The 144,179-nt window shown below is 41.6% G+C and overlaps 1 protein-coding gene across 1 annotated transcript; it reads left to right on the top strand.

The window, feature by feature from the left end:
• Positions 1-72,433: 72,433 nt before the first annotated feature.
• On the top strand, positions 72,434-136,758 carry GRM3 (glutamate metabotropic receptor 3). The gene is made up of 6 exons (XM_084206027.1): positions 72,434-72,532; positions 91,621-92,224; positions 105,111-105,966; positions 126,131-127,197; positions 130,668-130,842; positions 136,621-136,758. Exons 2-6 carry the CDS (start codon positions 91,727-91,729, stop codon positions 136,692-136,694), a joined length of 2,670 nt encoding a protein of 889 aa, XP_084062153.1. The 5' UTR covers positions 72,434-72,532; positions 91,621-91,726; the 3' UTR covers positions 136,695-136,758.
• The last annotated feature ends 7,421 nt before the right edge of the window (positions 136,759-144,179 follow it).

The following is a 144,179-nucleotide window of genomic DNA, read 5'->3' as shown; positions in this document are numbered from 1 at the left end:
GTAAGCCTTATTAACCAAGAGGTAATCAAAAGCTTGGAGATATGGCTTAGACAACGAGATATAGATCATCTGATCCACAAAAACTATCTTTGACAACTCTCAAATAATTTCACTGTCTGTAGTCCTCAGTGGGAGACAGTTTTAAGGAGAAACTTTCTGAGGGGGCTCTTAGTCATAAAAGAGCTATGGCTGGTAAAGCTAAATAAGCCAAAGTAATTTCCTGAAATTACAATGAGCATCTGCACTCAAGCTTAATTACAGAAAATGAGACTTTTGACAAAGTTTTAAGCCACCTTGTCTCGTTTCTTTTGTGCTTCTTGGAAAAGAAAAAAACATTGTGGCATTTTGTTCATCACTGAAGTGCATCACTGAGGTCAAGGAAAAGAGTTCCTTTCTGGTGAGAGACAGCTGGTGTGCAGGCTGGAGCTGGGAGGGTAATGGATCAAGAGCAGGGAAAACTGGCAGTCAGCATGGAGTGCAGGACTGCGATGCTGGGAACCACCTCTTCCCAGCACCAGACCACTCTGTAGCTGTCAGCTGGGGAAGGATGATGGGCTGGTGCTGCATCTTTTGGGTCCTGCCTGCTCCTTTGTCCAATAAATGTCTCTCAAATGCATGTGTCTGAGAAAATGAGAGCAAAATTTCATTCATTCATTCAAATTCATAGACACTGATGTCTCAGGGAGAGCACTCTGTGTGAGAAGGGGTGCAGCCACCACAACAAAGTTTCCAGAGGTGGGAAGGAGAAGGTTTAGAGAACAACATTATCTCAGGTCTGTGAGACATCACAGCTGCTTGCTTTCTGTGATGCCAGTGCTGCAAAGAGGGAGAGGGAAGAAGATGCAGAAGAGTTGTTTGCTTGCCCTCCTCACACTTGGAGAGGGATTTGGGATTGCTGAAGATACAATTTCTCCTTCATCTTTTGTTGTTTCCAAATAATGGCTGTTGCTGTTCTGTTCCTCATTTTAGCGTTGTGTTTGAAATATACCGTTCACAGGATACTTCTTGTCAGTGTGTGTATAGAAAGAAAAGATAATTTTGGAGGAAATCAATCTCCTTTTTCTAGAATTTGTTTTTTTCCAAAAACTAGTCTGAGCAACAAAGCACTTGTTCTGGCAGGGTACTGCCAGTCCTTTAATTTTCTCTGCATTTCTGTGCTGAGAGAGAAAAGATTACTGCTTGTCCTTAACCTGATGCTGGGATTGGGGATTATGCAGATATTTTGACTCTTGTTCCTTAACAGTCTAATTCCAAACAATGTAGAATGAGATATATCCCTTCATGACTTTCTACAACTATTACAATGTTGACTGTCTTCAGGTGATGTACATATACCTATGCATATGTAAATTTACACATGTGTAAAACCTGCAGAATCAGACCCAAAAGCAGGCAGGTTTGATGGCACTGCTCATTCTTGGGCTGCACCACAGAGCTGAAGTTGTTGCTGTGTTTTCACTCTCTGGGATTTGACATGAGAGAGCCACTGTTTGTAGGGGTGAGAAACAAAATGTCCTCCTCGTCCAGCTTTGTTTTTCTTGGGTTTCTTATTCCTCACCCTCACTACCCTCACCCTGTCCTGGCACAGGACAGCTGCAGCCATCCAGGCTCTCTTTCCAGCTGGTGTCTTGTGTGCAGTGATTACACAGCCTGTAACTAAGCTTCAGGAGGGAAATCCAAGTGGATGTCAAGAAGGCAAGAAAGAGGAAGATGGATTTGCGTGGTCTAACTTTATCCTTTTCTGTCTCAAATACTGGGTTGATCTCTGCCTTATAATAGAAGGATGAGAAGGAAAACTTCTCAAAATCAAACAGCTTTTGCTGTTTCTTCCAGCCTGATAGCTTTACAGGTGCCACAGGTAGAAATGAAACACACAACAGTGGAGTTGCAGGATTTTTATTTCAAACCTTGTGCAGACTTGTCTTACACGTCTCCTTCTTTCCAAGAAGAGATTCTAACTTATTCTGAGCTTACCTGCTCATGCACAAATAAATGTATGACATGAGAAAGACTGAGGGTGGATTTGAATGACTAATGCTTTGGGAAGTGTGAACACTGCTCTGCTTCTCACAGACACTAGAAAGCTGGCACCCTGCAGTCTTCCTAACATGACTCACGGTGGAGTGTGAGAAGAAAGGTTTTATGCAGGTTCACCCATTTGAATCAAGGTGTTCAAGCAATAAATTAGCTGCTGCACACACCAGTTCCTGATGGAACTAAGGAGCTGACATCCCTCTGCTAGCAGGTACCCTGACACGCTCTGAGCTGCTGAAGCACAGAGGGTAAGTGCCTGCTCTCAGTGGAGTCAGAGGCAAACCTCACACTGGGACTGATCCTGCACCTCTTGAAATACGTGAGAATAAAAAGGTGACAGCAAAATTGTAGAGGGTGAAACTCTGCTGCCAACTCAAGACTGTATCAAAAAGCCACTTGGCCCTTTTGAGTGTGTTCAAAGACTTGTCAAGTCCCACAAAAAGGTTTTTTGTTTCCACACCCAGTCTAGCATTTATTTTGCCAAGCAATACATCAAGGCATGGACCTTTAACAGGCAATGTCTGTGGTCTGTGGCTAATCTTCTGTTGCTGATAAGTGAGGTGAGCAACAAATTCAGCAGAGATGCCCAAGGTGGGCAGTGAAATAACATTAATAACCTGCAAATAACCTGCAAAGGCAGGTTATTGGTGAGATGAGGCAACATCATTACTGCATTGTGAATTAACCTTACAGGCATGAATAGGAAATCTGTAATCATTAAGGAATTAGACTGGACTCAATATGCATCAGTAGATAGGAATTTGTAAAAAATTCATTACAGACAAACTTTAAATAATTTATAAAATATTCTGATTAAAATCTAGAAATCTGGAGGTGAAATTAAAAAACAGTTTACCAGGTCCACTAGAAGTCTCTCTCAGATTTGAGCTATTTACCTATCTCATGCTGGGTGGTTTGGTGTAATTCAGAAAGGATGAGCTTTCTCCTCTCTATTCAGCCTCCAACTGCACTCTCCTGAGGCCTCCCCAGAGCACTCACACCTGTCTGTGTCTCTGCAGAAGGTCTCAGCAGCAGCTATTCGTGTGAGAGCTCCTACTACGCTCCAAATGGATGGGGCAGTGAAGCAGTGATAAACAAGATTAGCTCCACCATATGGCACCAGACACATTACTCCAATAAACCAAATTAATAAGCTGACTGTGAGACTCTTGCAGGCATAACTCCATCTCTGGAATGCTTCTGTGTTTGTGGACAGCTCAGCACTACGGCAGCTGGTTGAGTTGGCTGACTCCATCATGCTCTCTATGCTGTCAGTGCAGACTGTCCTTGCAAAGCGTTCAGATACCTGTCTCCAACCTAAGAGTTTTGCTGGCAAGAAGGATGGGCAAGAAAACTGAATAATTAATAAGGAAAGCGTCCACAAATGTGCTGGCTGGATATCAGGAATGGGTCTACCCCCAAAATTCAAAATACTTTCCTCAAGTGAAAACAAAAAAAGGTTTTGTCAGAAATATTCTGGCAGTGCCTTTTGGGAAGTGACTCCTTAATTATGCTTGGTACATTTCTCCTCTGCAAAAAATCTTTTTAGAGCAAACTAACTCCTGTGAGGTATCATAAAGCCATTCTCTTGAGGATTGTGCATTATGGGAGCTGGGGTCAGCAATGCAGTCAGCTGAAAGTAAAGAAGACATAGAGAAGAAAGGTACCTGCATTCAGACACCATCAATCACAACTACCATAAAGAATTTTCAAAATATTTGAGGTTGATGGGGAATTTGTTTTGGAGGTGGTATCAGAGTTACTTATCTGGAGTAGACATGTATTTTAAAAAACTTCTCTTAAAAAGTCAGTTTTGTGAGGAGAAAAAGTTGTCCTGGGGATTTTCTGGGCTGAAAGACAATGAATCATCACCAAAGGTAGTCTTAAGCTGTCCAAGTGTTTGACATGAAAAAAACACTCTGACACCTGCTCAGAAAAACATGAATCTAATACACAAGATGCTATATTAGTCTGCTAAAAAGCTGCTTAATTCTACTGGAGCACAGGTGGTAATCTAGTCCAAGGACAGATTCACAAGCATTTGATTAAAATGTTGGCAGAGATAGGTAAGAGACTCAAAGGAGATCCACCACCACAGTAAAACTCAGCTTCTTAGGCACTGGGAGAGGGGGAAGCCAGAGCCACTCAACACAGGTACTGCTCCAGTATTCAACAGTTCATAATTTTGAAAAGCAAGTACATGGCCTCCTATTCACCCAGAAAACCTGCAGAGGAACTAGGATGGATCTAGAAGCTGTGTGAGTTGCACAGGGAGAATGTTAAGGCAGACACCAAACAAATCAGCCTTCAGAGGCCCTGCTCTGTTGAGGATGGCCCATTCTTCCTTTTTCAGGTGTGCAGCTGGTCCCAGTGTCCTGGGTATTGTGCATGCTGGGTGAAGGGTTCATAACTACTAAACATTTTTCAATAGTGCTGTTAACATGAGCAGCTGGATCACGCAGGTTTTTATACCAGAAGCATTAGACATATTGCAGAGCAGGAAAAGGAATAAATTATAACTTTTCTGAAGTTTCTGAGACGTGAAATCATGCATTATGAATTCTCCATAGATATGTCGCTACTAGCTTTCTGTTTTATTTCTAGCTGCAACACTTAGTTTCTGTGAGAAATGAATGAATATGTTAGCCAAGAATTTCCAAAGCAATGAGTCAGTTAAGACTGGCAAAGGAGAGAGGATGGGGAGCAATAGTTCCTTCCCCATTAGTATCACCTGGCTCAGAGTGCCTACCCCAAGCTGCACAATTGGTTAGAAATGCCAGCACACACATTGCTCTCCACCTTCCTTTCCTCCTGATCCATGGTCCAGACACATCCATCTGACAGGTTTCCATTTTTAAGTTCCCTAGTCAATTAATTGGCACATTCCTTTAGACCTCTCAGCTCTGGCACGCAAAGATGACTGTTATTTTTAGAAATCTGAACTGCTGTTTTTCATGAGTAGAAAATTCACATTTTAAGAAAAACTGTCACAGTTGCTTTGTCTTTAAAGGAAATGCACCACCGAGGAGCTAAAGGCTAAGTTTTTTGCAGTTTTGTGTTTGCAGTGCGTGGGTTAGCTGCAGAGTGGTCGGAGGCTGTGACATTTGATAGGAAATTGGGAGGCATATTCAAAACAAGATGAGAGATCAGGACACTCCCTTATCAGCCTGGCAGAGAGGCCTTTCCTGGTGATATGCTCAGAGTTATCAGGCATGTCCATATTTCTTTATCTCCTTCCTCTCCGATTTTGAGTTCCATCTCAGGGAAAATAATTAATATTTACCAACAACATCTTTTAGCGATTTACTTCTTAGGATTAAGGAGATTTGCTAACCCAAAACCTCTGATGTACTCAGACACCAACTGTGCATAAAAAGAGTTATTCATTCCCCAAGCATGTCAGTCTGGCACCTTTCACCAGTGCTTCACACACAGAGAAGAGAAAAGTGGATTTAGACAAGACAAAAGGCCAAATAGAAATTGCCCTCTCTTTTTCAAAATATTATCTTTTTAAGCATTACACCTGTTATTATCCCTAGCTTAATGAACAGGGAAAGGCAACAGATGGGGCTTTTGAAAGCTGAAAAAAGGAGTGAAAAATGTGGGTTGCTTCTCTGAGTTTGTATCTCACCCTAACTCCAGTGGAAAAACTGAACTCCTAACTGAACCATCCCAAACAGAGCTGAACTGGAGTAAAACTGGATGCAGCCTGATCTCTACAGCTTCCCACTGTATCTGCAGCTCTGCTACCAAACTGGATACTTAGTACAGCTCTCTAAAGGAAGTCTACAGATATTCCTCAAGTTGTAAGATAGATAGAAAGGATTTATGGAGGGTTCTTCCTACAGCTTCTGGTGGGAATCATTTACTCAAGGCAACTTTTCCTCTAAATATGTTTAAATTATGCTTCATTTAAGTTAGTTCTGCAACATCAACAGAGCAATGTAGGATGGAGTTGGGGTTTATAACTCACATTTTAACAGCATGGCATGGCAAGAGCTAGAAAGTGTTTCATCTCACACCTAGTCCTGTGGAAAGTTCCCTGCTGATGGAGTGAGGTGTTGCAGGGAGGTTTGGTCCTGCCTGAGAGCACCTGATCTGGAAATCAGCAGGCAGCTACAAAAGATGGAATCTGCATGAGTATTTCTACATCAATTTTCTCTCAGGCAAGAAATTGCAAATTTAGAAGCACCCAGGTTTATACCTATGTGCCATAAAGCTGTGCAGCATGAAGATACCTGAGCAAGTGCTGAACAAACAAGCTGTATTGTGGAGCTCCACTGTGACTAATTAACATCTAGAAGTTGCTATATTAGTCCGGGCAAACTGCCATGCAAACCTTCTATACTGCTTTTTGCATCCAAGCAAATTACATTAGAGCTACCTAAGGCAGCTGGAATGCAATGCACTTTCAGAGATGGAGGAGCCTTACTCCCACAAATTATTAGAGATGCAAGGCTCCCAAAAGCCTAAGTCACTCCTGAATTCTATTTTAAAGCAGGAATAAGCCTAAGGGAGCAAGGCTCTTCAGGAAATTGGTCTCTACATAATCTTTATTTACTAAATTCTCACTGTATTATCCGTTAGAATTTTTTTAACATCTTTTCTGATTTAGATAAATATTGTTTGTGCTTAAGTAGTGTGAAAAAAAGAACCGATAAAAATCCAGAGACAGGTGATTCCTTCATTTTAAAGGTTACTTGTATCATTAGTAACTGATTAATATTTTTTCATCAGATATTCCTTCCAGGAATGAACATGGTTTTTAACACACTCCTGAGCCAAGGTCCTACTATGCTACCCTAGCTTTCTGACATTGTTTTTAAGTTATTCCTCCTAATTTGTATCTGAACAAGCAGCAAAGAAATTACCCCCTGTAATGGACTGATGAAGGTGATATTTATTGGTTTTAAAACTTCAGCAATTGCAGGTTTCATGAGCACTCCTGAAGAAATGTTTATGCTTAAAATAGCTGAGACAATGCAAGTTGTTCAATGGATCCTTGTGTGGGAGTGTGTTAACAAGAATTGTTCATTGAAGCTTACAAATATGATGAGCTGTTTTAATAAAACAGGAGCAACAAGAACTAATGGAGGAGAAGGGATCTGCCTGTCTCCTCTCTGCCAAGATACTGCCAAGCTAAATTAACAACTCCTATTTCAAATCCCAGTGTTTCAATGAAAGGATTAATCCATACCCATGCCCAGCTGTGTGAGACTGTCTTGATCTATAGGACTGATCCGAGCCTGGAAGCAATTCCCAGCATCCATCCAGGACATGAGGACTCTGCTGGAACAGCAAGCAAAGGTGCTGCAGGTAACCAGCTGCTGGTTTCTGAGAAATGAAGCTGTAGCTGCTGGGAGCTGATCCAAACCCTTCACTTAATTTGATAAAAGCTTTCCAGCATTATTGCTATCACTTACAGTTTCTGTTACTATAATGTTGCTTTCAAGTGCCTGCCTTAAATATCCCAGTATTTTTCAAAGAATAGTGATGGATATATTTATTCATTTATTTGATAAATAAATATCTTGTTTGCTGGAGCTGGCATATGTTGCTCTGTATGTAATAAATTACAAAAAGACACAATAGATATCAGTGGCACCTAGGTAAGGCACATTTTAAACATCTTTTTCATACTCAGAAGAGGAGAGAAAAAAAGGTTTTTAGTCTTTCCTACTATAAATCTGTCTTAGAATGACTTGAATCCTACTCCCAGCATAGACAGTCTACCTATCTTGGGTAGCATGGCTATTTTTCTGCTTCAGACTTTCCAGCACAGCAAGTCATTGAAACCACTACAGTGCCTTTAAAACCAGTGTTAGGGCTGTTTCCTAAGTCAGGAAACAGAGTCATGGACCCTGATTTCAGCATGATAAGGGCTGTGAATAGATGCTTACAAGCATAGAGTATAAAATGAAGGGCAGGAATCAGTAGATGGACAGGAGAATGCAGAGTAGTAAGGGATCCTGTTAATTAATGATGAAATTTTATCACAGCACATAAAATCGTAACTACAGCCAGCTATGTGTGCATCACAACAGAATGTGGTTTTAAGAAGCATCAGCAAATGGCATTGCAGATATTCAAATACTGCACTCCAAGCATGAAGGGGATCAATCTACCCACCCAGCTCACTCAGGTCTCTGAGAGCACCTAAGGGCAAGGAGGAACCCCACTCACTTTTTCAGGAATGTGCCATGGAAGGAGATCTCATCCAGTGTGCAGCTGCACTGTGCAAGGGGAAGGAGGCCAGGCTGCCCAGCACAGCTGGGAATGGGTGCAAAGCTGCAAACCTGCTGTGGCCATCCTCTGAGCCCACACAGGAGCTCAAGGTAAGACCCAGCCTCCAAAAGCCCAGGGACATTTTGCTTGCCCTCAACATTTTTGTGCCTTTTAAAGCATATCTGCAACAATAGCATCACATCAGTTTGGGAAAAAGCAGACAAGCTTCACCATGTTTCTGTGCCCCACAGCAGATCTCATTTTTCAATTAGATCACTCTAATAAAATTCTCTAAACATTATTTCTTTGGCATGCCTAGTCTAGATTAGTTACAGCACCACTGGTATTACTTAACATTAGGTATTACTAAACTGCTGTTCATAAAAGATGTTTATGAGCCCTGAAACAAATAATCTGAGTGTTTTTAAGGAAATATTTTACTTTTCAATATACTCCAAAGAGCAGATTGATACAGAAGTTGCAAGGGTTGATTTATATTATTTCACTCCTGATAAATAAAGAATTATTTATGCTCTAAATTACCTCATTTGTCATTTAATATGGGTATTTTCCAAGCATTTTATTTTATTGGCTCATGGAAGCAGTAAAAGAAACACCAATGCCTGCTTTTTTCCTATACTTGCTTGACTTAAAGAATAGTAGGGGACCTCTAATATTTTCAAGATTCAATATTTTCACTACTGCTATTTGTTACTATTACTAATTAATTTCTCCTGAGGTTTATCATTTGGGAGTGTTATGAGGGTTTTGGGGTTTTGTTTGCTTTAAGAAACTTGCATGCAAAGTATCACTTTTTTTTACCTGTAAGCTGCACTTGCAACTAAATCTTCAAGATGACACCAATTTATTTCTCTTAGGTAAAAAGAAACATTAAGATGATGCCTGACAGCAGCAGGACACAGCTGAAGTAGAGTATCCTGATAAATACCTGGCTGAGTAGCAGCAAATCTTGTGTTGTTCTTCCCCTTGGTGAGCAATTTAGAGAAACTGATGCCTACCCTAAAAGACATCCAAGATTTCAGATGGTGTAAAGGGACATTGTCACAAAATTCAGTGGGGTGGTTAAGACTGTCCCAGAAGCTGGAATTTTAATATTGGATATTTTTTTCCATCCCTAGGTTTCATGCCCTAAAGGGTCATTTCCTGGTAACCCCTCAGTAAATGTCAAACCCTGGAGTATTTGCTGAGGATGTGCCTCAGCTGCAGCGTTTGTTCCTGGGGCACAGGCTGGTGTGCCCCAAGGAGGGTGCTCTGTAACAGGGAGTACAGCCCTCACCTGCAGCCAGATGAATCAACACAGCCCCTTTCCTGGTGCTGGGGTTTGAACAGGAGTTTACAGATCCATGGGCATCATCATCATCATCATCATCATCATCATCATCATCATCATCATCATCATGGCTGAAATGGTTGTGAGTGACAGCATTCCTTTCCTACCAGAAGGCAAACTGAGTGTCGAGGGAAAGCAGGCTCTTTATTCTGTAACCCACAGTAATCTATAAGATTTAATGTTTAAAACAACAGGTTTCCAGCTCTTATATAATTGGAAAAATGAATGTAATTTCTGTGAATAAGAGTTTTGCTTGTAAACGTTTAATTTTTTAAGCACCTGGTTATCACCACAATATCACTGGACTTCCATTGCTGGTGATTTGTGTTTCTATACCATACACCAAACCTAAATGCAGCTTTTAGGGCTGAATGTGAAATTACAGCCATTTTGAATATATTTTGAATTACCCTGGATAATTGTTAGGTCAGTATGAAGGGTTCTAATGCTCAAAAACCTAAATCAAGCCAAATTTTCTTCTAGTGTGACTTCTCTGAGTTCTGCTGCAAAGAACTTCCCAAAGTGTCACATTGTTGGTAATATGAGAAAATAAATTGTTTCTGAATCAAAAATGCTTTCAGCAGTCATTGGATTAGGCACTAATTGATGCTCCAACAGATAATAAAACATGACTGTAAATGATTGCTTCAGCTTTATCTTTCAAAAAATCAAAGTCAAAATACAGTTCCTTCTAAACAAATAAAGAAAGAATTTATAGCAAAATATACTCCCTAATGAATAAAATGTACAGTCAGCCACAACCCCAAACATGTGCCAGACTCCATTGATTTTTTTCAAGGAAATCCATGGGTTGCTTATAAACATGCTGAACCAAAATATTTAGGTTATCACTTGAAAGGGTCTCTCCGCTGAGATTAGGCCAGGAAAGTTTAAAGCCTAGAGGTTGTTCTACAAATATCTCTGGATGCGTCTATAAATATTCCAGCATTTCCTGTAATTAGTGATGCTTGATACTCCCTCTTTCAGGATCTTCTATTAGTGTCTCATAACTTTGCTAAACATCTTGATTAAGGGTTTTTCCCTGCTAGGGATATCCAGGCAGAGTCAGAAGTAATTTTTTTAAATCAAAACAGCTAAGCCTGTACTGAGAGTACTGTTGTTCAATATGAGGGGAAAAAACCATGAAGAACATATTTTTTAGAAAGATTAGATAGTTCTAGAATATTTTGTGGAGGGTTTTGAAATTTGGTTTCTTCTACGCAGTGTATATAAAAAAATCTACAAGGAGATGAGCAAATTACAAGTCTCAGGGGAAAAAAACAACAGTTCATGGATTATTAAGAGAGATTATTCTGAGCCTAGCAACTGAAATTAGCAGTAGCACTCTCTCCTGAGCATACTTCAGTCCCAGCAAGGATAATTTGTGCTTGAGTGTCCCACCCATCATTCCCCACACAGCAAACAAGTGTGACCCAAACGCTCCCTAGCTCTTTGGCCAGTCAGTTTTGTCTTTGCTCTTCCTTGAGACTTCCCTCTTCTTTACATTCTCACATATCTGAGCCCAACTGAAGGCTGTTATTGGACCATAGGCCCATCCAGTACTGACCTACCCCCACATCTCCTTCCTTGTCTTTTGGGCTAATCTTTTTTTCCTGAACCCCTGCTATGATTGTTTTTTCCCCTACTGCCCTAAGATCTTTCTTCTTGTTGTACTTCTATGTTAGATCTTATTCCATTTTATCTGCAGCCCTAAACCATCCTATCTGTACATATTCCATATTCCAGATTCTCATGCTACGCCCATGTACACCAACAAATGTACTTGCAACAATTTTCCAAACTGTCCCACTCCTGGAACCTCCATCCCTACATGGTACTCTGTTCATTCTACACAACCTGCCAGTCCCAGCATCCACTTGGAGACAATATGTTCCAGTCTCTCCTCCACATGCCCAGACACACCAGAGTTTTTTACCTAATATGTGCATCTGGATTTTGTTTTGTTTTGTTTGTAATTTTCCTCCTTTATTCTGCCTGAGTCCAGAAAGGATTATTGATGATGTGGAGGAATTCAGCTTTCTGACTAATATTTAACAAGACTGGAGGCAACTGCTCTTATCAGCAGAGATGATGGGTAAATTTAACACCAGCTGGTGTTACCAGGTCCACCACACTCACAGAATTGTGTGTGTGTACGTGCAAACACCCATGCACGTACACATGCAAACAAACACCCTGCTGTGTGCCTGCAAATGTTTCCTTCACACTACTTGCAGCAGAAGAAGCTCTATCTGTCTAGAAGGATGCAGCTGCCACTTGCCCTGGATTTGTTGATACACCAGAACTCTTTGGCATTGCTCCACTGACGCAGTGAATCACAAATGCTGGCTGTACCACTTTACAGCTGCTTTCCATCATCTGAGATGCACCACACAGAAAGCTCATACCAGTAGATCTAGATCTGGTCTTATCTTTATTTTCAGACACTTGCAATCCTGATCACTCTGTCCTTTCCTTGATTATCCTTATGTAAATGGTCTTTAAATTTTAGATGATGAAACAGATTTGCACTGCGATTTTTCGCTTTAAAAAGTGAAACTCGTCCAAGAAAAGTTTCCTTGGAACACGCCCAGGTGAAGTTATCCTACCCTAAAAAATATTATGAAACATTTTCAGATCAGTATTTTGTTATTAAGAAAAGGCCTTTTCATCTGAAAACTTGTAGGAGGAATTAACAGCAACTTCAGAAGAGCTGGATACGAAAACTAAGATGCAGCACAGTGTTAACTAGGTTTGGGGACTGAATGATGGCCCTCAGGTCAATTTACACCCACCTCATAAAAAATGTGGGATTTATAACAGATATCAGATATCTAACTGGAATCTGTACAGATATTTACTTTGATACTGAGAGATTCATGTTGATCCTGATGTCCACCAGGACTTCCAGGTCCTTTTCTGCCAAGCCTCTTTCCACCAAAGAGGCCACCATCATACACTGGTGCATGGGGGTGCTCCTCCCCAGGGGCAGGACTTCACAATTCCCTTTGTTGAACCCCATGACATCCCTGTTGACCCATTTCTCCAACCTGCTGAGGCCATTCTGGATGGCAGCACGACCCTCCAGCATAACAGCCACTCCTCCCAGTCTGGTGTCACCAGCAAACCAGCTGAGGCTGCCCTCTGCCCCATCATCCAGAGGTTTAACAGGCCTGGACCCAGTGCTGGTCACAGAGGAGCTCTGCTAGCCACTGTTTACAGCTAGACTTGTGGATCACCTCCCCCTAGACCCACAAGTTCAGCCAGTTTTCAATCCACTGCCTGCCTCCCCCAGTCTGTATATCAGAATCTTCTCTGTCAGGGTCTAACAGGTGACATCACCAAAGGTGTCACTGAAGCCCAGGCAGACAATACCCTCTGCTTCCCTCTCATCCAAGAGGTTGGTCCCTTCACCACAGCATGACTTTCACTTGGTAATGCCTTGCTGACTACTCCTAATGATTTTTTTCATCTTCACTGTACCTGGAAATTATTTCCAGGATTAGCTGTGATCCTAAAACCTAAATTCAGAAAAGATCCCAGGAAGATAAAAGCTGTGCAAATTAACTTTCAGCAAAAACATAAGTGCACAGTTCTGTCCACATTCCCATTAATTCATAACAATTCAGAGAGTTACATGCTGCGTCATTTGAGCAGTCATCCGATTCAAATATCTGCAGGAAAAGGGAATTCCAAAACATCCTGCAGGTAAAAATGGGGGAATTTTTAGAGCTCATTAGCACTAAGCATAAATTGCAAAGGCAACTGAAGGGGGATAGGTCAACTTAGTTTACAATCTTTTCACCCCACATTGTATACATTCCAATTCTTCTCTTTTCCATTGGAATAAGTGCTGTGAGAGCATAATGAAGGACATCATTATGGCAGCATTGTAAAGGTGGCTACAACTTAATAAGCTGCAGTCCAGTTTTGCCATAAAATGTTGGGCCTGGTGTTTAAATAGGTTTTTAGCACTTATTGACCTGCAGAAATTTTGCCCAAACATCCTGTTCTAAGGAGGAAACCTCTAGAGCTGAATCAGACAGTCCTCCTAGGCCTTGTGACTACTAAAGAGCCAGCTTTGTTAAAACATCCAACAGGGTTCTGCTGTTTAGTTTTGGCTTGAAGCCATGAGACAGGGTCTGAGAGTCTGGAGCAGTCAGCAAAAAAGGCACTTTCAGGTTTCAGTGGGTTTGCAGCAACTGAGGCTTTCTGCAGTTCAGTCTAAAAGCCTAGCTCCATTCAAGTATCTTCAGGGCTTCCAGGGTCCTTGAAAGCCTTTTCAAGAGCTGTGAGCTTCAGTAGTCTTTGCGGACACCGCGAGAAATTTGATGTGTTTGATCATTTTACAGCTCTTGCTGCAGCTGTGGAACTGACAAAAAAAATCCAGCAGACAGCTTGCGGGCTTAGTCCCAACCTGCACCAAGCTAAGTTCTCAACAAGAAAGAAAAAAAGAAGTGAAAGAAAGAAAAAAGTCACTTCTGAAGGAGAATTTCCCTGGCTGCAGCACTCCCTGGGTTCTGGAACCTGATGGAGGTGGTCTGTAACCCAGCACACGGGAAACCATCAATGGAGACAGAGGCACCTCAAAACTCCATCCCTTTGTGAATAGACATTGATCCCCATGCCCAAGGCAAGCTTTGGGATAGGGGTTCTGTTGACATCTGCTTTAGCTACCTGAGTTAAAGGCTTCTCCCAGCTTTTCATTTCCATCTCAGTCATCTCTTAGCGCTCCCATGCGCAGCGAACAACCCTCAGAAGGAGGAGTTCAGAGATCCCTTTCCAGATGGCACTGAAAATTCCTCACACATGACAGCTCTAAATTCCTCTCTCTCAGCAAATGAGGGCATTTGAGCCTGAACAGACTTTGTACCTCATCTGAATACAATCAAATTATTGGGAAACCAGAAACACTTTTCTTGCTCCTTATCCCTGTATGTGGGTATGTGAGAGCTGCTGCTACACTGGGCTGTTTGTTCTGTGTACTGCATCTGTGCTCTGCTTGTTACCCCAGGTGATGTGCAGCCACAAGATTCAGGGTTCTTCCCAGCACTGTCAGTGTTTCACTGGTTTTTCATGTACTGAATACCACAAATACATGGACTCGACAGGCTCATGCAGCAGGAAGTTGAGTTATCAATATCTTCAATCACCCACTAGTTTAAGAACATGGGCTCTTAAGATTAATGGCTTTGTCATATGTATCAGAGCATTGGATAGTTTTACATCCAGGCACATGTGACATTTTGGAAATTAAATTGTGGATGGTCTAAATCTTACTGGAAATCTTTGGGGTTTGTTTTCTCTAATGCTTCGGTCGTATTTAAATATACTCTAGACTTCTAAATCGCGTTGGCATGTCTAAAAATTTTGCTGAGAAGATCTGTGAAATATATGATGTGTATTTAAAAATGGCAATGTGAAAGTTTGCTGAAGCTATAAATCTGTCCAAGTTTCAGAAGCTAAGAACACTGTTATTGACTAGCTCGGCAGAATAAGATTTAAATGCCAACTTTCCTCCAAAAAAGCATGACACCTTCAAATCCAGCTATTTACAATTAATTCTACATAAATTCTGTTAAGAATAAAGCTGGAAAGAAGACAAATCCTATATATAGGTCACTGTTTGCTTGCAGCTGTTTTCAAAATGAGAATGCTGGTTTTCACATGTAGCATTAAACGTGAACAAATATATTGATCATAGGACTGCAGCATATCCAGAAGAATATGCTGATTTCCCCTGTGGAGAGGAGTTAGCTAGTACTGCAGAATTCCTCCTCTTAGCCTAAAGATATGACAAATCTCTTCTTGGCAGCAATACTGTTAACCATCAAATGAATCCATTGCTCAAGGAGATTACTTGGATTCAGAGAAGTCCCAGAAGGAGTCACGCAGCTTGAAGGCAGATGCCTGCAGCTTCACAGCTCAGAGAGAAAAGCTGATATTGGTCAGTCCCCACAAACAGGGTGTACAGTATTTATTTATGGAACAGCCAGATATTTCTGTATCCCCACCCTTACAACTAACAGATTCAACCTATATAGGCATGGTCTAAGAAAACACTTCATGGTACATGGAGAATTGAGCAGAGTTATCTTAGCAGAGATCTCAGAAGGTCATAAAAACAAACCAGTGTTCATAAAATAGAATTGAAATCCTCCAAACAGTAATAACATTTCTTTTTCACTATCATAATAATCATTTCCTTGGCCTCGCTGAGCGTTTTACTTCTCTTTGTTTTGTGCCCTAGGATTGTCATTTTCTAACCCCACCTTTCTTATTCTCCTCCCCTGGTCTGTAATGCTCTACATTCAATCTGGTTTAGTTCCTTTTAACTGTGTGGGAAGTCTGTAGAATTCCTTAATTTAATTGCTTTGCTGATGCAGCAGCCCAGGAATAATGGACTTTTGCCTACTTGAGCTGAGAGGTGCTGTCTAGTTCCATCAGTCAGTCAGTTCCCATTCTCCTCCTGCTTGTATCAGGCACTTGTCAGCATAATCTTATTGCTCTGACTATTTTTTTTTTTCTGCTTTACACAGATGCAAATTACTATTACTCAAGGGAAAAAAAAAAAAGAAAAAAAAACCCCACAACCCTAGCAAATTACTTATTTGTCCTACATGAAAGAGGTTTTCAGGGAAACCAAACATCACCATAAATGTTACAACATTTATGTATGGCAAAAAACCCAAACAAACAAAAACAAAAAACTTTTTAGAACACTGAAATATTTTTGTTTTGTCATTTCCACAATAACACATTATTTTCTTGGAGACAACATGTAAGGAAATAGGTGCTATTAACAAACCCAAAGCAGGTTTTCCCAGTTTTTGCATACACCTCAGATACTGGAGGTGTATGCATTGTCTGGGAGGTCCACATCCAAACTGCTTCTTACCTGGCTTGGAGCACAGATTGAACCTCTCTGAATCTCTGCTTACACCACTCAAGCCTGAAAGTCATTTGAGTCTTTGCTACTTAGATAGACATGCTCTCAGTTGCGAGCCAAGATAAGATCTCTTTGGCACAAAATGGCATCTCAGTCCCTTTATTCAATCTAAGATTTTTAAAATATTTATTTAATCTTATTTTTTTTAGAGAGTGACTTACCCAGCCAACTCTTTGCACAGTTCTAATTAGGACTAGCTACAGGGAAGCCAGAGGGCAGAAAGAAGTGTGTTAAGTAAATTCAGTGAAGATATCCCTGATTGACACTGACTTAAGTGAGAAGAAAATCAGGCACGCCGAATTTAACACTCCTGTCATTTGCAAATACATATTTAAAAAATAAACTGCAAATAGGTAGATCCCCTGTTTTTGTAACTCAGAAAATCACTGAGCTTTGCAAATTTGCACAACCTGTGATTCTCTCCCAGCCCTGCTGCAGTTAGGACCATGCTATTTGGGATTGTTTTCCCATGGCCTTCACTTTTGATTGATTCCTTCTAGGAGTGACATGCTACACATGTGCACAGAGAGCACCCTCTGACAACTGCCCTGCTTCTGGCTGAATCACCATCATGTTTCCCCTCATCCTTCCATTAATCTCTAATAAATGTTAAATCCTTATGGGTTTGAAACCCTGGATAAAACATCAAGTGTAACAATGTTTGCTCGATCTTTTATATTCAACGGTTATCCTAAAAAGCATTGGTGTTATTTTTCTCTTTCTTACATTACTTCAATTGTTTTCAAATAAATCAGTAGGTGTAAGGGTAAAAAATGTGCACATAGAGCTTTCCTAAATGAAACTTTTATGTTAGTCTTAAAGTATCTGTTTCTCTGCAGACCCCGTCATGTACAGAGATGATTTATAGGACATTCATGACTTTATAAAGATTTATATATGAACTATATGTGAACTATCTTCTTAAAAACAATGTAAAAAAAAGGATTAAAAATCAAATTCTCAAATAAAGTAGTCTTCCTTTGCAATTCACTTCCACTTGTGGCTTGGTAACCACAAGACAGATTCTTCCCTGTACCCAGTTCCTGCTCAGAGAAAAGAGACAAGTCACATCCCTCTGCCTGAATTGATTGCCCAGCATGAACTAACACCAACAGACTCTTCAACCAGCTGAAAGCAGGGCAAAGATCTGCACTGTGCCCATCTCTTACCTCCAGCTCTCCAGCAAATTGTGAGGGCAGGAAGAACCTGGTGTGTCTATGCCAGCTGAAAACCGGCCTTGATGTGGGAATTCTTTGTGGATCAGCAAGAATCCAAACCCGTCTGGGCCCTGCATTTGAGCAAGGAAATGTCTGCAGAGCTTTATGAGTCAGTGTGTTCACTGCAGCACTTGTGTTTGTTGTAACCTCTGCCCTCTGAGCAACAACCTGTTCCACAGAGGGCGTCAGTCCCTTTTAAACTACATGAAATTTAACAATGGTTAGTGCTGGATTCTGCTCCTGGGACAAAACCCTGGTTTTGTGGACAGACTGGAGAATCAGCAGGGCAAGGGAGGGGGTTGTCCCACTCTGCTCTGTGCTGTGGTGGCCTCCCCTCAAGGCCAGTGTGCAGTTTTGGGCACCACAACATAAAAAAGTACACTGAGCTATTAGTGCGTGTCCAAAGGAGGGCACTGAGATGGTGAAGGGTTGGAAAGGGAACCTTTGTGAGGAGTGGCTTAGATCAGCCAGGTTAATTTCACAGACCTTTGCTTCTTTTTCTTTCTTCTTCCTTGTAGATTCCTTGTAGATTCCTTGCACACTCCTCTGCCTAAAGTTGGCAAGCTTTGGCTAGAATAACAATAATTAATGGGTATAAAAAGAAAAAGAGACATAGTTCACTTGTAGTTCAAAAACATTACCAATAGGTAACTGAGTGCAGAGCTGTGGTTTAACCCTAGTTACAGCCAAGTACCATGCAGCCACTCACTCTGCTCTCCACTGGCTCCCCTGTGGGATGGGGAGAAAATAAAAAAAAAAAGGTAAAATTAGTGAGTTGAGATAAAAGTTATTTTAAAATTGAAATAAAGTCAAATCTAGTAGTTATAATAATGATAATGACACTTGCAATGGAGATAAGAAGTGATCCATGATACAATTACTTACCATGATCCAATCAATGCACATCCACCCAGGAGCAGCAATTGCCATTCCCTGGCCATCCCCAGTTCCTATACTGAGCAGGGTGCTTTATGGTATGGAGCATCCCTCTGGCCAGTTCCAGCCTCCTGCCCTGGCCAGGCTGTTTCTCATACATCTGGTCACTGGCAGAGCATGGAAGAATGGAAAGCCCTGGATTTAGCACAACTGAACAACAGCTAAAACATCAGTGTGTTATCAACAGCACTAAGAAAAAAACAGCTACTAAGAAAAAAAATAACTGCTCCCCAGATGAAACCAGGACAGGCAAAGGCAGTGCATCAAAACACAGAGCTGGAAAGTGAAGCAATTCCACCCTCCCAAGAACCATGTGGATGTACACACCATCCAAATGTGTGTTACAGAGGTAACAAAGTCAGATTTCAGGAAGGAGGGGGATGAATACACTTTGTTCTTATCTCTATTATGGTTTGTTCTGCATCAACAATAATCCCTTATTGCCTTTTTATTCCAGATGCAGTAAACTTTTTTTTTTTTTTAATGAGAGATTAGTACCTCAACTTTGCTTCTGCTTTTCATCAGCCAGAGCAGCTGTTCATTATTTTGTGTATTTCAAAGCAGCAGAGATTATCACTAAAACAGACATCAAAACTTGTGGTGGGGTGAGTAATCATTTCAGCTGTGGGAAAACAGATTCATTTACTCTCTTAAAATATTGTAAAATGTTCAAATGTTTCTTTGACAAATGTTTTGATTGTGTTCTCTGTCACTTCAGTTTAGTGCACAGGCAGTAGCTGCTACTGTTCTGCTGGTCTGGGAGGTGTTAGAGGTTTGCAGGAAAACCCAGGTGTTGGTTTGAAGAGAAATCAAGAACTCCTGCTGTTGAAAACACTGTACTAGGATTCCAAAATCTAGACTTTATTCCTGTCTTTATCTGTTACTTTGCATGAGTCACACAGGTCCAGCTACTTGAGATTCAATGATCTGAGGTCTTTTACAAGCTAAATGATTATATGGTTTAAATATATTGAGGAATTAAAAGAATCTGGGTGAATCTGAAGTTTGTTCCATATGTCTCCAAAACAAGATAACAGATTTATTTAAGAGTTAGCTGCAAACTTTCATTTGAAAATCAGCATCTTTTACTTGTTGAAATACCACAACCTCTCATAGAAGAAAGCTAATTAGATGAGCATGAGGAAAACTGGGTTTGAAATCTGTTCATCTGTTCATTTCCAGGGAAGTGTTTATATACTGAGACAGTTATTTGTCTTCCTGCCCACAATATTAAAGAACATAAATTAATAAAAATGCAATTTGCCATCAGATTTGGCCAGAGAGTGAAAGCAAAGCCCTACTCTATAAATGTTTTCAAAAGTTAAGTGTCTGGTGCGCTTTTCTTTCAGTATTCACTGAGGTCACAGATCCCCAAAGGAGAGGGGTCTCTTCATTTCCAATTCATGAAATCTGAAAGTGCAGTTGAAAATACTTGCTTAGAAATGGTATTGATTGGAGAGAATCTTCTTGTTTTCCAATCTTAAGATCATCCAATTAAGTGTAAGAACTGTGTTCACTGTTACAACAGAAGCCCTGTTGCCTGCTCATGCTGTGCTGCCTGCATATGTGTGTAGAAAGAGAAAAGATAATTTCTATCCTGCTCATTTTCTAAAGACTAAGATCAGCTAAAAACAGCTGTTACACTGAGAAAATAAGGGCAAAGCAGGCTGATAAAGACAGATACCTTGGGAGATGTTCAACTGTGCATATATATGGGCACCTAAAGTACATAAGCCTGAAAAAAATCGAGGATGTAAAAGCACCTCAAGCTAGTAGACTTGAAAATTTTGATGAGACATGCACTTAGGGGTCTAAACCTCTATGAAGATCTGGTCCAGAATCAGGTTTGTGATGGAACAAAGACTGTGTCACCCATATCACGTCAAGCAGCTTACCCACAAGACTATCAAGCATAATATTTTGTTAAAGGGCATTATGAAAGTGTCATGGACAAAAGGGAAAAATAAATTCTTGCTAACATGAAAATCCTCACTGATCACTTTCCTGAGTCAGAAAGTCTTGAAGAATCTATTCAGAAAACTTGGCAACATTCAGGTGAGCTTTCCTAGCTCTCAGCAGCTTGGGATCAGAAATACTCTGGTAGGTTTCCACCTCCCAGCTTCCTTGCCCCTGTCCCTAATCTGCCAGCAGAGGGACGGGGACAACACATCGAGCAACCAGCCCTTCTGCAGCAGGGTGTAATGAGCTGAAATCAACTGAGTTTAACACACATCTCTCTGTTTTTCTTCTCCTGGTTATACAGTGAGGCAGTTGAGTTTGCAGGTGTCCCCCTTGCAGGCCAGTGTGTGGCTGGAAGACAAGAAGAACTTCCCTGCTGGACTTTTGTTCCAGCATAACTGACCTGCAAAGGACAGGGAATCTCATCACATGGAGCACTACAAGTCAGATTGGGGAAGGCATCACCTGGACAAAATAGCCTTGGGGGCTGCCTAACTTTCTGTCTTTTCATTCTTTGTGGTCATAAATCAAATTCAGACTTCTGCACTTGTCTCTGAATAATATATTAGGACTGGGTTTAAAACATATGAAGCATTTCTATTCATGAGGGGGTTGAAATTTGGCCAATGTCAATTATGAAACCTCCAAGAATATTATTTCCTCTCTCAACTCATTCCTTTATCTCTGAGCAGATTTCATGGCACAGTTCTTTCCAGAGTTCTTTAATTTACATTCCATGAGAAGAATGCATCCTTCCGTTCGTGCATCCTCTGGGTTCAGTGTACCTTGAAAAGTCCAGTCTGTCCAAGCACACAATTTATTTCTCACCATGGTAAGCTATTTGTTTATTTAAATGCAATTTAAATTTCTGTCTCCTTTTGGAGTCACCAGATTAGCTTTATCTGAAAAAATTGTGAGCTTGCAATGAAGTATTAGTAGCTATCCTGTAGTTAATATAATTTTGTCAATGCAGGAGCTGACAGGAATGCTTCTCTTCCAATATCATTCTTATTTCCTCCTTTTTTTAAATTTATTTTTTAAAAATCATTAATTCAGAATCTCATATCTGAATAATCCCTGGTGCATAGGATGCTAGTTCGAAAACACCACAAATTGAACTTCTTTTGTCCATTTATTGGTTGGCTTGTAGCATAACAAGAAAACTGATAAGTTTAATTACTTTTATGAAAATGAAAGGGAACTATTATAATTTTGCTAAAGTAGTGCCACTTTAAACTAAAGCATGCCACAGGCTAAGTGACATGCTTGGTAGGAAGCAAGCATTGGAAGAAAATTCATATTTATTAGGACAACATTAGCATTTTATGGTACAGAGATTGATTACTCCACCCTCATTAGTTTGTTTCTCACCTGCCATGCAGTTTTCCTTTAGGCTTTTGCATAATTCCCTATTTTGCAATAATAATTATTTGATTCAATGATAGATTATGTAGTCTGTATGTAATCAAGAGCTGGTAGCAATTAAATTCAAATTTAAAGACTTTTAAAAGGATGTTTACATGGTAGATTGACAATTACATGGATTAAATGTCATGGGTCTCATCCCTGAGGACAGAGAGAGGGATTTTTGTTTGTGTTTTAATTCTGTAAGGAATTCACTATCATTCATATCATGCACATTTTATGGATGAGTTATTAATCAAGCTTCTCCCTTGTTAGTACCACAAATTTCTTTTGCCCTCATTAACACTGCTGTCCAGGTGCAATTTAAGAAGTAATTTTGCCTAGGGTATACTCCCACAGAAATGTAACTTACTTGTGTAATTCAATTAATTGGCTTAAGGGTTACTTTTGACATCACACCATTAGAAGTTGGAAGGAAATTCACCCCAGAGACTTCTCTGGGAACATCATCTGTCTCCAAAATCTCCACTGCTCCTCCACCACAGGTCTAATTTACACAACAGGTCAAGGGAAGGGGGAATCAAAAGCATCATATTGCATCCTAAAATAAATGTGAAGGCCATTTTGAATTTGGGCCATGAGTAGCAGTTGGGCTTTTAACTGTCTCTGAACACTTTTAATGGCACAACTATTCTTATTCACTGCAAGATTTAATTTAGTGCTTGTGGAACTTAAGGTTGAAAGGTACAGATGCAGCCCTTGTCTTCTTGTTATATTTGAAGGCAAAGATCTAGTTAAGATTTGGGCATGTCCCCATCAAGTCAACTGGCATGACTTCATTGATTTTGACCAAAGGCACAGCAGTTTATATAGCTGAAGATGAAGTCAAGAGTTAGGCCTTAGATAGAAAGAGATGGGTAAGATCTTTTCTCCTTTGCTTGCCTGAGATTTTTTTTGAACAACATCTCAAAACCAAAGCAAAAGCATCTACTCATTCCATTGCTAAGAGAAAAACAGAAGTTTAATTTTGTATTTATATAATGGTTCTAACTTGTAGAGAGGTCCACAAGGATTCCTCTTGACTAAGCTCAAGGTGAGTCATATCTGCAGGATAAGGTGAAAATCAACTGTCTGAACAAAAAATTCTGTAGAATTCTGACTGGCTTCTAGCTGGAGCTCCAGCGAGGTGTGGGCCTCTGATAATTGCTATGTATTTCAGATAGGCAGGCAGTTCAGATGCTCTGGGACATCTGAAAGGTCACTCCATGCCTGCATTTAGGTGACTGACACTCCAGGTGCCTACATTCAGAACAATTATCTAATCTCCCCTCCCAGCCAAAAGAGGTCAAACCAAAATAGCTCATGAAGTCAAGGAAATGAGTTCTCCCATCATTAAGTTCTGTAAATGGTCAGGAAAACACCACCTAGGAGCTCATCTCCTCCCTGTGAATGGGCTGCACAATCAGCTGTAGCCATCCATGCTGGAAGCACTGGAAGCTCCCACTCTTCCAGCCTGGGATGCTGCTGACTGCAAGTACAGCAAAAACAGCCTCTGGTAGTGCAGTTCATCTCAGGAGTGAAGGATCTGATGCAGGTTCACTCTGATGAGGGCTTAGAAAAATGACACTTCAGGCTTTGGAATAAAACTCAGGAAATAAGAGTTTTGGTACTGGCTTTTTCAGACACTTCCTATGTAACCTCTTGTACAGAATAGGGGATTATTCATACACAAAACTTTAAAGTCAAAAGTGTCAAGAAATAATTTTACAGATAAAGTGGTGTGCTGGCTTTTGAGCACAGTAGTTTTTCTGTTGAGGCCCATGAGGAACAGCTGCCATTAACCACAAAGGAAGCAGGGGAAAGGACAAAGTAGAAATATGTTGCAATTTGAACTAACACAGTTTCAATCCCAGACTAAGTCAAATTGGTGTGGCCTCTCCATTCCAGCAGGAGGACCAAAAAAAGGTCTTAAGATAAGGTAAAGGAGTACAGCAGCCTCCTCCTTATCTTCTTTGTTGATTTGATATCGTTATTAAGTTGCCTGATTTAATTTAAACACAATAGTTCCTGTCTGCAGGCAAAAATAGGAACCAAAAAACTTCTGAGGTCACTTTGGAGCTTTTTGTCTGCAGGATGTTTCATGGCTGTATTTCCACTTGCCTTTCATACTAGAAATATTTGGGTAATTGTGTCTCCTTGGGATGCCATCTTGTCCAACTTACCACCACACACAGCTGTGACCAAAAGAATGAGTTGAAATTTTCTTGCACGTGAAAACTAAAACCAGGCTGCTTCAGTGCAGCAGCACATAAAGAATGTTTACTTACAAAATACCTAAATGTTATATATCCTTTGAAAGTTTGTTTAGCCTCTGGGCCAGATCTAGGAAAATGTTTACCTGCTTGCATTTCCTCAGAGAGAAATAGAAATCAGGCATGCAAATACTTTGATGTATCCATTGCTGTGTGTGATCCACTCGTTTATATAAAAGAGAAATGTTTTTTGTAGTTCTTCCACCTCTTGTACTCCTTACAATGAAACTATATTTTCAGGAAATCCAAGGGGATTTGAACAACCAGCAGTCAAGGCTTAAGTTTAAAGTGCCAGACCTGGAAGGCAAGCCCCAAAATTCTAGGTTAAATTGGATTATCTTGGGACAGACAAGGAAGGAAAGATGACACCAAGGTCCAAGACATCGAATCAGGCACTGAAATCTAGTGGGATCTGAAAATCCAGCAGGTGGCTAAGATTTCTGTGCAGTTCTCAGGCGACTCTGAGGAAATTGGAACTACCACACAGAATCCTAGAATGGTTTGGGCTGGAAGGAGCCTTAAAGATCCGCTGGTTCCAACCCCTGGCTGTAGGCAAGGACAGGTTCCACAGGCTCAAGTTCCTCAGAGCCCCATCCAGCCTGGCCTTGAACACTTTCAGGCTTGGGGCTTCCACAACTTCCCTGGGAAATGCTAAACAGAGCAGAAATGAGCCCATTTCTAGAGAGGGGCAGATCTGCCCGCCTGCCTTTGCAGGAAGCACTGATGCACATGAGCAACCCTGAAACTGTGAGCAGCCCCACAGAGTGACCCACACACAGGAGAGGAGAGGGATCCACCTCTCCTACTCCTGCAGGACATTTTCACCTGAGCTGGGTGCCTGAGGCTGCCTTTGGAAGCAGGGGAGAGGAAAAGGCACCTTCAGAATCCTCTTCACTCCATCCTTAGGTAGACAAACAGAAAGGGAGATTCGGGTGAGTATCTCACAAATAAATATGCCTCCATTACAAATACCTGTCTTTAATCAGATGAGTCCTGCCTGTTCTCACAGTGTCTTCAAACGGAAGCTCAAAACCAGGGACCCAAGGGAAATCAGATTTTGCACCTCTCAGTGGTGTGGGAGCTGCCATCTCTCTGTCTGCAGGATTTGCAGGTGCAGAGTGAACATGCCACAAGCTCCCTGTAGCATCCATCGGACGCAAAAAGCCCTGGAGAAATGGATTTCTGAAAGGTCACAGGCAAAGCAGATTTGGATGAGGCTTCACAGCTAAGGCAGGAGATGTTTAGCAAGCAGATAATTATTTCATTGGTGCTTCCCCAGGAGGTGGAGGCTGGCTTATTCCACGCTGTGCAGCAGCAGGTTCCAGACACATCCAAAATGAGGAGCAGTGAGATGAGATTTTATGAATACCAGAGGAATTTGCATTAGATAACATTTGTATATCTTCAAAGCCTTAGTATCTGCTTGCAAATCTCATCCCCAAATCCCCAAAACACACAAAATTAATTTCATCTGAATAAGTCAAGGCCTTTAAAACTTAAATACTTGGAAGTCTCCTACACTAAAATAACAGGCAGTGGTGCAGTCCCCAACCCTGGAGGCATTTAAAAGACGTGCAGAGGTGCATTTGGGGACATGGCTTAGTGGAGGACTTGGCATTGCTGGGTTGATGGTTGGACTCTGTGATCTTAGAGGGCTTCTATGGAATACTAAATTTTATCACAACATCATACCATTTTACCATGTTTCCCATGGTAGCAACTTCCACATTAAAAGGAGACAGTGAGTATGAAACTGGAAGGATTTGTGTAGGGGAGCATGTGTAAATAAAAATAAATGGGGTAAAATGGGGCCGTGCTGGATCTCGCTTTTATATGTTTGAGAAAATTGTAATTCTGGGGGCAGAGAAATAAGTGAAGAATGCTTATCAAATAGAAAGTCATTTATTTTTGAGAAGAGTTCAGTTTTATTTTGCTCTGTTTGCTGTATAAGGAGCATCTCAGAGGTTTACAGTAGTAGTGTCTGAGAGAAATTTATTAGGAGACAGTGCAAGTGAAAGGCTGCAAAGTTCATTTTTCATGCAGCCACCTGCACCCTATCCCACTCATCTTCTATCACAGGTATGTATTCAACACAATTACTTGGCAGAGTTTTAGCACTGTAAGAAATAACATAAAGAGTATTTATTCACAAAAATATGTTTTTGCTGAGAGAATGTCTGTTAGCAACATTAAAATTTGAACATGTACGTGTCAGTCAGAGCAAAACAGTATACAAAAATATTTTCTGCTATTTCTCTAACGCTAATAAAACAAAAAAAAAAACTCAAAAAAACATTCTATCTGTAGTTTTTATTTCCCATTTCACTGTTATTTCTCACACTTCCTCTTGGAATATCTACTGTCACATGGAAATAGATTTTAGATTTTCCAAATCCTAACCAGACATTTTTTTCACACCTCTTTTTTTTTTTTTAATTAGGCTTATAAGTATACAATTCAACTTTACAGTACAGACTTTTAATATTTTGGCACAAAAATATTAAACACATGAGGACAGCCAGGATGTCACTCCATAAATCAAGGTGATCCTGGCGTGCCCATTCCTGCAGTCCTCTGCTGCCCCGAGGCAGAAAGCAGTAGGGATTTTCTTTATTCTTCCCAAATCCTCTCAGTTTCAGTGCCTGACAGTGCTGGCAGCACTGCAGAGGAGAGGAAGGACCCGTGGCTGTGCTGTGGGAGCTGCAGGGCTGGGAACCATGAGGAGAGGTTGGGCACTGGCACAGGGACCCCTCTGCAGACCCCTCTGAGCCCTCAGCAGGCATTTGGGGCTCAGACACTTTTGGGGCTCAGACAGACATCATCAATTACAGCATCTGCAGAGGTGCTCATCTGGCCAAATGTCTGGGGTGCAACCAAGACTCATTTCACAATTAGCAGAGGGAGACTGGCAGTTTAAGGATGTGAGTCATTTAATGCTCTACATATAAAAAGAGTTGTCAAAAATGGGTAAGAGCAATTATACATCTAAAATTAAAACAAAGAGGAAAAAAGTTGTTGCTTGTCTCCATTGAGTATAGCCAGTGATCTGCAAGTGGCCAATCCACTTTACCTATTTATGCCACAGATATTTCACACTCTTGAGGTCTTATTTTCTGTGCCACCAATCACAGCTGACGTGTCAACTGGTTTTCAGACCTTATTCATTCTGTCTCAGTTCCCTTGATCATAATCTACAGCAAGTAAAAACTTTCCTTTTCCTGTCTCATCTGCTTCATCAGTAGCAGGTGTTTATCTAGACTAGCAAATTCAGAAAGTTAAATTTGTTCTGACAGCCACCCTCTGAGCGTGGGGTTGTCTCAAGTACTTAGCAATATGTGTTTACATGCTGGGTACAGGTAGTTGGTGTTTGTAATAAATCTGCCAGGCCTTTTGCAAGCACTTGGTGCCAGTTTTCTTCTTTCTCTAGTTGAAATATGCCAGCAAGTCCCATTGAATTCAAATCAGAGGGAAGTGTCTTTCATTTGCAGATGTCCTCAAGCCTTTTTACTCTTTAGTATGCACAGGTTTCCTTTGGGTCTACCTAGACTGAAGTAAAGAAAGTTAGTTGTAAGCTGAGAAACCACCTAAGCCAGCTGCATCTTTCTACTGTAGTGTAAAAAAAGACATATATGGATCAGTCAGGTGTAATAGGTTAGACATTCACTTCATATTCTCCTGTTTTGCTCCCATAAAAGCAATTCAGGAAATATGAAACAGAGAGAGAATCAAAAAAGGGGGTTTTTACTACAAGGGTAATATCTGTGACTCTTTTAATGTTAGAAGTATGACCAGAAAGGTGAGGAAGTCAGAAATGAAATTGCCAGTCCAAGAAATGAGAGTTCTTTTGAGCAGTGTCAGCAAAGTATTTCCCATTTACTTCTCCACAAGACTTTCCACAGCAAGCCTTGACAGCCACGGAAGAATTGATGAAGTAAAACCTGTGTGGCTGGGCTGATGGAGGAGGTAACTGCAAGGGTACTTGGATATTCCACTAAACTGAACTTATGAGTCCTGGCATCTACCTCACACTTACACAAGTCACTTCAGATGCCATCCAAATGCCACAAATATCCATGTCTTCACAAACAGCTGGGAAGTTCATCCTCAGTACAGCTCATTTACATCATTCCCTCTTCTGCAGCCAATTGCCTATTGGTCTTAGAGACGGGATTTAGGCAACTGCTTTATAATCTATAAAAGCTTCAGTATCAAGCATTAAACTGGAAGGAGTTTTGAGGTGAAATGTGGAAAAAAAAGCACAACTACCAGTGGCATTTTTTTTTTTACTTTACTACCTCAGAAGAAAGCTGGCAGAGTTGGAGGAGCAATAAATAGCCCAGGTATAGAAGAAGCACTGAAGGATGTTAAGGCTATAACAGAAAACACAAATTATTTTTTTGCATCAGTGTTCACCATAGCCTTTCTTTGGAGGTGATCTGTCTCAAATCTAGCTGTCAAGAGCAAGAATATATAAAAAAAAGTGATAAAATGAACAATAAAAATCTTTGAGTCCCAATTGATAGAGGGATTCAGATATGAAACTGCTGATCTGTGATCTGTAGCCTCTTTCTTAATTCAGCCCTGTTATCAGAGGAGTAGAATAAGTCAGCTGTTCTTTAATAGTATTTTGGGGGTGATCTGGAGAAAAAGAGATGAATAAGCCTGTCTGTCATACCAGAAAATTGCTAAGAAAACTAGCAAGGAATGGCCTTTGGTAATGTGAGGAAAAAAACTGTTGGGAATTGGTTTTCCATATGGGGAAAGCTGTGCTGCACATGGCTGCAGGAGCACTTTGACCCTGTAAGATACAGGTGACTTTTAGTTGGATCTTGGCAACATTTCTGACAAATATCCTCATGAAAGAGTCTCAAGGAAACTTAGCAAAGACAAGAGCAGGTAGAAGGTCTGAAAAATGAGGAAGAAAAAGGAAGGGATTCCTGTTCTCTTTTCATTATGAAGGAAGACCTCCCTTCCCAGTGAGTTCCCCAGTTGTCTGCTCTGGAACTAATATTGATTAACATAGTCTGGAAAGATCTGGGAAATGGTTGGCAAATGAGACACGAGACTTACTTATATAGAGAGAGATATTCAGAATAGTAAAAAGCCAAACTAGCAGCTACAAGGCACAAAAGGATCTCACAGTATTGACTGACTGGACAATAAAATGGCAGATGAAAATCACTGTCTGTGAATGTGAAAACTGCAGACTAGACAAAAAAAAACCTCTAGCTCTGCATGTGATACAATGGCCTCTAAATTAACAACTACTCCTTATGACAGTTTCTCTGAAAATGCCAGCTCCGCTTTCCTTTGTCAAAATGACAAAGAAAATGTTAGAACTTTTTAGGAAGGAGGAGAAAAAAAAAATAGAAAACCAATATCATCATTATGAGACGGTAATAATAGGTATTTCTCCCACACCTGGAGGTCTCCAAATGGTGGTGTGCTGATCTCAGAAAAAGGGAATGTAAAGTTCAAAAAGAAGGGCAAAAATGTGGACAGAAGCAAATCACGAGAAAGGAAAACTGAATAGCCTGGGATTTTTCATCTTTTATTCAGTGGAACGGTATGAAAAATGTCTAAAGCCATGAATAGATGGAAGAGAATGAGGAAGGAAGAAGTATTTGTGGTTTCCCAGAACACAGTAGATCAGGGTTCTTGCTGAGGCAGGATTAAATTTTTTTAAAAAAATGGAAGTGCTTTTCACACACTATTTTGGTGAGGGAAATCCCCACAGCAGGGTTTTGTAAAGGCAAATAGAATAATGGGATCAAAAGAAGATTAAAGTCCCTAAAGCACAGGTTGCTGGAAGCCATAAGTGCTATATCAAGAGAAAAATGTTCTATTTTGTCCAGTCTCAGAGTTTTTCTAAGTACATGCTACTGACCACGATTAGACAGAAAATACTCTCCTTGATGGACATTTGCTGTGATCACAAAACACTGTTCTTAAGAAGCTTCTTCTGTTCCATGGCCAGGATTTGATAGCTGTCACCACATGAGGTGCTCCTTCTTCACCATAAGAGAGCTACCAGGCCAAAACCCATCCAGAATCTCTACTTTGGGGATCTTCTGGTTTTTTCCTTTTTTTTTTCTCTTTTTTGTCTTATCTTTCCTCTTTTTCTTTTCTCTTCTCTCTTCTCTTCTCTTCTCTTCTCTTCTCTTCTCTTCTCTTCTCTTCTCTTCTCTTCTCTTCTCTTCTCTTCTCTTCTCTTCTCTTCTCTTCTCTTCTCTTCTCTTCTCTTCTCTTCTCTTCTCTTCTCTTCTCTTCTCTTCTCTCTCTCTGTTAGAACTCCAGGATTAATACCAAGCAGTAGTTTAATTAATGAAGCTCAGCCTACAACAGCTTACACCCTTACTAAAATTTTGTTGTGGAGATGGACTTTCCCATGTTGATTCTCTGCCTCTCTAAATAATTTCATACAAAAAGATTTTGTCACTTTTGGGAATGAGTCTAAGAAAACCATAATGTTCTCCTAGTCAAACTCTAGGATAAAAACCAGCAGCTGGGAGCACAAACATAAGGTGAGCACCAGCCATTGCTCCAAGGTATCATGTAAGCTATTCTGAAAGTCTAGAGCTCCTAAGTGTGAAAAATCAGGTACCAAGAAGTCACTAAACCTTCTGGGGTTTAATGCATATGTCTTACCTGGGAAACAGAAAAACAACATACCAGCCCCACCTCAGGAGGGAGTAAAAACTAAACAAAACAAAAGAACTTGGAAAACTCTTGAATGTGTTTCTGAAAAGAAGTGGACCACTCTCCCTGTAATGCAGAGGAAGGTGAGTGCACAGTATACAAAGGGCAAGGCAGAGTCACTGAGCAGTGCAGGGAAATCAAATTATTGACAAAACCCCATTTCTTTAGGGTGGTGAATGTGCCAGGATTTTCTGAAAGAGAAAAAAAGACAGTGTTAAACCAATAGAAGAGTGTATCCACATGCACGAGGGAGCTGAATTAAGATTCCACTACCAATGTTTGTTCTCATTGCTTTGCAACTTTAAGTTATTCTCTTAACCACATTTAATGGTGTGCAATTTAAATAGAACAAGCTGAAGAAAACATACAGATCTCACAATCTGCCTGTATTTCTTGTCTTTTCTTAAATTAGAGAGGACAACAGCATTCTGGAAGGGAAAGGGAAAAAAAATAAGAAGAGGCATTCAATAAAAGGCTTTTAAACAACTCAAGTACTATTTTTGTTACCATCTGCTCAATTATATTTTATGCTACTAGCAGTTTTCCAAGGCCAGGTGTGTCTTTCCAGTGGAAAATGGTTTGTCTTTGTTAAGAGAAAGTCAAGATCCTTAGCTTGTGACTGATTTGGATTTCTTGGTTTTTTTTGTTCCAGTCTCATTTCCAGGAACTTCATTCCTTTTATTACAGCTTTCTAATTCTGGACTCACTGTTCCTTCCAGGGGTGCTAGCAAAATTAAATGGTTGGGAAAAAGAAATAAAAAACAACACAATAAAAACCAAAATGCCATTACAAAAATCGAAGCCAAGATAAACTCTAGAATATCTTTCAGCTGAAAAATACAATAAACTTCCTGTTTAAAAATGTATCCATTCATTTTTAACTAGTGGCAAAGCAGAATCTCAGCAGGACACTTCTAAAGTAGTATATCCAGATGGATTCTCAGTGTGAAAGAATTCAGAAATAAACTCACTGACATAATAAAAACAGGGTTTCCATGCTTGCAAAGCAGTAGTGTAGGGACTGTGAGTAAATTTATTTCACAGGAAGCCTGTATCTTGTGCTAATGGGAAAATGTAGATCTCTTACGTTGCTCTCTGTGTGGTAGGTCATAGATATGATGGGATTATGGAGGAAATGGATCTGTGTGCCACAGCCCCAGACAGCACTGTGCTACATTTCCTGGCTCGTGCCCTAATTCAGAGTCACAAGTAATCCCTCCTATGAGCCAGTCAATGCTCTAAGTGGTTCACAGCTTGACTGTGTCACATCACCCCCCAGGGGCAAGGCAAACCTGTCAATAATTCCTAAGCACCTTAAACAAAATATGTAAATGCAGTAATTCCTACAGAGAAGAGCTATGGGTGAAGAGAAAACTGTTTCACAGAGAAGAAATGTTAGGGGATTTTTAGGGAGGAAGAAAAGTACTTTGAAGAAGCCAGACTGCTAGCAGCTCAGACACTAATAAAGAGAATAATAATGCACAGAAACATAAAGGTGAATTAAAAGCAAAATATGTAGGAAATTCTGGCATCTGGTACCCAATCATCCACATGGTAAAAGAGATAACAGTATTTTGTAGAATGGGGTCATCTGTTCATGTTACTTTAAATATGGCAGAGAATGTGCTACTGTGCCATGCCCTGTCCCCTGCACCTCCTGGGAAAGGCTAGAGCATCCTCTTGGAAGAGAAATGAGACAAATAAGACAGATAACACCTCCTATATCAGAGATGTGGAAGGATGGAGTGAGGAGATGCAGGAGGGTGGTGGATCTTGGACCCACAGTCATGAGTTGGTGCAGATTTAAATGTCCTGCACGTGTCAGGCAGATCCTGCGTTATGTTCATCCCTGCACCAACTGCAGCAGGAGTCTGGCTAGGGAAGGGCTGGAGGATGCAAGTCGAGTGTGTACACTTGCATATCTTGCAGGAACCTGGAGGGACCCTTGCTGCTCGTGTGTTTTTATGAAGGAGCCCCATTTGGACAACATCTGGATGTCACGTGCGTCTCCAGCAGTTTGTTGGGAAACCTGATTTCCGAGAAGGAAGCAGAGGTGGAAAGAGGGCAGCTGGTTCCCACAGTGAAGCCAGACCTTTTCCCCTCTTGTAGCCGATGAAGATGAACAACAGCTGCTGTTTTTTTCCATGGAAAGAGGTTTCTTTGTGGAGAAGGGGCAAGGAGACCTTGGGGTTAACTGGAGACATGGCTAAGAGGCATGAGCAGGCAGCTAGCTATCTGAAGAGTAACAGAGAAGAAGGTGAAAAAGGCAGAGGGAGACTGAAGGAAATGGGAAAATTTGCTGGCAGAAAGGTGAGGAAAAGAGACAGTTAAAGACATTGATGGTCATGGGAGCTAGAGGCAGAAGGGAGGATGCTGCTACATGTGCACAGACTGTGGAATGCAGTCTTTCTTCCTTGTGCCAGGCCATACCACATGAAGCACAGGTTTTTTATTGTGTTGAGTCTTATAGACAGAGTTGACACTGTCCTTGGGAATGAGAAATGTCCCAGAATGCCCCAAAACAGCCTGAGTATGCAATGGCATATTCTTCCTGTTGGTAATAGGCCAGTATCCCTTCAGCCAGCTAAGAAAGACATCACAGGACATCTGACAGGAAATAACAATGTCACTGAAGGCCCAAGGGATGCCACATGAATCAGCCATAAGAGGAGCAGCACTGAATGGGCATGAGGGCTTTCTGCACCATGTGTATTGACCTAAAATCTCTTCAAAGCCACTTAACAATGAGAAAGGAAGACATTCCATTTTGATGATGAGCTTCATGATGAAGACCATCAGTGCTGTTTGTTAAGAGAAAAGGAAGAGTCTCTTTTTGTTGTATTTTCTACACCCTGCCCAGCTGAGGAAGTAGAGGGGCTTTGTTGGGTGCTGGTGTCCAGCCAGCAACCACAGCAGTGCACAATGAGTGCAATCCATGAGGTCCTGGAGCATGACAGAGCTACACCCCTTACACTCTTCATTGCTGTGGATCATCCCTAGGGATCCCAAACTCCTCTGAAAGCCAGGTGCCACTGGGAGGCACAGGGAGTGTGGGGTTTTGTAGATCCCTGCATCAACCATTATGAACATTTTGCCTTTCTGTCCCAGGAGGCAGAGACTGACATGGCTATAGGGTTGTGGAGACACATCTAGACCCCTGTCACTACTGCCATCCAAACAGGATTTTGTACCCTGAGCCTGGCAGACTCCCAGGAGAACATGGTATCATCTCCAGGTGCTTCTGATGTGTGCCCCAAACCACAGAGGTAAGCCAGGACTGGCCCTGGGGTGATGAGCACAGCTGTTAGCTCAGGCAGAGCCACAGAACAGGATCCTGCCCACTCACACCTCACTTCCACACAGGAGGGAGATGCAGAGCTGTTGGAAATCAGGTGGCAGGGAGCAATTTGCTAGAAAAAGCCTCATTGATCTATGGCCCCATTCCTGCCCATTTCTGTTTGGTTCCCAGGAAAGGAAGAAGGACGAGAAGCCTCATGAATTATTCAGGTGGGCCAGGCCCAATCCATAGGTCACTCACTGTCTCTACAGGCACATTTGCAATTTTTCTAAAGCTTGCTTTAGTCTTTAGTCAGCAAATAATTTGAGTGTGTCCCAAAACAGATGCTTACAGCAAGTTAGGGAACCCTACAAAGTGTTTTGCTGGAACAGTATCTTCCTGTCAAATGTAAAATTGGAAAGTTCCCATGTGTACAGTCTTGAAGCTCATGCTAAAATTCTGGATAGGAAAAGACATGCATCTGTTTATTTGTGGTGATAAGCCTGTTAATCACATTCACAAATTTTATAAAAACAAATGATTCAGCTCATCAAAGCTTTCCATGAACTCAATTTGGTGTTATGTGAAAGCTGAATTTGAAAGAAATAGATCTTTTAACTAGATAAAACTACTATTTCACTAATAGATAATTCACAAAGGCAAGATATTCCTATTTCAGAAAATTTATTTCTGCTTTACCATCTTTGTTTCACAGGCAGGAAGGAAATAAACACATTTCATATTAAACCCCCTTCTTTGGATGCAGGCCATAGGCATTGAGGGCTGTTGATTGTTTTCTCCAAGCTGTCCCCTGGCAGAAGTTACACAGCCTCATTTCTGTGTCTAACCCTGGGTGTATCTACAGTGAAGTGTAGCATGAGGTGCTCAGTTTAGCCTGAAATGAATGATTGGCCAGTGCCACCCAAACACAGCTTAGCCCAGAGCTTCCCTGAGATCTCTGTGCTGCCCTGCACTGTCCCACTGGGTGTACCTGCAAGCCTGAACCTCTGCCAGCCTGAAAACCACGCTCAGTGCACGACTGCATCCTCAGAGCACCCTACATGCAGGCACCACCTGCTATCCCAAAAGAGAACTGAGGCACAGTTGTGTTCCCTACAAAAATACAAATGGTTTTCTCCAGGGTCATAAGCTGAAATGAGGTCTCCAGAATCCTGCTTTAGGAAGACAGGGGCAGGTTGTCTTTTGGCTAAAATGAGACCCTGTTGTGCCAGGAAAACTGGCTGAGGAAGAACCCTGGAAGAAGATGGGAATTAAACCCTTCTGCCTTTGCCTACATCTTGTTTGCCTGTTCAGGTTTATTTTCCTCTTTCTCAGTAGCCATGAATCATGTGTAAATGCAAATAGTAGCATTGTTAGGGACTGATATCAGACACTGCACAGCAGCAAGGCAGGGAAAGGGAGTAAGCCATCGGTACCACTGATGTTTTTTGAAGCACAGAACAAATGACTGGGTCACCTCCCCCATTCTAAGTCACCTGCTGCAAATCAGACAACACATCTCAGCCAAATTCCACTTGGTGCCTGTGGTGACCAATTTCATACACAGTGGCTTTAACATCCTATCCAATGAAAAAGTTACTTTCATACTCACTTTGAGGCATGATTGCTATGTACAAAGCAATGCAGAATCAGATCATTCTTTTCCCTTGTCTTTCCTGACAATCAGCCTGCAGGACTGTGAAAAAATTGTATTCTGAACCTATTTGTCAAATTGTAGTATGATTCAAAAGACATGAGACTGATTTCCTATTCATTCCAGTTTACTCTTATGTTCCAGTAATGTCTCATGTACATTTTAATCTAATCTAAAGTAGGTAAACCTGAGAGAAACTGCTGTCTTTCATTCTGCTCCCTGCTTAACTTCAGTTCTTAATGAAACAGTTTTAACAGGCACATCTCTGCAGATGTCCTTGGCTTCCAAGAAAGAAATAAACTCATAGAATTAGCCAAATAGCTCAAATATAATGGTAGATCACAAAAGTAAACAGACATTAAATAGCTAAACATAAAATATTACAAAGCAGAAGCAGATTATTTTATTTTATTTCCTTTTACTTTTGTTTAACTCCTTACTGGAACTGTGGCTGCTGAAACAATAGTGGCCCCATGTGAGCTGCTGGATTGCAGCTCCTGACTGCAGTGTCTCTTTCCTTGCTTTAACTGAGCACTGGTGGGGACCTGCCTGGGGTTAAGTCCAAAGGTGGAGGGAAATGTTCAGGGAGAAGTGGACAATGACCTTCTCCCTGCTAAAGAATGAGAAATTCATAGTGTCCCAGCTGCAGCTGTATGGAAAGGGAGGTATTGGGATTTTACAGGCATCCTCTCCACACTACACCCAACCAGCAGGAAGCAGCTGCTCACTGTCCCCCGTAGCAGAGAATAAACAATGAAGCCACATATAACACCAGCAATGCCCCATGCATCATGGCTTAAACTCACCCTCTCTGAAGTCAATGCATCCATCCTCTCTGACTCTTACAGCTCACTCACCTCACAGGGTTTAATTCTCTCTTTAGCACCACAACCTTCTGTTAAAACTCCAGCTGATGCAAACCTACGGTTTTCAAATGTATGCAAGCCAAAAAGTAGCTTTCATTTTCCCTTTGCATCCAGCTTTGCTGCACCCTGAAGTGATCTTTTCTCAGTAACTATTTTTCTGCTCTCTGCCCAGTTAGAATACAGAGAGATAACATAAAGACTATGGATAATACATCTACATGTATCTGTGCATACAAATGCATGTGCGTGTATACATATATTTGTGTGCATATATTGGCATGTTTTCTTTGTATCTATCTATCCATCCACAAACATACATACATACATACATACATACATACATACATTCATACATACATACATACATACACACATACACACATACATACATACACACACAAATACATTCTTTTTCTAGGAGATGTAGAGCAGAAGCAAATTGATCAAGCCAGCTGGAAGCGAGAAGGCAGGAGGACGGTGCTACAACGCCCTGAACTGCCTCGGCTCTCCCGGCTGCTCTGTGCTCACCCTGCCCGCTCCCGGCTTTTTGAGGATGCGACAAGTCGCAGTGCCGGGGCGCAGCATCCTCGGAGGAGCGCGTGTGCTCCCCCCGCCCGGCCCCGTCCAATCAGGGCGCTGGGGGAGGGATGCTCGGGGCAGGGATGCAGGGTTGCCAGGCGACAGCAGCGTCCCCGTGTCCCGTCCCCCCACAGCCCTGTCCTCCCCCCGGGGCCGGGCTGCGCTCTGCCCGCGCTGCCGGCGCAGTTAAACAGCCGCGGGGAGCCCCGCAGCATGGGGGTCGCCTCCTTCCCAGGGCTTCTGCCACAGCCCCGCTCCCGGCCGTGCCAGGAGCGCTAGCCAGCTCCGGAGTGAGAATCAGGAAGGCAGTCAATGAATAAATGCTAGGGATAAGGCTCAGCCGGCCCCTCCGCGCAGCGCCGAGCGCCGGGGGAGGCGGTCTGCGAACGCCAGCCAGCTCCCACTCCCTGTCTTTGCAACTCTAGGTCGCCTCCTAATTTAAAGCTTTGCACCAATCCCCTTTGCCCGGAAAGGAGAGGAAATCTAGAAAGATGCCAGGCTGCGAAAAGGGACCCCAATTGACAGCGCCGGTCCCAGGCGCTGCCTGGCTAAGCAGAGCCAAAGTTGGTCAGAGGAACGGGAAGCGGGCGCTCCAGAGGAGCGGGGAAAGGAAGGGGATCACCGCTTGGTGATCGCGACCTCTCCGTCCCGTTGTCCCCCTCTTCTCCTTCCCTCACAGCTTACCTCTGACCACTTAGGAGGCCTTGATGAGTTTCCATCGGGATCCGATCCAAGGTGGGGGGGAGAAAGGGTGATTGTTCCCAGAGGAAGCGGCTCACACAAGTTTGGGGGTGAGACTCCCCGGTGGATGTTTAACGAGCCCATCGGGAGGCCCGCGATGCCCGGGGGCAGCTGGAGACCCTCACCAGGACCTATCCTCATTGCACGGTAAGAAGCTGGGCGCCGCTATCCCGCGTCCTGGTCCCTGCATCCCACATCCCCCCCTCTGCATCCTGCGTCTCGGATTCGCGCATCCCGGTCCTCACATCCCCGTATCCCTCATCTCAATGCTCGCATCCCACTCCCTGCATCCCACAACCTGCAGCCTGGATCCCTGCATCCCGGGTCCCCGCCGCCCACCCCCGCCCCACTCTGCCCTCCGGACCAGACGCGGCCGCTGCCCCGGGGGTTGCGGGTTGTGCAGCCAGGAAAAAGTTTAGAGCGGCGAAATGCGAAGAGGTTTCCTGACGGGATTCGGGGGCCAGGAGAAACGGGGAAGGAAGGGAGCAGGAGGAGAACAAGGGCTTTTGCACTTGCAGAGCAAGGGTAGGGCTCAGGGGCACCCCTGTGGTCGATAGCTGGGGTGGTTGGGGCAGGGTGCAGAAAGGAGCTGTGTCCAGATGTTGTCCAGAGGTTCCTGCTCCCACAGGCTTTGGGGGGGAAGGGATGAGATCTAAGCTTGCCATCCTATGCCCTTCCTTATCCTGGGCTGGAAAGTGCCAAGCTGGGAAAGCTGTGCTGAGTGCCCAGCTCATCTCCCTGGATCTGCTGCTGGGAGAGAGGGGAAGAGAGGTGGGGAACCTTAAAGAAATTGGAAGTGCTTTGCTCCTCTGGGAATATCTCCTCTGCAGGGACCTGGCTCACTCCAGGATCCTAAAATTGGATTATTTCAAAGAGGAAGGAGAGATTAGCAGGGATGATATAGCCACTGTAACTCTTCCCCAGATATACAATCTGTGTCCATGTGAGTACACAGCCAGCTGTGCAGGGGTGTGTGTGCTGCTGGAGCTGCCTGTGCCCGTGGATGTGCCTTGCCCATGTCCCTGTGTCTCTGGGTGTGCAGGTGTGTGTATCTGTGCTTATGTGTTTGCTTGGATTCATGTGGATGTTTTACACGTACAAATTCATAGGAATGTGTTTTTTATTCCCAGACAGGGTTTATCTAACCCTCTGTAGACCTAGAGGTGTGTGGGTACGTACCTTCCATCCGTGTGTGTGCCAGCCACACTGGGACACACATGTGGGTGTGAGAAAGTGCATCTCTGTGCCAGTGTATAGGTAGGATTTTTTGGGGAGAGCTGGATTTTGGGGGATTTATCCCCCCCATGTTATCACAGAGATTCAGTGGATCATTTTATGTACACATCTCTGTATTTCAGCAATCTTGATAAAACTCAAGGAATTGATAAAAAACTAGGCAGGCATCTCACCAATACTGCATTGAGCTGAACTAAAGGTTTGCTGGTAGTTTGTGAGTTCTTTGGCTTCTCAGTTTATGCCACCTGCTGAAGATGATTTCAGTTCTTTTTGTTGTTGTTTTTGGGTTTTTTTAATTACTTAAATCAGCTTTAAAAAACATTCAGTTGGAATACTGTGAAACAGAACAGCCTGGGACACAGACTGGTACCTATTTCAGCTAGCATAATTATACATCTCAGGTTGATTAAATATTCATGAAAACAATTTGAAAATCACACAACCCACCTGATCAAATACATATTTTAGAAAAATTATGTTTTTCATTTTCTTGAAATGCACCTAAATCATGATGAATTCTGCAGTTATTTATGTTGATAAATGTATTATAAGAAAATTTAAGTACTCCAGTTATATTAGGAAAAATTACACATTAAGCTAATTTTATTCATAGTTAAGGTAATAGAAAAATTATACTTCTGTTAAGTTCATCCTTTGAGTGAAATCAGTAACAATTCATGCAAACCCTTCTTAATGAACTGATTATTTGAAGAGCAATGCAAGCTAATTTTCCCCTACTAGAATATTTCATACTTTCATTTCAGTGAGCTTTTCTTGTTTGTTTGCTTGTTTGTTTGTTTGTTAGGGGTTTGTTTTAAGAATACTTCTCTCCACTACTCTCAATATCTCTAGAGCCCACCATTATATATAAAACATAAAACACACTCCAAAATAGAAAAAATATTGGTTGTTTTACTGCTCTATAAGTTGAAGACAAGTAAAATGGCATTGGTATCAAGTACAATAAAACTAGACTTTCATCCTGGAGCCAAGATGCTTTTCTAATCACTGTTGATGTTTGCCTGGGTTACTTGTGTTGATGACCTACTTATAAGATTCTACAAATAAAGGAATAAAGTTTTTTTAGGCAAATGTTGACACCTCGTCTAGAGTAAGATTCTAATTTTATCATTGAAAGACTGGATCTAAAGCAAGATGCAGGGATAAAGTATCTTTCTGGATTCACATAATGCTTTTACAGTTAAATAAATGTGACAAAGCAAAGTACTAAATCAGACTGGAAAGCCAAAATAAAAGAAATACATTACAAACAATGCTATCATTCAGTTCAGTGGTCTGTGTTACATAAGTGGAGCTGAATTTGGAAATGAAGGCAGTGTAGGGACATGTAGTGGCATTAAAGAAAGAACAATTTGGATGTTTTTTGTGAACACAACTTGCCCATGGCAGTGTCCTACAGAACATAAATTGTCCTGTGGCTCACAGAGTCCTGTATGGAATACTGTAAGACCTGAAAGACCTGGTTCTAGTGTTGCTTATGCTGTGGTCAAATTGCAATTTTACCTTTAAATCCAGTGGGCTAAATTCTCTGTTTGCCTACAGAGAATTGCCTAAAAAGAATTCAGGTGGGTACATGAGTTGTGCACCCACCAAAAGTCTGGTTTAGCAGCGCAATTTGAGAATCCACCTTCAAGATTTCACAGGGTGTGAGATCCTGTCTACGAGGCTGTTAAATATGCCAACATCCTACTGAAGGGACTTCTGATCAGTTTTTGAAAGCTGTCTCCAAAGTCCTATAAAGTTTCATCAGGATTGTTGCACCTTGTTTGCTCCAACTTGTTGTACTATAATTATTGATCAGTTAGTATGAATGTTTGTTGCTGCTAAAGTCACTCTCAGGATATCACAGAACACCACCAAGGTGTTTGATGCTCTCCAGGATCAGTCAGCATTACTGTCTAGGTGGGAATGTGTATAACTGTGGCAAGCTGTTGGGAAGATTCATTGTTGGGGCATTTTTTCTGCTTATTGATATAAAACTGAGAGCTGGTTTAAAGCTTAATCAAAAACTTAGTCCAGGTCAGAGAGTTAAAGAGAAAATTGTCCTCTTGCTCTCTCCTAGTGTGGAGAATAAGTCTGTGCTTTAATCCCTGAGTGGATTGCATTTGTAATGGAGGGGTGTCCACAGCCAACAAAATGAGGTGACCAGAGGGAGAATCAGCCACCCTGCCCCTGCAGCCAGCCCTGAATGTCTAGAGCAAAACCCTGGTGGACCTGGGGTCCAAAGGTGGCAGGAAAGGAGAGCAGTATCCTTCAGTGGTTCCATCCTCCCAAGTCTCTGCCTGTGACTGTTTCTTGTTATGAATTCTAGATGATAATCCAGCCCTAAACTGGCAGAAAAAAAACCTGGAACATATTTCATTTTATGAAAATAAAGATTGACTGAAAATCCTGAGTTTAATTTAGCAGTAAGAGTAAAATGACAAAAAAAAAATTCCTCCAAGGCACAATGCTGCCTGGGAATAGCCTCAATGCAATTGTCAGGTGTTTCTACTGGGACAAAACCACAGTTCATTGTTAGAAGTGCATCAGCTATTGCAGATTAGTGCAATTTCTTCAGGTCTCTTTCTTCAGGTAAGCCCAGAATGCTGTATGTGATCTCAATGGAATTGCTGGTTTATCTATTGTCTTAAGAGGTTTTCAGACATTAATTTCAGGGATGTGCAGATGTTAAAAAATACTGCAAGAAATATAATGTCTTCTTTCCAGCTGCCTTTTGACAGTAATGCTGTAAATTTTCATGGGAGGGTAAATCACTGTGAACCTATCAAAGCCAAAAAGAAGTTACAAGTGCTACAGGAAATTATGAAAAAAAAAAAAAAGGCTGTAGAACTACATTGCTTGTATCTGATATTGGTCCTCTTAAATATAAAATGATGCAGTTGGAACAATTACCATGCTTGTTTTCATAGCTATGCTGAGATTATGGGAGTATTTGCATAGTCAGCAATGATACAGCTTGGGTAGGAACATATGAACTCCTCATGTAAATCAACAGGCTTTCCCAAAAATGTAAGAGTCAGGCTAGCAGCTTTTCCAAACTGTCTAAGACCCAACATATCTGGAAAAGCATGCCCTTAACCCCAGTTACTGAGGCAGCCTTCCTTCAGAACACTTTAAAGTCTGGCAAGTGCCTTGAACTTGATAGTACTAATGACCCTGACCTTCAAAGTCACTTTCACAGTGCATCCAAAGGGATGCAGCATGATCACCAAGTATAAAACCCAGATCAAATATGCAGCAAGCAAGGTGGGGAGAGAGGGAATCGCTGATAAACCTTTCACAGATGAAATGGGAACTTGGGCTTTTGCTGGATGCTGTCAGACTCAGAAATTCTCCATTAGAAAAGTGAATAGAGGAGGGAAAAGTGTTGTGAAACATAAAAAAAAAGATTGAGGAAAATATCTCTGTATGAGTCAAAATGGGAAAAATAAAGAGAAGCAAATTGCTTGATAGAAAAGGAAAAAAAATATCAGTAGAGATACTCAAATGGCTATTCAAGCTGGAAGAGAAGTAAATTAAATGATAAGCCAGTTGTGGGAAGAAGAGATTTTAAGGCAGATGAAGGTGGTGAAGTCTACGGAGACATTGTCAGGTTCCAGAGGAAACTCAAGCAAGTCTGCACAAGAGAGAATTAATTCAAAAGCTAAGTGGGAGACCACAAAGTTAACAAATTCATAGGAGAGAACTGTACTAGGAGAAATCATGGGATAATTGGTTTTTCATGTGAAGAAGGATGAACATGTAAGTTTAGAGTACCCTTTAAGGAACAGGGTACCTGAAAGAAGGGTTGCTCAATAGGTGAGGTAGAGTATGCCAGTGAGAAGAAACAAAAATGCTCTTGAGAAAATGAGGAGTGCTTGAGGAGAGAACAAAGGAAAGAATAAAATAGGGAAGCAAAATGAAAGGATTGGGACTGGCATGACATCAGAGGGAAAGCACTGACAAAGGCTGGAAGAAGGGACTGACAAAAAAAAAAAAAAAAGGAAAGAAAAGAAAAGAGTATCAAAGGGTGTGGGAGGTACAGAAAAGTCATCTCTCACTGGTACAGAGGAGGAGCTGGGGCCTGGGCTTGCCAGGAGGAAAGAGCTGAAGGGAACCTGAGAACTGAGAAAAACCTTTGTCTGGAACATGACATGCTGGTGGAAGACAGAGAAAATGTGCAGAATGTGGAGACTGACAGCACCCTCAGCTGAGGCTAAAACATGCATTAGCTTCCACTCCCACAGAAAGCTCCACTACTGAGCCCACACTCAAACCAGGGACAATCTTTGTGTTACCTGAATGCTGCATCTGGAGAAGGGACACCCAAGTACAGAACTGCAGGAGCTGGGGCTCTGCAGAGCCTCAGCCCTGTGGGTTGTGGTGCTGGTTCTCCAAAGGACACACTGCTGAGCTGACAGAGACCCTGTGCTCTGGGAAGGAGGATGCTGCAGGCAGCCCACCAGGTCTGGATTCAGCAGCAGTGGGATTCTTCTCTGGGATGAGCCCTGAAGAGAAGCTGGATGAGATAAGTGGGCAACAGGGGCTGCCTGACTATATTGAGAGACTCTAAACTGCTTCCAGCAAAATTAATGTGTCAGATGGCAAATCTAACACTGAAGGGACATTAATGGCATGAAACAGGCTTTGAACACTGCAGTCAAACCAATGGTGAGGTGTAGGATGGGATGCAAGCTGAAAAGAGTTTGAAAATCTTACAAAATATCGTTTCACACCTAAATTCCTAAAATTTATCCCCAAACATATTCCTAAATTTTTTTCATCCCCAAAAGTTTCTAAATTTTACATCATCAGTGGTGTGACTCCCTGATCCACAGATGTGTAATAGCAGGGCTACAGAGATTGCCTGTTTTAGGAATGCAGGTTAAATACACTCCTCCTCCCTGGTGAGGAAAGAAGCCCTGTCTGGGGTTCTCTGAGAGCCCCCTGGACCTTTTTGACCTTGAGCTGCTAAAAGTACAGCTCCCCTGTACATCAGGATGGTTATTTTCCATAACATAGCTGTGATTAGGTCTCCTTAGATCCCAAACTGTTCCCAGCTTGTGTGTGCCAGGTCTCCATAATGGGGCACCTGCAGCTGAGCTTGAGGGAACATTTCTACATGTGTGTTTTGTAAGAGATTTTTGGCTGAGGTATTTTTGGATCCAGTACTCCCTGCCTTGCAAATTCTGTATTGCTTTATAATCATTATGTATTATATTGTTATTACTAATTTAATTCACATTGATTGCATCATCCAGTGAAGAAATTATCAGGAAAGCATGAGAAGACATGTTCTGCTAGTGTTTAAAAATATCACATTTGTAATGCTTAGCAGAAATTGGCTGCCCTACTGTTAGACTCACATAGCAAGAAATGTGATAAAAGTCAAGAAGCAAATTTTAGGGAGGTTTCCAGAACTCAGAATGATTATTTTTCCCCTTTTATTTATCTGTATTTTCATGACAAGAGAAAGCAAATAAATAGACAAAAGGATAGAAGGAAAAAAGAAAGATATTGTTCAGTCATACATGTAGGGTTCAGTATTAAAAGGTATTAAAAGAGTATGCATGGACCAGCTCACATGGCTAAGAAATGTCAAAAAATTATATTTCTCTGCAAGACTATTTAAAAAATGCTATTTTTATACAAAAAATATAATTGCTCTTGTCATAAGAAGTCAAAAAGTTTTCAAAAACTTCCTTAAAATTTTTGGTGAGATTATGTGTGTATTTGAGTGTTCAGTGTCACTAGTCGAAAATATGACTACAGAAATCTTTGCTTTTTATCATAGGTTTTTAATGGCATTTTTGCAAACCTTTAGTCAGCCAGAAAGACAACTTCACTGTACGTCAACTGAAACTGCATTTGATTCCTTGTAAAACTTCCAGATGTTTCTGTAGTACCATAAATTGTCTTGATTTTACCTTGTTACAGATATATTTTGCCAGTATTTAACTCTGCCTTGCAAAAAGCAGGGGAGAAAACCACCCACATGGGGCATCAGTGTAGTAATATTGGATTAAACTTTGGCAAAATCATGTGAAAAGGATACCTTACAACACCTAATAGATTGTACAGTGCATTATTTGCACAGAGACTATTAAGTTTCTCGTTTTCCTTATTATGAAATACTTGCCCATAAAATAATATTTTACTAGAAAAATTGGAAAGTTTATAGGAATCTTCTTAGATATTTTCCAAGAGCTGTAAGAACACACTGAAGTACACTTGTTAAATCCATCTTGCCAGTGTTTCATTGTGTTCCCTTGGGATCTCTTAATTGTGCTGCTCATTTTGTTCCTTGCAGCCACTGTGGCTTTAGAAGAGCCCTGACAATACCAGAGATCAGCAGACAATGTGTTTCATTAAACAGGTGCAAGCTCATCCTACACTGACTGATGATGAGGTTGAGTTGGGAAATTCTTTGCTCTCAGAAGTTGAGGAAAAGAAGTGTGGGAATGGTAGACCAACACTCAACTCTGTTTTTAGCCAAAGACTCCTAAACCGTACAGCTCAGGCTTCTTTATCACACCATTATTACAAAATGCCTTTGCCTTTTAAAAAAGAGCATTTGCTTCATAACCAAGGAAAGAAATAAACTGCCTACCTCAGGTGTTAAAAGCAGAACAAACCCCATTGCTGTTCCAACAAAAGCAACATGCAGCCCATGTCTTTTTCATCCATTCACTTGTCTCTGTGGCTGTCATAAGGTGCATTTACATATGGCCAATCCCACAGCTGATTCATTAGGATGATTTTATGGGTGAAAAGGGAGCATGACTTAATGGAGCTGCTCCAGGAATACAAATAAAATCAGATAGTTTTCAGAGGATAATAACCTTCCTTTCTGAAGTGGACTTTAAATCTCTAAGAAGAGAATAGCTCTGCTTAAAGCAATCTTTGCTTCTTCACTCAGAAGTGATCTCTGAATAATTGTGCAGTTTAGCTGAACTTTGCTTTCCTTGGTATCCTAGGAGAAAAGCTCTGACAGACTGGGAATTTTAACTTGTTTGTAATGTAAACTCAGTATACTGGTGGTGCTTTTTCAACACTCCAGAAACTGCTTGGGAGGAAAAAGAAATAAATAAAAAGGCTTTGATCCTCTGAGCAAACAAAGAGGGGAGAAGGAGGTTAAAAGAACCATCATTTGTTAAAGGCAGAGAAGGAAAATGTGGGAAAGGTGTTTCTATTTTAACAGTTTCAGAGACTGAAAGAAATAGCAGACACTTCAACAGCATTAGAGGGTGCTGAGGAATAAGGTTTGATGCTTCAGTTTTATTGTGCCATTGACGTTTTTGAGATTTCTAAGGATTATGAAATTCTCAATAATATCAGTCACCTAAACAAGACTTTTTTTTTTCCCCAGAAGCAGATATCCAGGACAAAGCTTAGTGATTAATGCTAATACCTTGAGTATCAAGCTCAGATAAACATATTCCTAGTGGCATTATTCAGCATGGAGAAAGGATGAATTTAGTCTGGAAGTAACACCAGGTCCTGGAAGCTGAGATTTAATTAGTATATCAGGTTTTTGGCCAAAGGGTGGGATGTCAATTGAAGCTTGCCGTAGCAAGGAGGGGTGTGCCCTGTTGGATGCTTATCTCTGAGAGATGCTTCCACTCCCTAAAATGTAGGTATTTTGGCCAGTAGGTAAGATGAAGTCAAGTCTTACATAACTTCTACTTATCTGCCTATTTCACATATTTTTAAGGAAGGTAGCAGACAAATAGTTCCAGTTAGACCTAACTACCTTAAATCAATGTCCAGGGAGCAGCTGCAGAGCAATAGCGTTTCTTAGTCCTGTGATTTCCTGGCAAGGGCACAAGGTTCCAATTAGAACTTATCCTGAGAGAGTGCAGTGTCCATTAGGGCAGAAATGGATGGAAAGAAGCCCTTTTTATGTAAGATTCTTCATTTTCAAAGATTGTACACAGTGTTCCCTTTGCCTGAACGCAGCATTTACAGTTCCACAGATAATGGCACCAGTAAGGATCTCGTCTGATCCGTCTCCCCCTCCAAAGATGGCATAAACTGTGTTAAAGTCTTTATTAACTGATACTTGTTGAATGATTTCCTTAAAATCTGCAATGAAAGACATTTCACAGCCTCTGCAAAAGCATATGTCTTAAGTGCTTCACTGCTCTTACGGACAGAAGGTTTCCAAAAGTTTAACTGAATCCCACTTTTTGCAACCAAGACTATCACTCTTGTTCTCTCTACTATGGAAATTTGAAGCATTTCAGTATTTTCTTTTCCATTCCAGCCTTTTCTATTGCAAAGGGATTAGATTTTGGCTGTTAAATGTTCATTTAGGTAATGTTCCCCTCAGTCATCTCCTCCTGACTCAGTGAAATAACTGGTTTTCTTTTGACATTTGCTTTTTTAAGTAGCTTGTTTTTCTTGCTGTTTTCCTTTTTGCCTTCTCCAGTAGCTCATCTGGACCCATACCCAAAAGATGAGTACAGACAATGAAGGCCTTGACTTCCCTTGTCTTGAATTCAGCATTTCTCAAAGAAATCTTTTGTGCCATTTCTTTCTTCTCTTCTCCAAGCCTCCCTCCAGCCAGCATTTTGCCCAAAGGAGCTGCACATAACCATAGCCATGCCCTTGTCCTGTCACATTTCAATTTGGTATATTTTTTTCTTGACCTTTTGGGATCATTCCAAGTTTGCAACCACATCCACCTCCAACCAAGTAACTGTCAGCCCTCACATCCATGTTAATATTTCAGAAGAAAAATTTTTAGGCAGTTTGAACAACCTGTTGCTTTCTCTTTGCCAGAAGGGTCTGTGTGGGCCATGGCTTCTCTTGGCTAAAGAGAGGGGATGCTTGGCTGCTCCATTGTCTACCAAGTGTCATGTGCAGGAGGAAAAGCCTACAGACAAACTCCAAGCATGAAATGCACTGCTGAATGTTGCAGAGGGATGATACAGATGTGTGGTGGGTCCTCCTTTGGGTATTCCAGCTGTAGGAAAGGCAGAACTGCTCAGCTCTCCGGCTCATAATCACAGAGCCAGGAGGTCTCAAATGAGATGCTCACCCTTGCTGCTGGCAAACCCACACAGAGCTCATCTACATTGACCCTGATGAATGTGGCATCAGGCAAGAATCCAGAACTTCATGACTCCTGGACACACTTTGTGCCTCACTTGTTTAATTTATCTTCTTTTATTAAGACTCGAACTTTTCCCTGGCCAGTCTAGAATATTTCCCAAGATGTCCAGGACATGGATAATGTCAGAGAGGTCCTAATGAAGCTGCCACAGGTACTTGCCCCAAAGGCTCCTTAGAGAACCCTTTACATCTGTTAGGCTCATGCATAAGAGAATATTAGTTACTGCTAAAAGCAAAAACAAAAACAAAGACAAAAAAAAAGAAAAAACACCTCATGAAGGAAAAAATAAAAAGCTCATGTATCTGTAGTAATTCATGGAGCACCTTAATATTCCAAAAAAAAAATGTTCCCTCTAGCCTTCAAACTAATCAACATGTTGTTTTAATATACCTCAGTAAATTAAAACACATCCAGTCCAACTCACTTTTTCCTGACCATTAACTTCCAAGCCTTGAATTCCCCCTGAACAGGTAAGCAGCTGTTTTGAAGATTTAACTGGCCTGAATCTACCATAACACAAGCCATCATTATGTGGGAGAGAAGTCCCTTTTCTCTGTCTTACTTTGTCACATTGCACAGCTAAATAATCACTCCTGGGATGCACAGGGTGAAAGGGAAGATTGGTGTCCATGTGAGACAGAAATATTTTGGGATAAGGAGACACAGATAGGCATATTCAGGCAACCCACGGATGCATCTTGATATTTTTTTCTCTCTACTTGTTGTGTAGACAACCCCAAATACTCATCTGATATGCTGGCTCTTGAACCTAGATGATAGTAAATAAATCAAGTACCAAAGCTACACTGTCTGATCATGGTCAGCAGGGCCTGGCATTGTAATGCCACTTATTGAATAGCCAAAAGTGTCTTCCCAAGGCCTTAAAAAACAGTTTCCAGCTAGAGCCATCTCTAGTTAATCAAGAGGACTTATGTCAATAATATTTTAGAGTGCTGCAATTTTTTTGCAACTCTTTTTTTAAAGTGCCAGGTAATAGGTCCTCCAGCATGTCCCAGTTTTGTCCACTCTCATTTATGAGACAGTTTCCATGCCAATGATTTTAATTAAACACTAATATAAGTAATTTTCAAAAATAAAAGCACATTTGGAATGATCCATGTTTATCTTTAGAGACTAAGAGCAGCAAAGACGAATGGATTGAGAGGGATTAAACACAAGGCTAATTGTTCATTAGGCAACCTAAGACCAATTAAGTGTGCTAATCCACTCAATATTTTTTCTAGCTATTTCCATTATTATCCATGTCAAAATTATTTTGCATGTATTAATTCACCTATGCTTATTCATTAATAACAAAACCTCACTTGAAATGCAGGTCTTGCCTCCTATAGTCCTTTCTTAAGCAAAACTTCCATGATAGCAGTAGCAGAAGGAGTTCAAGATGTGACTGGAACTCTCTGTACTGCTCTTCTCCTAAAATAAAATGTAAATTCTTTCAATAAGATTAATGTGAGTGCATTCTCCATCTGTATTGATTCCAGATACTCCCCATGTTTAATTAAGACATTTTTATGCAAAATTATGCATAGTTCTATGCAGTGTTCAATGAAAGTGGCCTAGACTGTACCTGACCAAAAGAATTGATCTAAAATTCATTGCTGATTGCTGACTATTATTATGTATTAGTTTTTACATTATTTTGATGTGTAATTGATTATCTGTTTGCCAGAGAAGTCGACAGAGAGTTATTGATAGCTAACTTGATCATCATGTCTCCCAAGTTCCAAAAAGTAATTTTTTTTTTTGGCTCAGTTACACATTAATATTGTCAGATTCTGGCTCCCAAAATAATCCTTGGAGGAAAACAGACATCATAAAATTATTCACAAAGATGTTACCACAAATACAGGAAATGAGCCACAGGCCAGGTAACAGTGCAACAGGAATAGGTTTAAGGCTATGGAAGCTCAGAAGCAGAACATGACTCAACACCATGGTATCACTTTGCTGTGGAAAAAGGAAATTTTCTACTAGGATTAATTAACAGGAATATTGTCTTTAAGATACAGAATATAAACATTAATCTCTACTCAACACTAGTAGGGCCACTTTCGGAGTATGGTGCCCAGTTTTGAGAAATGTGTTTTAAGAAATCCCTTGGAGTGCACAGAATACCAACATGGAGATTTGTGTGGAACAAATAGATTTGTCACAGGTAAGTAAAAGGCTTAAACTGTCACTAAGACTAGACCACAGGAAAAGCTTTTAATTGTAAGGAACGGGAAAGACAGAATAAACTGCTGGGAAATTGAGGAAGTTCCTGTCACCATAAAAAAGTTACCCAAGACATGAGTTAGATTAGGCATAAATAAAATTGATCTTGATTTGGTAATAGCAAAGGAAGATCCAGACTTTCAGGATCCCTTCAAACCCTCTTCTTCTCTCAGTGACCTGAACATAATTGAGGGCTCCTGACCCAGGGTCTGTGTTTTGCAAACCTCTCGTGGTGAGGTGCAGCAGAGGCAGCCAGAGCAGAGAGCATCACACTCCTCTTGTGGAAGAGAGGGGGAAAGAGTCAAATTGCAGGAGCAAACAAGGTGGTTCTGCAAGAGAGAGGCAAGCTCTGCCATGCAGGGGCAAATCATGTTTACACCCAGGGCAAGAAGGGATCACGAGTCTCTGCTTAGTTCACATGCAGACTCCTCAGGAGTGACTTCAGTAAAGACAAACACATCATGTAAAGACCATGAGCAGCCTCCCCTCTCGCTGTAGGGGCTGTGCATGAGCCCCTGTGTGTCTGCAGAACCAAGCATTAAATGAGTTCTAATATTAGGACAACAGAGAAACAAGAAAGGAAGGAGCAGCATGACTTGTGCTGCCAACTTTAAAGTCTACTCTGCGTGTTCCCAGGCTTTGATACCCTCATGTGTAGGCAGCACGCTATAAAAGGTTATAAACTTATGTATGTTTTTGGAATATTTGCATAAGGAAATGAATGCAGTAAATCTGTTGACGTCGTCAATGCAGAACTACCGTAACTCCAAAGCTTTCTGCACTGCAGTGATGATTATGAAACTAGTAGGTAGTTTATGTTATTAACTCAAGGCTTCATCTCTAATAAATACTCATAAAACACATCAGCAAAAGCATAAACTGCAGGAACATGAGGAGGAAATTTGTGACATGCCCTCTATCACAGATAAATTGTTAACACTGCTGTTCAGTAATTATTTAATCAAAAGCATACTTAGGGAAAATCTGAAATAACAGAGAGATTTCATTTTTTAGACTAAGAGTCCTGTCTTCATGTTAATTACTGAAGCAGGGTTATAGTATATTTTAATAAAAGTGTGAGATGGTATTGAAATTCAAATAACTCCTTTGAGGTTTTATGGCTCATACAAAATGCAAAGAAATTCAGAAAGAAAATTTTTTCCAATTTAATAATTCTTTCTTAAAGAGAGATAAAGAATTAGATGTTTTCTTCTAAAAAGACATTATGTTTCAATGTGAGTTTGTCAAAAAATATTCATGTCATGGATTGGAAGGATATGTCTTGTACATTACACTCTTTCCTTTCTATCCTGAAATTTTCCTTCCATTCAAAAGATACTGTATCTTTCATCATCCAAGGCCTCTCTGCATTGACCCTGGAGAATACTGAAATGTTTCTTTTATCTGTCCTAAATCAGGTGAACAATAAAAACATATTGATTTTTCATACAGTATAAATAGTTCACAAATGTAATAAAAAATTAATTCAGGATTCAGTGGGTCAAATACTAGATTGTGATAAATTAGCAACAAACAGTGGAGCTGGTCTATGTTACAGCAACTGGCAGTGCTGTTCAGTTTGTCAGCAGAGCTGCACTTCCATCATTTAATAACTTCAACAGATAATTACATCTCCAGTTTCGGGTTTTCAAAGTCAGCTTCTTCCTTCCCCTACTCTTACTCAAGCAGTAGAGAGGACTTTGCAGCAAAATCTTTGCACAATAAAACATCTAACTTGCCCCTCTCATTGAGAGTGGCTGCTGCCCTCCGAGCTTGGCCATCACCAGTAGAGCTGCTGAGGAGCTGATGGCATGAGAACATGAGCCATGAACGTGTCCCAGTCCCCCAACTAGTGTAAATCAGTGTAACTGCACTGTTACAAGCTCCAAGGACAGAGATAGCTTGTAAATACGGGAAATATAGGGGTTGTGCAACATAAATAAAGCCAGAAGAGACAATTCAATCTCCTGCCCCAAAGCAGAGTCAGTATTATTGTGTCACTTCTGGAAAGAAGGTTACTTTTTCTTGAAATCTTGTGATGGTAAAGACTCCACAATTCTCCCAGACATGTCCCTGTGCTTCAGTACCTTTATGACAAGAACATTTTCCCCTAGTGTCTAGCCGAAATATTTATTTTTACAGTTTAAGTTCGTTTCTGCTTTAGCTAATGACTGACACCAAAGTCCTTTCATCCCAATTAATTTCTCACACCCTGAGCTTGATGCAGCTTTGCTGACAATCTGGTCTAGCCACAGCTGTGATGAACCTGAGACAGCAGATTGGGTTTGGAAAACTCTGAGTCTCAGACTGGTGTATCTATGCCTTCTCTAGAGGTCTGAAGCTGGCACACTTCTCAGTCTGAGAGATCTTCCAGTCTGCTGGACTGGCCATCAAGCCATGAAACATTCATTGCCTCTGGAAAGAGCCAAAGTAATGCTCCTGAAAAAAAACAGAGTCCTAGGATTGGGTTTTTTTCTTTGCCACCTATTACAGGAACATTCTGTTAGGGTTTTTAACATAACAAATAGATAGAAAGACATGTTTTAGGCTGTGTGATTAGTACAAAGGAAAGTACTATCTCATCAGTGGGATAATGCTTTCTTTCTAAGTTGCAACACCTCTAATCTTGTGCTCTTTAGTGAGATGACAAACGTCAGCCTGCGCATTAAGTGGTTTTAAATGGCATGGAGTTTTTGTTGCATTATGGTTCCCACTAATGCTTAACATTATTATCTCTTACGCTCATTAAAGGAAATGTTTAGTTTCTATCAAAGTAAAGGACTTAGTGTTAGGTGAAGAAAATAGCATTGGTTTGAAAATGAAATAGAGTATAAGTAAAAGAAAGAGCTATTGCTGGTGAAAAGGGCTTTGATGAAAACATTATTGAGAATGGCAGAAATGTCTTTTTCTCTGATAATTTCTTCTCTATTAATGGCTTATTCTGCTATGATCAATAAAAACTCCTTCAAGGGTCACAGTGCTTCCCAAGTTGATTACTGCAACAGAAACAAATTGGTTCAAAGCCTTTCCTGAGTAAACAGTTCCTGATAACACTTCATCCTCCCTGTTCATTGCTGTTCACTAGGGCTTGGTCTGCTCCTGGAGGCAGCAGCCTTGGCTAAGCCTCATGCTGGGGGGCATTTCCACCACGAGGAGATTCACTATGGCATTTTCCTGGCCCCTGCTCCACCTCACTTGGTGCCAGGGTCAATTCACTTCCCTTCTCCTGAGATGGAGGGAAGGAGCTTGGCATTGTCTGGTGGTCAGAGATATGTGTGGACTTTTCCAAGGCTCTTGTCCTCATTGCTGACTATCAGCCATGCTTTAGGGCCTGGAGCTCTTCCTCTGTTTGTTTAATCCTCCCATTCCACTGCAGAACTCAGGAACAGAGTTTAATGACATCCTTCTGATGTCTCTAAGCCACTTTCCTCCCTGAAATTTTCCAAGAGTCTTCAGAGTATGGACAGATTCCCCAGCAAGCTCCTTTTTGCCTCCTGCATCTTTAGGGGGTGGTCCTCTCGAACTTCTATGACCTTGCTGACTTTTTCAGAGTGGCAGCAGGCAAGAATACCTGAAATTACAAAACACTGTTATTTTCTCAGCTGAAGCACGTTCTTCTGGAGTAAAATTGCAATGTCTCAGAGGACCTTTGGGCCATAGGGAGGATCTGGATTGGTGCCTGGCACGTAGGCAGTGATCTCCTCACTCTTGCCCACAAACCTCCTGCTGTCTGCAGGCTGAGAACCTTGTGCCCCAAGCCCTTGAGGTCGTGTGTTCCTCCAGCCCAGCTCAGTGTGGAGAGCAACTGCAAAGGCTTAGCTGGTTACACAACTATGTTAATTATTTTGCCTCTGGGTCTCTAGTATCATTTAGTTTTCTGAGAACTCCTCACAGTTAACCAAATACTTGCAGTTCATCTCAGACACTTCAGACTTACACCACATAAAAACCTTTCCTAAGCAGGCAAGTCATTCTTTCCACTTCAAGTCAAATGAATGGATTTCTGCTGGAGCCTTTTGCTTGTGATTAATACCAAGAGTGAAAGTAATATTTAATCTGCCTCATGTCCCCCTAAAAGACCAAAACTTTCCTGACTCCCACTCAGATGTCTGGAAGAATAAGCAGTCTCTCACCATTGCCACTTCTACGAGATAATCTTGCTTTTTCAGAAAAAGCTTGTGAACTTTAGGGGACAGGGGAGAGAGAAGTATTTGCAGTGACTTCTTGTACCTTTCACCATTTCTGTCACTACCAAGGAATTGGTGCTTCTTTTGGCCATTTCATTCCATAGCCTCATTTTTTCTATACAAATCAAGGAAAAGAAGCATTTGAAGGAGGGATTTCTCTCAGCAGATATAACCTGAAGCCACAGTGTGGAGGTCCAAGTCTTTGGAAAGTCATATTTCATTATAAAAAAGAAGAATTACCCTTTTAAGGAGGGATTCAACTGATCTGTTTTGGACATCTAAAACATCTAGGGAGAGAGAAATAATCTTCAAAAATTGTGTGCTTTTTTTTTTAAAGAAAGTGACTCTAAAAGGGTCTCTAAATAAGCAGATCACATGCACGACCATATAATCCACCTGTTTCATTAAAAGAATCTCACCTAAATGTCGAGGGTGGGACTCCAGCAGTTCAGGCTGTTTTATCCATGTTTCTCACTGGAATTTTAGTCAGAATTTTATTCATAGCCTGCTCTGTAACTGAACTCAAACAAGGTGCAATGTCAGCGAGAGAGGAAAACATGGTGCTGCTGGTTTTTTCTCTGATCCTTGCCAAGTTGTCCTCCCTCATTTATTTCCACAAGAGTCTGCTCTGTGTCTGTTCCAAAGAGAGATAGTTTCTTCCCTGCAATGCATAGAAGGAAGGCAAAATATGCCTGAGATCCCGCAATGCCATCTTTATTATTTGGAGATGAGTTTGTCTTGCAAAATGAATTTTCTCTCCCAGACTTCAGAGTTTGCCTTTCCATTGAGGTTTGACTTTTTAACCACACATGAAAGCAGCAACTTACTTTTGCTGAGGGGGATCTCTTGCACTGTTGTAGCTATGCTTCCTTAAGTGCACACAGATGACTTCTGTCAGAGACTAAATAATGACAGACATGGGCTACAGTTGTGTTTTAACCCAGTGCAAAGCTCCCTGAGTTCTCAGTGCTAAACTGTTAGGCTTGAAGTGGGAATTAATACAGGGAGGTCTTTTTGATTGCATTACACAAGAGGCCAAGCTGTGCCTTTAGTCAGTAGATATGTGAATTAGCCATCCACAATCTTCAGGGATGCCAAATTAAAACTCTGCTAAAGTGAGAAAGAAATGTATTAGAAAACCTAGCAAGCATTCAAATCCAGGCTCACTGTTCATCTTGATCTTGTTGATTTGAAAGATTTGCATTTCAGACCTTTCAGAAAACATTAAGTTATTCTTTCAATCATCTCATAGTGTCAACACACTGGTCCAATATTAAGGTACTCATATATTCAAACTCTTCTCAGTTTACATACTCTGCATATGTGATAACTTTCATCTTGGTTATAATAAAGACTGAAGCAACAATTTCCTAAGCCAAAAAATTTAACATTCTTAAACTAAAACACTGTTTCCTGTTCATAAAGTTGATTTGGGCTCAGAGCTTCTGTGGTTTGAGTGTGGAGGAGGTTGCACTGCACAAATTAAAGCAAATACATTTCCTTCCAAGTGGTGCTGTCAGAAAGTCACTTCTGCTAGACTGCAGTTTTCATGTAGAGGCGTTTGCAGTATCATAAATACCTGTTCTTCCTCCTCACGTCAAGAGCCCCTGAGACCTCGGGTTCCCTAATTTCCTTTTTGAGCACAGATTCCCTGACAAGGTTCATCAGAGTTTAGTTTAGTTTAAATTTGGTGCCTGGTGGGTTGAGTTCTTTCTTTTCTTTCTTTAGCCTTTGCTGCCTTCTGTTAAAAGCTGTCATGCATTTGAAGGTCTCCGATCAAAGGCTCGACTTTGCCTTTTCTGCATAAGACAGCAGGAATCTGAGTGAGTCCTATAGCCCCCAGGAGGGGATTCTCATGGTTTCCCTCATGTATTCCTTTCTCCTTCTCAAAGCTACCTTTTATTCCTCCTCCTCCTCTGGTGCACTTTGCAGTGTCTCTCATCTGAATTTGGCTCAATTGGAGCTAGAGGAACTCGTTCCTGGTGTTGTCAAAGCTTCCTGGAGATCCCAAGAACTGTAATCTTGCAGAGATTTCCCCACCTGCTGGATTTTCTCCTTGTTCACCAAGTCAGCTAACTTTTAGCCCCAAAAGACAGGAATATAACAGGATCAGGAAAAGGCCTTTATAACCTCCATCTTCTGTTCAGTGGATGTGATTTTGCTTAATAGTTCATTTCTTTACATATTAAAATCATCCTACTGATGAGTTCAAGATGTTTCTCTGGCTTTGTGTGACTGAACCAGGTAATAGCAACAATTGCAGGACATTCCCCTGCTGAACCTCAAAAGAGCACACCGCCTGCACTGCTCCAGCCTTACAGCCTGGGTGTATTTAACCTCAGGGTTCAGGGATTTGGGGAAATTTCTCACCTTTTTGTTCTCTCCTTGTACCAAGGGTCCATGATCACACACCTTTGCCCCAATATCTGTTAGTGTGGCAGAGGACTAATTGCAGCACAGGCAGCCACTGCACTTACACAGGGACTGCTCATAGCCCTGACCCTGCTACATTTTGTCCCCAGGACTGACCCACCATGATGTTGCTGTTGCATTAGTGGTTTTGATGATTTGGTTTTTCCTAATCTAGAATTGAATTACAATAATTGAAATTTAATATTAACATATTCCCGCTGTGCCCCAGGAATGTCATTTTTTTTTCCTGTTTTCACAGCTGAAAATGTATCTCTTGCATGAAATTGAAGGATCTCCACTGATTTTCACTGAATAACTTCTGAGTTACAGCACTATAAATATCAGGGAAGCAGACCAAGTTATTCTTTTGTACCATTTGAATTCACAAATCCACTAGTACCAACCCTCTTGTGATCATAGCTGTAGTTAAGTAGACTAAGGAGGCTGTTTTTATAGATAAACCTTTGTTTATGTCTCACCAGGCTTCATATTTATTGCTTAAATCAGTCAAAAAATACAGAACCAGGAAACAACTCTCCTCATGACTCATATATTATTAGGTCCAAACCGTTCTTAAACTGCTCCTGCCCAGAGTTAACATATTTTTTAAAATAAATCCCAACTGTCAATGGATGACTTGAGGTACAGAACTCATGTCTAAAATTATTTGGTTCCTAATGTCGCGTTGTGTTTAAAAAAATTGTGAATTAGGCTAGATGTTTCACAATTCTGAACATCTGTCTTTCACAAATAAATATGTCATAGTCAAGCAAAACAGTCCTAGGAGAATATTAAAGATGTTACTATCTGTTTTAAAGAGACTAGCCTAACTAATTGAAAGAGTTAAGGCTGTATTTTCCACCAATACAGATGAACAAGCAGCTAAAGATTACTAAGATGACAGCAAAGACTGTAATTTCATAAAGTTTTATTTGTAGCTTGCATCATACATCTCAGCTCTGTGATTTCAATGATCCTCCACATGATTTTACTCAAAAATGTAGATTTTGCCTCATTGCTCCTGTTGATTGTGGGTTTCATCTGGTCATTTGACACTCTATTTCCTGGATGATTTTTTCTGTAGTTTGGTGTGGTTCTGAGAGCTGAGAAATGCTGCAGATATTAAGCAGGGTAGGACTTTGAACTCTATTCCACCTGCTAATTCTCCATTGGATATTCAGCACAAACTTCATCTCAACGTGTAGGAAGTGAACAGAGACCACACCAAGGAGAAAGCATTTTCTCTTCTTGTGAACTATTTTTACCTCACAGACTGTTATTCCACTGAGCAAACTCAAGACAGGCAAAAGAAAATGCACTTTGCAGGCTCATCTTGGATCAGTTGGAATCCTCAATATCTTTAATGTGCTCATATTTTTACCTCTTGGCTGGCGTTGTTGTGTCTTGCAGATTGCTGTGGCAAGTCCAGCAACATTTCTTCTACAGAGCAGCCATCCTGCTGCATAATAAAGTACCCTCAAAATCTGCATTTTACTAAAATAGATGCCATGATTATTAAAGAACAGCCTGCTAGGAACTTGCAGAGTTCAATGCTACCTTTCTATTTTCTGCAACCAAAATGGCAGTCTGACTCCAGTTCAGCACTTTCCTCCCTACTCTCTGGACAATGACAGTGTCATTGTTGACATTATCAATGATTATCAACATCTACCTTCTCTGCATTTCAATCTTTCCTTGTACAAGGGTAGGTTACAAGGTATTCCATTAATCAAGGTGTTGTCATTAAAAAAAAACAAAATACCCAGAGGAATCTCTATCAATTTTCTCACACTGAGCTCAAAACCAACCCTTTTGTACCAGTGGTTTTCACTCCTTATTGCTAAAACTTTCCTATTTCTCCCTGTGGATGCAGAGTCTGCTGAAAATATATAATCATTATGATTGTGTTTCTCAAAAAAGTAGAAAGGCATAGATATCAGGAAGTTAATCATGGACCCATGAAGAATCATAGACCACAGGCTGAAAACTGAAATTTTACTGTTATTGGGGAACAGCATTAAAAAAAAAAAAACAAAAAAAAACCAACAACAAACAAAAACAAACAAACAAAAAGAAAAACAACTAAAAAAAAAAAACCACCAAACCTTTACCCTACAAGCAGATTTTGAGCTATCAGAACACACACTGAAAAACAGTATTTCAGAGGGATTTCTGGCTAATGCTTAGGAAGAACAGACAACTATATGGATTAAGTTTTTCTTCAGCTAAATGCTTTTCTGCAGTACTTTCTTCTACATAATCCTATTGAAGTGAAGTGCATTTTGCACTCTTGGCTCCCTAGGAATGTACATCCAGCCAAAGGATTTACCCAATGCCTCTTTATCATTTCAAAAACCACCGTCAGCACTATTTATGATGAAGTGTATCAGTGGAAACATCTCTCACTATGATCTCACACCCTTCCTGTCTTAGCTCAGCAGGTAGCTCCCATCCTTTTCCCATCATCCTGGCAGCTACACCTCCACAATGCCTCTGTCCTGACACAGAACACAGCCTGATTTGGGATTGCTGGGTGGCATGTCCTACACATGTGTCCAGTTGGTGCCCCCAAGACTGTGTTCAGTCCTCATTCTCTTTATTACTGGAAAAAAATGAAGCAGATTTCCCTTTCCATGTTACTGTGATGTCTTCTCACATCACTTCTTGACAGCTTTTTTTCAACCTCCTAAAGCAGAATGATGAACTGTCATGAGAGGGTAAAACCCCCCCAGTTTGTTTGCCTGATTGAAGATTTGTGGCAGGTCTCCTGAAGCCCCTCTGTGATTCCAGCTCACACAGGCAGCTTCCCCTCAGCTCATGCAGGCACACAAAATGTTCACAAAGATGATCTATGAGCATCCTGAGGAGTGTGTAGCTCAGCTTTCAACTCCTCACATCTGGCAGAGATTTTCCAGTGCCACTAGTGAAATCCATGAGCTGCCTCTGTGTTATTAAGCCAACAGAAATGCTCTTACCTCCTTTTTGGCATATCAGAAACTACAAATAGTTCTGCTAATCTTAGGCTGTCCACAGTGACCTGAGGTCATGTTTCAAAGTGGCTCTGGGAAGGAGGAAGCTCCCAAGTGTAGCTGTTGGAAGGGTTGGACATCCTGCCTACGTAAAACCAGATGAATTAATCTCCTGCAGTTCAGGGAGTGATAGTGTCCCTGCTTTTTAAGCATTTTTTCTGGGTCAGCATGAACCTGCCTCCCTTGAGGTCTCTGCCTCTCTGCACTGATGGCAGAGGGAGCTCTGTTGATACACATGGCTATCAACATTGAGAGGCCTTTGAATTATTAAGATTAAATAGGATTAAGTTCACCCATTTTGCTTTTTTTTCACCTGTGGTAACAATATACTAGAATTACTGAATTTACCTGACCTTTTTTCTTCTCACTAGAAGTTTGGAGGCATTAATTTTTTATCACTTTAAAATTTCAGATGTTTTTAGCACAAACTATAATGTATATTACCAGTGGAAATATTTTTATATAGTAGGGACTTTACCACACGCTTCAGATGTTTTTATATCCGTTATTGCTGTGCCATTTTAATGCAATTTTCTGCAGACTCCCGTGTTATTAACCTGCATTCATCATTTATATCCCTCTCCTGAGGCTTGTTGTAAGACTCTATAGAAAAAGATAAACAAATTACAGATACAGGAATTAATTGTTGCCTGACTGGAACACCCCTCCCAAGGAACTTTAGGAACACTGTTTGGAATGCAGCAGCCCACAGACCCCACTGATGGGAATGGGAGGAAGAAGGTTGAATACAACTGGGCTAAACCTTATACAGGGAAACACAGAGATTAGGGCAGATATGAGGAAATGGAAGGCAGTGAAAGTGAACAAAATTACTGCAGGCCTCCAAGGACTGAGGCTCTGCAAATCAGAGGTTAAACCCTGCTCCCAGCCAGGTCTGGTCCCCGTTGCACACACAGCCTTTTCTACAGGTCATGCCACCTCTGATGAGCTCATTATACAGCTCAGCCTCTCCTTTCTGTTCAGGTCCCTGCCCACTGAGGTTCAGCCATAGGAATCCCTGTTCCCTCATAAGGGAGAGGAGGCAGAGTGGCTCAACTCTTCCTGCAGATCCTGGGTGTCCCCTGGTCCCAGCCCCATCTCCAGCCCAGGACAGCTGCCCAAGGCTTGGCAGCACAGCCCTGGAGCAGGGCAAGGGGAGTGTGGGGAAAAGCAAGAAGGACCACAGGGCTGAGAAGGAAGATATTGTTAAAAAAACAATAGAGAGAAGAAGAAGGGACACGAGGGTGAAGTGAGTTCAGAGGAATGGGAGGGCACATCAAAGAGATTGCCTTTTAAAGAAGCATATGGTGCCTTGGACCTCAGGGGAGCTATGTTGTGCTACAGTGGGTAATGACAGAGTAACAGACTGTCCCTTTCCCTGGAACAGATCAAATACATCAGAGGAGAGGTGAGTGACTGGCCCAGTGTCCAAGAGGAGCCCTGCACTGGGAGCAGCCAGGCAAAGCCCAGCCAGGTGTGCCAGCAGTGCTGCCCTCGAGCACAGGCAAAACCTGGGCACAGAAAACTGTGATGAGGCAGAGGGTATGGAAAGGGCAAGGGAAGGGTGCAAAGTTTGGCTCCAGTAAGGTTTGCTAGCCTGACCTCAAGTGTACACAGAGCCCATGAGAGAGTGAGAGCATGACTGAGTTCTTTGCTTGGAGCAAAAATAGAGGCTGTGAAAGAAATGGTAAAGAGGCAGGCAGATACAAAAGAGAAGAAAGCTGGGGAAGAAAGGAAAGGAACATGAAAACACTATCCTGAAAACAAGGCAGACATGCCAACCATATTAATTTCCAGTACAAATGCCCTTCCTCCACTGCAGCTCAATGAGGGATCTGACCACAGTTAAGTTTACGTTGTGTGTTTTCAATAATAGTAATACTGACAACTAAAAAGCCAAAACTCATAATTAAAGGTCAAAGGCTCAGCTTAATTCTGAAAGAGGAACAGAAGGAACAGCTTTGCATGGAGGTGAATGTGTTTTTCTCTGTCTACAGAAGAGTTTTGTGGGTGGTTTTAAGAAGTTTCAGTGGTGGAGCTGATAGTTCTAAGAAACAATCTCTACTGTTATATTCTGTAGTTATTTTTTAGCCACAGCTGTCAATCACACTGCTTTTCAAAGAAGGGAAATGTCAGTATCTCTGCTCTGTAGAGACAACACAGAGATGAGAAACAGCTTGCCCAGAATCAGTCAGTACAGTATCTGCAAGGCAGCCAGTACCAATAAGAACCCCCCTAACAGGGTCCCAGCCTGGCCCACACCTCCTCTATTCCCCTCTCTGAGTGCTGGGGGAGGTTGGTGTTGATCTGCTGAAAAAGTCCTGCACCTCACTCAAAACCACAGGCTGGATTCCCATTTGCCTTGAGTGCTGTGCAGCCAAAGGAGAGAAGTCATTTCCATGTCACATCCCAGATTGTGGGGATCTCTACTGGAAATACACACTGGAATTACTGAATGCAGGGGTGGGAGTCAAGGTTTTTGGCTTCATTATAATCCTTCAGTGTATGACTGGGAGGAAGCAATTAATGTTTTGGGCAATGATCTCCAAAGTCTGAAACAGACACCTCTGTTTAATTTTTGTGCTGTCGAAAGAAAATAAATCTACACACAACAGCAGCAGCAATAACTGGAAGTCAGGGAGATGTTTTCCCCACTTGTGGAAACATGACCTGGTCAGATGCTCTTGCACCTTCTCCTGCAGCATCTGGTGCTGGCCTCTCTCTGACACAAGATGCTGGGCTAGATTGGACTTGGGTGCAGTCCAGCCTGAAAATATCTGTGTTCCTAAAGAAGTTGTGAAGTTTTCTCACATTCTGTTCCTCAATCTGTATAGAAAAGCCCAAATAAAGCATAATCTTCTCCTTTGAGAAATCTCACATTACATACTTTCTTAAATTCTGAAGCAAAACTCCTTTCAATACTCTCTTCAAAGCACTTGTACTCCTGACAGGGGTTTTGTAGTGTGCTTATCAAGGCTCTGTTTTCCCAGTGGAGAGCCACAGCTCATTACTACAGTCACAGAGTCTTTGCATAATGGGTCTTAAAGCACCTTGCCATCCTCAAAACTGCCTGTTCAGTTCATTCTTGAAATGACCACCTAAAATAACAGTATGGATAGAGATGATCTGTTTGCTTTGCAGTTTTTAGTATGAGATCATTTAGCACCTTTCGTGCTTCAAATTTGCAGTTTGTTAAACCAGAAAAAAAAAACTAGGAGATGAAAACACGGCTTTTGAATCTGAGTTCCATCATGCCATGGAAAATTATTTCTTTTTGTGCTTGAAGTGGAGGATAGAGGAAGAACAGGTATTTGTTTAAAAACATGAGAGGCCAAACTGGTGCATGAATGAAATTGTTCATTTGCATTATCTCCTAAATTCAGATCAGTGCTCTTTTAATATAATTTTTGCTATTACAAAAGGGATTGTGACTCCTATTACATGCACTTTGCTTCACTGGAGAAATACATCCATGTTCCCTGATGGATGCCATTTCAAAAAAGCTACGTGATGGATGTGGAAAATGCTCTGTCCCAGGACACTGGCAGACAGAGTCCAGTATCTGAAACACAACATGTAGAGGGGTAATAGTTAGAGATGTGGCTGGTTTTCTTTGAGGGCCAGACACAGAGGTGATGCTCAGTATGAGAAAATGGTATATAATGGATCCAAACTTGCAGACCACCGTGAGCAGCCTGGGATTTCAGACAATTCTGTGGGAGTCATGAGGGAAAATTCAAATCCACGTGACAATAGCTTTAGGCAGAAAAAAAACCCCAACCCTTTAAGAGGACCCTTAAGTTATGGATTTCCAGAAGTCGGGAAATTTATTAGGAAAGAAAATTGCTAAATGTTTGTATTTTGTGTCATTCCATGCCATTTAGGGAATTATGTAACACATAAAGGAAGGTGACAAAGGGAAACAACCAAACCTCTAAATCCAAGCAATGAGACAAGACAGAGAAAGCAATCAGCCGGATTCATCATCTTCATTTCATCCAATTTACACCCGCTGTAGAGCTGACCCCTGTAGGAAAAGAAAGACCAGCCAGTTCTTGTCCAGTCATGTTGGGTATTACAGTCCCTCCCCACAGACCACTAGTGGCCCATACATTGATTTTGCAATCAGGCCAAAAGCAACATCCTTAACACCACACTGGATTATTGCCCTGACTCTGACTCAGGGAACATTTCCTCTAGCTCTTGTGTTTTCCTTGGAGACATTTCCATCTAAACATTGACCAAGCTCAACCTGCTTTAGCTTTTGAAATATGACAAGGTAATAAATCAGAGCCACAAGCAAGCAGGCAGCTGTGCTATTGCAGTTAGAGGGAAGGCTGCCATACAGTGCCAGGACAGCTTCCCATTTCCCACTGGCAGCAGCACTGTGTCCAAACCCTACCCCAAGGCCAAGAGGACCCCTCCTGTGATCCCACACTTGGGAAGGGATACAGGGAGCCAGGCCATGGTTTCAGTGATTTTCAAAACTAACCTTGATGCCTCAGACTTGGCAAACATACCACAGGATTCTTTGGATATCATTCTTCACAGATAAACCCTTGCCTCAGGTTAGAAACCTTTCCTCTGCCCTGGGATGCTCCAGGCAAGAAGGAGGAGAGCAGTAAAATCCTGGTGTGCAACAGCCCTGCACCACTGGCAAACCCCTGGTCAGTGGGCGAGCCCCCAGATATGGATGTTAGATGTTAGGGAGGAATTCTCCCCCCGAGGGTGGTGAGGCCCTGGCACAGCTCGCCCAGAGAATCTGTGGACACCCCATCCCTGGAAGTGCTCAAGGCAAGGCTGGATGAGGCTCTGAGCAGCCTGATCTAGTGAAAGGTACCCTTGTCCATGGCAGGGCATGGGAACCAGATGATCTTTAAAGTCCATTTCGACCAAAGCCTTTCTGTGATCCTATGAAACTGTCCCCACATCCTGTTCAAAGATGCTGCAGCAGTTCCATCTCCTGCCCACCACAGCAGCCTTTCCCACACAAACCCTGTGCTCCTCCCCACACTCCTCATTCCATGACAGTGCTTTTGAGGAAAAGGAAATGGCACATTTGGTGCCCAGCGTTGGAGGAGCCATTGGGAGACTTCCAGATGAGTGTATGGAATTTTTATCCAGCACATCAGACAGTGGAGCTGTGCTGCACAGCTGCCTCACTGCCAGACTCCTCTCGGCAAGGCTGGCAGACCCCAGCTTCCTGCTGGAAAGAGGAATCCTCCTCCAGGCACTTGCAGCCAGCTTACAGCTGCTGCAGCACTTTCCAGGGAAATCTGTCCCTCTACTGCCAGCACCAATTTGTGCACATTTGCAGGTGTGACAAATTTGCTTCAGATGACCTCTGGGAAGGCAAAAGCGTTGCCTTGAAAGTGTGTCAGTGATACCACTTAGCACATTTTCTACTTCAAAGTGTTCTACCAACATTAATGAAGTGAGCTCAAAAATAAGAGCTGAAAACACCCTAATAACATGAAAATACTGCCCTGGAACAAGTATATGAGCAAGAAGGCAACAAAGCCATTATAAAATGAGGACATTATTTTTTTTTCTTTAATGAGCTTTCTTTACCCAATCTAATTTAGAAGTAGCTCATCTGTTTAGCTGAAACCCTCCAGTCATTTTCTGAGAGCACTGTGAGGTGGGACATAGCAACTAGGGATGTAAAATTTCAGTTCTGTGACCCTGGTGGCCTGGGAGAACATAGTATTCTATTTAGGAAGATCTTAAATTACTTCGCTTATCACTCCAGACTATTTTAAGATATATGTAAATGTATGGTAGAGAGTCCCTCAAAGAAACAGTCAGCCCCGTTCTGAAGCTCTGAGACTGAGGGACTCAGCTGAGATTTGACCAGGAGCCATACACAGTCACAGGTGTAGTTTTGTTCTGAAAGCATCATCAGGACACATGTAGCTGTGAATAGATCAGAGAGGTTTGAACAAAGCAAGCAAAAATTGCCAAATCCAGGCTTCTCATAAGTTAGTCTCCCATTGCTTTTAATAGGGTTAGGATTTTGCCTGCTGGACTGAATTCCCAGCTCTACACTGAATTCACTGTAGCAGAAATCCCTTAATCTCTCTGTGCATCCTTCTCTCTGTGCTCTTTCCTATCTCCTCATCTGTGGATAAGGATGATACTAAAGTCTGCCTCTATGGGTATTATGAGAACTAATTAACTGAGCTTTCAGGAAAATTTCAGCAGCAAAGGCAAATTTCTCCTCTGGAGATAAAAGGCATGCACACACAGATAGATACAAACATTTCTGTGTATTGGTAGATATACACATATAATCTGGTATATATAATATACCTATCACCTGCCAGACCTTTCTTAATGTCAAGGCTCCTCTTTTCTCTGCCTTGTCTTCCTTTTGCAGTCCCACTATTTTTAAATGCTGTACTTTATTCAAAGTCAGTGTGGAGATGTCAGGCAGGTAGCTATTTCAAAAAAAAAAAAAAAAAAAAGGAAAGCAAAAAGGAAAGAAAAAAGAAAAGCCTTTGCCTTCTCCTTATTTAATAGCATTTTTGTTCTGCAACCATTGTTCCTGCCAGTCAGAAAAACTGCTTGGTTTTTAATGAAAAATCCTAACAGCAACAAATTGCAACCCTCCCTTTCAACACCGACATGCCCTTTGAATTTAATTATGTAAGCAACTGCTCAGATGCTGAAGAAATGAGCTCATCCACATTTTTAGATGGAGTAGTAAGTACTGGGTCCATAGAAATGCAGCTGAATTCTTAATGTTCACACCCTAGACGATCTTCCTACTTCTCTCTTCTCAAGCTGTGCTTCTCTGACCTTGTCATGAAACAATATTTTGCTACTTCTTTCCTAATAAAAAAAAAAAAGAGAAGTGTTTGCTTTTCTTTTCTGTCTTGCTGAAATAATTTTGGGAAGGGAAAATGGAAGAACAGAAAAAGAGAAGGGAAAGAAAAGGCAAATATTCATATAATCCAGGAATTCCTTTTGTTTACAGCTTGGGATAAATAACCCCCATTAGTGAGAAATTAGAAAACCAGTGTTCTACCTTCATAGCTCACAGAATGCTCTAGCTGTGTGCATAGCTGAATTTCAGGGTCTTTGTGTTAAATCGTACAAATCTTCCAACATTCCTGCTGCTGCCTCTGCTCTCAGCTGCCCTCCCTCAGTGACCACTGCTGATAACCTCTGTGTGAGTTAGTAACTTCCTCACTGCTGAGGTGAATAAAAGTTTTATCATCCAGTCGAACTCTTGTACATTAAGTCTCTACTCAATGTGATCATGGTGATGACCCAAGACAAGTGATGGGACAGGAGAGAACAATGCTCTACAGTCTGGCCAAAATTGACACCTTTCCACGTGGTCACATCATGGTTTTAGCCAAATCACTGCAAGTCATGGCAGAAGCCTTCACACTGAAAATACATGGCTGTATGTTCAGTGATACTAATTATATTTAATTTTCACCCTGCCTCGCTCATTAAAAATACCCCAAACTCTCACAGGCATTGGAAAGTACCAGAGTAGTGAAGTGTCTTGCCCAAGACATGTAGAGTACTCTCTGGAGTAGAGCCTGGAGCACACATACATCCCATCTTCAAACCACTCTTGATGTTACATTGCATCCCAGTTTAGTGTCCCAACTGCTCTAGTCATGCACAGCCCTCTTAAGCCTTCTTGACTTTTCTCTCATACAATTTCACAGAAATTTCCTTTTGTAGCCTGACAAAGGAGATATTTCTAACTCTTGCTATGAGTCTTTTTTTTCCCCCAATAAAAAATTCAATACATAGACCTAAAATTTTGGGTCACTTCTTGGAACTGGCCATCTGAGCCCCATATGCCTCCTTTGCCTACCTTGAATATTCCCAGCACAACCCTGTGGTGGCCCAAAGTGCCGGATACACAAGTGCCACTGCACCAGCAGAGCTCTCTCCAGGGGCCACAGGCCAGATGACAGGGAGCCAGGGAAGGAGGTTCACAGCTGAATGTCTTTGCCCAAGGGAAAGCAGCCCAAAGAATACAAAATGTCGGCAGAGGGCATGTTGCCCTTGATTGAGCCCCTGCTGGCTGGAAACCCAGAATTAACAACAGCAACAACAACAAGAAAATTAGTAAGGCTTGCCAGCTGGGGAGAGACATCTGGCTAGTGATCAGAGGGGCATGTGAGTCAATTAATCCATCTCCGAGCTGGATTAGCACATTGAAACATGCTTCCCTTCACTGCTGTAGAGAGACCTGTTGAATGAGCTGTAAAGATGAATGGAACTAAAGAAATTTCATTTAGATGAAGAAAAATGGCTCTGAAGTAGTGAGTGGGTGGTTTTTACATGCCTTATGTGCTGCAAGAATTAAGCACAACTCGGAGAATTTAGGGCATGAAGCAGCCATTTGGATACAAAAGCTCTTGCATTTCAGATCTCATTGATTTAAAATTTGTATCTAGATATCTGCCAATTTATTTCTCGTGTTTATTGCATATCCAGGAAAAAAGATACTACAGCATAGGAAAAATATCTCTTTCAGTCCATTCTTTCACAACTGTGGTAAATCAAGCTGCCACAGAAGCTATTCCTGGGCTCTTTTGCTGTTAAATGGAATGGCAGAACTGTTGCTAAAGGGTAGCATGCTGCATTTAGATCTGGAGAGATTGAGACTCAGTCTCCATCTTCTCTGTCATTGCAGATCAATGGGACATGGTCTTCTTAAATACTTTTCAGGTTGTCAGAGATGGGACCTGAAGGGATGACTTTGGTCACTGAGTTCAGTTCTTGCTGTCATGAACCATCTGGTCATATTATCCTTTCTTTGGAATTCTTCAGCTCCCTCTTAAATTTTGCTTTTTTTGACTGTTATTCCTGCAGTCAGAAAGGTTTTCCAAAACTTCATTCCTCTGCTGTTTAGAAATTTCTTTATCATTTCCATTGTCTGTTTATTCAGGACCAGGTTACAGTCATTTGTTCTAATTCCAGAAATGTCTTTTACTCTCCTCCCTTCCGAGTACTCAGACACCTGAGGTGTCTATGGATAGCTGTCAAAATCTTCAGTTTTCCTTTCACTAAGCTAAACATGTGAAGCCACATTTGTTCTCCCCTAAAACAGCCTCATCACTATCCTGTGTTTTCTAGTAGTCTTTCTGTATACATACACCTACTTCAATTATTATTTTCACATTACTACATGGATTATATACAAGTTTCAAATTATGTCCTGTGCAATGGCAGCAACATCACCTTGCACCTGCAGAAATACCCTTTCTGTCTGTACTCTGGAAGTTGTATTCACTGACTGGGGAGCTTTCAACTTTGAGGAAGTATAAGGAATTTCAGTTAGCACCTGGAAGTTTATACTTGAGACCTCATAGGGAGAGGCACATGAGTTTTCTCAACTGGGGGATGGTGCCCAGGGACAATGGGCAGCTATTAGCAAAGCAAATTGAGTGCTAGGATGCATCAAAGAAGATTTCTCCAGCAGAAGTGGTGAGAATTTTTTGTATTACTAATGAGCTAAACAGTGCCAGTGAAAAGACATTGACAATATAATCCTGATTGCCCATACTGAGAAATTGCTTGAATGATCCCTGGAGTTCCTTTGGGATGTGGCATTGTGCTGAATAATTCATTGGCATGACTTAGCACATAGTGGGGACCATTCACCAGATACATTTACAGCACGGGCCCCTTTTTCAGAGGCTGGCAGAGGAGAGCTGGATGAGTGCCCACTACTGTGGCCCAAGGATCTCATTGCCTCAGGATGGTCCCACAGAGGTTTGATTTATGAGACCAGACATAGCCATACACTTGAGGGTGCAGCTCCTCATGTGCACAGTTCTGATGATCTGTCCTGGTGGCAGAGGAGCTCAAAGATTGCGGCTACAGCTCCTAAACAGTGACAGACACCAGAATATGATTGTATCATTTAATGACTAAAGGTCTCCAGCCACAGAGTTTTGTCCAATATAACTCTCCCACACAACTCCTGGGAAGGGGCTGGAGACCATCTTAGCCCCAGCAGTATTCACATCAGATCTGTGGGATGGGACCTTCCCGTTCTGAGCTTCAGAGATTTTCTCTCCAATGGCACAGCATAGCTGTGTCAGATGGTATCCAGATCAGAGTGGTCCATGACCCATCCTGTTTGCTAAGATCATTTCAGCCAAACTGGCTCAGATATGTTGAAGAACTACCTTGGTGATCAAAAGAATCCAGAATTAACTCTATGAGAGCAGGAAAAACCGATTTTGAATGCTTTTGAAAAATCTCCTTTATACTCAAAGAGAGCTTTATGTACAGAAACTGTCCACAGCCCTTGGGAATCTGGTTCTCAATTCCTTTAACTGGAGCATGTCAAATAATTTCAGCTGTCACATGTCATGTCTGGGAGACCGTGAGCTTTGACACAGTATGTGTCAAATATACCTTCAAACGAATGCAGCACTTCTCTGGGAGGTAATGACAATTGCTGAGCATGATTTCCTTCTGAATAAATATGAAAACTCCACAGACATCAGCCAAAAAAATTAACTCTCCTTGAAGACATTTCATAACAAATGCCTTCCTTCCTCTGTCTCTGCTACCTCTCTCCTCTCTCATGGAAAATGCCAAAGTGGATAAGTTCAGGACTTACCTCTCTGAAAAGCAAGGGGCCTAGAGGAATGAAAGCTAAAACCCACAAATATCTGTACATAACTAGAGTTGTATGAAGTTGACAGACATCTTGTCCCTATTGCTGCTGTGTCACTCAGTGTCCATTTCTGGCTATTGACTGTTTTCAGCAGACAGACCCAGAGATAAAGAGGGAAGAGCTCCCTCTTGGCACGTGTGTGAAGCCCATTGCAGGGAGCATGCCACTTCTTCAGGGCCCCTGCTTACACTTATGTATTTCTTAAAATACAGTATTTGTCAGACATTCAGTTATCTCCTCAGAGGAACCAGGAAGGAGAGGAAAACCACTTCCCCCTCTTTTCTCTTTAAGTACAATGAAAAGAATCAGACCTAGTCTCCAGTTCAGGACCTGTTCAGATCAGAGATCCAACAGAGCAAACCCCTCTTTGTTAGGGGACCACCAACAGTTCACTTAAAAGGAAATTTAATTTTAAAAGTGGTCATAAATAGATGTGTGTACTTGAAAATAAGAATTTCTACATGAAATGCAGTTAGATATAAATAGAAGACAATCTAAATTTATGGACTTTATAAATACATCCAAACTTACTCTCAAAGTCCATGAATGTGGTGAAAGGACTCCACAATTTTTTATATCACCAGTGTGGAATATGGGACTTAAAGGGATGAAGAAATGTCTCTACAATCACACTTGACAGAGAACTATGAATTCTATTGAGATTTCATGATCGGTAGATGATAAGTTAATCATGATGAGAGAAAAGAGTCAATTAGGACGGCTCTAGGAGCATGAAATAGATGTAAATATCCCATTATAGCCATTAAGCAATATTCCTTCAATATGGCACAGCAAGAGACACAGGGAAAGACCAAGGAAAGACAAGCCTGGCCAAGCTGGTGGTCACCTATGCCAAGTGCAATTGTAGAACTGTTTGCTGACAGCAAACACAAACCACCAGCAGCGGCTATCTCAGAAGGGAGCAGTCCCTGATTCAAGAAGGAAAAACAAATGGGTATTTTAAATTTACTGTCCTGATTTTACTCATCTCTAAAATAACCTGTGTATTCTAAAAAGAAAGTGCTCTTGAAGAGAGATTTTTAGCCTGTTTGATAGGATATTCAGCAGAAACTCTGGGAATAATAAAGGAGTGTTTAAAGCAGATTGCCTGCCTCATTCAGCTGTGTTATGGAGCTGATCCAAAGACACCCAGGAACTTTAAAAGGTGCTGGAGCTGGCCCATCAGTTTCTAGTACTGATAGGAACCGAGCTGTTAGTGTTTTTGCATGACATCCTGCGAGGAAAATCACTGGCATTTGGCTTACTCGGGAGACTTCACCATCTGTTATTGTAGAGACCCAATAATGATACAAAACACAAATAAGCAAAAAAAACCCCTAACACTCTGTCAAAGTTAGTGAGGTCTTAAAATATTCCTGCACAGGTAGAGAATTTGCTGGAGGAGAATCAACAGAGCACCGGGCTCAATTACATCCGAGGTTCCTGTGTAAGACCTGTCAAGCAACTCCTATCATCACGTCTGTGAGTGAGTGTGAGTAATGGGTTTTGTTTAAATTCATGTGGTGTTTGCTACCTACACCCAGACAGATAATGGACAGATAGCAGAACAATGATCATTAAGAGGCTATCACTTAATTCTTGTTTTATTCTGCAGCTTGCCTGCCTTCATCTGTCTTCCCTTCTGAAGAAGTGAGCACGTTCCTTCTGTCTCAGATGGAAATGCAATAGCCTATTATGCATTCATCACAAGTTTTCCATTTTCCATCCGAAATCATGACAGTGATACAAATATGAAAGCCCACAGAATTTGTTTCCAAAAGCATTCACCTCCACGCATATATGTTTAGCTTTCTGCAATTGAATTTCTTATCCCCCAAAACACACAGTCAACTTCCTCCTAAGTAGCAAATATAAGATTTAAGGAGTTTATTTGTCTTACTGAAAACAATAGGTATTAAGTATGGTGGTAAGGGCAGAGCATCCTGCAAAATATTGAAGAAATCTTTTGGCTCACTGCAGTTCTATTGATTTAAGAAACACAAAGGGAATATGCTGAACAAGATGAAATGGGAAATTAAGCAGCATCATGTGAATGTAGTGGTAAAGCATCCTACATAGTCTCATCACTGTCAGCTTCCTGCAGGACAAAAATGTGTGTTCAGTCCTGAAAACGATGTCCTTCCAATGCAAGTATTGGTAAGCATTCATTGCCCTAGCTCTCTGAATTCCTTTTGGTTTAAGGAAGCTGTCAAAGCCTTACAAGTTGTGAACGCTGTTGTGCAAGTAAAATTAATGACTCCTTTTCTGCTTCCCATATTTAAAGCCTTAAATGAGTCTTATTGCTGTGGAAAACATGAGGAGGAGCACAGGGGCTGTCAGGATGGAATTGTAAATCTTTTGGCATTTAAAATCTCAGACCTGATTGACCTCATGACGGTGCTTCAGACCAGTATTTATCTTGGTGTTGTAAAGCAAGCAAATTACCTTTACCCAGGCATGAATCCCACTTTGCAGTCTGCTGTAACTAACTGGGAAATGAGGCTCAAGTGAAATGTTCCAGTCAAGCAAGTAAACATTGAAAAACAAACAAAAACATTTGCATTTGAGGAAGTATTAAATGTATTTATCATCTGCCCTTTGAGTCTGTGTAAGTGCTGGAGTAAGGAGCCAGTAATATGAATAGTTGTAAGTCAGTTATTAAATAAAATGGAAATACATGAATAATTTATACAAATAATAACTGCTGCTTGCCCAGCTGGTGTATTCTGAGGTTTTAGCTGGTGCTTGGCAAGGCATGATGGACTAAGGGTTGCCTGGGGAGAGGGCTCCCTTGTAGCCCAGATCCCCAACAATCGGGGCTGGCTATTTTCAGCACAGTGAGGGGCTCCCAGGAGCACCCTGCTGGTGGCTGTAGGATGAAGCCTGGCCTCAGAAGGCAGAGTCAGCCTGCCAAGAACTCTGCCTACGGTGTCTGCCTAAGCAGCAGCTCTGGCCCAGGGGAACTCAGACTCAATAGGTGTTATTGACACCCTCGTATTTCACCTGGCTTCCCTGCTCTTCCCAACAGCCATTAGAAAGACTCTCCAGAAAGCACTTTGGAGCAGCAGCCAAACCCACATTCTCTGAAAATCCCATGGGATTTTCCTAAGGAACATCCATGCACCCAGAAAGTAGAGGGAGCCCTGGAAAAAGAGCTAGGTTATGATTTTCTCTCTATGTGCTAGCAGCAGAGATGACCCCACTGCCCTATTGAGTTGTTCTTCCACCAGTTCAGAAGGGAGCAGGTGATAAAATTCTCCAGAGAGTATCTCCAGTTTCACCAACGTGCCCCTAAATCCTGCTTTAACTATCAGCATCCTCTCCCACAACCCAAAAGTTACCTTTCCTTGCAAGATATGTCACAGCACTGAAGTTAGGTCTGAGGCATGGTGCCATGAACCCTTCTAAAGCCTGGAGATCACGGGATTCATCCAATGGGGCCAAATTTCTGCTGCCATCAGAGGCACACCTAATTTACCTCCATGCAAAGAGGAACAGAGTGTACTCACTGACCTGGCTGCTGTGCACTGCAGGAGCGTGTAGAGCGTTCCAAGCATTAATCCTTAGGACACAACTGCAAGGTCACAAAGTAATGCTATCTTCTATTTTCTATAGGTACAGAGAGGTGAGCCAAAGACAGAGATGAGACTGGAACCAGATTTCAGTGCTCTGGTTTACGTGCTGTGCTGAAGCCTTTCCAACAGTTGGAAGGGGATTTTGTGTATTATATTGTGAACCCAAAACCACCAGAAAAAAATAATCTTGTGTGCTTTAATGAGTGTAGGAAATATGTGATGTACATGAGTTTTTCTGAGATTTGAGGAAGTCACTAATTAGGTTAGATGATTGTCATACAGCCAAAAAGTGCTGAAGGACATCTTCATAGAAAATTCCAGGGTTTGCTCCTTCTCATCAACAACACAATGAGTATTCAGGGCACTTTAAATCGTTCTGACCTACTATCATAGAGCTCTTTTCTCCTGGTTCTGCTGCTGGCTATGCATTTCGCCACAGAAATTAATTATCTTTGTGAACAAATAGCTTTGTAAAGGACTAGCACTGTGGCCATAGCTGTCTGGTTTAAGTGAGGCAGCAAAGGTAAAGAGAAATGGGTATTCAATGAATGTTTTTGCGGGGAAACAAATTAGCTTTGGATGATGAAGACTTGAAAAAGTGTTTTGGTAACCTATATGGTGTTTACTTTTAGCAGCTATATCAATCTTATAACAGGAACCATTTCCTATTATGTATGGACTGGGCTGTAGTGAAGGTAATACCCCATTGCCTGCAGCTTCTTGTTCTCTTCATTGTTCTTAGACATTCATGATCTCTTAGAGTTTTATGTTGACACCGGGAAAGAAGTGATCTTTGATTCTTCTGCCACTGATTTGGGCCATACTTTGTTTTCTCCTCAGCTTTCCATTCCTAAAATACAGGGATAGCATTATACCCTGTAATAAATGGAGTTGTAATTGTGGAAAAATAATCTTGTTTATTGGTTCAGCTGCTAAAAAGGAGAGAGCTGTTCATAATTGCACCAAAAAAAAAAATCTGAGTGTAAGGGTTAGGTGTTCAAAACAGAGAAGTAAACTGGATGAAATTAGTTGTGCTGTAGGTTTAGCTCCCTGCTGCCTTGCTGATCCATCTGGGACACTCTCAGTCCCTGAGTGAAGATCATGCCATTACTTTAGACTCACAGCCTGCACTGAAGCACAGCTAATGCTCTCCTGTAATTGTTTCCTGAATGCTGAAAACAGCAACAAAGCCCACATGCATGCATGCACATATATGCTCACTGCTATGCTTAGCCTGATGGAAATTCTGTAAATTGCTAACCCTGTCTGGAACTGTATCCCTTCCAACCAAACATCAGCACATCGGCTTGGGCAGCAGAGCTAGGAGTCAAAAATGGGCTCTGTGGAACAGCAGGCTTAACAGCTGAAACCATCAAAGCTCTCAGCCTCCATGCTGGCCAGATGATGAGTTTTTAATTTCTTCTCTGTGGGTCCTGAGATGCAATAGATAAAATAGGAAAGAATTCATACGTCAGTTCTGTTGGCCTTTAAACGTAAATGGAGAAAATCTGCAACTTCTATCAGAAAAAAAACTAACCAATTGGTGTATTTCTGTGGACCTACAATAGTCATGTATCTCTCACATGCAGATATCTATCAAAATGCTCTGAATTTCTTAGTACACCTACTCAAATTCCATATACTTTGTACTAGATGCATAAAATCAGAGAGGAAAGGAGGGAGGAATTTAATTTTACACTTGAAAAATTATGGATCTTTCATTTCTATGCCTCCCCACATTACACTCATATTTAATTTAACATCTTAAGTGGTTCTAAATAAGCTTCTAAGATTCAGTTTAAGCACAAAATATCCATTCAGGATGAATGAATAATTCTGAATATCTGGAACAAGAGAACAAAAAGGGTTTTAACATTAACAATGGGACAGATCCATCAACAAGATAACTATGATTGACACAAATGGAGCCTCTTTCACTGGTACTTGATTTGGCCATTGCATTAGACAGTGTTTTATTCCTTGTGATTAGAGTCCTAGCTCAAAACAGTCTGTTCATACATGAGAACTTGTAGTTCAAGACTATAATACCCTTGACTCACTGAACCAGTGGACCAGACAAAAGTCTCATGCTGATAACTGACACAAATTCTTGAATTTATCTTAAAAAATGTACAAGTTTTCTCTGACTGTGGTGCCTCCAATATTTCCCATCATGTGGTTGTCTCAAGCCCTAGGTGAGTGGAAATGTAGGGTGTTTTCTGCTTGAGGCTCAGTGCACCAATAACTTGGGAGAAAGAAGCTGCTGGCATGAAGAGGGGCAAGGCTTGAAAAAGGAATACAAAGTGGTCACAACTGGAAAAAAAGGAGTGGGATACACCTGGGAGCTGCTGAGGGGCTCAGCTGAGCAGTAATCAATGAAAGCAACAGCTCACAGACTGAAGAAATGGAGCTTTCAGCATTTAAAATGCTATTGTAGCAAACAAACTTCCTGCATGCCAACACCCTGACAGCAGAGTGCCAAGTTAACTCACCAAGTTCATGCTGGACTAACTGGGGCATGCTGTGAAGATAATAAGAGCATTTATCTGTCATGAATGCAAGCTTATGGATTGATAGATCATTTGATCTGTATGACTGTATTATGGATTTGCCATTAGCTTTTATCTTTAGCCATGCTGACAGAATCAAAAAACATATTTATTACACTTGGTGGGTTTTAATCGACTTTGCATTTTCCTGTGAGTAGAGTTGGAACACAGATAATCTGCAAAATACACTGACAATCTTCCAGTTTATTCTGGTTTATTCATATTTTTTCCAAAAAACAGCTGAAGAGCATATCACAGATGCATTCTCCTGTAAAAGCTTTACATAAGGTTTGAAGGAGAATAAACTAGCATTAGCCATAGAAGAGAGAAAGATGCAGTGCAAAAAAAGCTTATCCTCTGGGCTTGATGAAGAAAACAGCTCAGATCCAGCAAATCAATGATCCCAGAATGAAACTGAAACACTGCCCACAGAAAAAATGGATTTGCAAAATGTGAGTTCTCCCTATTTGATATGGTATTGCTCCTTCCAACAGAGGAGAGCTTTTAGTGCTATGGTCTGATACTACCTGATAACATCCAAATAATGTGACAGAGGGACCAAACCTCTGCTACACTGAAAATCTGAGAATGAAGGGAAGTCCCTCTTATGGAGATATCCTTGTTGTTGATGTCTCATGTGACCCCAGTGATTATATGTGGATTTCATCAATACAGTCAATAGAGCACAGGGTGAGAATCAGCCTAAAATAGAAAGGACCTGGGGCTCCTGGGGCACAGCAAGCTGTCCATGAGCTACAACGTGCCCCAGGAGGCAAGAAGGACAATGATATCCTGGGATGCACCAGGAAAAGCATTGCCAGCAGGTCAAGGGAGGTGATCCTGCCCCTCTGCTCAGCCCTAGTGAGGCCACATCTGGATGCTGTGCCCAGTTTTGGACTGCTCAGTACAAATGAGAGGGTCCAGCAGAGGCTGCAAAGGTGTTTAAGGGACTGAAGCATCTCCCTCACAAGGACAGGCTGAGGCAGCTGGGCCTGTTCAGCCTTGCAGTAGGACAAGAGGCAAAGAAAGGGCAGAAACTGATGCCCAGGAAATTCCACCTGAACATGAGGAAGAATTTCTGTCCTGTGCAGTGACCGAGCACTTGAACAGATTTCCCAGAGAGGAAATCTCTCATGGAGTCTCCCTCGCTGGAGATAGTCAAGAACCATTGGGACACAATCCTGTGCTCTGGGATGCCCCTGCTTGAGCAGGGAGTTTGGAGCAGGTGACCCACTGGTCCCTTCTAGCCTGACTGATTCTGTGATTCTGTGAAATTCTGTGAATTGCATGCCAACAACTTTTGGCCATGTTGGTCTCACTGACTAAAGGAGAGTCTGAAGAGTCCACTGCAGTCAGGAAGTTCCTTTGTCTAGTTCTACAGACCCTGTTCATTGTCCATGGAGAGAAATAGATATAGCAGTGTGGAATTTATTTCGTCCTATTTCAATGGCTAAAATATATTTGATGAACCAAGTTCTATAATTAACTGATTCTGGGAATAAAGCTGTGCTATTGGCTTACATAACAACAGGGAAAGTTTAAAAGTTAAAGCCTGGGACCCTGCAAGGATTGAGGAGTTCTTGCAGCATGCCCTCATCTTTTGAATGCTGTTTTCCTAAGGAAACAGGGCTTATGCAATTACATTAACTGTCAATTCCAATAAAGTTTGAATGCTAGCCAGTGTCAACAGAATCATACAAAGTACAGACTTTGAAGACATTAATTTGTTACAGGTTTCCTTTTTGGGGAAAGGAAGGTGGCTGAATAAAGGAATGAAAAATGTGATTAAAATCCCTTGATAAAGAAAGGCTGAGGAGTGAGCTCAGCCACACAGCAAACACCAAAAAACCCCCTGCAGGAAACCACAGGCAAAGAGGCTCTCCATAGATAGGCTGTATCACTGTTGTAACCTATCTTACATCAGCTGGAAGCTGCCAGATGATGTATCTGTCTTGGAAAAAATAAAATGCCCTGGTCTTATGCTATGTCAGAAAGAATACACTCAAACTGGAACACAAGTGTCACCTGGGGATAGCCTGTGTTTGACTGACATCAGTGAAAGCTTGGCTCTGAATTCAGTATACCCTGATTTCACACCCTGCAGACTTGTTTTAGACAGGAAAGTTACAGGTAGGGCACAGCCAAAGCAGTCAGCAGCTTATCCAGTGGAATTCCTCTGGTCAGGAGGATTGGCCATATTTGACACCTTTTTATTGCAAATGTAGATGTCACTTCTACCACTTACCAGGATCTACCAAAAACATGCAGTCTGTGATAAGAGTAGGCTGTTACTCAAGTGTTGTCTTCATTTTATATTGGAGAGATGCCATAGGAGTTCCCATTTTAAATCTTGTCACCTGCTTTCACAAGCCTCCCCGTTTTCCGTGTGTATTTTTCATTCCTGGGTGGAATAGGGAAAGGAAGATGTTGGCTATGCTGATTTTGCTTTCCTGAGAAAAGGTAGCTGGGCCTGAGCCATGAAGGGAGGGTGTTTCACTGCTGACAAACTGAGTGTGATAGTCCTAAAAAGCACATAAGGTAATTCAATTTAAAACTTAGGGAACTGCATTTCTTTCTCCCTGCAAGCCGTCATGTAGCTTAAAGGTCTAGAATTTTGTCAAAGCTATCTGCCCTAGAAAATGAATTTCCAAATTTCCCCTCAAGTTCCTTCACTTTTCCATGCTTTTTATCCTTCTGTAATTCCCCTCTTCCCTTTTAGTGAGACCCTCAGAACTTGTCCCCACTCTCAGCACACCCTGAGCTGCTGCTCAGCTACTGCTGCAGCCGAGCCACATCCTGGGCTGCTGTTTGCTTCCTGATTTTTCTCCTTGCTCAAAGATCCCTCTGCAGTTCATCACATGAGATGTAGGGCCCTTTTCCTCCCAGAGGCACCACACTGGCATGTGGAGTAACACCACAGCCCTGGGAAAAACAGACAATCTCCAGAGATGGTTCTTCTCCATCGTCTTCCTCTCTATGAAACAAGCTGTGGAACTGGAAGAATATGCCCTTGAGGGGAGTGCAGCCTGATTCACAATCTGGCATGTTCAATTCCTAACCTACTTTTTTTCTCATGCACCTGGTCGTGTGGTTTCTCAGCTCTCCTTTTTCAATTGCTGCCTGACAGGAGAATTTGAGGCAATTATCACAGAATGCCTTTTATTACATACCTGCTGCTGTGAGGATGGCTCTGCCTTCCTGTGGTCAGTAGAAATGTTGGCAATCACGAAGTTTCTCCCCAATCAAAGCCAGAAAGTGCAAGCAAAGCAGTGAAATCCTCACCTCTGGTTCAGTTTTGTTAACAAATACAACTAGTGACTCTTGGCCAGTTCTTGAATTCCTTAATGGGATTATTATTATTATTATTCATTCATACTGGCCTCGGTGAAATTTGGGATGCAAGTATTAATCTTAGATTGCAATAGAATTGTAATAACAAGAGAGCTTGTTTTTACAAGGCACAGAGGCCACACAGAAAGAATATCCAGTCCTGATCCTCCCAAAATAAATCAGATCTAACTCTTCCTGGAGCGAGGCAGGAGTACATCCTTACTGAGGACTGTACCTTCCAAGAAATTATAAGCCTCTGTACAAACATCCATGCAAAGCTGCTTTAACTCTTCCTTCACCAAAACTCTTTGTCCGCCTCCAGTGAGGGATGAAAGGAGCACAGTTAACACCTGGGCTCATCCTGCTTAGCTTTAGGTTCCAAAGGAGGAACCTCACTTCAGATGGTTAAAATTAGATATGAACATTTCTCTGAATATTTTTTGTGAATTTTGTGCTTCCTCCAAAGCAAAGGATCATCACCATAGAATAACCATAGAATGATTTGGGTTGGAAAGGACCTTAAAGATCATTTAATTTCAACCTCCCCTAGCAAGCCCCAGCCAGCTGAACTTCTAGCAATGGGGAATCCTCAGCTTCTGTAGGCAATCTGTTCCAGTGTTTCTTCACTCTCACAGGAAATAATTTCTTCTCAATATCTAATGTAAATCTTCTCCCTCTCATGCCCTCCTAAAAAGACCCTCTCCTCGTACACCTTTCACCTTGGCTTAAATAAGATGTGACCTTATATAAGAACATGGGACAAAGTTTGCACAGGCTTTAGAAAAACATGGATTCACTAGGAATTGTTGAGGTTATTCATGTTTGTCTTTCCTCTGCTTTGTCGTTCTGTCGGAGGTTTGGCACCACAGAGCAACTCCTTGCAGGGAGAAGTGTCACAGACATGCACTGTGCTTCATCCAGCAGCTCAGCTGGGCCTCCATCAGAGCACCAGCACTGTTCCAGATACTCTAAATAGGGCCTGTGTCTTTCCTTCCCTTCATTAGCAAGGAATTCCCCCACCTCACCACCAGGCCATGAATTATTCCGGCAGAGGGATTGAGGACCAAGCTGGGCGGACTGCAAATTGAGTGGCCAACCAGATGGCTGAAAGTCCATTCACTGCCAGCACAGAAAAGAATAAAGACAAAGTGCTAGAGAAAGCTGTTTCCTGCACAGTGCTGGGCAGAAGGTGACAGACTACAAGTGGCAAGGTCCCCAGGGTGGCCCAAAGCCATCAGTGAATGGAGACACGGTGAGCCATCAAACCACACGTGGCCTTACACAGTGTCTCACCTCTTCTTTCATAATTTGTGCTAAATGCCTCTCTAAATTTTGAGTTAAGCTGTTGTTGCCATAGTAATGGCCATTTAGAGTGAGAGGATGCAGTGTATGCGTTGGGGGTGTGAGGTTCTGGCTCCTCTCATAAAAATATATGTCTGCATGTACATACACTGCTGGGGAGCTGCATGGAAGGAGCCAAGCAAGCAGCTTGCACCAGATCTGAGGGAGGGACAGGTGGTATGGAAAGAGGAGAAGCTTGGTGCAGGTTGGAGCTGTTTGTTCCAGGATGCCCCTGCAAAGAGCTGAGTACTAAACTGACACGAGTCTGAGTGATGACTGACTGACATTTCATTTCTTAGCAGTAGAAGTCACCCCCCTGCTCAGGACAAGGCATCTTCCTTGGTGCCTTCATGAGATAAATCTTTGCAGGAAGAGGAAAAATTTGCTTTCTCTGGTTTATTTTCATTAAAAATAACTCTTGCTGCTAGCTCTTTAACAGGAAATGCTTTTAAGCAATCTACTCCCACTATTTATACAAGTTTATTTACCAGGGCACAGGCTGAAAAAAAGTCAATAAATAATGCAGGCATTATATTACCTAATTTTAGATACACTTCTAAGATTTTTCAACACACTTCTAGGATTTTTAAACACTCCTAGCACTAGCATTTTTAGTGGTCACAGCAGAAGAGATTCAGAATTTGTGAGGTTTATTCCTCACTTTATGCCACTTCTCTGTTGGGTGAGGAAACTTCTGAAATAGTTACAGCTAGGGCAACAAGATCCCACTCATATCTCTGAGCCTCTTTCCCTGAGGACTTTGGCAGAGCTTCCTCTTCCTCCAACTAAATCTGGCTTAAAAGTGCAGTTAAGCATCACCTTGATCAGCAAGTGCAGGCAGGCTCTGAAGTGTTTTGGGAATTCTCAGCCTGAGAGGGAGCTTTAGACATCTGGAGCACTAACTGATGAAGAAGAGCAGTCCATTTGTGTCACTGGCTGGGCCTCAAGTCCCGCATTTGAAGTCCCACATTTGGCTGATTGTGAACAATCTTTTTAAAGTCCATAAATTCATAGCAGGGAATCCAAGTTTGATAACGTAGCCATAAACTTCTGTGGCATATCTTGTTCCTCCATGAGCCCAGACAGGGTCATGAATCAGAATTAACATTCCAAGTACCTGATTTAAGCTTTGAAAATAACCTAGGGCCCAACAGAGAGCCATAAATGTGAGTATTTTCAGAGTATATCTCTGGTTTTTGCCTGTTTCTCAGTAAATAGCAGCTCCTGCTCCCTGTTGGTGACATAAGGACACACCTAGTGCATGGCAGACTGAGCTGTTGTTTCCACTTCCAGTGGTATTTTCTGGTGGAGGTGAGGCAGTCTTGTACCTCTCTTTGCTGACTGGAAAAGAAAAAGGCAAAGAGGATCTGTTAGCTTGCAAACCCACAGGCTTCAGTAGTTTACTGATTTACAGCAGCTGCAAAACAAATTCTGTAAAATTTTTAGTACAATCCAGTTCCCACAAATAGCTGAGGGCAGCTTTTGTTTCCAGCAAACTTCTGAGACTTTTTGTGATTAGAACTATGAAGGCAGTAAGCACAATTCACAATCAATTATGTTTTATTAATGTTTTTTTAATACACGCCACAGCCCAGTAATCATGGAGCTGCTCAACAATGTTGATCCAAAGTCAGCTAATAGCAGGATGTAATTTGTGGCCGTCTCTGCTCACTTACAAAACACTTGCTCTGTTAATTGTGATTTCACACTCCACTGAATGCTGTTGCCTGGAGGTAACATTCGTGTGATGGAAGAGTTACCAGTCTGAGCTCTGGGGGGGTGGAGGAGGCAAGGATCCTTTCAACAGAGGCTACTGTTGTTAAATTTTTAATCCTTTTATATTTAAAAAAAAAGGAAAGAAAACAACTAAACATCAAAAAGCTACAACCCGCTGCTAAATAGGTCTGTCTCTGAAAACCTGAACGTTCTTTCTATGTTTTGATCCCTTTCTATTGCTTTGTGTTGTTACCAGGAACATGACAAAACAAGTGGCCAGTAGGTGAAACCCTGTCTGGGTAATCAGGCACCTACCTTGACCTCATATTGCAGATGCTGGGCAAACCCAAAAAAGGAGCATGTCTTTTCATTAGAAATATTTTCATGCTCTTGGGGTTGGAAAGAGACACCTGGAGTCTTTCTTAACCAGAATAGGCAGGCAGTTCTCCTGGAGGAGGTCAGAAGTGCCTAAAATGCTGCCTTATGATAGTGAGCAAGTGAAGCAGATGGAATCTCATCACTGAATGGTTGGTCAGGGGTGATGAGGTGAGAGTTCAGCCCTGCCCAGGCACGGGCAAGGCAGCAGTTCCTGCTCTAAGTGCTTGCAGTGAATGTGTCAGAGGGAGAGCTACTGCCTTGATCAAATGAGAAGAACCATCTTAACCTGGAATATCTCCAGCTGAGTTGTTAGTATGGCTGTGGTAAACATGGAGATGCATCTCAGACTAGACAGGGGTGGGAGCACCAGCCTGGGAAGGTTTTTATTTGGCTCATCACTAGACTGGGGCAGGGAGAAGGAACCACAGAGGGAGCTTTGCCCGCTGCTTGCCATCACCTTCACTATTCCAGTTTCTCCCATCCTGAGCAGGAATGTGGAGACCTCCAAGCCAGGTTTGAGTGCTGCTACTTGGGGGTCCAGGCCAGGATTTGGTCCCATCAGAGCAGGCTGGGTGGCAGCAGGAGTCACCACACATGTGCCAGAGAGGAAAAAGGGTTTACACTGCTGCCCTGAGTCTGGTGTGACTGAGGCTGCCTGTGCTGCCAGCCAAAACCTCAGCAGCAACAGCAGCAAAGAACTTTCTGCCTTCCACACATGCAGAGGCTCAGCCATATTTTCTGTATTGTCAAAACGTGGGGAAAACATCTTGGCACAATAGCAACAGTGAAATCTGGCAGCTTGCTCTGGAGGGAGTCAAGAATGCCCAGGCAAAGCTCCTCAGCTGGAACACAGGTTCAGGGGAGATCCAGCCTCAAGGAAAACCCTGCAGGCATTGCAGAGAGCTGAGAAGTGATTAGGGGCACAAAGCAGCAACGATCTCTGTGTGGGCAGAAAAAAATAGATGGTTAAGAATCAATTAAGAGGGAAAGGTTAAATACGTGTCTAAAGAGTAAATGCACAGATACTCCTTGGGGGGCTATACTTTGGATGGTGTTAACTTCACTTAGTTAAGCCTCACTTGCATTAAGCACAAGTGTTAAAGCTTCTCTTAGCTAAATATTTCATCCCCAGGACATGACACTGAAAACATCGGGGTTTACTCTGGGCAAGACTGCTCCTCACTTGTGCCATCACCTCTCTCACCCAACATTTGACATTGCTGACCTTAGCCTGGTGCTGGTGCTCCCACACCACCTAGGAGGAATAATTGCAGTGACATCCACAGGTCACAGAAGCCAGCTGCTCCTTTGTCCCCAAAGGCTTTATACTCCCATTTTTTCCTTTTCCATGCCTTTCTGGGATCACAGGTGAAGGCTGAGACTAAAGTCAACTAACACACAATCAATAAGCAGGCAGCACTTGCCTGTCCATTGCAGTCACTGCTGGTGAGCTTTCAGCTGTCACCAGAGCCTGGAAGAAACAAGCAGATGGACAAAAAGCAGTAGGATCCATCTGATTCCAAAGAAGACAGAAGGGAAGATGGTGGGACTTTCAAAGGTCTAACCCTGCATTACATCAAGATCATTACACCACAAATTGTCCAGATGGCACCGAGCCTCGGGCTCACGGCTGGACTTCTCAGCGCACTTGAATGTACTCATTGTCAGAGTCTGGAGAAACTCTAATGATTTAGGAGCCTGCATGACCTGACCCAGAGCTCTGCCTCTGGTGGTCTGCTCATTGTAACTCCCTTCCTGAGACCAAACTCACTTTGGAAGAACTCAGTGCCAAATGCTCTCATGTATTTTAACAAATAACAAAGACTCATATTTCCACACTATATTAATGTCTGGTGATTTTCAGGGGCTCCTTGTTCTTCACCAGGCTAAATTAATACCTCTAGTTCTAATCTATAGAGTTATTTAATATCCAGAAACTTAAAGAGTAACACGTCAAAGACATCTGTTTTCCCGTGTGATTAATATTTTAAATCCTTTTTTTGTGAAACAGGATATCATAGATCTCTGAGGAGAGGGCTGGGCATCTGCTCTATGTTGACATTGCAGAAAACATAAAGCATCAGATGTTGATGCTAACACAGTGCAAATAGTAACACAGTGTTCTGAATTTTTCTTCTTGTTCTAAAGCAACAGAATATAAGTTTTTATTTTAAGACTGGTGATTTACTCCTAGTCTGATGTATTATCTCTTGCTTTATATGTCTTTATACTGAAATTTCCCCTAAATTTTTAGGGTTTTTCATACTCTTTTACAATATTCTAGACATGGCATGAACCTGTATGGTTTGTAGCCTCATGCTGCTGCTGGTGCTAATTGCAATAATTAATGTTTTCCCTGTACAGGTTTTCAAGATGAAATGAAATTCACAAAAGTACCTAATTGGAAAGCCATTTTTGTCATATTTCACAAGGCAAGAAAAAAAATCAGAGATGTAACAGCCAACAATTGAAATTTAAAGCGCTTAGATTAATTTTCAGCAAATTTATATGCCAGTACCTGATTAACATTTCATGAAGGAAATTCTCCATTTCCATAGAACAAATTTGCTTGTTTTCTCCACATCACCAGTTTGCAACTTTTCCCTGGTTTGTTTGTTTCTTTGTTTGCTTTTATGTCCTGATTTAAGCTACCAGATTTCAGCCAGCCAAAATCAGGGTGTGAGCAATTTGTGTGCTTGGCACAGGTCTGTCACTGTAAGCTTTGGGTCACTTTACAAATATTTCTCTTCCAGAGGTGACGACATCTCTAATTATAATTGGCAAGGAGACCCAAGCTTGTCTGTCACTTTTTTTCTGATTAAATAAGACATTATATTTCAGTGCAGTTCTCATCAGGTATTAAGGTCAAGCTCTGCCAGGGCACATATAAATGTGATAAATGTGTTGGATGATCTGTGCTACTGGGCAAGTTATCCATGATCTCTGAGAGAAAGAAATCTTGGCATCCAGCTTCTTGTGTCACTCTTGAAACACACACTGGAATTTTGAGCTGAAATTTTAATTGTTTTAGATATTTGCTTTCCTAAGATAAAATGTGTAGGGCACAGCAAAGGCTCAGGGAAAGATACTTCTCTGATGGGTGACCTTGGAGAAAGATCTATTGATGAAACTATTAGCTTCAATATTTGTAAAATGCCACAAGAGCACAGGTGTGGTGGGAGCCTCCTCAGTGACCTTCCACTGGGCATGGTTCTCCTCCAGAGAAAGTTTACAAAGGACAGCAGGTGATACTGAGCTGGCATATGGCTCCAGGCACCACAATAACACATTATAGTTCTGAGAAATGCAGTATAAATCCTCAACTGCCAAGGGGGAGCCACCCACAATGCAGCTAAACATAATCTTCTCCAGCACCCACGTCAGCTCCTGTTGCATCCTTTGTCAGGAAGCTGCATAAACAGATGAGCCCTGCAAAACACTGTGAGGGGGAAAAAATGTGGGGAAATTTAGGATATAGCACATGGTAGGGAGGAGAGGAAACCTCTCCAGAGCTTTAGCTCTGTCATGTAGATTGCCCTATTCATTAGTTAATGGTGTTGAAAAATAGCTAGGCAATCTGAAGTGCCTCAGCTCTGTAAGGCATCCCATTCCATCCTTATAACTGGAAGACTGGAAAATGCATGGCTGCTGGGTGCTGCTTTGCCAGTACCAAGCACTGGTGCTGGCATGATGGAAAGCATGGACAAAATTGCCACTGATGTATGAGCAATAATGTTTGATTTATAAGTCATCTGGCTAAATGAAAGATTCAGCTGCAATTCTCTTTGAGGTTTGACACCTACAAGACAAATAGGCTGAAAATGCTTAATCTGAGAGGAATTCATCTCTGAACCAAGAGCACAGTGAACCTGCTCTGTGAGCTGCAGACAGAAGGCCTGCAGAGGACAAGAGCTGACATGGGAATATAGCCCTGGAAGACAGATTTACTTTTGGAGATGATATCAGTGGGACACTGAATGCAGAAACCCCAAACCCCAAACCTCTTTCTCATTTCAGTTGCTTTCACAGAAACAAGAATGTGCCCATCCTTAGTAAATAAGCATTCTTACACCAAGAAATAGTAAATTTGTGCAATCAACTTTTCACACACAGAGAAATAATCCACCAAAGCTGACGATTCAGACCTAGAGGCAAGTGGATTTCCAGTGAGAGCAGCACAGCTGCTGTTGTACACAAGTGAGTTGCTTTCAGTAAGGGATGTGCTGAGGGTCCCCCAAGGGCAGATGTAGCTTTCCCCTGTGGGCTTCTTGTGGTGGAAAGACAAGGGGCTCTGGAGTGCCAAATGAAGATGTTTCACAGGCTGAGTGCTTCTGGCTAAAGTTCAGATAGAGCAATGCTGGCAGAAACTCTCTGATGCAGATATGGAAACTTTTCTCCTTCAGCCTGTTTATTTTCCATGTTGATATTTACATTGCTTCTACACCCAGACTCTACTTCTATTTCCACCAGAGATCCAAAGGCTATAGGGCAGGAATGTAGTACTAACAGAACACCTAGAACAACATAACCCTGCCCATAGCTGACATTACAAATTTAAATATAAACAAAAAAATAAAAGAATTTCCGCTTGATCAGCAAATGCTTCTTTTAGAAATATCCTAGAAACATGCTTTTAGTAGAAGATGGCTCTGCAAAAGCCAATAGGAGTGGTCAGTATAGTGAAATCACTTCAGGAAGGATATGATCAGTGGTATCTTCACCATGTTTAAGAGGAAGAATATGGGCTGCATCAGCCTGGAATAGGTACAAAATGTTTGTATATATAGTCCTGAGTTACACAAGCTGCAGAGAAAGCATGTGGGAGGTGCACACCAGAGAGAACAGGAGATGAACTGAGCTGCAAGCCCATCTCTGGGATCTGCTTTAAAATAGCCTCCATCCCACCAAGATGTCTGTTCAGTGTCACCATAGTGACTCTGCTCACTGACCACCCAAATCTGCCTCCCAGCTTCCTCCAGGAGTCCCACCCATGAGAAACCCTGCAGGCACCCATCCCTCACAACCCAAAGGGGAAACCTCCCCTGACAAATCAGCCTTTGCATGAGCACCTTCCCTCTGAACCTCTGCTCAGCATCCTTGGTGCTGCAATGCCACTGCACAGACAGCAATGCTGCCAAGTCTGATGAAGGAGAGAAGCACATTTTATACCACAAGCTGTGTTTTTGTTTACTGTCTCCCATTTATAAAGGGAGGAATTGAGCACATAAAATAGGGTGTTTTTCCCAGGAAGAAGGGCTCTGCATCACTGGTGTCACCCTGCAGCCTCAAAGCCCCCATGACAAGCTCAGAACTTCACAGGCCCTGCAGAGGGTAAGACAATCAGTGCAGGTGGGTGGCCCCCACCCATGGACACCCCTCACCAAGCTGTGTGTCCCCAGATAGAGCAGGACTGTGGGGATCAGTCACCTGTGCTCTCCAACCTAAATGGGTTCCCACCACCTCCTCCTTTCACATCCCTGGACACCTCAGACCAGTGCTGTCAACACAAAGTGGCAAAGAAAAATCAGAGACATGGTCATTCCCAATCCTCACCTAGTCAGATTGCCCCTTGGGTTCTGCAGGGACTGATCCCATCACTGATCCCAGCTCCCCCCAGCAGTACCACTGTTAATAAACATAAGTGACATAACACAGAAATCCTTTGCATTCTTTGCTAAGGAAATCATGTGCAATGTTGAAATAATTTTCAGTATCTCTCTATCCTTTCTGGCTGATGTATCAAAGACTCACACATTCCTGAGACACAGAGGAGATGCAAGGGGAAAGGTGATTCCATTTACAGAAATCAGCACCTATGAAGGACCCAAGGGAATGAGAGAATCCTCCCTGCCGTAGCTCTAGGTATGTCCCAGGGTAGTTTTAGAAAACCTTCTAGAGGGCCCCATTTTAAACCCTTTTCTTGGGGAAATTCAGTTGTTCCCGGTTGTGTTGAAGAGCTGTTGAAAGCAGATTGGTTTAATATGACCTTATAAAAGACTCACGTAAAAGCCAGAGGGAGCAACAGGAAACAAGGGAGGTTTATTGTTAAGGTATCAGAGGAGCACTGGGAAAGATCAAAGTTTGATTCTTGGCTGTGCTGATGACCTTAGGTAAATCACTCAAGAACAAGCTTGGAAGAACTTGGTTAGGAAGTTTTTCAGACTCAGTGCCTCAGTGGGAACCAGGGGGCTCAGGGCACAGTTGACCTTTCCAAATTTTGATAGTGACTGTGAGAGCTGAGCAAATCAAAATCTGAATTTAGTATCTTCTGAGAATCTTAATTCATCTCTCTTTGTCTCTTTTTCTCCCCAAGTGTGAAACAGGGAAAACAAATATTTTGCCACTGTTATAAAGCTAAACGTATGAATGTTTGCTGAGGTACACTGGCAACAGAAGCCACAGAGGTAAATAAGATGGATACTGCATTAAGAAAATCCCAACTCCTGTTTTTATCTAAACAGTGGATTAGTGATGAAAACAATGGAACTGAATTATTAACCACACAGCCATTTATGTGACAAATGTCACCTTTTTGTCTGATAATGATTTCCAATGGGATAGTACCACCATTTTATGTCCTCTATACAATTCAATAATGTTTGGTAAATTAGAGTACTAAGTCTGATACAGAAAGTACGCTGAATACAGTCAATATCATTACTTCTGTTAAAAATTACCAGAAAATATATTTTCTGGATCTGTTTAATAATCCACAGGTGATAAACAATCTAGCTAACTTAAAGATCATCTAGGGATGAGGGAGCCTTTTTTCCATTGACATTTCTGAATGGAAAATTCTGCTGAGACAGTCTGCAGCTCAGACTGTTCAGATAGCAGAGGAAGACCTTTAACAGTGCATCTGACCCATTACTGATTTATGAGAGAACAATGCTGGAATAAATATGAACAAAAAACTATCCTTTCACTCAATTTGGTACAGCAATGTTGAAATTGGACTAGGATAAACAACTGCCTTGCAATAAGCATGCTCATTCATTATTCAGTGTTAAATCTTAATTGTTGCTGATTTCAATTTCTTTGTGCTAAGTGTTTCTAAATTATAAATAACCCTGCAACTCTAATAGTGTATACTCAGTTAAGGAAAAGGTAAGTACAGAAATAAATTATTAAAGTGTTCTGCTTAACTATTGCCACACAATTCATCTCAGGATTGGGAGATCAAGGCAGCCACTTTGATAAATTTGAAGAGATATTGATAAGGAGTCTATGGACAAGTCATGCATCTGTGTTGCATAAACAGACTTTGCATATGTATATTTATTTACAAAATTGTTACCTTGCGATCTTCACTTTGAGGTTTGATTTTTCTCCTTTTCAGGTCATTGGCAACCTGTCCTGACCTTAGTGAGAGTAAAATCATATCCTTAGTACACTCATCACTGCTGAGTTCTCCCTTTGATCTGAGTCCTGAGCAGCGATTAACATTAAAGAAAGTCCAGCCGCAAGCATTTTCATGTCCTGAGCAAGCATCAAACACGAGACTCCTTCTTGTCATGTCTCTCATTCTCCTCTTTCATGTCTCTCTTACTTATTTATGTATTTACCTTAATTTGCTCAGAAGAGTTTTGTTTGCCTCAGGGAGGGATGGTTGTGTGATTAAGGCATCTCACATCCCTGTGTCTCCTTTTGCCTTTTCTAATTCTTTCCATCTCTTCTTTAGAGGTCCAGAGGAAAGACTTGCTGGCCTGTTCTTCACTGGCTTGTGGGACAGCACTTCATATCTGGCAATGGATCAGAAGGACTGAAGAGCATTTCTGCCCCCACGAATGTTTCTTAGAGCTGCTAAAACAGGACCAGTGAAGATGTTCACCAGACTCCAAGTCCTTGCGCTAGCTTTATTTTCCAAAGGAGTTTTCCTTTCCCTAAGTGACCACAGCTTTGTCAGAAAGGAAATTAAGATAGAAGGAGACCTGGTCTTGGGAGGCTTATTCCCAATCAAGGAAAAAGGCACTGGGATAGAAGAATGTGGGAGAATCAATGAAGACCGAGGCATCCAGCGCTTGGAGGCCATGCTGTTTGCAATTGATGAAATCAACAAAGACAACTACTTGCTGCCGGGAATTAAGCTGGGAGTTCACATCTTGGACACGTGTTCCAGGGATACCTATGCCTTAGAACAGTCTTTGGAGTTTGTCAGGGCATCTTTGACTAAAGTGGATGAAACAGAGTACATGTGCCCTGACGGCTCGTATGCCATCCAGGAGAATTTGCCCCTGCTGATTGCAGGAGTCATAGGTGGTTCCTACAGCAGCGTCTCCATACAGGTGAGTCACAGCAGCCCCACCAGGTGAGAACTGTTTATCTGCAGTTCCAGTGAGAGAACCACTGGTTGTGTAAGTTTGCCAATAAAGCAAGTCTTAGCTTGATCACTTTACCCTAGTGGTCAAGCTAGCATATGATTTTTACTGAATTTACATTAGTTCACTCTTTAAAATACTTACTGTACTTCAAACCTCCAGCAGCTCTCCCCTTCTTCTAGTTATGGTGTATCCTGAAGGCACCTGAAGTTTCCAAAAATCTTAGTATTTATTTTGAGCTTTTCATTTCATGACACTTTCTACTGCTCTAAGTGCAGATATTTGTTCACATCAATCATAAATGATACCACCTGTGTGTCTGAATACATGTGTTCTTTCCATGCTGCATGTTCATAACATTTGTCATTTTAACAGCAGATATTTAAAATTTAAAAATCAATCCTTGTCTTACTTCTAGTCACTAGTGGGGTTCCCCAAGGCTCAGTATTGGGGCCAGACCTGTTTAATATCTTTATCAATGACCTGGGTGAGGAGATCAAGTGTGCCCTCAGTTAGTTTGCAGGTGACAGACACTCTGTTGGGCAGGAGTGCTGATTTGCTGGACAGTAGGAAGGCTCTGTAGACTGAATCAATGGACTGAGGTCAATGGTATGAGGTTCAAAAAGGCCAAGTACAGGTCCTGCACTTGGGTCACAACAACCCCCTGCAGGACAACAGGCTGGGGAAAGAGTGGCTGGGAAGTGTCCCAGAAGAAAAGGACCTGGGGGTGCTGGCTGACAGTGGCTGAACATGAGCCAGGTGTGTCCAGGTGGCCAAGAAACCAATGGAATCCTGGCTTGTATCAGCCATGGTGTGTCCAGCAGTGACCTCTGTACTGGGGACTGGTGAGGCCACACCTCACACCCTCTGCCAGTTCTGGGCCACTCACTACAACACTGAGGTGCTGGAGCATGTCAGAGAAAGGCAACAGAGATGGTGAAGAGTCTGCAGAGAGAGATGGTGAAGAGTCTGCAGAGAAAGATGGTGAAGAGTGTCCTCCTGAAGGAGCTGGGGGTGTTTAGCCTGGAGGAGGCTCAGAGGGGATCTTACAGCTACAAATACCTGAAAGGAAGTTGTAGCCAGATGAGGGGTACCCTCTTCTCCCCAGCAGCCAGTGACAGGTTGAGAGAAAACAGCTTCAAGCTGCACTACGTGAGGTTCAGGTTGGACATCAGGAGAATTTCTTCACAGAAAGGGTTGTTAAGCATTGGAACAGATTCCCCAGGGAGGGAGGTGATGGAGTCACCATCCCTGGATATATTAAAGAAATTACTGGATGTGGGACTCAGTGCCAAGGTCTGGCTGGCATGGTGGTGATCAGTCAAAGGCTGGACTCTGTGGTCATGGAGATATTTTTCAACCTCAATGATTCTGTGATTCTGTGCTCACATTATTTTGGGTCAAATAAAACAAGCCGGTTCACGTGACTCATAATCACAAGTGGGGGCTGTCTTAAGCCCAGACTGACGTAGACCAAGACCCTGCATCTGGTATTTCTTCATGGTCAGCTGCAGGTTTCCAAAGGCACCAAGACTTGGCAGTGCAGGATGGTTTTTCAGACTCAGTGTGGGACATTTTTCCAGACTGAGCACAAGCCTTAATGGCTGCACCAGTGTCAACAGCAATAAGAGTTCTTGTGTACTGCAGACTATCCCAGCAGTGACAGAAAGCCCACAGAACCTCATTTGCCTGTTTCATAAATAGGGCAAGAGTTCATCCACTGTTCATTTCAATCAGAATTACTCTGGGGAGCTGGTTGCTGCTCCTGAGAAGGCATTAAATCCCATCAGTTGGGAGCATGGTCGGATCCCATAGGACATGCACGAGCACAGAAGAATTTAAAGAAATTGTTTTATTTTCGTTTGTATTCCAGTGTGTAATTCATCTGTGTACTCATAGTAGGGAATATAAGGGCAAATCCTTGCCCATACTGCAGGAGAACAGTTTCTGCAGGGCAGAACCTCAGCCATCACTTGTAGTAGAAGTGGTTTTGTCCTTCTGTGGAGCAGCTAGCAGAGTAGGAATGTATCCTTCACCAGTTATGTGGGTCTGATCACTTGGAGCACAAAGAATAAGTTTCAGACTGAAAAAGAGATATCTGAAGGGGGGAAATGATAGCTACAGAACCCTGGGTAGCACAAACTGTTAAGAAAATAATTTTTCATTGTCTCTTCCAATCACATAAAGAGTACATCAAATGAAACCAGCAAATGGTAGATTGTTGTGGACACTAAAAGCTGAATGAGTTCCAGAAGTGATTAGAAACAAAAAGAAGAAATTCTGTGAGATGCCTCCTTTGGTTCAGCAGGTCCCAGAGCTACAACTGTCTGAAGACTGGCAAAATATTTTGAAGCATCAAATGACTGCCCTCTCCCACTGGTGGAGGAGTGGGAGATTTTTTGCTGTACCTTTGGCTTGTGGTCACTGTGTTTCTCAGTCCACCCTAAGTTCAAGTGTGTCCAAAGGAAATGAAGATATAAAGTAGCCTAAAAGACATATCTATAAGTAGTTACAGCAGAGGAGGTGGTGCAGGCATTTTGTTCCCTCCCAGAAACCCAGAGGGAGACAGATCACATTTCTAAAGTACTCTGTGTCCTCTTGCACATCTGTCAGCCTGTCCCTTTGAAGTCAGTTTCTGGTGATCACTGATCTAAGACTAAATCCATATCTGAGGCAGTAGATGGGATGCAGCACACATCAAATATACATTATCTATATATGTATATAAATGTGTGTATATAGATGTTTCATATTCCAAAATCTTATTTTTGGAGCAGCTGTCCAATGGAAATTGGAATCCTAATTAGAGATTTTCTCAATCAGTACATGTAAGAAATGGTAATACAGCTGTTTGAAAATCTGTAGGTCATCCAATTTTCAAAACCTAAGGAAGATGATGGAACAATACTTATAGTTGAAATCCCTCTATGATCTTCCCTAGACTTGTCAACAGTTTTTCAAACATGAGATCTTTCTTAACACAGTTCTTCAGAAAAACAAATAGTTTCACAAGTCATTCATCTTGTCATCAAGCATCTTCCATTTTTTCTTCTATAAAAAATATTCAGATTTTCTCCTTACATGGATTGTTTGGCCTTCCTTCAGTCTCTCTTTTTTAGCTTTCCTCTAGATTTCATACCACCTAAAAAAAGGTGTAATTAAGCCTAGAAAAGATATAATTAAGCCATTCGCTCCTGTTGCCCATCCTGTTAAGACAGTCAGTCCCAAGTTCTCTTTCAGAAGAAAATCCCTGTCAAGAATAATAGACATTGCAGACTCAAGCCTGAAATTGTAAGGACTTTCAAGCATTGAAGGCAAGCATTTTGGTGCCATACCACTTTCAGAGCCAGTCACCTGGACAGAGTAGCTCCAGTAAAAACTAGAATCACACCACTGCTAAAAGTCAATATATTTCACCAGGGGTGTGTGTGCAAGGCTCAGCACCCCCTTGCCCTGTGTTTTCAAGCAGCATCCGGGGTGCTGGATGCTTCCAGATGTAGCCCTGGCAAGCATTTTTCTTTTGCTGAGAGCTGTAAATACCATAAAGTCCACAGTGCAGTTTCTTAGCCTTAAAATAAAACATGCTGAGTTCTTCAGTCAAAAATTATTTCTGGCTTTTTTTTCCCCCTCCTGTGAATTTGTCTTTATGTTTCAATATTTTTTCTTTCCCTCCCTTCGCCCTCCCTCTCCTGCTTTTTTCTGAACAGCTGTCTGCCAAATCACTTCATGATACTCCTGCTGTCAGATTTGTACTTCTTTCATTACCCTTCCACTAAGGAATAAAAGATTTTGCTGGTAAATCAGCAATGAACACCTTCCCCACTGAGTCAGTATGTGCGATAGGCACTTTTTGCAGAGACTAAAAACAACAAGAGAATGCAGAATGCTTAATTATTTTCTGGTCAGACTAGGCTATTATCGTTAATGATGATCTGGATAATTAGTTTTTAGATGTTGTGTTTAAATTAGCAGTGAGCCCAATCTGCACAGCATTTGATTCTTCAAAACTCAAGCCAGGATTCTTAGTCAATGGAAAAGCTCAAGTTTAAAAAAAAAAATAAATTAAAAAGCTGTTTCCATGAAATAAAACTCTTACTTGAGTTGAATCTAGCATCAGGAAGTGAAGAATTCAAAATTTGGAGAGTTTTCTTTTGGGCTCATGGCTTTTCATCTGAGCCAGGTTAGCCACTATTTCTTAGTTTACAACAAAAATTTCAAACATATTTTTCTTGGAGAGACTGACACAGTAATAAGAAAAAGAGGCAGTATTCATTTGCACAGGAGCACCTGCATAGCCAATCCCAATTCCATGTGTAAGATACTTAGGTCAGGCCTTTTCAGGAATATGCACGTGGAACCGAGAATACTTTTATTCAAGTGCTGGGTTTGTTCTTCCCTGTTTCTGAAAACTGGATTCTTCTTCTGAAAATGAAGACTAGGATCCATTCCCTGCAGTCAGCTCTTAGAAAAATTAAGGCATTCCTTTAGGTGGGCTGGATTTTTAATGTCTATTTATATTATATTGACATAGATGTAAATATTGCTGACTGGCTGTCACCTGTCTGTCAACCCACAAGACCTCCAGATCATGACCATGAAAGTTATTTCCAATTTAGAGCCTCATCCAGAAAAAATGTCAGAACAGAAACCAGTGCCCTGCTGTCTTCTCTTCAGTTCCTTGCTGCGTCTCAAGTAAACTGTAACAAAACCACTGCAGCAGGTTTAACGGTGCATTACTGCTATCACAAAAGCTAAAGCCACTCCTAAGTGAGTGACCATCTGGCATGAAATTCAAAATATGTACTCATTTACTGGCAATCTTTTCCTGGCTGTCATTTCTCCTTAGCCACAAAAGTCTGCCAAGGGCTCATGGAGCCTGAAAGCTAATCACCTCCATTTCCTTCCTCCAAGAATAAACCATTTAACAACCACAGTCTTAACAATAGCTTCTGACTTCCTTCAGCACTGAAAATAGTGTAAAATCCTTGAATGAACCAAAAAATAAACACAACATAGCACATGGGGCTCTGTCCCACTGTGCATGGACCCCACAGGGATGTGGGCAGGAAACATGTGCAGGGGGTTGCAGGTGTGCCAGGCCACACACACCCTTTGTGCTGGGCACTGACAGCCTCTGGTGGTTTTGTGCTTGTGAAGATCCTTATTAAAAAATCCATTCTGCAAGAGGGACCACCGACCACCAGCATTTAAGCACTTTCCAGCTTCCCTGTGTCTCCTTTAAACTCTCTCCTGTTTTATCTCTGTTCTTCCCCTCTTTCCACCACCTCTCAGCCAGACCCTTGCTGATGTTCCTCTCTTTGTTTCTGTTCCACATTCAGAACCTGAACTGAAAATCTCAGAACTAGGCTGAGATTTTCCAATGCCAAAAGAACACTGGGCATTTCTTTCCTACCAATTTCAAAGGAATATGGGTACCTCCCTCTGGCTTCTCTGAAAATCCCACAGTAACTGATTACTTTGTAGTCATTTTGATTTGGTTTTGGGCTATAATTTTTATTTCTTAAGTGTGTGCATTTTGTCCTTTTGCTAAGGGGAAGCTGTAAGCCTTTACAGGGATAGATAAGTAACCACTGAGATCACAGGTAAGAAGAAAGGAGCTCTACCCTACAATGAGAGAATCATAGAATTGTTGAGGTTGGAAAAGACTTCTAAGATCATTAAGTGGGACCTTTAACCCAGCACTGCCAAGCCCACCATTAAGCCACGTTCCCAAGTGTCACATCTATGTTCTGTGAATATTTCCAGAGCTGGTCAATCCATCACATCCCTGGGCATCCTGTTCCAATGCCTGACCACCAATTCAGTGAAGAAATTTTTCTTAGTATCCAATCTAAACCTGCCCTTGCTCAACTTGAGACCCTTTCCTTTTGTCCTATCACTTGTTACCTGGCAGGAGAGACCAACCCTCAGCTGCTGCAATCTCCTTTCAGGGAGCTGTAGAGAGCAATAAACTGTTCCAAGTGGGGAAGGATGTCATTTCAAGAGAAAGTGGCCAAACATTAGAGCTAGCTAGGGTCACCTAGATATCACCTATTCTTATTCCATCCTTTCTGACTAGGCTTTACTCTACACTCATTCTACCCCTTCTGCCTAGGATTTACTCATCAGTTAACAAGTCCCAAATTACCATATTTATCACTGATAGCTCTTTTAACTCCAGAAGCAATTCCATGTTCCTTTAGAACCAGCAGCCCCAGTTTTAGTACCTTTTCTGATCCTGTGTAAATGGGGCATGAGTCACAGGCAGGTTTATGAATCCTCAGAGAAGAGTTGCACTCTCAGGCAAAGCAAAATCTTCTGCACAAGTCTCTTTTCAGGGTGCAGCTTTGGTGCTCATCTTTCTTCACTGCAACAGTAATGCTGCATGGAGGCAGAGTATGTATGTGACAGCTCACTGTGCCATCCCCTGCAGGAAAAAAAAAAAAAAAATATTTCCAAACAATTCCTTCACAGCACAACATTTCTCTGCATGCTCTCAATGGTTTGCTTTTTATTGCACTGGATAGACACAAACATAAAAAGAAATTCCCAAGTCCTCTGCAGAAATCCTAGCTGTTATTCTGACAGTATTCCTTATTTCTGATGTTCATTTTGTGGATGAAGTTATTTCACAGTTCAAACACTGCTTCTCTCTGTGTGGCAGCTACTGAGTCCACTGCAAACATTTAGCTATATTTTTCCCACCTTCATTGCTCCTCATTTTCAGGACAAGAGCAATGCTAAAAAGAATGTTTCCTTTACCCTCTTCACACTAACAAAAAATGTCAGACATTTTTAGTTGTTTGATGGTGAATTATCTTTTCCTGAGTTACCTTTTGGAAGCAATTTTGTTAAGAAGCAATACCTACAAGGTAGGAAACAGGCTTCTTAATACCAAAGAGTGATAAACCTGATGGAAACCACTGCTTCAGTCCTGCAATGCACCAGAAGATTCCACAGGAGAACAAGCCTGGCTGGGACTCCTAAATAACCTCACTGCATCTGGTTGAGTTCCTTACAACTGACCTTTAATGATTTAAAGAGCTGGGATATTGGCATTCCCAGCGACCTTCTGGGGCAGTGCCTGGAGTTCTGCTGAAGCCAAATTGGTGCTTTTTGCTGCAGGTCATGACACAGCTCCTGTGCAGTCACTGCCTTCATTAGTGCTTGTTATGATACCCCAGAGATGGCACCCTTAGCTTAAAAATGGGATAGGGAGAGATGATGTTCCAGGCTGATAAAGGTTTTTCAGTTCTGAATGCAGTGAGGCCCTTAAGGTCCTCCTTTCTCTTTTAAATCAAATTAGCTTGGAGTGAAATTTTTCTTGAGTCCAAGGTGAGCAGCTGCATTTTCATCACTGAACTCTCCTCCTCCCAAGTACCCCAAATTATGTGAGTATACCAGAAGTGTCCAGACTGAGTCACTCTGGGTCACCCTGTCCCCAGCTAGGAGCCTACTAAATCCCAAGAGATAAGGGGAAATTAGGGTGGAGCCCAGCTTTTCAGTATTTTACATATTTATTGTCAGTGATGCAGTCTGGAAGCTCACAGCCTGCTGGGCTGTATCTGCAGAACATAGCCAGTACATAAGTGGAAATAAATATTTCTGTTTATTCTATTCTCATTGGACCACATATAGAATATTACCTCTAATTTTGGGTCCCTTGGTAAAAGGATGATTCAATAAATACAAATATAATAATGGGGAGGAGAATCAGGAGCACAAACCCTTCAAGAAGAAATTGAGGGAACTGCATGTGTTTAGCCTGGAGAAGGTTTGATGGGAAACTAGTATCAGCTTTTCAGTATGTACAGGTTTGTTCTCAGGAACACAAAATAAATGTTTTTATCAAAGTGATGCAGGAGCAGAGGATAGAAGAAAATACTTATAAATTGAAAAAGAGGAGATTTTAACCTGATAAAAAAAATGTACATTACAGGAGCTGAGACCATGGGGAGACTGCACAGGCCAGTGGAGACTGTTGGCTGGAGAGGTACCTCATTTAGTCTTTACCTCAGGTTTATGCCTGCCACCTACCACACACACACATCCCAGCCCATTCAGAACCAGTGTTTCTTTCCTGCCTTTCTAAAACAGCTCTTTCTGCCAAACATTTGATGTATTTTTATATTCAAGAAATAAAAAAAAAAATTAAATCCGAAAACCCTGCATTATATATTGCTATGAGTGCTTTAGATGCAGTTTGACTTCCAGCTGCCCAAATGAAAACAAAAAGCCAACAAGGTAGATTACCATCATTTAGGAACTGGATAAAGCATACACTAGCTGCAGTCCATGTGTTTTCAAAGCAAGAGCTCAGACCCTGTGTTATAGCAATGAAACTAGGAAAAACATTGGGACATGGCTTTGCCATGGTCTTACTGTGGCAATCTGAACTTGCAACTTATTCCCAGAAATAAAAAGAGTTTCTCAGGAGACCAAAGGCAAGAAAGAATCTCCATTAGGACAGATTGCAGCTCAGAGAGACAGAAATTTGCCCAGTTTCTCAGTAGAGAAAAAACTCCTCTACCTTAATGTTATTCTGTTCCACAGTCTAATTTATTGTCTGTTCAGAGTAGCTCTTCCCTGTCTCAGAGGAGCTCTGTGAAGTTAGATTCATTAAGCCATGTTAAGTGCCATGAGACTCTCGCATGGTTAAATTTCAGAAGGGCAGAGAGCACTGTCATCTAACAAGGGGCCTCCTCTGTCCAACAAATGTGCAATACACACTTGTGAGTTGTGGTAAAAACACCATACTTGTTCTAACACTTAAGAGATTTATCTTTCCTTCTTTTCTCCACAATACTTCCTGTGTTCTCCAGTTCCATACACATTCAAAAAAAATCCATGCAATAATCTCAGGGCCATTAAAAAGGGACATTTTTAACAAAAACATCAGAATAAATACTACTGCCAGCAAAAACAAAAATTTGATGAAGGTTCAAGAAAGTGCTCTGTGAGATTCAAAAATCATAAGGATAGATCAAGGCTATGAGACATAGAGGTGTTCCTTATCTGCCCCATTTACCAGCAGGATTCTTGAATGGCCACAAATATACCCAGAAACCAGGTTCACGTGTTTGATAACTGTACCTAATTCATGGCTCCTTGCAGGTGGTTGTTATGAAGCCATTTGCAGTGTTTTAAACAAGATTGGCCATATCCCACAAGCATTTATCCTGTCCCTGCAGCTCAGAGAAGCAGAAGTGACAGATGTAGAGAGGGACACTGGTCCCCCCTGGCACTGCCACAGCCACTCCATTTGCAGGATTTGCTGGTGCCAGGATGTCCCTGTGGCTGGCACTGGACTTACTGCCACGGTCATGTTGGGCAACAAATCACCCACCAAATCACCATCCCAGCAGCTGAGTGAGAGCCAGGTTTGCCTGGGGAGTGGGCACCTGACCACAGGATAGTGGCTGCACTAATAAGCCCAGCAGCACCAGAGCAAATAAAGGTTTCCCATCTCTCTGAATGCAGACTCCATCTACATGCTTTATTCACAGCAAGCTCTGCTAAGTGGCTGGTTTAGTTTGCAGTTGCAGAACATCCAGACTTCTCTTCAAAGCTATCTGCAAAAGCCACCAGTTTTGACAGTGAAAAAACCTGGCTACTACTGCTGCTTAAGTGCCAACATATGGATTTCAGGCACTAATTGCATGCACCACGGCTTGATTAAATTGCTCCCTGGAGCTTTGCCAGAATAAATTATTTCACTGAGCAAAAGCTGGATCTGCACTGCAATTTTGAAGCTCTTTCACACATGTCAAGGCAGCACAGAGCTACACTGGAGGTGTGCCTCAGGTGGTTCAATCTCAGTGCATGTAACTCTGGTTTACATCCCACTGTCCTCTACCCTGAGCAGACATGGTCTTAGATATTAGCTCTTCTGCAGAACCTGCTAGATCCTGTTAGTCTCTTCACCAGGATAATATGTCCATGATCAAATGCTCAGATCAGCATGAAAATGGGTGGGAAAAGGGACTGTTCTGAAATCAATTGCATCAGCTAAGCGCCTGAGACTTGAGCTTTTTTGAAAAATTATTCCCTAATATCACAATGTTACAATACTCCAGAAAATCCCCACTTGAGAATTTGAAGAGTGTCCTGATCTGAATTAATAACAGACACAGCTTCACTGAACTCCACGAGCAGTAATAGTTCTCAGGGATGATTGGGTCACTATTCTTTATGATCAATCAGACTTCCGTGTATTTTTTTAATTTTTAGTCCTTGAAAAATCTACCACCTGGACAGCTTTGTAATGAAGAGCTTTACAGCAAACAGCTAGAAACACAGGAAAACTTTCTTCTCCCAGAGCACAGGAATAAGAATTGCAGGTGTTTGCTGGGACCCTGGAAGTATAGTGGCCTCCAAGGCTGAGGGCCCCTATGTAAACTGAAAGAGTAGTTCTGTGGATGCTTTTGCTGCTTAGACTGAAAGAAAAAAAATTAAATCTTAAAAAGGCACAAACAGAAAGAAAAAAGAAACCAAACTAACTATAAAGCTGCTGTATTTGTTAGAAGCATCTTTCTGTGAGTTGAAGGCTTGTCAGATCACTGGTCAGCATTACCTGAGCTCCTGAAAATGGACTTCTTCTCCAGCCAAATTGTGGGGGGAATGCAGAATGGTATGTGTGCATATCTTCATTATGGTTTAACACAAATGAAATAACTCCTGCTAGAATAAACTGAGACAAGAATAGCAATTCCAGCCCACACAGTTCTGCAGGAAATGTTCCAGAATAGCTACATGGAGTACATTCTTATTACCAAATCGGAGTGCTCTTGAGAGAGGACATGTGAACCAAACCATGTGGATATATGGGCATGTAATCAAAGTTACAAAGCCACAGGGACTGAACAATGCTCAAAGCATCCATTGTACCTTGGTGACAGAACAAGCCTCTGCGCCCATCCTGTTGCTTTAAAGCTGCTCATTTCCATCACTAGATGCAAATTAAATCCCACACTTCCAGTATAAGGCGGTTTAATGACTGTTACCATCCAGCAGGGAGGTTAAGAACACAACAGCTGCTTTCTGAGGGACAGTAACTCGTTCAGCTGCAGCACTTCCCAGCCTGTACCCACTGGCAGAACTGCAGTCTCAGCTAAAACCCAGGATACTCCTTCCAAGCACTGCAGGAAAGGTTTTGTTTTGGCTTACACTAAAATAAACTACTACCAATGTTTTTTATTTTTTGTGAAGGCAAACTTCAACTCAAGTGCTACAGCTGAGATGCCAGGACACCTGGTCTTTCCCGGTGTGCCAGAAGGACAGGAGGATAAGAACTTCCTGAAGTCCTCAGTTCCATGTGGCCCAGAAGTTGTGAAAGTCCCTGTACACATACGGCTCACAGCAGAGTCTGGCACAGATGGGATTACACCAGTTTACAAGGGCACTAGTTCAGTGTCTGCATCACAGAAAAGACAGAATCTAAATCTATAAAATCCTAAGTCATACAGGTTGCTGAAAAGCAATAAAATTCTTCTGTTTGGTTTTCGGGCTTTTTTTCACCAGACTGTCTAATTTGCTACTCATGTCTGAGCCTTCAAAATTTGCCTCTTCTAAAACATTTTTTTCAAAACAGTCCTTTGCCTTTGAATTCTTACAGACAACCTGTGGTCAAAGAAACATCTGGGGAAGATTAAAAAAATTAAAGGATTGGGCAATTTTAATAAGTTTCCCTTGGGAATCTCAAGTACACTACGGCAGAAATCTCAAGCACATTGTTGCTTTTCAAATGGTTTTGTCAGGCTGTACTCTAAAATTAGCTTCAAATTTTATTTACTGGACAGAACTTCCAGTCACCAATCTTCTCTTTGTCATTTAAGAAACTAAAATAGGAAAAAATTGCCATAACTTTTCCTCATTTCTTTCCAGATGTGATCAAGAGTTGCACTTCTGTGAGAGCAGCAGAGTAGATTTGGAAATATTTAAGTATTGGACATAGCAAATATGAACAAAAGAAAAAGAAAAAGCAGAACTTTGGACCACAAAAATCAAACTGGAAGGACAAACAGAGATTATTAAAAAATTTTTATTTTTTATTAAAAACTGTAGGTCAACATGACATTAGCTCAGTTGGGCAGGGCATGGTGCTTATAATTCCAAGGTCATGGGTTTGGTTCCCACGTGGCCTGTTCACTTATAAGTTGGATTCCATGATCCTTGAGAGTGTCTTCCAATTAAGACCATTCTATGATTCTGTGAGTCTGTGATTCTGTGACATTGTGAAACACTTGAAGAGTACTAACATACAAAAAATGTGAAAAAATGTGCCATCTCAGCTGGTCAGCAGATCATCTCAGAAAAAAAGTTTAAATGAGTAAAAAATAGGAGAGCTGGGGACTTACCTTGAATAACTGAGGTTAGAAAGTTCTGCAAAAGGCCTGTATATTTGTGATATTTGCACAAAACAGAAACTTATCTCTTATTAGTGGACTTGGTCATCAAATACAATGAATCTTGGAGAAGATGAATCCCACTATGAACAGCAAAGGCATGCAAATCCCCAGGCCTTAGTAAGGAACACAGTCTGAAATGAAATATATTGTCCATTTGTGTCTAATTAGCTGTTGTATAAACAGGCTGAGTTTCATGAAAATAAAGGTCCATTACAGTCCCAGCAGGACCCAGGGAATTAACTGGGCATCAGAACAGGTTTTGTGCATATGCTCAGCGCGATGTTTTCCCTGGAGTTCGTTATCAACATCCTCTATCAACACCCTCAATCTGTGATCATCAGAACATCTCTGGTTAAAAAACCACTGTCAGTGCCTTTCCCTAAATATTTCTGCTCCACTTTATAAATACCCTCTTTAATAACCTGTGCACCCCGCTTTGCCTCTAGGTGGCCAATTTGCTCAGACTCTTCCAGATCCCCCAGATAAGCTACGCCTCCACCAGCGCCAAGCTGAGCGACAAATCCCGCTACGATTACTTCGCACGGACGGTGCCCCCGGACTTCTACCAAGCCAAAGCCATGGCTGAAATCTTGCGGTTCTTCAACTGGACCTACGTGTCCACGGTGGCTTCCGAGGGAGACTACGGCGAGACGGGCATCGAGGCCTTCGAGCAGGAAGCTCGCCTGCGCAACATCTGCATCGCCACCTCCGAGAAGGTGGGGCGCTCCAACATCAGGAAGTCCTACGACGGCGTGATCAGGGAGCTGCTCCAGAAGCCCAACGCCAGGGTGGTGGTGCTCTTCATGAGAGGGGATGACTCCCGGGAGCTCATCGCGGCCGCCAACCGCTTCAACGTGTCCTTCACCTGGATCGCCAGCGACGGCTGGGGAGCGCAGGAGAGCATCGTCAAGGGCAACGAGCACATCGCGTCCGGGGCCATCACCTTGGAGCTCGCTTCCCACCCGGTTAAAGAGTTTGACAGGTACTTCCAAAGTCTCAGCCCTTACAACAACAGGCGCAACCCCTGGTTCAAGGACTTCTGGGAGCAAAAATTCCAGTGTAACCTGCAGAACCGGAAACCGCACAGAAAGGCTTGTGAAAAGCACTTCACCATCAACAGCTCCAACTACGAGCAAGAATCCAAGATCATGTTTGTGGTGAATGCTGTGTATGCAATGGCTCATGCCTTGCATAAAATGCAGAGGACTCTCTGCCCAAACACCACCAAACTCTGTGATGCCATGAAGCATTTGGATGGCAGGAAGTTGTACAAAGATTATCTCCTGAAAGTAAACTTTACAGGTAATACCTCCTCTTTTGGTACCTAAAGAATGTAATTAAGCATTGTAATTAAGGAAATGTTCATCAGTCGTGGTTACAGCCAACAAAATTCCTGGTAGCAGCTATTTACAGTTTAGATCAGGATGGTACGCAGGCAAGATCACTCCTGTCACAAGAAGGCAGAAAGGAGAAGGAAGAAGAGCTTAATGAGAACCCTAAAACAAACAGGCTGATTCTCCTTCTGCTTCCAGCAGAAGGAAGAGGTGAAGGTGGTAACAGCTGGTCTTGGCGATGTTGCACTCCATCCTCTAAAATTCCACACACCAGCACCCATTTCATTCACAGCCAGTTTGGGCATGTCTGAAAGCCAATGGTCTTTCACCACCTGCTACACCAGGCAGCCGCCCGCTAATCCCATGCCAAGACTTGGCCTTCTCTCCCTCGCTTTGCTACGAATTTACAGAATTGCTGGACCATGGCCAATGTCCTTGCAATAGTAGAGTAATAATTCCTGTCATAGAACCAGATGCATATAAACTATTTAAATATATGGGGTGGTGCCATTATCTGTGTTACAGAACCACAAGCTTAATGGGAAAGTAAAAAAAAAGCTACATTAAACATGTGCAGGAGATGTGGAGGAGGGTGATCAATCTGGAATGATATAAGCAAACTTTGTGGGGACTGGCTGTACAGCACATGGCCTCTCTGTGGTTTTGCCACCACATAAGGCTGAGTTTAGCTTTTGTATTAATACTGTGCCATAACAATATTACACCTCAGCAAAGCTAAATAGTTCTACAGAGGAAAGAAGTAAAGTGTAGAACATTCTGTCTTTTTGTTTCTTCATGTCTGAGTTTCTTCTGAAGCATCTAGGTTGAGCTTGAATTTCTATGTATTATGAAACTGATACTCTCAACTGCCTGAGTTGATAGTAAGGAACCATCATGCTGTACTTTGAGTGAGAACTGGCTCCAAGAGGAATTGAAGGATAAACATGTAGGATGCAGCTTGCTCAATCCCAAGAGACCTTCAGTAATTGTACAATGCTAATAATACTGAAAGCTACATAAAACTGTCAAATTGGAGCTTGAACTTTCCCCTCCTTTAGAGATGTTCTCAGCCTTTGACTCAGATCACCTCCAGATATTACCAACCACATCCCTGGTGTTTCTCTGACTCCCAGTGGGGTGCAGCTGCTGTAGCCAGGTACTCAATTCAGAATGAAGCAAACTTCTCGGATTTAGACCTCTAGAAATTAAGAATAATCCTTTCTCCTTCCCCTCCTCACAGCATTTACAACATAGAAGCTCTTTTCTCGCTTGCCTGCACTTATCCCCAGAGATACTTGAACGTCTTTAAATTGTTCAAATCAATTGGTTTTAGGAGGACAGCACTTCATGGGAGATGATTCCTGGCATGCTGATCAGGAGGGAAGGCAGTGGTGTGCTTCTGTCCCTGCCAGGGAAATACTTCACAACTGTAATGACCACCTAAATGAGTAGGCACTTCAATCTTTTAAACTTCAATTGTTTTGAAGATTATTCTGACAGTACAGGTATTTTTGTGAGCTTAAATGAAAACATTATTGAGTCCAGTCTTAAGACTAAAAAACCTTTGTTCAAATATAGGATTCTCAATAATTTTTCTAACATAAAGATATTTTTAAGCACCCAAGCAATTTCCCACTCAACATCTAGATATAAAGTCAAAATAACTCTGATTTTCTTTCACCAAAATCTCAGGAAAATTTTTATTTATCTAGAGCCAGAAAAATTAGCTTTAATTTTGACTGAAATATATATTTTTTTTTAAATTAATTGGGAGTTGAAGCTGTTCAATCTGGAAAAAAAAAAATTGAAGCCTGTAATTTTCAGTTTTGAAAACAAAAAGTTCTTTTTTGAACCAAATTAATTCTATTAAAAATCAGCATGGAAATCTTTGAAACTCTGAAGAGCTTTATTTTCCATTAATTTTCATTTCCAATTTAAAACATTAAGAAACCTGTCAAGTTCTTTTCCAATGGCTTTGTTCCATATACATTTTTTTAACAGCTTACAACATTATTTGCTCATCTTCTTTCTTTATTATTCGTTCTTCCATTATAATGTGAATCCCTGTTTTAATATAAGTTATTTCTAAAGCAGGTGAGTGATTTTTATGTAGTGAGTTATTAAGCAAGTTTTCCATCCCTTCCTCCTTTCAGAAGGGTGTGAAGAATTAATACGTATGTGAGATTTTAATACACATGAGTCTTGTCATTGATTTCTATGGGATCAAGAATTATTCTTTGCTCTTTCCTAGCTGAAGAAAATCTTTGTATGTGTTGTTAATGTGTTGTTAATGCAATGTGAGGACCTTGTTGCATGGTACATTTGATCAATGACGCTCTCATATTTCATATGAGAGCGTCAAACAATACTCCAAACCTGAGTATTGTATTTGCGGGGTGCCCTGATGAAGGCAGGAATGATGCATCTGACTCCATGTTCTCAGAAGGCTAATTTATTATTTTATGATACTATATTATATTAAAGAATACTATACTAAACTATACTAAAGAATACAGAAAGGATACTTACAGAAGGCTATAAAGATAATAATGAAAACTCCTGACTCTCTCCAGAGCCCTGACACAGCCTGGCCCCAATTGGCCAATGAGTCAAAACAACTCACAGCAGAATCCACTGAAACAATCACCTGTGGGTGAACAATCTCCACACACATTCCACATGAGCACAACACAGGAGAATTAAATGAGATAAAAATTGTTTCCCTTTTCTCTGGGGCTTCTCAGCTTCCGAGGAGAAAAATCCTGGGCAAAGGGATTTTTCCAGAGAATGTGAATGCCACACCTGAAAGTGTTTTCCCAGCACAGAAAGAGGGTGGCATGGAAGTTACCAGTCCAGCACCTACACTGCAACCCAGTCAGGCTGTGGATGGTCTCTCTTCTTGAGCCTGGGTAGCCATCCAGACCCACCACAAGGAAGCAGGCAAGAAACAGAACCGTGATAACCATATTTGCAGACACACAAGCAGTTATTTAAGTAATGCATCCTCTGCTAAAAGGCAGGGGTCGACATAAGCCCTGAAAGCACAGAAATCAAGCAAAGAAATGGTGGAAGAAACCAAGAAATTGGCCCTGAATGTCTTGCCCCAGTTTGCTGGAACATGAATTTCACACACACCAGTCTGAGTAAACGATCGGGTGTGTTCCTGTGACTGGTGTGGGACGGAGCAATTTTAGACATTTACCCTTCACACTCAAATTAGTTTTGATTAGTCTTTGATTATAGTTAATGGAGGGGATCAGCACTTACAGAGTGTGCTCCAGCCCATGTGAGGTATGATTTGCCCCTGCATCTCTTGCTACTGACTACAGATGGAGTAAGGAGTTATTAAGGTTTATTTTCACTTTGCTATTTAGCTGAAAGCCTGAAGTGAGACTCCCAGGAACAGCAATAATGTGATTTGCAAGGAAATACTCAGGGACCAGCTAACAGCAGGGTGGTTGTAGGGGACTGGCAGATTTGTGCATCCTTGTGCTGCCACTGCTGCTGACATGCTGTGTGACAGGTAATTTCACTAATATCTCTGGGTTCCTACTTATTTCTCCTTTTTCATTAAATCGAAATAACTCCACAGAACTGCAGTGTGGGATGAAGACAGGGTGAGATTTCACTCCTTATTGTCTGTGAGATACACCAGGCACATAATTTTCTTGCAAGTCAATGAGACATATATGACAAATGTAATGATATTCTGAATCTTTTTACCAACGGAAAAAGGAGATACCTGTGCCTAATTCCAGCTTCCAGGATGCCAGAATGCAAAGTCCAGCCCCTAGATAAATGCATTCACTCAATTTCAGTGTTTGTCTGGCCTTTCAAAGAGATATAGGCTGGTTCATCTTCTTGATCTTCCCATCCTCTACATTCCCTCCCGAGGGCACAAGCGCAGCACTTGATGTTCTAAATCATGATGGTTTTCAGCTGATAAAGAGATGCCAGTTCAAGAGGCTGTTAACTTCTATTACCAGAACAACGAAGTGCTGAACAAAAGTAAAGGTCTCCCTGGCAGAGAGCACAGAGTAAACTCAACTTCTTGCCATACCCAGCCATTGCCTGGTGAAGGGCAGCACACAGAGGGGCCCCTGGGAGGGCTATGTATCCACAGATGAACCCACACATCCAGAAGCCTTGCTCCCTCACAAGGGTGGAGGGGACAGTGCAGCAAACAGCTTGGCTGACTTATTTACCTCGTTTAAGCCACCAGCACAACAGGGATGAGCAGTGCTGTCATTGCCCACTACTGCAAGCCTCAGGTTTGACAAGTGCCAGGACAGTGTGAGAGAGGGTCCATCATCTGGGATAAAAACGTGGCAGGGTCTTGCACAGCTGTGCCCTACGTGTTGCTGCCTGGTGTAGCTGTTCCTCCACGACTGGAAGGGAAGGGTGAGGAAGGGTAGCCATGGTAATGAAAGACCAGCATTAGCTCCAGGGTTCCTTACCTGGTTGTGCAGGATAACCCAGGAGCGTGGGGCTGGGCTCCAGCTTTTCCCACTCTAGTTAGCAGAGCTGATCCTGTAACAGGGCTAACCCTGCCCTCATTTTGTTGGGGGTGCATATGGGCAGAGGGGGGTTGGATTTTGTCATGTATGCATGTCCACATGTCTCTTGCAGTTTCTGAACCTGCACAGCTAATGGCTGGGGGAATTTGGCTAAAGTTGTAGACTCGGAAAAAAGATCATTAAAAATTTTAGGCAATGCATATCTAAAGTACTCAGTGTCTTTTCCTATCTTTTTCTCCCTCCTGAGTTACCAGAGTCACTGTCATGGACCTTTCTGTCTTGTGTTCAGAAATCCATCTCCTCTACAGCAAAGCCTGTATCATCAAAAATAGCTTATCCTGGGCAAGTCCTCTCCCCTGGCTAACCAGAATGACTACTCCAAATGAGAAAAGGGTTGTAAGTCAGGTCTGATTTGTCCCCTTTTTTCCACTGGACTTTATGACAAAACTTCTATTCTTACCTGATCTTACACTTTTATGTGGTTTATTTTTTTCCTTCTTTTCCTCTTCACTCTGCCCCAGTCAACACTGAAATAATATGAAGCAGAAGCACAAATTCACCTTCCCATTTATTCTGGACCACTGGTGACTTCTGTTGTGGGAACACAATTTCACAGACCATTTCCATCGTACCTGTTCCATCCAAGTAAGAAAGAGCTTAAGTCATGGTCTGCAACAAGCAGATGTCACCTTCCTTCTGAGCACAGCAGCATTGCATGGTCCCTGCTCTGGGATTTAAATATTTCCTGTCAGAAGTGCACTTCAAAACTCAGTAGTCAGCCAGGCTGCATGGAGAGCAGACCAAAGGAATGCTGCATTTGCTATCACCAGCAGATTACAGCTGCAGAAACTTCAAAGGCCAGCCATGAATTCGCAGCAGGGAGTACCTGTGAGGGCTCGAGCCAGAGCTCAAAGCCCAGGCTCTGCAGCAAATGGCCCTGCTGCTCCATCACCTCACCCAGGGAGCTCCTTCTCATCAGGTCAGATCCCCCTTGCCTTCAGCACTCAGTCAGCAGCGAGGTCCTCATGGCCTTCCTGGTGATGCTTATTTGTAGAATAAACCAGAACACTCTTTCAGATGAAGGCAAAGCTCACATGGGCAGAAGGCATCCACTACCTTGTTAATCATAAAAGTTGTAAAAGTGTAATACATGATGGATTTGTAGCTAATAAAAGCAAGGAAAATGAGTGAATTCCCCAAGATACTAATTAAAGACATACACTAAAAAGATGTCTTGAATTTATAGGAAAAAATAACTGCCTTTTCCTGGGATGTGTCATAGTGTTTAAAACCTTGCAAGCAGCTAAGGGACAGTCTCTGAAAGCACACTTGAGACTTGCTGTTCCAGAGCAGAGGAACAGTTGAACCTGCACTTTGGGAATATTTTCCCATATTCTCTCTGTATTGGAGTTACATTGGTGTAAATACACAGAGAGCTGCAGCAAGATTTTGATGGCCTGGTAATCCTGATGGCCCCATCTACTTTCTCCTTCCTCCTCTCTTTAGAGGCCTCATGGGATCTGCTGTTCCTCTACTTTGGGTAAATTTACCCTCCAAGAGTAAATAAGCCAATCTCTACTTAGTCCTCCTGAAGATTTTAGTACGTTTATATATATATAGTACGTGTTTATATATTTTTATATACTTATATATATGCATTTATATAGATTTTAATTGTGCATGTTTTAGATTCATAATATATAAAATCATAAAATTAAAGAATGAAGCAGATTGGGTGGTCTCTAGGCTATCTTCCTGCTGATAGGTAAGGCAGCTGTGCAATCAGACAAATCTGCTCAGGTCTTTATCGATGTAAACTGGTTGAAAATAAAATACTGTAGAACCTTTTCAACACTTAGTTTAGGTTTGAGTATCATGATGGCAAGCAACTGGTCTGCACTCTGGATGAGCTGTGTGTCACTCACTGCACCCTGTGAACTGGATACCTGGGCTGGCAGAGGGGCACAGGTGCCATCATCTCTAGGACATATGTTCCAAATAAAATTTCCATTAAAACTTCTCCCACCATGGTGGCAGGTTAGTGACCTACCTGTTAATGGTGTCTCCTGTCAAGCCAGTGACCATCATAAAAAGCTGCTGTTTCATGCTTTCCTTTGTCACTAAGTCACAGTAATTAGCCTGAGTGAGCAGGAGCAGAGGTTAAATTGTCTTTTCACCCCTGGAGATAAGCTCCAGCAGCTGAGGCCAAGGTGTGCTGGGCCATTGCTCCCCATCCCACTGGGGACAAGGTGCTTTTGCTGGTGCCACCACTGTCACCACTGCCTGCTGCCACCACTGCTGGCTGCCACTGCTCTCTGCCTGACGTGGGCACTGAGCTCCCATGGACAGAAGGATGGCAAATGCAGCATCAGCAGGATGCAGAGCAGCAGCAGCTTCTCTCCATAGTCCTCAGGAAGTCTCTGGAAGTGTGTTGCCTTTGGCCTTTACCCAGCTGGGTGTCATTCCTGGAAAGCCTGCAGAAACCACAGGCCAGCCACAGCCCCAAACTTGTTATGGTGGCATATTTAGGTGAAAGTACTTTGGCATCCCTAAAATTGCATCTGGATCTCCACCTCGGTTTCCTCTACTTGAATATTTAAACAACCCACCACTTCAGCTGAGCTATGAAATACTGAACATAAAATTATACAGTCTGTGCCTTGTATGTAATTTATAGTCAGCTGCTTATCTCCTATTAATAATGTAGCCTTTAGGCAGCCATAAATCTCTAGATTTCACAGCATCCATGGGAGTGTGTAAATGAGGATGAGATTAGACACCCTGTGTTTGTGGAGAAACACATGACTGGCAAACAGCAAGGATTTTCTTTCAGAGCACATATTTGAGAGACAGACAGCTTGGTAACCTAATTTCTCTAAATCACAGATTCCTGTGTTTGCCTACTGCCTGTTTTATAATAGCTATTATTTTATCTTTTGTTTTGCTGGAAAATGATACGTGAATCCCTTACACCAAGGGTCAGTACAAGTCCTCAGAGGAGCAGGAAATCTCATGCAATCTTTTCATCCCCCAACTATGCACATTCCCTTTCCAAATCCTACTGGGTTTTACAGTAGGAGGATAACCCAGGACATACCATTGAATTATATTCTTACTTTTCATGCAGATTTACCTGGGAGAAATGTTTACACATAAGTAAAGAGATGTCAGGTCTGCTTTTTCCTGTGATCTTGAAGGAGAAGATGTCAGGTGAGAAAGACTTTGGTTCAGGATTCCTATCCCTTACATTTTAATTTGGCTCTGAAAAACCCATGGAAAGGCCACATTCTTCTCTACCACCTGCTACAGAAGAGCCCCTTGTCACTTCCACACCTAATGTCAGTTAGTCTCACTTGCATGCAGATACTACAACAGGGGCTGACAAAGGCAAAGGCTGGGCTCAGAACATGAGCACAGAAGTGTTGAGGATGAGCACAGCACTCCCTTTTACTCTTTTGAGTAATCCAGGTGTGCCCTGGACTTCCAGTGAGTCTCCAAGAAAACTCATCTTTTCAAAAGGTGATGAAGAAAACTAGAGAAAGTCACAAATCCAGATGTCTAATCCCAAAGACAACTAAATGTTATGTTATTTTTACAAAACCTATATCCTTGTTGGCAGCTAATAATTATACTACAAGGGCAGAAGTGAAAGCATAATTTATAGAAAAGTATCTTTCCTCCTTTAGATAACCTTACTTTCATAACATCCCTGGAAGATTTCTTCACCCAGCAGAGCACAGTGCAAAGATATTTCCAGGCTAACAGTGGTTAAACAGGAACAGGGACTATTCCCTTCAGGTTTGTCTTTTCCATTTCTGATCCTCAGTGCAATAAACCCCCACCATTCAGTGACACAGGGCTGTTTCTCTCTAAAAATGGACAAAGATACTCAACCCAAACTCAAAACAGCCATTGTTTGCATTTTCCACTAGTATATTTTTCCCAAAATTCTTCCAATTTTTTCAAAAAGCAGCATCTCTACATCTTCATGGAGCAGAAACTGCTTTTACACATGCTTGCTTTTCACAAACTGACCTTTTACACAGCTCCCATCAACTGCAAACTGGACAGACCTGGCAGACAAATGTGTGTGACTTTCATTTCCTCATTTGTCAAGTTTCTAAACACCTCTAAAAGCATCTCAGAGAATATCTGCCCTGGCATGACTGCAATATTTATGGTTATTTAGTTAGCAGATATAGAATATAATGTAAAAAATACATTTCATTGCTGTTATCTGGGTGAGTCATTTCCTTTTGTTTCCTTCTTCCTGCCTTGAAAGTGTATTTGTCTGAGCATATAACAAGTGAAGACAAAGAATATTAAAATTCTTCAAGGCAAGGGGAACAATTCATGCACAGGGACATCAGAGGCAGAGAAACTTCTAAAAGAAATGTCCATTAAATCCCAGCTGTAGCATGGATATAGGAGCAATCTTTTGACTTCCTCTTTTGCTTTTTGCTCCATCCATGGACAGCTCATCTGCTCACTGTTGGGATGAAAAGGCATTCAGCACTACATCAGAAAGGACCATATCTCCAAACAGAAATCCTTAAACCTAAGGCATGTATTTTGTAAATCAATTACCAAGATCAGTAATTTGGGATGTAGGGTGTCCACACAAAAACTCACTCTTCCCTGAATGCATGTGAGGAACAGCTCAGAGCCAGAGGCTGTGGGGATGGGAATGGTTGCAAACAGCCAGTAGATGGAAAGCTGAGGTTATTGCACCTCATAATCTGAAGGCCCCTGCCCTCAGTCTTGCATCTGAATTTCATCTCCTAGTTTTGCTTTTCTTGCACAAGCCCATCTTTCTATTTGACAATATATTAATCATCCTATCTCTTCTAGAATAATGACACATATACATCTAGCCCATTTCTTACAAGAGAAATTCAAGACCATTTCTGAAGGCTGGGAGATACTTTTTAAATGTGTATTTGCAATTGCTCCTCAGTTCAATGGAGGTTTCATGCAGTACATTTTTCTGCTTGCTGCTACACACAGATTCCAGACAACTTGATGGAATAAGCTAAGGCAACTATTCCTTTGTACATAAGAAATATTTACCAGTTCTGTGGGTGAAATATGAGGTTCAGTGAAGAAAACCCCATAGTTTTATTCAGGGAGGGGAAAGCACAGTGCTCAGAGGAAGCAGGGAAACTACTGGTGTGAGAAAGCAGAGGGAAGCCCAGGCTTGAGCAGAGTCCCTACGCAGAATTTACGTGCTACAGAAATCCCATGTGACTCTGTAGCTGAGGGAACCTGGATTTTCAGGGTGGAATGGGATTCCTAAGGGCTACCTCTGATATCACTATGACTCTGTGATCCAGTATTAACCACATTTGTTGTATGGGTTGGAAAACACACAGAGAGGCATGAACATGCACATTCACAGGAGCACTCACCCACTGGTCTTTAAAATGTTACTTTACTTAACCCAATTCTGTAATAGGAAACAGTTCTTGATGTATGACTGTTGAGATTGCATTTATAAAGAGTGAGCAGCAAATCCAAAATCAGTGATCTTTACACTCCAAGGGGAAGAGGGAACCTTGTGGTGTTCAGGTAGCAACGCTGGTGAGTTCCAGCATCCAGGATCAGGGGACATTCCCAGTTCTTTTTCTTGGAGAGGCTGTTACTGGCCTTGTACCTTCTTGTTACTGCATTTGTTTATTCACCATCCACAGGATGTTTTGCACATGCTGCAAACATGCTCTTCTTTCTATAATTATGCCCCCAAAACCACCTTCCCTTCTAACCAAGGTTTAATTTGTGTAGTGATCAGTAACTAGCTCTTTGTGTGCAGCTCTGGAGCCTCAAGCTTCTGTGTGCTTCTACTACAGAATTGTCCTGCTCTCTTCCTGTGGGAACACTTTCTCTGTGGCTCTAACTTTTACAAGAAGTCTTAGATTTCCTTCAAAACACCAGGACATGCCTGATCATGTACAGAAATTTATGGGGTGGGCTTGCTTGACTCTCTCAGCCTAAGCAGCAGTTATGTCATTGCCTGTAACAGCAAAAGGTTGTGCTCTTGTGGTTCTTCCCTTGACATAAATAACAATACACCATGTACCCCAAATAATAAATTTTACCTGTGGTTTCTGTAAAAGTAAAATGTTTCCATGACATTTCTCTATTGCCCTGAAGAGTGCAGCAGCTGATCACTGCTCCAAGTGATCAGTTTTATGTCAAAGATTGTCCTGCTGTACCAGGATAGATGTCTACCAGACTGTAACTAAAAAATCTATGAAACAGGTATTGGGAACTAATGAAAATGTGCTGAAAAAGTTTGTTACACTTCCTCTATTACATTTGCACATCCATTTGAATAAATAGCTAATGGCTAGTTAATGCTCCAGTAACTGAAAGAATAAAAAGCCCATCTTTAAAGGCTCTTTGCAGAAGAAATTATCTCAAGTCAGAAGAAGGTTTGAGGCAGTACTGTTAATGTCTTTTCTAGATCTCTGATACATTTTATCAGTCTAATCCTATCAATGTGTCTCTGCTTCCACCATAAAACAGGCAAATAAATCAACATTTTCATTTTACATTTTCCCCTGAGGTCCAGTGATTGCTGTTGCTGAACTGATTCAGTGGAGAAAAGCATTAGCAAAAATGATTCTGTGCTCTCAGCTTTATCTTTTATCCATGAGAACAGAAGAATTTGCAAGTATTAATAGGACAGGCAGGTTGTGCATTGTAGCATAACCCATGCAAATGAACACTGAAGATGTTGGGAGAGATGACGTGTTACCTTGGCAGCTTGTGTGTGGTATGCAGGAGTAACCTTAAAAGCCAAGAGTTATCCTTTATTTGATTCTCTTTTAACTGAAATTCATTGTTGTGAGAAGCCCACTTTCCCCTCTCTGGCTGACTCAGCATTTGGTCAGCTGAGATGGACTCTGTTGAATACTGAATTAACTTGCAATTTTAGTAAATGTGTATTTCCAGACACTGCCTTATTATATGGAAAAGTGTAAAAATAAAATCCAGGCTCACACCTTTACAAAGGAAGATGAGCACACTCAATGTGGGTGCTGGGCCTTACTGAAAACATTAGTTTTATTTCTCCATCAGTGGGGAAATAAAGTATTCTTTGACACCCTTTTGTAGTATAACTGGAGAACTATTGATGGAGGAAGTTATCCACCTCCCTGGTGGCATCTCACGTTAGCCAGAGCCCACCTTTGGAGGTGCCACTTTCTTTCCACTCTCCACAGGAGATCTGTGAGAAAACTGCACTCCCAAAATAGACACTCCAATTCAACTTCTGTTCATGAAATATAGGTCACTTTTTTTTTCATTCATATATTATATTCCTGGAGAAAACTGACCCACTCCAGAATCTTGCACCATGTGATGTGTGAAACATTCACCTTTCCAGCTGCACTCCAATTCTTTGTCCTCCACCAGCATAAGTCAGATGTGCCAAATGCTATAACTGAGCTGCACAATATGTCTGAGCCTAAAGGTTCCTGTGTTTCACCTAAAGGTTTCCTGTGGTATTGTATCTTTACCCCAGCTCTGAGGCATGCCACAGCTCCTTTTTTTTTCCATAAAATGTTCAATAAATTTGAGCTACAATTATTTGAAATACGTGCACTCCTTAGAATTCACTGCTTAGGGTTTTATTTTCCTGCTGCAAATACAATTTCATTTTGCAAATTACCTCATTATTAGCAATTTGTAGGGTGATTGCCGAGAGTTTTCAGTAGCTCCTTAACAAAAATAATAGCATAGAGTCATAAGATTTGTAAGAAGAGGCAATACCTTTATTAGACTGCCCACATATCTAGGAAAAAAAAAAAAAGGAAGAAGCTTTTGGCATAATATCTCTTTGTCATATCTTGTCTTGCATCTTGATCAGACCTTCTGCTTCTGAACTCTATACTTCTAAAGAAGTGAACAAAAAGCTTTCAGCAATTACTCTGCAAATGGATAGTAATGAGGCTGTTTGCAAAGGGAAATTGTGTTTCCAGCAGGAAATAAAAACCTGATATACTAAACTCAGAGCAGAGTTGTTCCTTCTAAATGAATGGAGGTCAAATTTATTGAGCAATGGTGCTGGTGACCTAATAGAGTGACCTTGGGCCTGAAAGCTTGTACACTTCTTCCATCTGTGAGACAAATAAGAAATGCTGCCTTTCTTAGACACTTGAAATTTTTTGTATCTTGGACTGTCACAGCTACAATATTACTACTACTAAATAATAGCACTGCAGTATAAGTAATTAAATCTATGTCAGTCCACCTGATTTGGGAGTGTCTTCATATCAAGTCAATTAGGAAATAACAGCCAGAGGGTCTATTTCATGGTTCGTTTGCTTCTGATCTCTAAGGGCAAACTATCTAACTAAATTATTCAGAGCTGTGTCTGGAAACACGTCTCTAATCCTTTAGTCCCCACAGAGGGGAGAATGTTTTAACCAACTTCCTTTAATATCTTAATAACTAAATCTATTCATATTTCCTTCAGGCTGACAAAGAAGGGCAAAAATATTATTAGGTATTTAACACTTCCTTAGACAGCTTCAGTCTGGGGGTGGAATTAGCACATCATGGAACAGTGCCTCCAAAAAGAGAAAGATTCCTGCCCCTGTGATATAACCATGTCCCAGATTCAGTCCAAAAGTAAATTTTGGCAAAATTAAAACTCAGCTTCAATCTCTTCCAGCTGCACCTTGGATGTGCTGGAAAGAGAGGGGCAGAAGAAGTGCCCAGCTCTGAGGTTACATGGGAATGTCCCTCAGCCAAATGTTCAAATCAGACACCGGGCACCCATAACCCCTGAACTGGCAGAAAATCACAATCAAAAAATCAATCATGTTCTCTGAGAGCAGCATTAACGTTCAGCAACCGACAGAGAACTCACCAGCCATCTCAAATTTTCCCCAGATCCAAACATTTCAGCAGCTACCAAAGGCCAGCCCAGAACTCACAGTTCCAGCTCCTGAGCTGTGCTGTCACCCTAAACAGTGGCCATAATTCTTCATAATGGGAGTGGGCTCCCCTTGCTTCTGTGTACAAAATAGGGAGTTGGCCTGAGGGGGGAGTTAGGCAGTTTGAAGTCATGGTTTAATTTCCTTTGTAATTGCAAGTTGATTGCTGGTTTCAATTACATTGCGTGCATTTTGCCTCTTGTGACAACCATTTCTTTAAGTGGATAAACTTAAATTAAAAGAATGGTATCAACTGAAAGTCATTTCTATGTTGGAATCTCAGGAATTACATTAATTATCAACTTAGCAGGCTTATTTTAAAAAAAAAAGAAAAACACCTTGGATGATTTTCCACACGTATTTGTTTTATTTTAAGGTTAAACTAATACAACCTTAACCGAAAAACTGCAAGAAATATTCTTAATTTCAGGGGAGATTGTTTGTATTTTTAAGGAGAAATAAGAGTGCAGAATTTTTACACACTTTTATCTTCCATGTCTCAAAACCCAAATGCTTTAAGAAGAAATCCTTCTTTTAATTCCTTAAATTTCCTTAAAAGGAGTAAGGGCAATTTCACAGTTTTCTTAAAGAAGGTTTGTAATTTAGCATCTATTTCATTCTCCCCACATCCTAAAGACCACACCTATGCCCAAGAGCACAAGCAAGAGGACAACACATACCTGGAAATGTAAAACATTGAGCCTGAGGCAAGCAATTCACAGGAAAGGTAGCCTGGGAGTTCTGTGCTCACCCAGGCTGAGGGTAATGAGGAAAATGACAAGCTGAAGGAATTCTTCTAGCTTTTCAGACCCTTCTTATCTTATTTTGCAAGTGTCCATGGACTGTTCCCTCTGATAGCCCCCACAGCAGCCTGTGCAGGGAGCTTGTGAGACAGCTGCTCTCAGGTACATGCAGAGAGCTGGGACATGCTGCACCCCTTGGTGCTCCAGCTCTGAGCCTTTCTGTCCCAGACATTGGTGCTATTCACCCCACTTGAATTCAGACACATAACTAGTGGCTGTATTTCAGACAGTCACACTCCTGATGGTCAAGAGAAAAAGAACAGTTTGGCTGGGCTACTCTAGATACCACTCTAAAGTGAACCCTGGAAATACTCAATACTCATTCTCTTTTGTAGGACACAAGTTTGGGATAACTAACTCATCCACAAATATCCCTTGATAGATCTTTGCAACAAGGCCTGAGGAAAACATTTCTGTCTCTGACCAGTGCAAAAGTTGCAGGGGTCTAAGACTAGTTTTAAAACTCCCTACAGCAAGTGTATAGCCTGAGAGTGAAACCACAGACCTGAATGGAAAATCCGTGGACATGAATAGGAAAATGACATTTTTAGGGGACTAATCTGTCTCATTTGCCTCATTCATTTCTTAAATGAGAAGAAGCAGTGCTGCCTATGACCCAAACACATCCAGAGACAGTGGTGCAGAGGTTAAAAGCGCTGGTCTCTGCGGAAACTGGCATTCTGCTAATTGTGGAGAGGTACAATCTAGTGAGACTTCACTCTGATCTTTTCCCATACTAACTTCTAAATTGCCAAATTTCAATGTGCCTTCTGTCAATCAGGTATGGAACCAGCTGCACTGCGCTGAAACTGAAGCAGGAGTGGGTGCATCAGGTCTCTGTTGCTTGGTCTAAATGTTCAGCCAAGCAGAAATAAGTCACTTTGACCTCAACCAGCCATATCGAGCTAAAAATAAAAGAGAATGAAAAGAAATGTGCATTCTCAGGGTCTTTTCTGATACTTTTCAAGATAAGGAATCATGCACACAGATGAGCCTGTTGGACAAACACAACATATCCTGTTATATTATTATCTAGACTCTCCATTAAAGTGTTTTTAAAAGACATTGTCCTGGATATGTAACAGGAGGGGGGGGGAGATCAAATAATAACTATTTTTCTGTTACATAAAAAAATTTCTTCTTTTGCAACCTTAAATCAGGAGTTTGGAGTTTTTACAGCACCACCTAGTGAGACTAAGGAAGTTTTAGTCAACTTTTCAGAATCTCCAGCCTGTTCCCTCTTTATTTTTCCATTTTTATTTAATCATGGTGTCCTCATAGTCTTTGGGGCCAGCAAGCTGTGGAAGAAGGCACCTTCAGTGCACCCAATGGCCCTTTTTACACCTCTTTCTGAACCATCTGAAATGTCCCAACTGCCAAGCTGAAAAACTGCAGGGCTTTCATCAAGCCTTGCTAATTATTAATTGCCTCCAGCAAGTGAGCTGTGCCTCTGTGATCCGTGCCTTGTTTAGAAAGAGTGCACTCTGCAAACAAAGAACAGAGGCATGTTTCAGTGGACATGAAGAATGTTCTTAGATGTAGGGATATCTGTCATCATCCCTACCAGGAAGTGTTAGTGAGGATGTTTTCTACAAGGCAACATCTACACACTCAAATCTGTGCCAGACATGTGAGAGACTCTGTGCAAATATCCTTCCTGGCCCAAAGATGTTGCTGACAAACAAAACCCATCTGATTCCAAGCCAGTTAAGATGACACACATCTTTCCCTAGGCTGCTCAGCCTCTTAAAAGATTTCCAGTGACTAATTAGGATGAAAACTGCTTTGTTTTCCTCATCTATTCATTCCTTGTTAAAAAATCCTGGAGTGTTTTTCACTCAACCGAGGCATTGTGCAGAATTAGAAGTATTTAAATATTTTTCTCATACTGCCTCTTCAAATAAAGGTTTTGCCCAAAAATAAAATCAATTTTCCCTCCAGAACTTTCTGAAATTTCTCATGTCACCAAGAGCTGTACATCACTGACACCAAAAATATTAAAGATTTCTAAATAAAAGCAACTCACCTGCTTCCAACAGCAGATAAACGCATTTTTGCAAGTTATATGAATGTTGGAAAAATTGATCCCACTTAGGAAGATGGAAACAAATGACATAATTCACTACATAAAAGCTATGATGTTATTTTATGCTCTTATCTGTATCTGCTACTAGAACAGTCATAAATCTGAAGTTATTCCTCTCTTATCTGAGGCTGAAGGAGTTTGTCCTCCACTTGCACAATGGAATCCTCTCCTCCAGTAGGATTTCTCCAGGGAGCTGACAGAGTTGAGCTGCCTGCATCTTTGGGGTTCCAAAGATTTCTGCCTTCTGCCCTCCTGCTCTTATAAATGTCACTGCTGCTGCACCTTCATTGCTGAAATGCTGCAAGCTGGAACACAAAGCATCACTGCTTTAGGTCTTTTCTAATTATCCTTTATTTTCCTTGATAACTTCTTTTACAAAATTCCTCATGTGTAACTGCTTTGCACAGGACTAACTCATTTCATGAAGTACAAGGGAAGGAGAAGATTCAAAGGCTCAAAGGAGGCAAAGTTCAGATTGTCACTCAGCCTCTTAGCTAGCAGCTGATGAGATCCAGGGACACTTGTCTGTCTTCTCCCACGTGATCAATGTAAAAGAGCTGAGCTACAACTCTGGAACAGACCTGCCAGAAATACCTGCTATAAAAATTGTAGGTTTCTCAGGTCTAAACACTGAGATATATAAAAAAATTTGCAGAGTGACTTATGACAGCCTGACATAATCTCTGGAAAGACCAGTTTGCAAAAGCTGTTATTTTTACTCTAACATATAAGATCCTGCCTTCTTGTGATAAGCATCTTTCTTGCCTATAAACATCTTAATTTTATGATTATTATTGCTTCATATTTTGTGAAAACATTACTTTTTGGAAGTGTTCCTACAGGATCTAGAACATGTTGATAAATGATACATTAAAATGCCTTAGTGATTTTATTTGTAATCAGTGGGTATATTAATTGCTGCCACCCAGTGGGCTCATTTGTAGGCTTTGGCTCACCATCCTATAATTTAATACATCATTGTTTGGTTAAATGATTTCATCCTTTCCATCTGAAAGAAGGTGATTTATTTTCCTCTATCAGCAGCCACTAAATATGAATGTTTCAAGCTGCAAGCTTTGGTTAACTTAGAACATGTTGTCCTACAAAAATCTTTTGTTTCTTGTAGTGTGGGAACAGCCTTGTGGAAGGCGATTATACTTGAGCTTCAAGCTAACTCTGTGTGAGATTACCTGCTTTGCCTTCTCAGCCTACCTGCAAAATCTAGGGAAAATACTTTTCTCTATTTAAATGACAAATATTCTCTCTGAACTTCTAAAAGAAAGTATTAAACATGTTATACAGAGGGAATTGTTTCCTGAAAAGTGCTGGTGTTTCAGACCCTCGGGTAACTTGCACTGGGCTGCTTGTGGCCTTCAAGTCATGCACTTGACAGGAGATATCAAAGAAGCAATTTGCACTTTGTCTTCCTGACCTGCAGCTCCACTGGTGCCAGCAGCAGTCAGGGGCTCAGCCCACCTCAGGAGCTGGCCTGGATAACGCTGGAATGAATAAACTGGCTCTTAAAGCTGGGCTGCTGTGTTAACAGCTTCTACAGTCTATATAAGTGTTATGAATAATGAAATAAGACACTGGCAATGACAGCACATTATTGAGGAGCTGTTAAGTGCTGCATTATGATTTCCTTTTAATGCTGCTCCTGGATGAGGGAGCTTGCATGCCTGTGCATGAGGAGGAGGAGGAGGAGAGGAGGAAAGCTGCTTCATGTTCTCCTTGTTGACCTGTATTTTGAATTTATCTACCTGTTTAATTTAGAGCATATCCCTTCCAGCAGGATTGGCCATTTGGGGGAGGATTATGTTGCTCTTAATTTTTGTGCTCTCAGAGGTCTTGTTGGACTGCAGAGTGTTACAGCTAGATGTCAAGTGACCAAAAAAAAAAAAGATAAACTTCTTACAGATTTCTGGGCTACCCAGTCCTAATGTGTACAGCACAAGGAACACATGGAGCTCCTAGGGCAAGTCCAGCAGAGGGGTATAAAGCTGATAAGGGCACTGCATCATCTGTCTAATGGGGAAAGGCTGAGGGAGTTGGGCTTGTTCAGAAGACACAGCTGAGACAGGACCTCATCAGTGTGTGTGGGGATCTGAAGGGAGCCAGGCTCTTCTCAATAAGGCAATAAGGCAGAGGCAAAGACAGAACTGAACACGAGAACATGAGAAGAAATCACTCCTTTTATGTGCAGTGACCAAGCACTGGTAACAGGTCACCTGAGAGGGTGTGGAGCCTCCCTCACTGGAGATATTCCAGAACTGTCTGGATGAATCCTGTGCTATGTGCTCTGGGATGGCCCTGCTTGAGCAGGGGAGTTGGATCAGAGGGTGGTCCCTTCCTACCTGAATTATTCTGCAATTCCATGATTCTTGAATCATGCAAACCAAGGCTGTCCACCACTGTGGCTGGCACAGCTGAGGCGGGCAGGGATGAGAACAAGCAGAATCTTGACTCAGAAGAGAGTATAGGTGGCTGTAAATTATATTCTAACTCTGCCCTACAATAAGCAGAAAGCTGGGGAAATGCCCTCCAAGTGCAGCACCTGAGGATGTGCAGATCACAATTTCAACCCTCCAGCTGGGGCTTCTGTGCCAATACCCAGAGTCCCTTTTACTGACCTTGGCCAGAGTCCTGCAAAATAAGGTAATGCTCTGCAGGAATAAAGGTGAAAGAAGTTGGCCTCAGTGTTTTAAAGAAGCTAAATAAATCTACTAGAAGAAATCCAAAGTATCTGAAGTGGAGGAAGGTATTACACCCTTATACAATATTGCTCAAGCTCAAGCACAGTATGGGCACAGAGGCAGGGAAAGAGATTTATTCCAGCAATGACAGTGGAACCACTTCTATGGCCAAAGACACTGGGAAATAAAATCACCTTTATTGTTCATCAATGGTAAAAAAAATCCTTTTGCTTCCTGCCTGTAAAGCTTTTTACCTTTGATGCTACAGCAAATGACCAATAAATCACATGGTAAATGCAATTTCCTCACAGATTTTAAATATTTCTTCATTCCCTGGGTGAGCCTCAGCTGGAGGAAAAACAAAACTCTGCAGAGCTTACGAGTTAGAAGTGTTACAATATTGATTTCACAGAAGGTCCCAGATCCAGTTTGTGGTTTTGTCATCTGTTCCCCAAACAAGATACAGAACCAAAGCAGCACGTGCTGGGGACCACAGACCATACAAGAAATATCAGAAACTGATAAAACTGAAACAAAATAGAAGGGATTCAAAACTTCCTTAAACACAGGGAGAAGAGAAAAAGATATAGTAAGAAATTGTTGAGGATTTCATAGTTACTTCTCCGTCATCCTAAAATGAATCCTCTGTTCAACTCCATTCCAGACTGTTGGCATCAAAACTGCCATTGAATTACCTGACTGTTTAATTTTTCTTATATCATGACAGCCAATTTTCACCAAAAAATGCTGAGACTCAGAAGCAGACCTCTTTCTTTCAAGAGAAAATGTGAGAGGCAGCAGTGATGCATACTGGGAGAAAAAATTAGGCAACTGCTTCATAAAAATAAAGTGTGGACATTGGTCATCTTAGATTTATACATGTAAAGTGAAATAGAATTCCATTATCTGAGCTCTCCTTCCAAGTTCAAAACTGAGACAGACACAAACCTCTTGACTTACCCATTGACAACTGAATTGTATTCTATATGCTGTCAGGTGCCCGTGCTTGCCAGAGGGATGAAAAAAAAAATCGTATGTAGCTTTGGTAATAACATTTCTCTATTTTGTTCTTTTTTTGTTTTTCCCCACAGCTCCATTCAACCCTCCCAATGATGCAGACAGTATGGTCAAATTTGACGCTTATGGGGATGGGATAGGACGATACAACGTGTTCAATTTCCAGTTCACTGGAGACAGATACTCCTACGTGAAGGTTGGTCAGTGGGCAGAAACTTTGTCACTGGAGGTAGACTCTATCCACTGGTCCAGGAGCTCAGTCCCTGTCTCCCAGTGCAGCGACCCCTGCGCTCCTAATGAGATGAAGAACATGCAACCAGGAGATGTCTGCTGCTGGATTTGCATTCCCTGTGAAACCTATGAGTACCTGGCTGATGAATTCACTTGTGCAGACTGCGGGCCTGGAAAATGGCCCACAGCTGACCTGACTGGCTGCTATGACCTACCAGAAGACTACATCAAGTGGGAAGATGCTTGGGCAATAGGTCCTGTTACCATCGCATGCCTGGGCTTTATTTGCACTTTCATGGTCATTGGAGTGTTCATCAAGCACAACAACACACCCCTGGTCAAAGCCTCTGGCCGTGAACTGTGCTACATTTTGCTCTTTGGGGTCTTCCTGTCTTACAGCATGACTTTCTTCTTCATAGCCAAGCCCTCTCCAGCCATCTGCACCCTCCGCCGTTTGGGGCTGGGAAGCTCCTTCGCCGTCTGCTACTCCGCCCTCCTGACAAAAACGAACTGCATCGCCAGGATATTCGACGGCGTGAAGAACGGCACCCAGAGGCCCAAGTTCATCAGCCCCAGCTCTCAGGTGTTCATCTGCCTGAGCCTCATCTTGGTGCAGGTGGTGGTGGTGTCCGTGTGGCTAATCCTGGAGGCGCCGGGCACCAGGCGATACACGCTTCCCGAGAAGAGAGAGACTGTCATCCTGAAATGCAATGTCAAAGATTCCAGTATGTTAATGTCCTTAACATATGATGTCATCCTCGTGGTTCTATGCACTGTGTATGCCTTCAAAACCAGGAAATGTCCAGAGAACTTCAACGAAGCCAAGTTTATCGGTTTCACAATGTACACAACATGCATCATTTGGCTGGCCTTTCTCCCTATATTCTATGTGACATCCAGTGACTACAGAGTAAGTCTTTGTACATCTGTTTCCATAAATCATATGCAGCACTTCAGAGGACCATGACAGTATTCACTAAAGACTTTTTCTCACTTCCTTTGGCCCCTGGGTCCCTTGCAAACAAGTTCTTTTTCAATGTTACCAAATTTTGGCTTACCATACTGTAATTTCAAAAATAGTATGTGCAGTCAGAGCTAGAAGGGATTAATACTGTTAGTTTTATTGCAATAGAGGTATAACATATGGATTAAGTATTCATTTGGGTTCATCACTATCTGAAGTCACAGTCCTAACAGAAAAACCCAGTAAGTTACCTAAAATTAGTCATAATGAGTTATTTGGCAGAAATTGAGCTTTAAATGAAATTTGTACTAACCAGTCTCCACTGCAAAAGAGTCTGCTATTAAAACATGGCATTTCCTTAAAAAAAACATAAAGATACAATTTCAAAATTTCCTATGAAACATAGTTGTTAAAAAAAGTTCAAAAAACCTTCTACTTAAGTAGAGGACTTTTTATTCTTTCTACACTTTATAAAACACATACCTCACTGAGCAGCAAATACTGGTCAGCCTTCACTAGCAAACTTTAGAAACACTAAACTGTTTAAATGGTCAGATAGCGTTGCAAAGCTTCAAGTTCAATAAAATCGTATTTTTGAACAGAAGGAAATTGTCTCAGAAAAAAGATTCAGATCTGCTCCACTGGAAATCTCACAGTTATTATGAAGTGAGAAGTGACTGTGGGAGTTGGCCCTTGCATCAGTTTGCAGAGAATTAGTTCAATTTTCTGCCCAGAAGGAAGGTAGATTAACTTAGGGGGATGTTATTGCCAATAGTGTGTACATGAAACAGCATATAAAACTGTGGAGTTAATAATGTCACTTAACATATTTTTGGTGTGGCCACCCTGGAATAATATATCTGGTACTATTTTACTCATCTGGAAATTTACTGAAATGTACTGAAAACCTCTAGAAAATGAGGATAAGTAACAAATGACACAGTGAGACATGCAGAGTGACAGTAAAACAGCTAAATATATTTAGTCTAGACAAGAGTAAACCCAGGGAGACGTGATCACAGACCATAAATAATTTCAAGGCAACAAAACGAGAGGAAGGGATTATTCAGTCTCAGGAGAAGTTAGAATAGCAAGTAATGGATTGAAGTTAATGAAGGAAAAGTTTAAGGAAGGCACTAGGGAGCAGCTCTGGACACCCAAAGCAATCAGGAAGACAGACACAGGAGGAGAGAAATATCAGCACAGACAGTCACATGAGTGGGCAGAACAGACAGTAATGGCCAAAAGGAGCATGACTTGATTGTTCAAGCACAATTTTACAGCCTTATCTCCTGAGTGGAGTTTTCAAAACCACTTGTAGGCATTAAATTTATATACAAGGTTCCAAATAAACCAACTCAAGTACTACAAAAAGAGCAGAAAATGCTTTTAACGTCTTTTTGATACTTTCATGACAAGTCTACACTTCTGAGGTTCCTTTGAAAAGCCCATATTTAATTTCCATGCAGTGTCACATGTTGACTGAATCAGCTTGGGCCATCCTAACGTAGCCCTAGTCTGGTAGCATTGCAATAAACAGCCTTAGAAACAGCCCCACTCAGCCTGGAATTATCTGCAAATTTGGTGAGGATACACTTGATCCCTTCATCTATGTAATTTATGGTGATATTGTGTAATACTGGTCCAAATATGGACACCTGAAGGACACCACTTGTCACTGATGCCCATCAGGACCCCGAGCCATTGCCCTCTGGATGTGACCACCCAACCAATATCTTATTCATCTAACATCAAATCCATATCTGCCCAGTTTAGAGAGACTGGTGCTGGGGGACACCTATCAAAGGCTTTACAGAACTCCAGATAAATGACACCTGTAGCCCTTGGTGAAGCTGTGCTGGCTGTCCCAGAACACCTCCCTGTTCTCCATGTGCCTTACCATAACTCATGGTCATGGATTCCCTCCACCCTGCCAGCACACCAGTCCAGTCTGTGAGGCCGGGTTACACACTGAACCACCAGAGTGACCTGGATTAAAAGGAAGCCTCTGGGATGGAGCTATTTTTAAACCAAATTATTTAATTGATTGAGTGTATAATTATGCCAGCACAGCTGAGCTGCTCCAGGCAGCACAAACACTAGGAGAAGCAGGGTGGGGGAAGAGGGCGTTGATAGTGAAAAAAAGGTAACTTGAAACTAAAGAAATTAAAGGTAGCTTCATTTACTCTTGTTTTATAAGAAAACTCCTTTCTTGTCTTACCCATGCAGCACCCAGTTCATTATCCACCTGAGCTGACCACACAGGTCTGTGGGCAAAATGCAGAGAGGTGAAGGAGAATGTGAAGCTAAGGCATTACTTTATCATGCAGGCTCTGTTGGATCCTCCATGTTCACTCACCCTGTGAAAGCTGAGCACATTCCATGGTGCTTGCAACATCCACAATGTGCAAAGAGTGATTATTAAATGACCACATTAATTATCCTCATTGATGACAAAACACCAGTGGTGCTCAGTATATATATAAAGCAACAATGTCCAGTCCCTACTCTATTTTCCAATTTGCACCAATTATTTCTGACAAGGAGATATGAGAAGCATTCCCATGGAAGAAGGCTAATCTCAAAGAACTGCAGGAGTATAACTAAGGAAAAATAAGCCATAGATGTATAATCGTTCAAATTAAGCAATAGAGTTTAGCGCAGTTTAATTCAACATTTTAATTAAGGAATCTGCTTGAAAGAAAAGAATATAAACTGAAAATGAGGCAGTAAACTAGCAGCTAGTTGTACTATTGAATAAAAGGATAAAAGACAGTGCCAGCAAAGCTACACTAACAAATGCCCCAAGGCAACTATTCTAAAATCCTGTAGCCTTACAAACAATTCATTTCTGAGCCCAAAAAGTGAGGTCTCAAAAGCAGGACACCTTTCAGACCCAGTCTGAAAACAGTCACCAGATATTATCTTTACTCCAAATCACACCTATATTTCTGCAAGGGCTTACTCAAGTTCTCTGATTAGGACTGGAGATAAACTGATTTTCAGAGAGATGTTTTGGATGAGAAAACTGATGCAAACCCAGATGATGTACACTCTGTGCGAGCTGGTTCCCACTGCAGCCAACATTGCTCAGATACTGCATGACAAGCACTACAGAGGGTTCTCTCATCAAGTTAGAGATCAAGGGTAGGAGAGAAAGAGAGCAGATCTTTCTTTTCTGCACTAAAACAAGGGAGAGCACAATCAATCTCTCCCTGACATGCAGAGACACAGGGCACCACCACCTCATTCCCATGACACTGGGATTGTGGGATGCAACAGAAGTTCACACCAGCCTGCACCATTGCAAACCCCCAGGACTGTGGTTCATGCTGTTATGTAGTAATTTTTCTAATATTTGGCATTCCAGAGCTCTCCATACTGAAACCCAGTGCTTTGTGCCCACTCTCTCCTAGGTGCAAACCACCACCATGTGCATCTCTGTGAGTCTCAGTGGCTTTGTTGTGCTGGGCTGCCTGTTTGCGCCCAAAGTGCACATCATCCTTTTCCAGCCCCAGAAGAACGTGGTCACTCACAGACTCCACCTCAACAGGTTCAGTGTCAGTGGGACCGGGACCACGTACTCCCAGTGTAAGTAACAAGTCTGTCACCTTTCTGTGGGGGTGTGCTGGGTTTGGGTGAAGACAAGGTGGGCTCAGCTATGTAATATAGTATTTGCAGGGAAAGCCCCCAGGAAGGGGAGAGAATGATGAGGAGGACTCCATCTTATCAGAAGGCTAATTAATTACATTATTAATTTATTTTATGTTATATTACACTATATTACATTACATCTAAACTGAATCTGCCAAGAACTCAACTGCACTGAATCTTGTGACTGCCAGCCGACAGTCCCAACACACACACACACTTGGCCCTGACAGGCCAAGGAAACAAAACACCAGCACTTTGGGTAAACAATCTCAGTATTGCATTCTACTTTTGCACAACACAGGCACAGAAAATGGTGAAAATTTTTTTTCCTTTCTCTGATGTTCAGAGAATTTGAAACCCAGAAATATTCTTGGGAAGAATAGTGCCTTGCTTTTCTCTGTGAAGAGAAATGTGGTGACAGTGTAACCCTGTGAAAGCATCATTTCCTTTGTGTCTGGAGAGGAAAACCCATCCTCTTCGCATGGGGGTCAGCTCAGAGCCTGCTCAGGAGCTCACTGAAGTCAGCAGAAAGTTTCTGCAGGCTCTGGCTCCAGCCTGATGCGCACCCCAAGCAGACCCCGTGTCCCACTGTCGCTCTGGCAGTGTGACAGGAGCAGATTGCCTCGGAGAATTCCTGTCAGAGCAGCACACTGACAGGATCTGGGCCACAACACAGCGTGCTCTCAATGGCTCATCACCTGCATTATAAGGAAAGGCTCCAAGTCTGCAGAAAATGCATCCAAGAGATGCCATAAACTGCATCTGTATGCAGAGCGTGATCAATGGCCTTTGTCAGTGCCACAGCCTGGAGAAGCAATCAGTGTTCTGTGGCAAGGACAACTCATTTGCTCTGATTCCCTTCTTTCCTTCATCTTCACTCTCTTCATCACAAGCTGTGATTTTGTTTTGAGGCTGCCACTGCTTTTCTGGGTGAGTTGCTCAGAGAGTTTTATGGATTACAAAGAAAAAAAAGCTCACCTGTATATTTGTTTTGGATTTTTTTCTTTGTCTAACTTAACTAACTTAACTCATCAGAGATGGGAGCACACAGCACCCCATCCACAGAGCTCTCTGGACAGCATATCCACCCTGGAAATCTAATAGAAAAGCACACTACAACTGTAAAGAGGAGGGGAATAAGAAACAGGAAAGGGAGGGCACAGAGCAAGGCTTTTCCAGCAAGTTCACAATAATCCAATAAGCCTGAGGTTTTTGAGTGTCACAAAATTGTCTCAAAAGCTTGGGCACTTCAGATTTCAAAAAGAGCATGGAAGCAACTTGGCACCCTGCTATGTATTGCATGAGCAGGGATTAGGAAGTGAAGGGATCCCAGCCATTCCTGGCTCTCCCATCCCCAAACACACTGCAAGAATTCCCAGGGTCCCCTAACAAGACATCAGCCATCTGGCTCTGGAGGTCCCCAGTGTCATCAGCCAGGACTGCATCCGGTCCTGACACCAGAGAGCAACCACTCCTGCTAGTTTGGAAAATTTAATGAGGTGGCACTATGTGCCTGAAGTGCTGAACACTCCCAAAAGACCAATCATTTCCCAAAAACTCTTAGAAGTGTGGTCCCTTGGTGAAATGGTAAGTCCCATGAGATTCTTTTCATTCCTTATCAATTTTGTGGAAGTGGTCTTTCCAAGTTTTTTAACACTCTCATGATATGGAATGAGCTTAGTCAGAAATAATTTTGATTCATAAATACTTTCTGCTGAATTCTGGATTGCATTTTGGAATATGATACTTTTATTTTAATGGGTAAATAACACATGTGCAAGCGTGCAGGCAACTGAGAGACATCCTCAGTGCACATTAAAACCTGCATTTTCAGGCTTGTGAACAGCTTGAGGACATTAAGAAAAGCATAAAAATCCAGGCTTACAATCTCTTACAACTTCATTGTTTAGAAAGGTTGATGCAGTTATTTACTTTTACTGCTCCCACCTAATTGAATGAGGGCTGCTCACCTTGTTGGGCTTTTTAGCCCGTGGGAAGCCATGGAAGTAAGGCTAAAAGGTCCATCACATACAAAGGAAACAGCCCTATAGTTTCCATCTAGGACAATTATTTGGGAAAATAACACTGTCTATCACAGTGACAATATTTTCAAGATGAAAAATCTTCCCTTACTCCCTTCCATTAATTTAAAATTATCTAAAATAAATTTCCATTATTTTTATTCCACTATTTAGTCCTTTATAAAACTCAAAAAGGTTGCCATCCAAATTGCTTCTAATCTTTGTCTAAAATATTCCTCTCATCACTCCTGGGGCTGTCAGCTTGTCTTTATTTTGGTCTCAATGGCATTTTTCATCACTCAGAAACTTCTTAATATCAAACTCATCAGAATTAACTCTTAGGCATCCTAGTAACTTTGAAAAGCCATCTCTTGAACATTATCAGAGCTCAAGAGGTCAGTGCTTTTCCTGACTCCACAGATTCCCACCTCCATTGCATCTCAGGGCTGCCACCACCTCTTCACTCCATTGATCATGAATACCACGAGTATAGTGGCTCTTGAACAGCAGGTGACACAGACAGTTTTTAACACAGCTTCCTGAACCATGAAATCTGGTCACTCTGAGAAAAGGTGGCACTCATGATTCTTTTGGGTAGTCTAAGTGTTAGTGTTGAGCTTGATCATTTTGATAGATGAAGTCTGGACTAAAAAAAGAATATAGATTTAAGCCAAACAGAGGCAGGGGAAGAGTGTGCTTGGGTATATGGCATGTTTTGAAATGTATATATTTGTACACATTGTTTTGGTTCTGAAAATTCCCATTTGGCAGTGTGCTCCATAAGTTCTGCTGTCCCAGCAGAGCCTCCCCCACTGGGATGTTCCCCCATTTTCCTCTTTTATGGGCTTCAGCACCCATAAAACTTCGTGGAGGACTCACCTTCCTGAATTCATAAGCACCTTCATGCTTCAGACTAAGCTTTTACACCCAGATGTCATTTATCCAAGGTAGGTCCACATGGAGAGCTGCACACCGAGCTGAGCTCCTCCAGGCAGCCTGCACAGGGGTCACAAGGAGAATTGAACATACTGTTTATAGCCAGACTGGTAATTTTATTCCCTCTGAATTTATTTTCCTGGGCCTGGCTCCAAACTAGCCCTGCCATAACAGAGATTAACTCACAGCTGTCCAGCTGTGAGCATGAGTAGAGGGGACAATGCTCTCAGGCACAGGCTGTGACTCCTGGGGTTGCCCAGTGCACAGAGGGGAATTGGACTCAGCAACCCTTGTGGGTCCCTTCCAAGGCAGGATATTCTCTGTCTCTATGACTCCCAGTGGCACACAGACTGCAAATTCAGGTCTGCCTGTTCTTGGCTGTGTAGGCAAAGCTGCAAGGTCACCACGGCAGTGCCGGGCTCTTGCTTTGTGCCTCTGGTTCTTTTCCTTGGATTATCTAAGCAAGATGAGGGACAGCCAGGAAGAGGGAGATCAAAAGCATGAACTTGAGCCAAATCCCAACTTCTGCTGATGTCACACTTCTGTCCTTGGTCTCAGCACAGAGTGGAGGTGCAGTGTCTCTTGCATATGCAGCAGGATTCCAGGAAAGCCCTTGGTGGCTGCTATCAGACACGAAGTGGAGCTCAGAACCCTGCAGGGCCGGTGATTAACTCTGCTGAGGTCTGTAATGAAAAGCAAAGTCTTTTGTTCTGTCTCAGGAGAGCTGAATGCTCAGTGTGAACACTTTACTCCACCCAGCAGAGTTAATAACTGCATCCCAGCACTGCAAGAGAGCTACATGCTGTGCAGGAAGCCTGGAAATTTAAAAGGCAAGGCCACTTATTTCTCACCTAGCACCATATATTTCTGTCCAATTTTGATATCCTCCTGACCCAGTTACCATAGTATTTGAGCTATTCATGCTTGTCAGTGTGTTGGACTTCAAAAAAAAAGCCTGAAGCTAAAAAAATTCTGGTAAAGTGACTGATGTTCATGGAAACAAAATGCCTTTGCCTGTCTACACTGCAGTAGAACAGGGATTTGAATCCGGTTTCCTGAGCAGAACTGATTTTTCTGTTTTCTAACAAAAAATAGAAAATAAAAATAACAATTAAAAAAGTTTAGGTCATTGTGCTGCCCCGTTATACCCAGTTAAAAACAGAGTATAAAACCAGAATACAAAATACAAATTAATTTTTAGAAACCACAGACATGATGCCCTGTGGTCTTTTACATACAACAGCTCCTCCACACCTGTGACTCACAGCACACATCCATGTGGTGAGAGATCAAATTCCATTCACCTCATCCAGAAGAGGGGCTCGTTCTTGGGTCTCCTGTTTCAGGAAGATGTCCTGCCCTCTGAGTAGTTGGTTAGTCCCCTAAATTAGTTATTAGTAGATGCCTCTAAACTTCTTTTGCTAAATCAATTCTGTTTTCCATGAAATATTTATTCAGTCAATGAAAGAATGAAAAACACGAGCTGATTTGAAGAAAGAATACATTTTTCTAAAAATTATACTGAGCATCTTTACAGAAGCAGTGTGCAACTGAGAGTGCAGCCAGCAGCAGATGTGGAAGATTGAGCATGCCCTTGTCAGCTGCATAAATTGCTTTTTACACTGGATGATTGAGTTTACTAAGTCATTGCTTGCCGTGTGTTTTCTTTGATGAAGGCATCACATTTCTCTGGGTCACTGTTACCATTAACCTAATGTATCTTTCAAAAAGCAGCTTTATGGTGCCCTGAGCAGAGATGTCACAGAGTATCTGAAAACACATTCCTGATGCCCAATGGATAATTTTAACAAAGATGGGCCAAACAATTTGCTTTTAAATTAAAATTCACCAGACTTAAGCAGAATAGGGTAATATATTCTCTGCTCAAAATACAAATACATTTGGATACAGATTGTTATACTCAGATTTAATTGTCACTTAATAACACTAAAGCAATGAAAAACTGATGTATAAAATGTTATACCATGTAAACAAGTTTATCAGAATCTGGTCCTCACCTCTGGATGCATACTCAATCCTGATCCAGAGCTCCTAGAAGTGAAGTGTATTATAGGCAGAAATTATTCTGGGATTAGGTGAGAAATAACCTTTCTTTTAAATTCAGTTATTAAAAAATTTCTTCACTTCACCCAATATGTTCTTAGAATTCTAATTTTTATTAATTAAAAGGTGATTGACACAGAATTCTAATATGGTAGATTATCTCCTGGATTGAAAACTACACACATTTTCTTCATGAATGGCCACTCCAATTATGTGAAAGCTCAAAGGATCAGACCTTAGCATTTCTTACCAATAAAACACAAAAAATCCAGAAGTTCACTTTTTTTTCTAGTGAGGTATTTTGATACCATTATAGCTGTATTAATTCACACTACCATGAAAAGTGCTACAGAGTGAGACCCAGTGGTATAGAATCATCCAACAAAAAAAAAAAAAATCATGTCTTTTATTCCAACACTTCTTGGAGAAGTGTAACCACCCTCTGTGCTCCCAGTGGGCAGCAAAGTGAAATCAGGTTTCTTCAGAGGATGCTTCAGCCTGAGGTCTGAGTTGCCATGTAGAGATGCCAGCAGCACCTCCATCAGCTCTCCTGCAGGCACAGGCGGTGACTTTTCCTTAGGCACCTTGGTTAAATGGGGTGAGATAGTCCAGAGCAGCACAAATTCTAATCCTGTGTGTAAGCCCCTTTTGCTGTGCTGAAGTAAGCTGATTTTCCCCTCTCTTTCTCTTCCAGCATCTGCCAGCATGTACGTGCCAACCGTGTGCAACGGGAGGGAAGTTCTGGACTCCACCACTTCGTCTCTGTGATTGTGGCTCGTGGTTCAGTTCTTGAGTTTTTAGACTGTTAGGCAAAATTTTGCACATGTTGTGCACTCCAGAGAACACCAGAAAACAACAGACATCCAAGCAAAATTAGTACCTTTTTTTAGAAACAGTGTAATAAATTATTTTTGAGGATTGTACAGTATATAGTGACGTTCTGGAACTTTTTAGACTGATTTTAGCCCTTCTGTTGTTAATGGTTGTAAGGGACATGTAAATAACCATGGTTCACAATGTGCATAGTCCTGCAGTAAGGGAGTGATTGTTGCAAGCACAGTTGCAATGTTAGGTGACTTCTTTCCTACGAATTTTTTTTGTAGCTCCTTGTTGTAATTAACTTAGACTGCATTTCTATGTTGTATATTACAGTTACCTTACGTGTAACAGATTGGTTTTCTCAGCACAAAACACCAGTATTAATGTAAAGGCACCAATAATAAAAAGATAAAAGTTTTCCAGCATGGTTTCATTTTTGTTTCTTACTCTCTCAAGGTCATTACATTTTTCTGGAGAGGAGGTTAGGTAAAAAGGATAAAAATTCTGGAGTGTGTGTACACAGGTATTTGTGTGTTGGTGGGTGCCTGTGTTATAAAATCCATATCACAATATATGTGCTTATGATTAACGCTTTTTCAAAGTCACATAGAAATTCCCTCTTTTTAAAAAACTCCCATATTATTAAAGCTCCTCAATTTCATTTTCTGTTATTAAAATAGAGGGTAATTTTCAAAAGTGAAAATGTCTAATTTCATCTTTATGAAACACTAGTCAAAAATTTTTGACTCCCAGTTCACTCATTTGGCACGACTAAATGATGCCATGCACAGAATAGATTGGTAGCACATAAAAACAAAGAGAATTTAGATTAGGTTGGAAGAAAATCTGTCAGAAAATTAGCTAAGTCTGTTTAATTTCTCCAGCCAAAACAAAGCTGGTTCAGCTTGTCTGCATCAACAATGCTGTGAAAGGTAATTGGAGCACCACAGAGACCAGAAAGTCAAAATAGAGAAATGCAGGAGACATTTACACACATCTCTGGGGTGACCTTTACGTTGAAACCAAATGCTTCAAGACATACACACCACCTACTTAGACAATTGCAAAATACCATAAAAGTCTGGCTTTTGAAACTGCACACTTAAAGCTGCCCTCACTCTGTTGAAACAATCTGAAATCCTCTCTTCTGCCAGGTCTAAAAAGTCATTAAGGAAACAAACACACCTTTGATTAATGTGTCTGAGCATATTTACCTAAGGGCTTGTTCCCATTGATCTCGTTCCAGCTGAGGTCAACAGCAAAATTCTCATTGACTTCAAAAGCAACAGCAGCGAGGCTTGAAAGTCAGAGACCATGGATACATGGTGTGAAAGTCAGAGACCATGGATACATGGTGTGGGATGTGCATGTTCTCTGGAGGCCAATTCTCCTGCACTTGCAGAGGTTTCCACACATTTCTGGAAAGCTGCAAGTCCTTTAGGGCTGAACTGGCACAGGAAGTAGCTGTTACTTGGAATGCAAAAATTAAAGATGCACGTTCTTAAAATTCCTACTTATGGATGGATGCTTGTATTTTCTAAACATCCACATGTCCACCAGCAAAGACCATTTGATGTCAGCACTTGCCTGACAGAGGCAGCCATTTAAGCCTCTGCATCATGGAGCTGTCCAGAGCAGGAATCCCTGTGACTTTCCCCAGAATGGGCACACAGATCAGCCCACCTCACCTGCAGAGCTCTGCATTCAGCTCTTCCTCTCCACAACCTCTGGCATGCCTGATGTTTCAGGCTTGTTTCTCACCTTGATGCAGTGGCCAGGGTCAAGTTTTGGCAGGTGGGAGTCTTCCTTTCCAATCAAGACCTCTTAAAGCCCCTCAGGTTGGGCAGCCCCATTCATTTGACTTTGGTGTGCTCTTTTGTGGGCTGAGAAGCTGGTCACATGTGACAAAAGGTCAGAATATCTGACCATAATTCTGACACCTCATCTTTATGGAGCTCTTAAAAATGCCCAGACCAATGAGAGTTTCTTCTTAATTTTTATGGAAAGCCACAACCAGGATCAAATGCACCTCATCTAACACTCACTGCTGACAAGGACTAAGTAAATAGCTACATCTGAGATTGTCAGCCCTTCTCCCTTTGTACTCAGTGGAAGGAAGTAGGCAAAATTCCCCTGGCTTCTCTCAGGCAGACACTTCAGGCAGGAATGAAACTCTCCAAATAAAGGCGAGCACAGCTTGCTCAGATCACAGAGTTTGCACTGAAAATTAAGGCATTGTTTCAGATGAATTCCAGCCCCAGAACCAAAATTGACATTACTGAAGTTAATTTATAGCAGGTGAGGATCTCACTGTGCTGGAGTTTTCGTTCATTTTGATAGCACTATTGAAAAAATGACCCAGGGTCTGTGTCTGAACACCTGCTATGAATACTTAGTTGGCTTGAAAGCCACTTGCATATGGTGTTTTCATACAAAAAACCCAACAACCAAAACATGCAGAGCTCTGGACTTCTATCCCCACTGAATGTTCTTGACATTCTTGTACTTTATTTGGCTTTGTCTTGAAAGCCTTTCACTACTATCCATTGGATGTCCATGGATGCAAATTGTTTGGTATTGCCTGATAAATAATTCAGTTTCAAAACACAGCAGGACAGAAAAGGAAAATGACAAAGCAGAGGCTTTCCACACTATATGGGCATGAAAACCTTTTAAGAAAGGCAATTTTTTTTTCTTTGCTGTTGTTTCACATCACTATTTTAGTTTCTGTATTTATAACAGTTCATAGTTTTTGCACCCATTTATGTAAAACTTGAATTTAGAGTACAAACCTTTTCCAGTATCTTTATTTTCCCATCATATTTAAAGATTTGAGGAATTCACCTCAAAGCAGAAGAGGTCCTACCACAGTTCCTCCCAAGTACCCTGACTGTGAGCCTTGAGAGTAATCACACTGCTCTGAGCCCTGCACACTAGGGAGTAAAATGCTGAAATCAGAAGAAAGGCTGTGAATGAGAGCAAGGCTTAACCCAGCATCTACAATGTCTAGCTGGAGGCTAAAATAAACTTCAGTCTTTTACTCAGAAGTCATAGGTTCCAAGTACCTCAGCTCTCTGATAAAAATCGCAATTGCAGAAAGGTTTGTGAAAAACTGATCACTTTTTATTTCCTAGCAGAACAGAAAAATAAGACTCAAAAAGCTTATTGCAGGCCAATCTGAAATAAACAAGGTTTGTTGTGGTTTTTGTCTTTGTTCATGGGTTTGGGTGTGGTTTTTGGTGGTTTGGTTTTTCCAGAAGAGTTGTTTGGTTTTCAAATCTTCTGTGAATTTTGAAAACAAGACCAAAGTCTACTGTGGAAAACCAAAATATTTTATTTTTTTCTTCCAGCAATTGTTTTTCCTTAATTAATTGAACACAGATGTTTTCACACATAGTCAAACCAATTTAAAAATGAATTGTCTTTTCAAATTGAAAAATCAAAAGCTATTTAAAATGTATTATGTTCCCCCAGAATGGAACAAATTCCGGAAATCAGAAAAAATATGTCCAAAATACCCTGACCACACCCAGAAATTTCAGCTCTAAGGACATTGCCACTGCAATCTTTAACCCAATTAGTACAATTAGAGTAAGGGAAACCAAAGCAAACCCTTAACTATCCCCACATACAGTCTGATGGCCATGGTGCCATTGCCTACTCATTAATGCCTGCAGTCTGCAAGACTAGGGGCAGAAGCTGTTTATCCAGAGCCACCTCAAACCTTCTCAGCAACACAAACACAGGCAAAACTGAGTTTTCTTACTGCAAGAAGAAAAGGCCAGGACCAGGCTGGGCTGGTTTTGCGAGAGGAAAAGGATGGGGTAGCAAACACAAACACACATCACAAAACCCTGCTGTGGCTTTTGGGCGCTGTTACAGCAGCAGCCTCACAGTTCCACCGACCTTAGAGAATTCTTCCTGATGAGCTCCTCACGTACAGATCCTGAGGAAGAACCAAAACACACCGGCAGCCTATGACCACCTCTATTCCTGTGTCTCCCTTGCTCCTAATGCATGAATTCAGTGTGGGCACATCCAGCCAGGTGACTGGGGATGTCACTGTGCACTGTGACACACACTGCATTGTCCGGGTCAGCTGTTGTCCGTCTCTGCCCAGACACGCGTAGGATGGTTCGTTCCGATCGGGCTTCAAAGGACGAGGCTGGACTCCCAGGTTTTTGGTCTCCAAGGTTGTTTATTATTTCTTATCTACAAAGTTTTCTCTCTGCCCAGCTGGGATCTGACCAGCAAGGCAGCCAAAGGCACTCTGACCGCCCACGAGGCAGTCATGTCTTTTTATAACAAAACCTACATAAATCTTATTTACCTTTTGTCCCCAATACTTATCATTCTTATTAGCAAGTGTACCTTCACAAAGGTATCAAAAAATATCTGTGTCACACAGAAAATGGAAGACATGAAGTAGGAAGAAGAACCACGAGGCAGGCCCTAAGTCCCTCCATCTTGTCTCCGTAACCCCCCTGTACCAAAACCTTAAAACCTGTGTTTTACCCTGTAATTATACTATTTCTATACCATTGAAACCCCAGTGATCCTCATATCCTCATAGGGATGTGCCACCTGCATATGAGGATATGAGGATCACTGTACCAAAGCAGTACAGTTCCCAAGTCTCCAACAAGAGATAAAAACAAGGGAATTCAGTGAATGGAGCACACAAGGGGAAAGACTAAGAGAGAACACCACCAAAGACAAGCAGAACATCACGAGAGTTCTCTTGAGGTTATCACTGAGAAGAGAAGGCTCTGCAGACACCTCATTGCTGCTTTCCAGTACCTAAGGGGGGCTTATTAAAAAGTTACTCTTTATATGGGCAGGCAGTAACAGAACAAGAGTGAATGGTTTTAAACCAAAACAAGGGATATTTAGATTACATGCTAGGAGAAAACACTCTGAGGGTGGTGAGGGAATGGAATGTGCTTCCCAGAGAGTTGTCAATTATCTAGAATGGATATTTAAATCCTCCATGCTTCATGATATGGACCAACCAGCAGCATTCCTTGCTGAGGAGGAAATCCCCACTGGTGTGTCAGCATGAATTGTAGCTGCTTCTACACTTTACACTGAAGCATCTGTGTTGGTCACTGCTGGAGAAGAGTCAACAACCACTAAATGGTGACATCTGCTGCTATCAGATTATAATTAAGTACCTGAATTTTACAGGTACTACTGGCTCTGGAAGGACAAAACCTGCAAATTTTCCCCTCTACTATCAAAGAATCCCAGAACCTATTTTTCAAAAGCAAATAGCAAAATCCTTTCTTTGAACAAAGATTATAGATCATTGAAGCTACTCAGTAATTTCCCTCTGTGGCTCTAAGACATAGTTTTCCCCTAAACCTTAATCAATTGTATTCAGTATTACAAACACCAACTAACACAATCAGAGCCAAGCCAGAACTCATTCTTTGTGCATTTCCCCCCTAGCAAGCACTGTCAAAGCTGAGACAATGATGTTCTGCTAATTTGCCAATAATTTATACAGACACCACTAAAATCTGCTTAATCCTCACAGAGATTCAGTTGCTTGACTCCAGATTTCAAAGAAAAGCATGCAAATGCAGCAATAAAATGTATTCCATTTAATCAAGTGAACACATAACAGACTGATTCACATTGTTTTATGGCATCAAATAACAGTTTTCTAATGTGATTCCATGTGGAAGAAAAGGGGGAGTTTGCTGTAAGTATATTTTGGCAGAGCACTGGAAGAGGTCACACATAGCTGACTTTTTAGTGAACTGTTAAAGACTTCCAAAATTTGTCTCTTATGGCAAAATGGAAAGTTCCCCTCTCTACTACATCTTTAACAGAAAGAAACGAATAGCAGAAGTCAGCTCAAATATTTCAGTTTACGCTTGTTTAATTCTTGGAAAATTCTTCTTATTTTAAGGTAAATAAAGTCTACAGCATTGATTTGCTTCCCACTATGTTAGCACTGCACCAGATACACCATTAGACTGCCTGGGAGAATGTTCAACATCATGATAAACCACTTAGAAGCAGAGCTGAGAAGAGTCATACAGCAAAGTCTGTCACAGCTGTCAAAAAATTCCGCTCCATTTTATTTGGAAAATATAACAGAAAGAGAAGGGAATCCAATGAAACCTGTGGGGTATTTCAAATTAAATATAGTTCATAAAATTAAGGCATTTCTGCATCATAGTGTATGGGTCCAGTAATAAAAAAAAAAAAAAGGTATTCTGGAGAATGAAGTGTAATTATGGCTGAGAAAACACATGGAGAGAGAAGGGGGACAATTAAAGGAGATGTAGACAAATGCAACTTGATGGCAGTGAAAAGCTCTACTCATTGCTGAAGATCAGAAATGTTCAGGGAAGGCTGCAGTGCCACCAAATATCTCAAGTCCAAAATTTCAAATATATTTTTACTTTATTTTATGAATGTCCATCAGATATATATCTTTGATGCTACAACACACTAGTTGAATAAAAATTAACAACATAAAACCCCTCATCATAAAAGATTCAAGAAGTGAAATCCCAAAGCCATAACCATTTACTCTGTGAGCATATCATCTTTGACAACCATATATAAATGACATCATGACAACAAATACAATGTACAATAATCAGTGTGCAATGGTACAAAATATACAAAAAAGGAATGTGTATTTAATATACATTCAACATTACCCCATAAAAATCTTTGTTGGGAAAGTGAAGTGCCTTTTCAAGACCAACAGAAATGTACACCACTTCAGTTAAGATGCCTGAAGGATCTCCCATCAAAAGAGTAAAGTGTGTGTTCTTTGACTGGAACTATAAAATAACAGAGCTGAATTTTCCCTAATGAAAAAAAAAATCTAAGCTTCATAAAATTTTTGTTCACATCTAGAGTATAATAAAATATTTAGAGTGCAGAAAATTCAGTTTAATTTAAATTTTACTTAAAAGTGGGCCCTCTTTTATTGATAGACCTAGCTCAGTCATATAAAATCAAAAATCTATATTCCTTAGAGTAAAAACACCATTTCTGCCCATGTCTCTTTTCTGGTTTTGATGCATTCCACAATTCACATAAATTTGCTGTAATGGAAATATGAGTCTGACCAGAGGTCAATACAAGAATTATGACTCATTTTCTCTGGCTCTGTACAAGTCTTGCATAATTTTACTCAAATATTTTTTGCCTAAGTTTCAGATTCCTTTGAGTTCGAACTCAGAGGGAATTTCAGGAAATTATCACTGTGGATGTTATGAAGATCACATGCTTATAATGGGGCTGATTTTATGGAAATAAAATCACCCAGCCTCCAGTTTCCAAGGCACTACTTTGTGCCTTTCTTCTAGAGCTGCTACTTGCAGTGACACGGATGCATTTAGATGCTATGCAAATATATAACCCATGCTCAGCTCTGCTGGACATCCATCCCTCCATCCACCCATC

The sequence above is a fragment of the Fringilla coelebs genome (assembly GCF_963513975.1).
Source record: "Fringilla coelebs genome assembly, chromosome: 5".
Taxonomy (NCBI): domain Eukaryota; kingdom Metazoa; phylum Chordata; class Aves; order Passeriformes; family Fringillidae; genus Fringilla; species Fringilla coelebs.
The sequence above is the reverse complement of the archived record's forward strand: the minus strand, read 5'-3'. Positions and strand labels throughout refer to the sequence as shown.

Coding starts and splice junctions, on each gene's coding strand:
- GRM3 (XM_084206027.1), top strand. CDS start 91,727: ATGTTTCTTAGAGCTGCTAAAACAGGACCAGTGAAGATGTTCACCAGA. Junction 92,225..105,110: donor ACAGCAGCGTCTCCATACAG/GTGAGTCACAGC, acceptor CTTTGCCTCTAG/GTGGCCAATTTGCTCAGACT. Junction 130,843..136,620: donor CGGGACCACGTACTCCCAGT/GTAAGTAACAAG, acceptor TTTCTCTTCCAG/CATCTGCCAGCATGTACGTG.